Below are 144179 nucleotides of genomic sequence, written 5' to 3'. Positions count from 1 at the left end.
TGAAGAATTTATATTCAAGGAGTTTTCTCAGACCAGATTGAGATTTCAAGGGTCTAGAAGCAGAGAGGAAGAAATGGGGTCATACAGTGTTGAGCATGAAAAAAAGCCTTCAAAAAACCCCTCAGCTGCTGAAAGTCAACCAGCAAAAGGAGAAAGAGATGATAGGATTGAGCTATGGCAGAGAAGGGAGGTGGAAAGGATGGTCATCAGCACTACAGGCACTTCAGAACAGAAGACAATAATGCCACCAACTGTACTTGTCTCCTAAAGGATTAAGGAATGTCACAAGGAAAAGGTGTGTTCTTTTCCCAAAACCCACCTCCCAGTATCCAAAGTAAAGTCAACAAGTCAAGAAACATTTAAACAGAATGTGCAAAATAAGGGGAGAAGCAAACAAAGTCATTGCCCTCAAAAAATTCACATTCTAATGGATGGAATGCAAACAACTATGTACATATGAGACACATACAGAGAAAAATCATATAAAATCACACAAAAAGGCACTGCCAGGAAAGAAGTCAGGAAAACCAGGAGGTAAAGCTGGAGAGAGGTCCTTTCGGACATGGAAGAGTCACTGAAAAGGCACAGTCTCAAAATGGTGTCATGCCACATGGAACAAATGGCAAGGGTATCAAAGTAGAAGGATAAGAAGGGTAAGAAAACTGAAAAGGTAGAAAAGGGACAGGGTTTGAAGATCTTTAAAAACAAAGAGTTTTCTATTTGATCCTGGAATAGGGAGCAACAGGAGTTTACTAAGTAGGGGACTGTGCTTTGAGAAGATCACTTTGGCAGTAGAATAAGAATGGACTGGACACCTGAGATCAACTTGAAAGCTATTATTATGACAATAATAATTGTCAAGACATGAGGTGGAAAAGGAGTGAACCACGATGGTAGCTATGTCAGAGGGGGGAAAAAGGGAAGTAGACAAGTTGATTCAACAAGTCTTTGCAATAGATTGGTTATGAGGGGTGAGAGAGAATGAGGAGTTAAGAATGATGTCTAGATTTCAAGCCAATATAACTGGGAGGATCATGGTGCCCTTAACAATAATAGGAAATTTTGGAAGAGGTAAGTGTTTAGGGGTAGTGATAATGAGTTTTGTTTTGAACATGTTGAGTTTGGATGTCTTTGAGGCATCCATTTTGAGATATCCAATGGGAAGTTGTTGATAGGAAACTGGAAATCGGGGGGGGGGAATAAGGATGGATAAATAGATATGCTATTCCTAAGTATAGAGATGATGATGATTGAACCATGAGAGCTGATGAGATCATCAAGACAAGTGGATCATAGGATCATAGGTCTAAGGCTGGAAAGAACTTTGGAAGTTACTTGTTCCAAGACCCTCATTTTATAAATGAGAAAACTGAGATTCTGAAAGTTTGAATTAAATGATTTGCCAAGGTCACACAGGTAGTGAAGACTCAAACATAGACTTTTTGACTGAAGTCAAACCTCTTTCCAAATAATCCCAAGCTACTTTGAAGCATCAGGAGAAGACTTTTGCAGAAAGAGTCAACCATAGCTGACATTTATCCTGTGCCTTACTGTAAACAGCAAGTACTTTCCTTATAACAACCCTGAAAGATGAGCACCAGAAATATTATTAACCCCTAGTAGAAGAGACTGAAGTTCTGACTTAGTTTAATAAAACAAAAACTGATCTTGGACTCCAAATTCAGCACACTGCCTCTATAAGTTTTGTTGTTGTTGGGGGTTTTTTTTAAGCACAGGTTAGAAATTTCTCCTGCTATCTACCTTAATTCTAACCCACTGCAAGAGACATTCACTGTTTCCACTGCTAGGTGAAGAGGACACACTCTTGTCCAGCCTCAGGGAAAAGGAATTGACTCTTGGAATCTTATGCTCCGAATCTGCCTCTACCTGAATCTAATTTTCCTTCCATATTCTAGGCTGTCTCTAGTTGAACCCTGACTGATTTTTGTCTGCCTAGGATGGTCAGAGAGAACAAATCGTTTCTATAGTTTCTTTAAAAGGCATCTCTTGGCTTGTTCCCCTTCTGGCCCCTGTTCTTTGCAGGGATATTGAATCACCATACCACTTTGGGGGTTCTGTGGGTGGATTAGGGATGGAAGATGATGTAAAAACCAAAATAAAAGGAAAATAAGAATCCTATAGGTGATAAGTGGAAAGGACTGGGGTGGGGCAAAGATCTCTTCTCTATGATAGCTAAAAAAATCAGGGACCCTGTGCCCATTGTCTCACTATTGGGGTTTCACAGAACAGATGGCCTGTAGATTATTTATAACTCACAACAGGCAAAGAAATGAGATCCATGAAATACAAGAAATCTAATTCCAATAACTGACAATGACTGAGTCTAGATCAAATAACAGAACTTCAACATGGACTTTGGAGTGCCCGGGCTAGGAGCCACTTTGAAAGGTTATCAAGTGCAATTCCTTGGCCAGACAAAGTACTTTTCTAATCAAATATTCTGCTTAACCTTCTCTTCAACTGATAAATTCAGGTTTTCTTTAACCTCAAATTACAGATTCAGAGTTACAAGAGATCTTAGAGATTATCTTGTCTATCCCATACATGAATAGAATTTCCCTCTATAAAATCCTTATTTCTCTCAAAAAACATAGAGTTTGAGATTTCTTCCTCCTTAGGAAGCTCATTCCACAGCTGAACAGTTCAATAAGTATTTCCTTATTCAGCTCAGGCACCCAGACAACTATATCAGGTTCAAGGTATGCTTTGGGTCAACATTCTCACAAACCATTTGTTTCTTTTTACCAAACCAAGCAGAGGACCCATCAGTTGAAAGAAAGAGCCACTTAATGAATAATATAGCAATAGGGAATAGGGAAAACTCCCTCACAGTGGCATAGTCTTTCATAGATTCCCATACATCTGGTGGAAAAGGGAACACAAATAGAGAGTATTCATGACCATGAAAAGGATACATGTGTGGGCAAGATATATGGCCAAGATAATATATGTATTATGTATGTATATATGTGCATGTGTGTATATAACATATATTCAAGAACCTATGGCCAATGAATATATACTCTTAGAACTGTACCTCTACTGAAATCACTCTCATGTTCTGATGCTCAGTTTCCTTTCCAGAAGAATTACTAATATCAACTATTCTGATGATGCTATTAAGACTCCTAGGTACTCTTGTGGATTTTTTTGCGAACCCTTCTGCCCTGCTGTCCTGCATATATATTAGCATCTCTAAAGAGTCCTTCTCCACTAAGTCCCCACTGCCTCTATCTGCTGGTTCCCCATCGAACTCGGTTGTTATGTGAGCCTGTTTTCTCCAGAGGAGGGTATTTCAGCTCTTTCTGCTCATAGCTCCAAGGGCTATCTTGGCTTATTTCAGATACTACTACTTGCTAGAAGTCTTTTCTGTTAGAACTTACTCTCACTTTCATCAAATTATGACATCTCTACTAGTCTGTATAAATGTTCCATCCTTAGTAAAATGAAAATTCTTTGAGGACAAAGACTCTGGGATGATAGGATCTCAAGGAAGGACATAATATATAATGTGATGGGGTCTAATTCATATCCAGAGTGCCTCAAAAGGCATCTCCACATGAAGGAAACTAGGAAGAAGATGCATTTTCATTCAGAGGATGCTAAGTAGCTACTTCCAGGAAAATTATGAGGCCATGTAATTGAAGTGCCTTGGAGAGACTGTGGAGCATTTATAGACATTCTGTAACCAGTTCCATTTGACTAAGCACATGTTAAATAGAAGGCATTTTGATAATGACTGGGGAGAACATTGTACATAGTGCAATATTTTAAGATGATTAACTGTGAAAGACTTAGCCACTCTGATCAATGCAACAATCCAAGACATTTTCAAAGGACCTGTGATGAAAACTGTCATCCACCTCCAGAGAGAGAACTAATTAACTCTGAGCACAGATTGAAACATATTTTTTTTCATTTTCTTTATTTTCCTTACTTTTTTGCAGCATGGCTAATATGGAACTATGTTTTGCATGATTTCATATGTATAATTGTAATCATATTTCTTGCCTTCTCAATGCATGGGGGAGGAACTGAAGAGTGGGAGAGAATATGAAACTCAAAAATTTTTTAAATGAATGTTAAAATTATTTAATTTTAGCAGTAAAAAAAGATAATAATTGAAAGATATTCACAAAAGGCTGTTGTTTTACCCCAGGACTCTTGGCAGAGCTTGGTGACCAGGGAAGGAAATGGGACCTAAAATCTTGTTATTTAGAAAGATAAAGAGCATCCTATTTAGCATCCCATTGTTCCAGAGTTGGAGTTTGCATCCAGTGCTACCCTGATGCCCTTTCGCAGTTTTCCATAATCCCAGAGTCCATATTTGACAGCCATCCCCTCAGCAATGCCCCAAGGAGTGACCTTCAGGACTCCATTCCAGAGGTTCACTTGCATGTCATGGCATCATCTCCCTGATATCGTAGTCTTCTTCAAGAACAACAGTTAACAACGATAATATCAACAAGAGCTGAGACAGACTTATCCAGATTCCATGATGCATTTGGAAGGAAATTAATGCAAGGGACTATTAGCTATGTTGGAACTAAGCTGTTTCTAACCTACTCCCTAAGAAACTGAAGTGGCATAAAGGAGAATATCTTCAGAGATGTTGTTCTTGCTATACCTTTGAAGTAAATTGTTATTCAGATGTGTCTAACTCTTTGTGACCCTATGGAGCATAGTACCCCAAAACCATTCAAGGGGTTTTCTTGGTTAAGATACTGGAGTGATTTGCCATTTCATTCTCCCTCTGATTGAGGTAAACAAAGGTTAAGTGATTCAAGAGACCCGAGTTCCATCCTAGCTCTTTCCCTAATGCATATTGGCCTATGGCTTCCCTTCTTAGGGCATCAGCTTCCTCTTCCACACACTTGAGCAGCGGACCCAATGACCTCTAAGACCCTGGCAGGACTGCCAGCTCCTGGCTCTATCACCACCTGCTCTAAGGCTCTTAGAAAGTCTCAGGTCCTTCCCCCAATTCTCAACTTCTTCCTCCTCCCCCACTTCCCTTTATTTACCAGAGCCTGAGCTTCCGGTGAGAGTCCCTCTCCAGTGAGTTGGTGTGAGACATTAAACCAAATGTTTCATTCTGGTCCAGGCAGTGCATCTGCTGCATTCTTGGCATAGTGAGCCGGCTGGGGGGACGGCATGTTCCAGCTCCTGGATCTTATTGCCTGGAATTCTCTTCCGACTTTGCTCCCCTGAATTCCCCTTCTTGAATGTAGGATGCTAACATGCACAGGGCTCCAGAACAGCCTATGGCTTGTTCTGAAAAACAGAAAGCTTTAGGGTGAGGGGGGAAAGAGGGTTCCTCTCTAAAGCCCTGGGTTTTTCCAGGGTTCCTCAGGATGCTTCCTACACAGTGGAGCCTACCTGAGCCTATTCACCTGTCTGGAGTGGGGAGTCGACATCCCCTAGATTCTTTCCCTGAATCTTCCTAGCTTTTAGTCCAATATCGACCACTTGAATCCTTTCCCTTCCTCCCAGTTTTATTGCTTATTAATTGGATCACCTTTCACTGCCCCCCCATTTCGTTTCCTCTTCTAGAACACAAGGGGGTTAGACTGCGTGATTTCTAAATCCTATAATTCAGGAGATAGAGTTCTATGGTTAACTGGTGACCAGCTCTGAAGTTAGAAGAACAGAGTTCAAATCCTGTCTCTGATGTTTACTGTGTGGGTGACCTTGGGAAAGTAATAGCCTCTCTAGACCCTAGTTTCTTTACTAGTAAAATGAGATGGGTGGACTAGATGACTTGTGGAGCTATGATTATGTGACTTCAAGTGACTTCCATCTGCTCTAGAATGGCTAGCATTTATAAAGGACTTGAAGGTTGGCAAAAAGTTTATCTTCCCAACAACTCTAGGAAATAAGCACTGGACTACTTTACAGATGAGGAAACTGTGAGGTGACTTGCCCAGGGTCACATAAGCTAGACAGTGATTAAGGGTGGATTTGACCTCAGATATTCCTGACTCCAGGTCCAGTGTTTGATCTACTTTGCCTTGTCTGGAAAATGAAAGGCACTGGACTAGATCCATGGTACGTTAAAAAACCACATATGAACATTATTTGAGTCCTTTTGTTTATTTTGTAAATATTTCACAATTACTGTACATTTAATCTGGTTCTGGGGGCAGTTAAGAGGCAGAGTGGACAGAACTCCTATCTTAGAGTCAGGAAGATCAGAATTTAAATCTAGTCTCAGATTTTATTAGCTGTGTGACCCTGGGTAAGTGATTCAACCCTGTTTGCCTCAGTTCCTCGTCTGTAAAATGATCTGAAGAAGGAAATGGCAAACTCTTCTAGTATCTTTGCCAAGAAAACCTCAAATGGGTCACAAAGAGATGGACATGACTGAACAATGACTTCTCTATCATAAAGGAGCATTCACAGGAGCAGGGGAGTCAGACAAAAGTGACAAAGAAATTTTTTTAATAAAAAGAAAATCAATAAAGCAGTTTAATGCTAAGTAAGCTATGAGGAATTGATAGAATATGATGCAATTAAGATTGACAAACACACCTGAGTGACTAGTCCCTCAGCACCCCATACAGGTGAAGTAATTGAGAATATTTAGTCTGCAGAAGAGAAAGCTTAGGAGGCACATAATATCTATCTTCAAGTGTGCAAGAGTATTACAGTGCAGAAGAGGTATCATCCTTGTTTTTCTGGCTCCAGAGAGCAGTGCTAGGAGCCATAGGGAAAAGTTGCAAAGAAAAGATTTTTAACAGTCAAGAAGACTTAAGAACGACCAGCTTCCTAAAAGTAGAATGGACAATATTGAGAAGAGATGGGTTGTCAGCCACTCAGAGTCTTCATGCAAAGTTGGGTCCCTATTTCTCTCTGGTTCAGTTACTAGTGCAACTTGAGGGTCCCTAAAGTACCAACTTACACTGAAAGTCTGTGGTTCTATGATTCTTTCCAAAGAACTTATCTGTACAGTACTGTTGCAAGACACACCAAATTTCAGACCCCACGACAAACTCTCCAAGAGAATCCCTTATATTTGTGAACCATAAATCAGCCTGTTTGGAAAACCAAAAGAATATATTCCAGGAATTAGGATAACAGAGGCAGAAAACTAGATCTCTTGACCCTTGGATAATTCTTTCATAAAGAAGAATCTGTTATTAGCAGCAAAGTATGCTGGGCTCTGTTTTTCCTCAGTCTGGAGGGAGTATGGGGCAAGTTCCCACCAGGAACTCTGAGTTCCTGAATGTTCTATCATCCATATCTGCTGGCTGCTAAGGGCCAACTGGTGCCAGTGCCCACAGCCCTGGCAACATGGTGTTTTTAAAGTCGTGATTGGCCTTCCCCATTCCCTTGCCACATGGCTGTTCCCCAGCCCAAACTGAGGACCAGATGGCACTTCCCATTTGTTCCTCCTTGTGCCCTGCTCTTGTCTACTGTCATTGCCAGGTCCTGGGTCCATGAGGTTGGAGTTTAGAAGCTAAATGTCTAACCTCTGACATTCCTTTTAACCATGAGCCCTTTGGCCTTTGTCATAAGGGGGAAATCATAGAACAAAAGAAGCATAGAACAATAATTTGGAAAATAAGGCATTCTCCTTTGTAAGGTTTAGACATCTGTCTGCAATTGATTCAATTCTCTTTTTCCTAACTTTAAGTTGATGAAATAATTTGCCTCTCAAGATTCTGTCAATCCCAGAGATCCCAAAATTCAAATAACATTAGACAAGCCTAATTAGACCCTCCACCCCACCCCCATCATCTTGAATCCTTGGGAAGAAATTCCTCTGTACTCTCCAATTCAAAAAATATTTATAAAAATGTCTAGTTCACAAGACACTAAGAAAGGAATTGAGAATTTAAGGACAAGATAATATAGCTACTGCTCTTAAGGAGGTGACATTCTACTTGTGGAAAATGCAGCATATCCAGCAACAAATAGATTCCACAAAGTTATGCAGGTGGCAGATAGTACTTGGTAAGTGATAGCAAAGACATTCATCTTACTTTAACTGAGTTTGACCAGAGAGCAGGCAGAGGTTGGGTTAATGTTGGACTGGTGTATCCTGTGATATCTGAGTTATGTGTTTGGGAAGAAGGAAGACACGGGAACCTGATGAGGCTGCCATCTGCCAGAGAAGCCCAGCTCTGGGGAGTCTGGCTACCCTGTACACAGTTTTTCCTTATGATGTGTGTGTGTGTGTGTGTGTGTGTGTGTGTGTGTGTGTGTGTCCCAAAAGTGAGGAATAGTTCCTGACAAGACTGGATCTCAGTAGAAAGATGAGGCCTTAGTACATTAAGGTCAGCTAGATAGTATGGTGGATAGGTACTGGACCCAAAGTCACAAAGGGGTCAAGAAAGTAGTTTGTTCATGGGAGTGAGTGGTCAGAGAACATGAGGCTGTGGCTCACCTTGCCTTCCTTCCCTTGGGTTTATCATAGTGTGTCTGGTAATCTGCATGGATATTTGCCTCAAACACAGTATGATTTTGTTCATTCAAGACTCAGTACAAATGCTACTACTTAAAAGAGATCTTTATTGGATGGGGATTCAGAAAAACCTGAGTTCAAAGTCTGCCTTAGATATGGACTAATTATGTGACCCTGGGCAAGTCAATTGAACTATATATGTGAGACGGGGGTGAGTAGGAAGGGAAGAGGATTTGGAATTCAATTTAAAAAATGAATGTTGAACATAGTTTTTACATGTAATTATGTAAAATTAAAATACTAAAAGAACTCAAATTAAATAATATGTGACTCAGTCTCCTCAGCTGTGAAATAAAGAAGTTGCACTTGTTAGCCTCTAAAGCCCCCCTCTGGCTTTCAATCTATGATCTCTCCCAGATGATCAGTGTCCCTACCCCAAATAACTTCATACTTTTTCTTTAAAGACAGAATCATTTGGAAGTGACCATAGTATCAAAGCCCAGAAGAGATTTTATCACTTGCCAAAAGTCACACAAGTTATAAGTAATGGAGCCAAGAATTGAACCAGGGTCCACTGACCCCACATCCAATGCTCTTGCCAATGTACCACAATGTTCCTCATGTTGTGTTGCCTGAAAAATGGGAGCTTTTTTGAGGGAGCAGGGATGATTTTGGTTTTCTGTTTTATGTCCCCAGGGACCTAGGATAATATCTGACACATAAACACTTAATAAATATTTGTTGATTGAGTAATGGATTGTTTGGTACTCCCTTCCCCCCAACATATACCAGTGATGTGCATCAAGTAAAGATGAGAACTAAAAGATGAATTTCTATTTGGTAGGACTCATTTGATCAGCTCAGCTAGGAATGATTCCCATTCCCAAAGGTGACTGTCTGGAGATGGACTGTGGTAGGGGGTGGAGTGATCACTGGACAACCTAACAATCTTTTTAAGAAAGAGAGATAAGATCAAAAAAGCAATATATGCAATGGAGATAGTCTGTGGTATAGAGAATGCATGCACTTTTGCCTTTCCTTGTATCCCCATACTCATCACAATGGGTCCGAATAAGTGGGTCCTAAATAAATGATTATTAACATATCAAGGAAGGGGGTAAGAGGAAGCAGGCAGAGTGGAGAACATTTGGGTGAGGATCAAAACAAAGAACAAAGAAGGGGCATTGTGACAAGAACATATTTCAAATTGCTTGGCCAAAAGGGGGGAATGGATGATGTTTTAGAAACGGATCACAGACAGAACTGGCACAGAATCAAGCTACAACTGTGATGAAGGCCTGCAACTATCCACACACCTGCTGATGCTCCCACGCCCAAAAGGGGGGCAGCTGATAAAAACTTGCCTTGCCCTGCCCTGCCTTGCCTCATCTCATTGAGAAACTTCATCTTTTGGAAGACAGAAGAAAACACAGGCACAACTATTTTCCTGGAAATGAATCTGACCCATAAGGAGAAGTTTCAGAAGTTGAAATGAATGTCATCTTAGGAATTTGTCATGGAGAAGAAACAGAACATTCCCAGGCTTTGAGGTGAAGCCTAGCATTTGGAAGAGTTAAGACAAAGAATAGGGTAGGATCCCATTGCCTGAAATCTGAAATTTACTCAAGATTAAAAGAACATAATTCTAATTCATCAAAGCCTAATGATTCTTATAAGGTAGAAAAGGTAGCAGTGTCTAAAAAGAGGGATGTGGCTGCATAGGATGCTCCTCCACAAATTCAAATTTTGATATACACAGAGAAGAGAGTTAGTAGTAGTTAGGAATAAGGTTAGGAATAAGATCTTTGCCTAAAATGAACTGAAAGGTTTTGACTTGCCTAGGTCACTTAGTTAGTATGTATTAAGAGCAGGAAATATTAAACACAAGTCTTCTCAGCTCTGAGTTACTCTAGCCACAATATAACACACTCCATCTCTCATCTATGAGTAATTGGGGTCTAATACAAAAGAGTGACATGTCAGATAGGCTAAACCCCAGAATGATTTGACCTTTCAATGGATACCAAAGTCAACCAAAGGAACCTTTTTTAAAAGAAAGCTATACTAGGGGCAAGAATAGAGCCACTGCTTGAAGTGAATGGGACAATGATATTAGACTCAATTCAATAAATATTTGTTAATAAGCCCCTGCCCTCAAGGTGCTTACAGTCTATTTGGAAGGTGGCAAGGAGGGGATGGGTGAATGAGATATGAACATGAAGAACTACAAGAAAGAATGTGATGTGTGCAAAGGAGACTTCAAGACACTATGCCATAATAAATCTGATGGAGTGAAGTAAGGAAAATTTCATGAAGAAGTTTAATCTTGATGGAGGAACTTTAACAGGCTGAGAAAGTCCATACCAGGTTTGGGGAAACTTTGAACAAAGGCACAGAAACAGGAGAAAATAGGAGAGTGGTCCAGTTTGACTATAAGTTAGAGTCGAGGAAAGGTCTTAGTGAGTAATAAGACTAAAAGGATAGGTAGGGGACACTGGTGAGAGAGCTTGATTGCCATGCTGAGGACCTTATACTTTATTTGATAGACAATAGGGAAGCACTGAAAGTTTCCATTTGGAAGTTTATACACAGTGGTTTAAAGAATGTCATGGAAAAGGAGTCTGGAGACTAGAAGCAATGGTGGGATTCAGTGGTTTGCACCAATTCGGCAGAATTGATACCTAATTTTATGTTGAGTTTGGTTGTTAAAATGGCACTTGTAATCAGGTTTCTCTCTAAGGTGGGCACCCGATGTGTAAATCACACATTTACATTTCTTATTCTTTTTTACTGTTCATCTGCACAACAGCGTTTTCTAATCTCCAGTAGAAATGTTCATTCCATCCATAGGTAAAAAAAATGACAACTATGTTTGTAATTATTCATTTCTTAAAACTCATTATATCTTTGATGAAATATCATATTTTAATTCCCTCTCTTTTGTTACTTCAGTAAACAAATATATAATGTAAAGTAAAAAAGTGCCAAACAACCAGGGAATGACAAGCTGTCATTTGCTTCTGTTTTATGTTATGCCCCAAATTTCCCTGAGATACTGTTCCCTGAATGGTAAAATCACTAGGACACTGGAGCACAATGAATCAAGAGAAATAAAGATTTCAAGGGTTATCTTATCACCCATTTCAGAAACCCTGGAAGTAAAAGAAAAAAAAGAGAATAGGTAGAATGAGTTTTGGCTCTGCTTTCAGCACTGGCTGCTGTGGTGGTCATGTGGCTGCTTTCACTCCATAAGGATACCTTTGCTTACTGTGAATTATAACATAATCTAGTTTTACGTACCTCTTTTATTATTCTTATTTGAGTATTAAATACACAAAATATTAAACTACCTTTTGGTATATCTTTTTTTATACTTCAAAGGTCATTAGGTCAGAAAACCAGTTGTTAATTTATTTGAATCCCATCACCAGCTAGAAGAACAAGTATCAGCTTATTCCAATTGTTCAGGAAAGAGGTAATGAGTTATTTGAGTAGGAATGTTGAAATGGGAATGAATAGGAGAGGGCAGATTAAGAAATTTTGCAGATATAGAGTAGGAAAACTTTGCAATTTCATTTAGGAACTAAGAAATGGGGAAAAAAAGTTATAGATGATGCCCAGCTTTCTTGTTGGGATGAATGGGCCATCAACAAAAACAAAGAAGTTAAAGGAAGGGGTAACTTTAGAGACTGAGATAATCAGATCTGTTTTGAACATCTAGCCGACATAGAGCTGTAATCTCACAGAATCAGAGAACAATCAGAGTTAGAAGGGACCTCAGAGGATATTATTTAGACCAGTCAGTATTTCTCTACAATATACCCAACATATGAACATCCATTTTCTGTTGGATGAGTTAATCAGACAATTCAAAATACCCCCAGCTATAATGACAGGAACTGAGAGTTAAGAATTTCTTCATCATAAAGAAAGCAACTCACCCCAGAGACAGAGCCATTGGAATCTGAACACAGACTGAAGTACATTTTTTCTCTCTCTCTCTCACTATTGAGGCTTCTCATCTTCTTGGGGGGGAGGGGGCTTTATGTTTACTCATGTTTACTCTTATAAACCATTCAATTTACATCAATGTATAGCATGGAAACAATGTAAAGACTATCAGACAGCCTTCTGTGGGGGGGAGGGAAAGGAGGTGGGGGAGAAATTGTAAAATTCAAAACTTTACAAAAAATGATAGGTAGATACTACTATTGTATATAATTGGAAAACAAAATGTTAAAAAAAATTTTAAAAAGAATTTCTTCATCATCCCAAAGGTCCAGTCCATAGGGACTAATAATAATAATAGCAGATATCATTTATACAGTGCTTTAAGGTCTGAAAAAGTGCTTTACAAATATTATCTCATTTTATACTCATAACCCTGGGAGGTTAGAGTTATTATTATCCCTGCTTTACAAATAAGGAAACTGAAGCAGAAAGAAGTTCAATGACTTGCCCACAGTCACACAACTAATAAGGATATGAAGTCAGATTTGAACTTAGATCGTCTTTTATTTATTTATTTATTTCCCTAAATATGTAAAAATAATTTTCAACATTCATTTTTGTAAAGTTTTCCTCCTCCCATCTTTCCCTCCCCCACTCCCCTAAATCTGATATAGGTTATAAAGGTATAATTGCATTATACATATTTCTACATTACTCACTCTGTAAAAGAAGAATCAGAACAAAAAGGGCATAACCACAAGAAAGAGAAAGCAAAAAAAAATTTTTTTAAGTGAAAATAGTATGCTTTGATCTGTATTCATATTCTATAGTTCTTTCTCTGGGTGTGAATGGTAATTTCCATTGCAGGACTAGAAGTGTTTTGATCACTGCATTGTTGAGAAAAGCTAAGTCTATCATAGTTGATTATCATACAATGTTACTGTTAGTGTTCAATGTCCTCCTGTTCTGCTCACTTCACTCAGCATCAATTCAAGTAAATTTTTCCAGGTTTTTCTGAAATCTACCTGCTCATCATTTCTTAAAAAGCAATAATATTCCATTACATCATATACCATAACTTGTTCAGTCATTCCCCAATTGATAGATATCCCCTAAATTTCCAATTCTTTGCCACTACAAAAAAGATCTACTATCAACTTTTTGTGATTTATTTGGGATCCAGATCTGGCAGTGTATAGTTAGATCAAAGGGCATACCTGGTTTTATTGCCCTTTGGGCATGGTTCCAGATTGCTCTTCAGAATAGTTGGAGCAGATCACAACTCCACCAATAATGCATTAATGTCCCAGTTTTCCTATATCCTTTCCAACACTGATCATTTCCCTTTTCTGTCATATTAGCCAATCTGATAGGTGTGAGTAGGTATCTCAGTTGTTTTAATTTGCATTTCTTTAATAGTGATTCAGAGCATTTTTTTTCATATGACTGTAGATAGATTTAATTTCTTCATCTGAGAAGAACTTAGGTCTTCTTGACTCCAAGTTCAAGTTCAATAAAGAATTGCTATCATAACCCAAAGCTGAAATGTTTTGGGAATGACCATGAGATCAGGCTGTCTGATTAAACTCCATCAAACTTGAATCAAGTCTAAATCTTCCTCTTTACAATTTCCCCCCATTTTGTCACCCAACTACCCTTGGAGTCAAACAGAACAAGTATAGTCCCTCTTCTACATGAAAGGCCTTCAAAGACAGATGTTCCTTGCTTTACATAAGTAGACTGTTCCCCAGACTCCTATATAAAGCATTCCCATAGTTCAAAGACAAATGGGGAGGCCACAAACAGACATAGTATCCAAGCTCTTTGTATGGAAGACAGACACATCAGGGTAGATATGTGGGTAGAGCAGGACAAGGTTCTCAGCTTCTGCACTAAAGGTCTCAAGTCTAGTTCCCAATATGACTGTGGTAATGCCAATTTTTCTGTGCCTTGTTCTTCTCCTTTCAGTTAGAGGGTTTTTTTTTTAGATTGAGCTTCTGGTTTTTTAGTTTGATTTTGTTTTGTTTTGGTGGAAGGATGAAAGGCCATGAAGCTAGAGCTGAGAGGCAGAAACAGAAAGAACACATAGTACTGTACAGTAAAATTAATAGTTTATTTTTTAACATGAATTTCTTTCAGAATTCATCACATAAAGCAAAATTTGCATAATGCAAATTTATATAAAGCACAAACTATCTGTACTTGATCATTATTATCTGTCCCCTGAATCTATTCTTCTCCAAGTTAAGAATCCTAGTCCCATCCTGATTGCTTTCTAGTTCTCTTCAGATTATGGATATTTTTCATAAAATGTAGTGTCAGGACAATACACCAGATGTGATCTGGTCAAGACAGAATACATCAGAACTAATACCTCCATAGCCCTGGAGATTAACACCCCTAATGCAGCCTAAAATTGAATTCATATATTAGCTTATTGGGTCGAATCTCTCCATCATTCCAGTTTGTAATCTCTCCCAACATTGAGTTGTCTGCAAATTTGATAGCCATGCCAACTGTGACCTTATCCAAGTCATTAATAAAGTTGTTAAATAGCTAAGTACCAATCACAGATCCCTGGAGCCTGCTACTAAACATCATCCAACAACAAATTATTAATAACTATGAACTATTCATTAACTCAGTGTCAAATCCACCTAATTGTGTTGTTGTCTAGTGCACATCTCTCCCTTTCTGGAACAAAAATTACATGGGAGACTATATATATATATACATATATATATATGTATATATATATATATATATATATATACAGAGAGAGAGAGAGAGAGAGAGAGAGAGAGAGAGAGAGAGAGAGGGCTTTCCTTAAATCTGGGTTGGGGCAACTAGGTGTCACAATGGATAGAACTCCAGGCTGAAGTCAAAAAGACTCATTTTCCTGAGTTTAAATCCAGCCTCAGACACTACTTTTGTGACCCCAGGCAAGACACTTAACCCTGTTTGCCACAGCTTCCTCATCTCTAAATGATGTAAAGAAGAAAATAGGAAAACCACTCCAATACCTTTGCCAAGAAAACCCCAAATGGGGTTATAGAGAGTCAGACTTGATTGAAAAGACTAAACTACAACAAAAATCCCAGGTAAAGTAATCTATAAAATTTCCTGATACACCAATGAGTAATTTGATAGGACTCACTCTTCATGAAAACATGTTGGATCTAAGTGATCACCACTTCTTTTTCTAGATAATAAATTTGCATTTATATAAATTGCCATTTATATTTTTATAATTTATATTATTTATATAATGTAATTTATATAATTTGCACTCTTATAGTTTGCAAAGCATTCTCCATATACTATCTCATTTGACCCTCTCTACATCCTTGTGAGATAGGTCCTGCAGGTATTATTCTCTCCATTTTTCAGATAAGAAAACTGAGACTCAGAGGTGTGAAGTGACTTTGCCCATGATAACACAGCTAATACTGATAAAAGAATTCAAAGCTAGGTCTAGCACTCTATTCACTACATCTCATTGTCTCTCAGATGTAGCATTTTACTGGGAATCATCAAACTCACTCATCACATCTGCAGATTCTATTTTCTCTTCTTCCTTAAAATGGGAAAATATCTGCTATTCTTTAGTCCTGGGTTATCTCTCCCATTCTCTACACTTTTTTTCAAAGATGATTGACAGGGGCTCAATCATCACATCTATTAGTTCTTTTTTTCCTTTTTTTTCTTTTTTTAGATTTTTCAAGGCAGTAGAGTTAAGTGGTTTGCCCAAGGCCACATAGCTAGGTAATTATTAAGTGTCTGAGGTCAGATTTGAACTCAGTTACTCCTGACTCCGAGGCTGCTGCTCTATCCACTGTGCCACCTAGCCGCCCCTATTAGTTCTTTCTTAAATGAAAGTCTGATTCACTTGAATTCATCAAGGGGAGTTAGATTTTCTCCAATGATTTCCATTTATTTGAGGTATCAATTTCCTTTTGGCTATTTTTGCACCTTTTCCATTCTCTTTGTCAGGAAAACAAAAATAAAATAATTGAGCTGCTTTGTCTTCTCTTCTGTCCTCTGTCATCATTATCTTATCCACCTTGAAGAGTAGACCTATCCATTGCTGAATCTTTTTCTTTCTCCCATATGGCTTTTCTTTGCTATACTCAGTTTAATTTACCAACTTCAACTCATTCTAATCCTTTGCTCTTCCAATAGTATCTCCCAGGACCATATTATGGGCTGTTACCTGATCCTGTTTTCCTATCAAGGCTGTGACTTTTAAAAATTCAAGTTGGCTAATGATCCTTTATGAATTCACATTGATCTCTTTAGACACTTACCCCATTTCTTTCTCATCAGAAGAATTTCTTTAGAATTTCATTCATGAATCTTCCCATTCCTCCTTTGATTGACTTCCTCTCTAGCATTTTAGTCTATGGCATCCTACCTATACTTTATTTACATTTTTTTAGGTTTTTGCAAGACAATGGGGTTAAGTGGCTTGCCCAAGGTCACACAGCTAGGTAATTATTAAATGTCTGAGGTCGGATTTGAACTCAGGTCCACCTGACTCCAGGGCTGGTGCTTTATCCACTGCACCACCTAGCTACTCCCCTACCTATACTTTACAGGAGCTTTTGAAAGCTGCTTCCCTAGCAGTTTGTGACTGAGGAAGAGACGGAGAACATCATTAGGAAACAAACTAGATAATTTTGATTACATTAAATTAAAAGACTTTTGCACTGACAAAAACCACTGTAACCAAGATCAAAAGAAATGGAGTAAATTGGGAAACAATTTTTACAACTAGTATTTCTGACAAAAGACTGATTTCTAAAATATACAGAGAACTGAGTCAAATTTAAAAAAAAAAAAAACATTCCCCAATTGACAAATGGTCAAAGGATATGCAAAGGCAATTAACCAGATGAGGAAATCAAAGCGATCCATAGTCATATGAAAAATTGCTCTAAATCACTACTTATTAGAGAAATGCAAATTAAAGCTTCTAAGGTACCACTTTACACCTCTCAGTATGTCCAGAAAAGACAATAATAAGTGTTGGAAGGGATGTGGGAAATCTGAGACGCTAATACATTCTTGGTGGAGCTGTGAACTCATCCAACCTTTCTGGAGAGCAGTTTGGAATTACACCCAAAGGGCAACAAAAATGTGCATATCCTTTGATCCAGCAATGCCACTACTAGGTCTATATATACACTAAAGAGACTATGAAAAAGGGTAAAAACATCACTTGTACAAAAATATTCATAGCAGCCCTGCTTGTGGTGGCAAAGAATTGAATGTCCATCAATTGGGGAATAGCTGAACAAACTGTGGTATATGTATCTTATGGAACATTATCGTTCTATTAGAAACCAGGAGGAATGGGAATTCAGGGAAGCCTAGAGGGATTTGCATAAACTGATGCTGAGAGAGATGAGCAGAATCAGGAGAACATTGTACACCTTAACAGCAACATGGGGGTGGTGATCAATCTTAATGGACTTGCTTAATCGATCAATGCAACAATCAGGCACAATTTTGGGGTGTCTGTAATGGAGAATACCATCTGTATTCAGAGAAAGAATTGTGAACAAAGACCAAAGACTATTACCTTTAATTTGAAAAAAAAAGTTATCTTATGTAATTTTGCTATCTCTTATGCTTTATTTTTTCCTTAAGGATATGATTTCTCTCTCATCACATTCAACTTAGATCACTGTATATCATGGAAACAATGTAAAGACTAACAGACTGCCTTCTGGGGGAGGAAGGGAGATTGGGGGGAAATTGTAAAATTCAAAATAAATTAATTAAATCAAGAAAGAAAGAAAACTGCTTCCCTAAAATCTACAATATTGGATTCATTCTACCTTTACTCTTCTCTATCTTCAATTCCAAGATGGAGAATTCATGTTGAGACTGAGGGACTTGTGAGACAAGCAGGTGGACAGGTTCAGGATGGAGGACAGTCAGTACAAAGAAGCACATTTAGGTAGAATAAAGTTATCCAACAGAGGAATTAATTGCCTCAAGAGAAAGGGGTTACTGGAGGAGGTTCCTTACTGGAGGAAAAGCTGGATAAGTTTTAGAGGACGTTCTTATTTACATGTGGGTCAAGCTAGATGGCCTCAGAGTTCTCTTTCAACTCAGATTCCCTGAACAGGTCATCTCTGACAGGTGACACATGGTCTCTGCCCTTTTAGAGCCCTTCATTGATCATGCAATGAAGTCTAACCTCCTTATTCTGACATTGAAAAGACTTTACAATCAAACTCTAGTCTTTTCTCCCTACTTCCCACTTCCCCAACTTTATACTTCAGACAAACCTGACAAATAATTGCTGTTTTCTGAACACATCTCTTGCTGTCTTGCCTCCAGAACTTGGCTCATTCCATTCCTTCTGCTAGGAATGTCTTCCTTCCCCCCAGCATTTCCAGTTGAAATTCTACCCTCTTTTAAGGTCCAGCTCAAATGCCAACTGCCCTGTAAAACCTCTTCTGATTCTCACCACACCCCAATTCAGCAATGAATTTTCCCTCTTTTGAATACTAATACTATATAGGATGTTCTTGGTATTTCTCTCATAGAACCCTTCACACTCTGTCTTGTATTATAGTATCTATGAGCATAAGCTTCTTGAGAGCAAAGAACATGACTTATTCATTTTTATATTTCTCACTACTTCAAGTACAGTGTCTCAACCAACTGATGTTGGAATGAATTGAATCCATGAGGAAATGGGATTGCTTAAGAAGCTTCCAGGGTTCTTGCTCCTTCTAATAGAAGGACACTGGACATACAGACCAAGGTAACAAAAACTAGACCCATGGTCTTAAAGACAGTAGGGAGGGTGGAAGAGGAAGGAACCCTAGCCTGAAGGGTGTGGAATGAACAGAAGGAGATAGATTTCAGATAACTTCCCAGAGGAAGGAGATATTTTGCAGGTTTTTCAAGGATAAGAAGAAATAGGTTATGTAAAGGGCAGGGAGACCCGGAGACAGAAAGGAAAGAAGAAAGATTTGCTGGCACAGAAGTGAGTTTGCCAGAAAGTCATGAGACTCAAGTGCAGTTTGGGGAAGGGGACAGTTGTGGGGAGGAACTTTGAAGGCTTGGATTAGGGGATCAAATTGGATATGAAAGGCAATAGAGGGTCACAAGAAGACAGCTGGCAGTGGGGTGGTAGGGAACGAGGCCAAGAGAATGGAGCTAAATACACTTTGGAGGGACTTTGGGGGGAAAATATCCTCTAGTCTAATGCACTCATTTTATAAATGAAGATCCTGAGACTCAGAGGTGAAGTGATGTGTCCAAGGTCACTCAACTAATCAGTGTGGTATTACCAGAGACACCCAGCAGCTGACTGTGATGGGGTTGGGGAGAGCCCGTGGGCTGAGGAGAGCCGGCAGAGAAGGTCAAGAGAACTCTTTAGGAAGAAGAATTCAACCAACTCCTCTGGGGTACCTAGCTTGACTAAAGCTCTATCTGGCTTATGCTAACGTAGGGCCCTAGAGTGGGATCCTTCTTTATACCCTTAAGGAAAGGGGCTCATTCAGGAGGTACAGGTTTAGGGTCTGATGATCACTCCATGAGACCCCCACACCCCTGATGCCCTTGGCCCCTCTAATTAGAATAATGAACTGTTCCTCCTGTTTTATAGTTCACAAAACAAGCAACTTCCCCAGAATGGCACAGGATGCTCCCAATCTTGGGGAAAGAAGAGGAGATACAATCATACCCAATTTACAGATAAGGAAACTGAGTCTCAGAGCTGTGAAGTAATGCCTAAAGTCACACAGCTGGTGGAAAAAAAAGATAAGTAAGCAAGTCTCCTGATACCTGGGTCCAGTCCTCTATTTTTCTGTAAGCCCAGGCTGCCAGCCATGTGGTGGTGACCTAGGAGACACAACTGGTCTCAGTCCTGGGTGAGGAAAGACTGGGGAGGGGCCCAGGGCACATTCCAGGGAGGGGGGGTGGTTTGTGGAGAGTGAGGAGGGGGCAGTCCAGGAGGGCTTGGAGGGGGGAGGGAGACGAAGGCATCTTCATCCAGGCAGCAGCTGCTCCTAAATATGTTACAACTTGTCAAAGGGGCAGAAATAGAAGCTGAGTCCAGGGAGGGGGGTGGAAAGGGGCTGGGGGTTTTCCCCCAAGGGAGGGAGGTGGAGAGACAGCTAAGGGACCAGGAGGACAGCAGCAGAGAGAAATAGGAAAAGCCTAGGGGGTAATGTGGGCCCAGCAGGGAGACTTCATAGGTTTAAAGGGGGAAGTGAAAGAAAGAGTCTATTTCCATTTCCTCATTTTACCAAGTGATGATTCTGAGGCTCTGAAAGGAAAAGTGACTTGTCTAAGGTCACACATCCAAGAAGTCATAGGGACAAAATTCAGAACCAGGTCTCCTGACTGCTGATCTGGTGTTCTTTCCATGATGCTACACTGCTTTTCAATTTGTCAGAGCTTGAAGTGGAGGGAAGTCGTATGTGCAGCACGGCGAGCAGATGGGGTGGCCAGGAACCCCATGAGAGACAGCTTGGAAGGGATGGAGGTTTGGGAAACGGCGGTAAGGAGGGAGAGTCAAGGGTTCTAGACTCTCGTTGGGATCTCTAATCCCAACTAGATCTGGGAGGAGACAGTGGTACATGGGCCAGTGGGGAACACGAAATATCTCGCTTTCTCAATCTCTGTGATCGTAGCTCACAGGTTTAGAGTTGGAAGAGACCTCAGAGGTCATTTTATAGATAGGGAAATTGAGGCTGAGAGAGATTAAGCAGTTTGTACAATCATGCAGATAGTAACCGTCTGAGGAAGGATTCGAATGTGGGTTTTTTTCTGATTACTCATTAACACCATACCGCTCAGGCTACATCTGAGCCAGCCTGCTAACCCTTTCCACCCGGGAGGGTGGGGGAGACCTCTCCTGCAGACCTCTCCTTGAGCTCTTCCTCTCTTTGATGGTAGAGAATTTAGCTCTGTAAAAAGAACTGCAGGTCCTGTTATCAGTGAGACAAAAAGAATGTACTCTATTTGAGATCAGACGTTCAAATTTCTGTTTCAGTTGCTTACTCCCTGTTTGACCTTTAGGGAAATAGCCACTTTGTAGCTCAGTTTCCTCATCTGTTAAAAAAAAAAAATGGGGATTTGGAAAAGATGATCCCTGAGATCCTTTCCAGATCAAAATGTGTGATTCTCCACCCTCACTCCTACTTTCAAGCTCTACAGTTGTGAGCCACAAGAGACAGAAGCCTGTCCTCTGACCTAAGAAATGTGGTCCCTATTCTCCTCTCCATTCAGATTCAGTCTGCCCTGTGCTCCCCATCCCAGTCTATCTAACCCCCCAAGCCCAGCTCCTTCTTCTCTTGCCACTCCCCTTGAAGGTGAAAGAATCTTGGAGAACAAGCCTGGCTTTGGGTTTTGGATTCCAGGCACAGCCGGGATTTCCCAACAGTCATCTGATTCCTTATCCTCAGTGGAAACAATGTGTGGCCTCTCTGATAGTCTCTTTGGGGGGGGGGGGGGCTGTTGGTGGATAGAAGTTAGAAGTTCATCTCTACCCTCCCTCTCCAAGTGCTCTCTCTCTCTCTCTCTCTCTCTCTCTCTCTCTCTCTCTCTCTCTCTCTCTCTCTCTCTCTCTCTCTCTCTTTCTCCCTTCAACCTTTCTCTTCTCTCTTTCCCTTCCTCTCATCTCTCCTCTACTTTTCCAGAGCCTCCCCCACAGGTGTAACCCCCAGGTCTAGGTAAGTCTTGTCAATCTCCCACACCCAGAAATCACCTTCCTCCACTCCCCATCTACCAGCTCCAAGGTAGATCCGATGGCAGCCGATCCGACGATCCCCTCCCCACCACCCACACATCCACTCAATGCATCTTACTCACTTCTTTCTGCAGAGAGAAAAGTCAGAATACAACAGCATCTGTTTCACTCCCTCATCCACACTGAGGTCATCTGGGCTAGCTTTCATACTTTGTCAAAATCCTGAAGACAGACTGACAGTTCCCAAAAAGAAATTCTTTTAAATACATGAGGGTTCACTAAGCTGTTCATGCTTCCATCATACTGTTTTCTAAGTCATTTACTTACTCCTTAAATGCATAGAAACTACCGACCAAACACACACACATCCATTTCCTGACCTTTAGCCCCCCCCCAAACCCTCCAAAATGTTATTGGTTTAAGTTGGGTTAAACTAGCTAGTTGGGTTCCACCAGCAGCTGCCCATATTTGTAACCCCACTGAGCTCCCAGTAAGAAAAGCAACAACAATCATAATAAATGGGCAGCTAGGTGATGCAAAGGATAGAACACCAGATCTGGACTCAGGAAGATCTGAGTTCAAATCCTCAGAAAGTCACTTAACCCCATCTGCAACATGGGGATGCACTGGAGAAGAAAATGGCAAAGCACTCTAACTTATCTTTGCCAAGAAAACTCCAAATGGGATCACAAAGAGTCAGACACAAGTGCACAAAGCATGATAATTACTTGTACCACAGAATCTGAACATACATACAGAAGATGAGTTTCCATCTCAATGCTTTTACTCAATTACAAACAACAATCATTTTATTTAAAAGAATCTGCGGAATATTAGAAATAAGATAAGAAGAAGAATATAGTGGCATGATGGGACAATTTTCATAGAATGTAGAAGATAACACCAAAAATGAGCTTATACCTTAATATTTTTATTCTTCTGTTATATATATATAATTCTATTTGTACTTTATTATTTTAAAATGCTTAACACAGTGCCTGACATATAGTGAGTGCTATATAAATATTAATTTTTATTGCTAATAACCCCAAAAGGAGTTTTGATCATCTGTGTAGCAGTCTGTAGGAAAATAAATATAACTAGAGAATAATAGCAGGATAGTGACTTGTTCCAAGACTTTCTATTTGAATGCCATCACACAAGATGAAAAATGGAAAAACAGCAATATGTTAGTAGGGAATACTCTCTTTTCCGAGATTTACAACTCAAACTACTCATGAACTTTACAAAGCAAATTCCTTACAACCCTTTGAGGCTGATATCTCCTCCTTGGGGTCCTTTTTTTTTTAACCTCTCCAGTCCCAATTCAGAATCCAACCTTCACAGGATTCTGGAATGGGGAATATGCATGGGTCTAATTCAACCAGGTGGTCTCCCCCAGTGAGCACAGTCCACCTAGATTCAAGTGATTTGAAAGTTATTGACCTTCAGAAACCTGGACCTGGGAGTCCTTCATGGCGGGAGGGGGAGAAGAAGAGCGGGGAGAAGGAGGAAGAGAAGCAGGTGGAGGGGATTTCTGTGAATTGTGAAATCTAGTAGCTACCATGCAAATGAGACCTAACACAACATGCAAATAGCATCAAGTTAAAGCTAGCAAGGGGATTGAACAGAAATGCTCCTGGGGGCCCCCAGAGGAGGGGTAAGAGGCAAGGGGTCTGCAGTGGGTGTTGGGGGGGGTGACCATGGGCAACTGGGGCCCTTCCAGCCAAACCAGCAGGAGTGGGGATTATGGCTGGACTCCCTGCTGTCAGGTTAGAGCTGATGGATCCTGGCTGGTGCCGGAGGACAAAGACAGCACTGTACTGGCATCAATGTGTTCCCATCCATCAGAGGGCAACACGAGGGGTGGCGGGGGGCAGGATAGGGAAGAACCACAGGCCCTAGGGGAAAGGAAGCCCTAGTGTTAGCCACCTAATAACAGTTTTCCCCCCTATAGTCTACACTTTGGGGGGAACCCCAGGAAATAGGAGAAATCTAACTTTCTTTAACCATCATGTCCATCTAGACCCTTCAATGTTGAGCCCACAAGGGCAAGGATACATATAGAATCACAAAATACATGTGCTCACAAATGCACACTATATTCACTCTTCCATTAGAACATGTAGTCCTCAGGACTTTGTCCTCTTTCTTTGTCTCTGTATCTCAAGGGTCTGTCATTGTAGTAGTAAGTACTACTTAATAAAGGTTTGTGGATTGACAGGTTGACAAATACATACACTTGTTAACTAGGAGACCCCCATTTCCCTATGCTTCTAGCCAAGTGAGTTATCAATGGAGCAAATATGATTCCTGGTCCTCCTCCTAATAAGGTGCTGAGTTGATGACAGGGAATAAAGGACTTTGCCTCTTTTCCTGATACAATCCAGAACACACAGAACCAAAGAAAGAAGGCATGGCATTAGTGAACTCTATACCTTATGGAAGAGACACGATGCCAGGAACATTGGCAACCTAATAGGGAAAGGCAAAATTCCAATCAGCTAGCAGTACTAGACAATGAGAATATGAAGGCAAAAACGAAACTTCACCTTCTCTCTAAACGCTGGCATTGTAGGGGAAGGATGAGATATAAGACCTACTCTTGGGGTTGCGTCTCAAGCTCCCTATTCAGTTGTTCATAGTTCAAGCAACATTTATGCAGATCATTATGCCAGGTAGTAGGTGAAGAAGTTTAGATAAGAAATGATCCCTGCCCTCCCAGAGCATACAGTTGGGTAGGAAAATGACATATATAGAATATTTATATAGCAGAAGGGTGCCGAACAAAATACTCTGAGGTCTCCAGAGGGAAAACTTTACAAAGTTGTAACTAGGATGAGGCAATCAGTACTTTGTCCCACAGTGCCAGACATCTGTGGCTATGGAAAAGAGAGGGCAACTTTGCTTTATAGGTATCTATTCCCTTTCTCAGTTCCCCACAGTCTGACAGTTCCAGTAGCCAGGTATTACAGGTATGGTCTTATATCCTAGAATCAAGAGCATTCATCATAGTCATACCCCATCCCAATCTGTGCCCTCTTCCCCCACCCACATCTGCCAATGAACTAGGAAACCAAGGGGCACATTTCCTACTCTCTAGGAAAAGGAAACCTTGTGATAAAACTGCATCTAACTGGGAAGAAGAACTCTGTGGGATCCCATGGTTCTTATACTCACATGTGGGCTCCTCAGTGCTACCCAGAACCCTCTTCCTGAAGTCCTCCCCAAGAGGATCCTGTGTTCTCTATTTTCCCCTATTATCCTAAGAAACTCTCTACTCAAGTTCTCCCTCCTTCCCCCAGCTTGTCCCAGACACCAACATTGCTAGTTATGACTGTGAAAGGATATTATGCTAGTGTACTGATTGATAAGGGTTGGGTAGAAATCATGGAAGATTCCTCATAGGAATTAATAAATGAGCTTTTTCTTTTCAAAAGTTCATGGAAATTTTAAGCCAATCAGTTCTAAAATCCTCAGAAAATCCCTTCTCAATCATTTGTCTATGGTCCATTTATTCATTTTCTTTCCCCCTACTACTCCCTTCTACTGATCTTTGTCTTTACTTATTTCCTAGTCACATTCATTCTCTAATGAAGCCATATAACCTTTCATCTTGACCTTAGAATGGATATTCTGATGAATTTCTGTATCTCCTTGGAGGGATGAGGGAATCATTTTTGTGAGTATCCTTTGAGAGACAGTGTAGTGTATATATATATAATATATATATATATTATATATATATATATATATATATAATATATATATATATATAATGGAACAAGTACTGGGCTTGGAGTGATAAAGCATTCCTTGGGTCCAGTGGACAAGAAAGGTGTCCTGTTTCTATGACTGAACAAGTCATTGAGATGGTCAAGATTCAATCTCTCTTTCAGAAGAAGAAGCGATACAGGGATAGACTCAAGAACTCTGAAGAACTTTGGTATGGATTGTGAGATAATGGCAGAACAGCAGCATTCAACATGATGCATCCACATCCAAAAAGGCGCTGTGGTCTAGGAAGAAAAGCAAAATTGCTGTAGCTCAAAGGAAAAAGTGAGATGTAGAAATTTAGAGCAAACTCCACTTCATATGTTCATATGGACCAGATCCTTCTAAGCTAGTATTGATCTGATCAACTACAGTCAGACACACTGTACATTGACCCAATATAGCGATGCCATTTTGGTCCTTGTTGAGAATGAACCAACCAGCGGGTGAGTAGATGATGAACAGAACAGAGGCTAGTGAAGTTGAGGGCAACATGGGGCTCCTAAGGCCAATTGGACAAACATTTCTAAAATTGATCGCCACATAATTGATCTCCTTAAGTTATATATGCAGTTATTCCAGAAAGAATCCATAGAGTAGAAGCATCATTATGAGCATAGATTTAGACCCAGAAGGGACCTTAGAGGTTATCTAGTCACAGAATTTCTGAGTTAAAGGAACCTTACTGGTCATCCAAGTTTAAGAAACCCTCCAAAATCTAGACAAGCTGTCAAGCAGTCTTTGTTTGAGGAATCCACCACTTCCCCAGGCAGTCCAGCCCACTTTAGTTCAGTCCACTCTAATCCTGGTCATCCCGACAAGTCTTCCTGGCCTCCTCCCCTTGCTCCTCAGGGCCAATTGAAACAGATTTATCTTATACATGAGAGTTGAAAACAACTTTCATGTCTCCAGACCCTTCTCTAGGGCAAACATACCCAATGATTCAACATCTTCATGTTACAGATGAAGATACTGGGGCCCAGAGAGGTTGTGCCTTGTCTAAGGTCACAAGCAAATAAGTCATGGGGCTGTGATTTAAACTCCAGTGCTCACCAGGTATCAGTCCATCAATCCCTCAGCTTGCCTTAGCTGCTATTGCCCAAGAGTCAGGGGAAACATGCCCCCAACCCTTTTTTCATCATGAAAAAACCTTCAGTTTTTTCACAACAAAGACAAATGTCATTGTTTGATACCCCCATTTAACAAATGAGTAACAGAGGCTGAACAGAATTGGTTTCTCAGCCCCCTTCCCTCTAGACCCCGGACTATCTTCTATTCCATTCATTCCACAAACCTTTGAGTAGAGGACTTGAGAGAGGTCTCATTTTCTTTAGAGATTCTAGATACCCTTGAGGCTAACTCTTATCTTGTGTTATAAGAATGCACGGAACAGGAAGAGGGAACACACCACAAGTCTTTTATTCAAAGTGGCCCTGGCTCTTGGCCCCCAAAGTGAAAGGAGCTGCCTCACAGGATATTTATATGTCAGTGATGCTTCTCAGTTGATGTCAATTCCTTGATGCCTTCCCCTTTTCTTCACTGCAATACACATAGTCCCCCATCATTTTACCATCTTTGTCTTTGCCCTTAGCCTTTGAAGAAAAGGGAATATCTAACCTAGGGGAAATGAAAGGCTATCCCAGAACAAGAGGCAGTATGTTGTAACAGAAAGAGGGGAGAGAGAAAGAACATACTATGATATACTAGGTGCTATGTTAAGCACTTTATAAATACTATCTCATTTAATCCTAACAACCATGGGTTCTAGGGGCTGTTAATATAACTCCAATTTACAATTGAGGAAACTGAGGCAGATATACATTAAGTGATTTGCTCAGGGTCATACTGTGATGACATCAGTGATGTAAAGGAAAAAACTAAAGGATGTCAGAGCTCAGATCAATGCCCTGATCAATGTTGACCCACAGAACAGATAATAAAACACAGCTCACAGTAAGTGATTAATAAATGCTCATTGACAGACTGATTGATATGTCTCTCTTCCAAGTAGAAAAGAGGTGGACCACAGGTATATAATGAAGCATATGCCATTGGTTAAGACCACTGTTTTGGTTGACTGTGCTATATTTTTTCCTTACAAAAGTGGATTTTATTGGAAGAACATACTGGGAAATGATACTGATTATTATTAGATATCAAGAAAACATTTTTAAATACATTAAAAAATACAGAAACCTGGGTTTGAATTCTAGCTCAAACTTATACTATGGGAAAGCCACTTAACTTGCCAAACCTCAGTTTACTCATCTATAAAATAAGGATAACAATGCTTGTTTTCCCCATCTCCCAGAGGTTTTGTGAAGAAAGTCTTTTGTAAATCTTAAAATACAGTTTCAAAAGGAGTGGTTTTTTTTTCTTTTAATCAAGTTGAAATACATCAAAGTGGGTTGTGGAGCCCGTCTGAAATGTGAATGTTAGCTTTTGTCCAGCCAGTAGAGGATCAGGTTAAAGAGAACAGATTTCTCTTCTCTCTGGTTTCTGAACAGATCATTCAGTTATTCATTCATTCAACAACTCCTTATTAAGCACCTCCTACTCAATGAGGATAGGACTGGAAAAAAATAGGAAGATACTTAAGACATGGTCTCCGCCTTCATGAGACTTACCATCCATCAAGGATACTAGAATCAACCAATAAGTATTTATTAGGTGCCTTGTGTTTGTAAGTTTAAGACAAAATAAGGTGGTCCTGTGCTTAGGAAACTTACATTCTAGAATCTTAGAACCTTTCAACCCAGAACCATAGAATTGGGAAATTGATTTGAAGGCTGATCCAACTCTTTACTCCAGTACAGGAAGGTCCTTCATGACATCCCTAAGGAAATTCATCATTTCCTCCTGGTTGTTGGACAGTTTTCATTTTTGTGCTAGAAAGTTTTCCTTATTCAGACCAAGAATCTGCCTTGGTGAGACTTTCATTGATTGATCCTTGTTCAGCCCTCTGGAACTGTGTATAAAAAGTCCAATACTTCTTCCACATGTCAAATGACAAGATTACTAACAATGCTAAGCAGAACATGTTAAGTCCCTTTATGACAAAGACAAAAAAAATGAGGCTTAGATGATTTTTAAGTTCCTTCTAGTTCTCCATCCTATGAGCTGCTGTAGAAGTGCAGAAGTGGAAGAAGATTCCTGCTGCCCAGAAAAGTCAATAAGAGCTTCGAGGAAAAGGTGAAAAGTAAGGGACCTTGCTTTCTGTCATTCCCCAAGCACTACCAGCCTCCTGTTGCAGTGGGACTGTTTCTGGTGCCCACTTGAAGGAGATCTTCCTAATCAAGAATAGCAGAAAGGTGGTTTCAGACTGACTAGAGAGTTGGCCATGCTAAGTGTGGACACTCAGATTCAAATGGCTCCTGGCCCTCGTGAGGATGGATAAAGGTGAGTAGGCTGAGATTTTGGGTTCAAATACCAGCTCCAGATCAGACAAACTGTGGCCCCAAGCAAGGAGCCTTCCTTCTCCCAGTTCTGCTCCCATGACTTAAAGAATGCTTCCTCAGACAGGGAAGGATGTTGAAGCCATTCTGAAAAAAAACAAGTGGGAGCCAGGAACCATTTGTCCCTTTAGACTCCATGACTGTTCTGTTCCCACACAGACCAGAATCAGTTAGTTCCAGTCCGCTCTGAGAACCTAACAAGAAGCTATGGGTTCACATTCTAACAAAAGGGGTTTGGGTTAGACCTAAGGGAGAACTTTCTGGCAAATAGAAACCTTATGATTCATGTCATAAAATTGAAGAACTGAGGTAGATTTCAAGAATTATCTTATTCAGTTCAATGTTTCAAATGAGGAAACTGAGGCTCGGACAGGGCAGGTGACTTGCTCAAGGTCATGCAGCTTTTAAGAGTCCAGAGTTTTATAGAATCTCCCCTTCCCTAGGCTGGAGTCTCATGAGATTGAGATGTTTATGGGAGCTTCTGCTGGAAAAGAGAGGTGTGGGTGAGATGACCTTTCAAGGTCCCTCTCAAGCAGAACCCACCCCCTCACTTCTCTGTCTTGCCACTTCAGGGACCCAGGGGGGGCCAGGCTGCCTGGCTAGGCATAATTGAAAGGAGCAGATGAGGAAAGAATGCTGTGCAGCCTCCCCCCGCCTCCTCTGCCCCACTGGGGCTTCAGAGAAACGAAAACTAATCAAATTACACCCAACGGCCGCCCTCCCCGTGCACAGGAGCCACTGGACCTGCCTGGGGCAGGCTGGCCTGGGGTAGGGGACAGGGGGGGCCAAAAAGCAGGGGGTGGGGGGGAGAAGGGGGAATCACATCTAATCCACTGTAAATGTCTTGATGTGCAGCAACAGCTTAGAGAGAGGCTCAGGTTTCCAAGGGGTCGGCTATATTTATCTCTGATTCCATGCCAGCGGGAAGGGTTTAAATGGCACCCGGCAGTTGGTGTGAGGGGTTTGAGGGGTTGCAGGAGCCCGGGGGCTGGTGGCAAGAGCAAACATCTCCCAACCCCATGGAGCTGTACGAGACTTCTCCCTACTTCTACCCTGAGCCCCGCTTCTATGAGACTGAAAACTACCTGCCTGTACGGCTTCCAGGGTTTGAGCCCCCCAGCTATGAGAGGGCTGACCTTGGCCTGGGCCCTGACTGCCGCGTGCCACTGGAAGAGAAGGGCCCAGGGACCACCGAACACTGCCCAGGCCAGTGCTTGCCCTGGGCGTGCAAGGTGTGCAAGCGGAAGACAGTGTCAGTGGACCGAAGGCGGGCAGCCACCCTGAGGGAGAAGCGGAGGCTCAAGAAGGTCAATGAGGCCTTTGAGGCCCTGAAGAGGAGCACCCTGCTCAACCCCAACCAGCGGCTGCCCAAGGTGGAGATCCTGCGCAGTGCCATCCAATATATTGAGCGTCTGCAGACCCTGCTCAGCTCCCTCAACCAGGAGGAGAGGGACCTGGCCTGCTACCGCACTGTGGGGCCCCAGCCAGGGGTAAGTGGCAGCTTCTCTCTCTCAGCTCAGAACCTCTGGTGCGTGAGGGTAGACTTGATTTCGAAAAGCAGACATTTTACAATGGGAGGGAGGGAAGTCAGGCAGCAAGGAGAGGGAGGAAGATGCTTGAGAGTAGCTATTGAGGTCCCCCCCACTCCCATCCTTAATCCGATTGAGTGGGGAATGATGGTGAAATCGTTCAAGAGGACCCCAATGGACAGATCTGGGACTGGGGGAAGGGGGAATTCGATGGATAATCTCAGGTCTAAATGGGTCAGCCTCAGACCAGGCTAAAGATAGTAAGGCATTCTAGATTGGGGTGAGGAAAGACTTAACAAAAGAAAGCCTGAAAAGGTGGCTGGTCTAAATTTGACTGGTGGAGATTGAGTCAAGCATATTGATTTGAGGATTAACAAGAGAGTGTGGTGTCAGCAATCTAAACCCACGGGGCTCAACACTGCTCTTCCCCAGGCCAAAGCATGAGGAGGGCAGGAGATTACTGCTGAGCAAAGAGAAAATTCCCCCAGTTTCCTAGGGGGGTAGGGTTCTCTTTTTCAGGGCAGGAAAAGGAAGAACCATGGAACATTCTTGCCCTGTAGGAATCAGAAACACAGGGACATCAGGATCACCAAAGCCATAAGGATAGAGAGATGGGATCTATGGGATGGGGGCTGACTAGAGAAGACCACAAGTGTCCTGGACTCTCAGACAAACAGAGATAATCTTTGCAGGGAAAGTGTAGGCAGAGGATAGGGGAGCCCAAACGAGTCATTGGGACTTGTAGAGAGTTAACTGGTCTTGGAGATCCTTGGAATCCAACTTAGGTAGGTGCAGTGTCTCCTGGTCATTTCCCCCTCCAGATGGGATTCTGTAGCCTGATCCATGGACACTGGAATTTTAGTTCTGGTTCTTCTTGGTTTGTAAAAAGGGAAAAACCTTGGGGAATTGGAGTGCTTTCTATCTTTGGAGTCTCCTCACCATGCCTCCCCTCCCCCCATCTAACAGGTGCCCACTGAATGTAGCTCTCATAGTGCTTCCTGCAGTCCTGAATGGGGTGCTACCCTGGAGTTCAGCAGCAACCCTGCAGGTAAGTTCTGAGTTACCCAATCTTGCCCCAAGACCTCTCTTCTCCCCTTCTAGAGAGACCACCATTTCCACCCGCATTTTTTGTATCTCAACCCTATTTCCTCTGTCCCTCCCACTCTAGTCATCCTGACTCCCAAACTGGTCAGAGAGAAGACTTTTGTCCATTTGTCCCCTCCCCTCCTTTCCTACCTCTCTCACCCCATTAGTCTTTGGACCTTCCCCAAGGCGAAACACGGACTTGCCCCGGGGGTCCCTAAGAACTGCTAAATCAAACCTAACTGGATTGCTTAGTTACATAAACACATATACACACATATTCACTTCAACACAGAGATTGCATATGTAGGGCAAAGACTACTGGGGTCTCCTTACCCTTCTTATCTTAAAAATTCCAATTTATTTCCATTGTTCTGTTCTGACATGGTTATTCCCCCTTTTCTGGATTCCAAGTCCCACTTTGCTCCCAACCTTCAACTGATATTGTACCTTCTCCTTCCCACCTCAGACCATCTGCTCCCAGATGATGCCTCTGATGCCCACAACCTACACTCCCTCACATCCATTGTGGACAGCATCACAGTGGAAGATGTTTCCGCAGCTTTCCCAGATGAAGCCATACCGAACTGAAGCCAGCTATGAGGTGGTGGAGGCTCTCCAAGGATGCCAGGGCCATGAAAAACACCATCTCCAAAGCAGGGAGCTCACTGCCTTGATTGTTCCAATGCCAGGAGGCCACCCACCGGAGCTACCAAGTCTCACAAACTTTCCCATATCTCTAAGAGGCTGGATCATGGCCTTTAGATTTGAGAAGTGTCTTCCCCATTCAGTTGGGGGTTTTTTCAGTTCCCTTCTCTCCAGGAAGAGAAATTAGGGAATATTGGGTGCTCCCCTCCTGCATGTGAACCCAGGCTAGCAAGTCCCCTTTCCAAAATGTCCCTTTGTCTTACCCACTCCCCCCCACCAAAAAAATTGTGAGTGATAGGGATAGGAGTCTGGGCAGTATAGCTCATATGCTCTTATTGCTCCCTAATTCCAGTGGCTGGGCTGGGCCCTGCCCTAAAGAGGGGAAATGCTCTATCCAGGTATGCCTGGGGGCCAAGCTATTATTGGGATTCTCCCCATACCATTTTGTTTTGCTTTCTTTTGTTTTTATAAAGTGGACAATTGACCAATGTTTTCTTGCACCAAAGTCAGGGGCTCCCAAGAGTGGGTTAGGAGAGACTGGGGGAGGGGGGAAATAGCAGTGGGGATCTTGAGGGTTGTTGGTTTCTTTTTTTTTACTAAGCATTGTGTGGTTTTGCCATTGTTTTGTAATTTTTTGCTAACTTATTTAGATTTCCTTTTTTTAAAAAATAAAATTGAATAAAAATCTGTTTGAAGAACACAACCATAGGGGAAGGAGTGGAGAGAGTACCAATAGCCCCCATTTCCATTTCCCATCCTTTTTCTGATCAGAAAACTGGCTAAATTCCCATTGGTGGGTTTCCAGCCATAGGATAGGAAAAGGGGAAAGATTAGAGGCATCAATCTTCCTAGTGTCACTAGGTAATAAAAGTCAGGGAAAGGGTTCAATGCCACTGTTGCCATTACACCTTCCCTGGAAAGCCTGCCCAAGTTTTCAGACAAAAAAATGAAGGATACCAGGATGTGAACCTCACAAATATTCTACTCCACTGTATTTCATTTTATTCCATTCCATTCATGGTATGCAACTCCTGTTCACTCCCTAATTCATTCCAACTCCATAAATGCTTATTAAATGTCTACCATGTAGGGGCGGCTAGGTGGCGCAGTGGATAAAGCACTGGCCCTGGAGTCAGGAGTACCTGGGTTCAAATCAGGTCTCAGACACTTAATAATTACCTAGCTGTGTGGCCTTGAGCAAGCCACTTAACCCCATTTGCCTTGCAAAAAACCTAAAAAAAAAAGTCTACCATGTATAAGGAACTGTGTGAGACATTAGAGGACGAAGTGTTAAAATAAAACTCAAGGAGTTTTCATTCTAAAGTGGAGACTAAGGAACTGTGAGGTAAAGAATGGAGATCATACAGGCATCATGAAAGAGATGGCACCCAAGTTGAGCCTTGAAAAGTGTCTAATGAGAAAGAAATTCATTCCATATATATGGGGGAACAGCCTTATTCAAAGACATGAAGGCTGGAGAGGGAATGCTGAAATTGGTAAATAGCAAGTACATATTTGGTTGGAATGGTGAAAATATGAAGAGAAGTAATAAAATGTTTGGAAAGCACAGGGGAAACTATATTTTGTAGAACTTAAGATGTCAGATTGAAGAGTATACGTTATACTGGAGGCAATTTCAGGAGGATAGATTGGAGCAATGATGTGGTCACTCCATTCTGCACATGTTCTTAATACTTTGCCTCATAGCCAAAGGAGTGGGGTTGGACTCAAGGTGCCTTCTCCTCCCCCACACCCTGCCTTTGATTCTTCTCTTGGCTTCCAACAATCCCAGGACAGAGGGTCCAGGAGTTATCTAAGGATTTTAAATAAAGGTTGGAGATGATCACATATTCACTTGTCTTATAGTACAGAGACACAGTTCTTCCCTTACCTCTCTCCTACTCAAAAGCTATATATTGATGTATTGATCTTTTCCATTAACCAACACCTGAAGGTGACAAAGAGTAATTTTTAGAGAGGTAGCAAAGGTTTTCTTGCTTTTGAGGTTGATAGTTTTTCAAAGATTAGATGGAATAATTGAAAACTCCAACTCATCAGGCAATGTTAAAAATGGGTCAGACAGTTTTGGAATTAATGTAATTAGCTAGACTTTGTTTCCTTAGCCTCACACCCATCCCTAACACACACACACACACACACACACACACTGAAATGCAGACTCCATTGGGACTAACATGAATTATAGACCATTAAAAGGTGGTTTATTACTTTCCAGCAATATGTCACATTTGCAATTGGGCTAATGTCCCATAAATATCAGACCCTAAGAAATGCATTAATTTATAGCCACGGTCATATTGATGTTTTCAAGTATAAACATTCATCTTCTTATTTCATAGTATCATTTACTGTTTCTCTGTAAAATATGCTATCTCAATAACCTAGATCACAACCATATTTGAACTACACACTCTTGTCTTTCCTAACCCAAGGTCCAGCACGTTGGTAAATAATTGTATTCTAAGGTAAGTGATATTATATTAGACTGATTTAGCTTCAGATTGGTTATCCAATCCAACTAGATAAAAATTTATTTATGTCTACTCTGTGCAAAGTATTGTGCTCATAGGTGCTAGGGATAAGGAGTTTGCAAACTAGTAGGGGACACAACATAATCAACAGATAAATATATTCATGTTAATTAGAGGGTCAAGAAACATTTCCATCTAATCTTTGAAAAACTAACAACCTCAAAAGCAAGAAAACGTTTGCTACCTTTTCAATTATACCATGTATGTTAAACCTCAAAGTAAGCTAGGGACTCTAACCAATGAAAAAGTACATTCTAGAGTTGGGGGGGCGGGCAGCTGCCTTTGAAAAAAAGTTCAGGTTTAAAAAAGGAAGGTTGGAGTTAAAATGTTGAAATTGGTGAATATTAAGAAGAGTTGTTTGACTGGAATGATGAACATATGAAGGGGAGTATATAAAAAGTCTGGAAAGAACAGTGGGAACTATATTTGGGGACTCAGAATGCCAAATTCAGGAAATATATGCTAGCCTAGTTTGGCTGGAACATGGCCTGCATGAAGAGGAGTAATGTGCTACCAGTCTGAAAAGGTAGGCAGGAGCCAAATTGTTAAAGGTTTTATTTAAATGCCAGTCAGAAGAGTTTCCATTTTCTCCTAAAAGCAATTTCTATTGCCTCTGAAGGATCTTGAGGAAAAGAGTAAAATGGGTAGCCTTGTGCTCTAGGAAGATTATTTTGGCAGCTGTGTGGAAAGGGGCCAGACTCCATGGCAGCTGGTGGTACATCGGATGGAGTGATGGACTGGGATCAGAAAGATTAAAACACAGCAACAGATAATGGCTTGACTTGCCTTCATGACAATTCCCATACTTCAAAAGGTAAAGAAGAATCCTATTATTCTGGACCTGATTCTCACTCAAGAGACAGAAATGATGAGGAACTTGGGAAGGAAAGATCACTCCCTCCTCAAGTTTGTAACAGAAATGGAAAGGAGAACATGGCCAAAGTTTGAACAATTTTTAAAGCATTCCTAAAAGAACACCATGGATGAAAATTCTGCATGAGGCAATCCCCTAGGAAGAAAAGAAAAATCTCAACCATGAATAATGATGCCATAAAGGTGAAGAATTCCATCAAGGAGGAAAAATGTAAATTGTCTGAGGAGTCTGGTATGAAGGCATATAGCATTCATTACCCAACCTAGCTTTTTAAAAAGGTTTATTCAAAAGTATGGCATTACATATAAGGGGATATGATATATAAGAATGTCAAAACTCAGGGAAAGCCAGTGAGCAAAACTATGGGCAATAGAGAGGTTAGTGTGTTTTTATATAGTTAGTTAATTAGTTAGTGTATAGGAGATAGGATCAAAGAAAGACTTGAACACTGCTCAGATGAGAGGGACAAGGATAACTGGCGACTGATACAAGGCAGAGAAGCTTCTTTTTTGCTTCTATTTTCTCTGCCAAGGAGAATGACTTCAGGACAGGAAAATATGGAACAAAAGTGGTTAATGGGGAGTTGATATCCCATATGAGCAAAGAGATACTGTACTAGAGGAATACCAGCTGCCTTTAATTAAAGTTACCTAGGCCAGGTGAACTGCATCCCAGGTTAACTAGAAGATTGGGCAGATCTATACTCTCAATATTTGAAAGGTCAGTGAGATTAGGGTATAGGGCAAAATTTGCAAATTTCAGGTTGGGAAGAGTCTATGAACCACACAGTCCAGTGAGTTTGAATCAATTCCTCAGAAAATTCTAGAATGAATCATTAAAAAGATGATTTGTGAGTATCCAGAAGGGAAGCAATGATCAGAAAGACCCATTTAGCTTGGCCTCAGCAAGGACAAGTCATGATGGGTAGACAGATGTTATTTCTTTTATCTGATGGGGCAACAAAACTGGGTAAATTGGGGGAATGCTGTGTATTATTGTTTCATTTGATGTTCACAACAGCCCTGGGTGGAGGATGTCATTATTATCCCTATTTTAAGATGAGGAAACTGAGGCAGGCAAAGGTTAAGTGACCTGCTCAGGGTCATATAACTAGTTGGTACCAAATTTGAACTCAGGTCCTTCTGCCTCCAGGACTCTAAATAGTTGAACTATTCAGTTGCGGTCTCAGTTCCAGAAGTAGACTCTTTTCACTATAATGTGATGCACTGTAAGAAAAACTAAGTGTAGAGTGGTCCAACAGAGAGTTCTAGAAGTGAGTATATTCAATATAGTAGCTACATCTGACAGTACATATGTTTTACCTCATGTTTCTGCCATGAGAAGGGAAATATCTTTCATTATCATTTTTCTTTAGGACCATTATTAGTTTTTTAATTTATTAATATCTCATATTATTCTTATGCACTTTTAATAATGCTTTGATATTTGTAAAGTGATTTTCAAATATTACTTCATTTGCTCCTCACCTCTCTGGAAGATAGGTGCTATTATTATTCCCATTTTACATATGAGGAAACTGAGGCACAGAACAGTTAAATGAGTAACATAGCTAGTCAGTGTCAGAGGTGAGATTTGAAACCAGATCTATCTCATAATACATTTAGATAGATTCAGAACTGGTCAAATGAAGCAACTCAAAGAGTAAAAAGAGTAATGGTTCAACAATCAGATTGGAAGATATCCCATAGAATACAGAGAAGTAGCTAACACATATCAGTCAGGATCTAAAACAATCTTTGCAGTCTAGATCAATGGACTGAATCTAATGAGATGAAATTTAATTGAAATGAATGAAAAACCTTATATTTGGGTTGGGTTCAGAAAATCAACCTTATAACAAGCCTGGGGAGGTACAGCTAAGATGGCAGTTAATTCAGGGAGGATCTGGAGGTTTTAGTGAACTCCAAGTCAAAAAGAAAGGTGACCTGGGATCTTGTAGGGTTGTAGGAAACCTCCAGGACTGAGTAGCTGTAAGCTCCTCTGGACTTGTTAGACTGTCCTGGGAATAGTGGCTAATTCTGGATGTCATAGTTGTGCCCAAATAGTTCATTGACTCATGTGATTTAGAACTGAGATGGACTTTAAAGATCATATAGTCCAATTCTATCCTTTCAAAGAATAAAGAAACTGAGGTTCAGAGACATTTGCCTGTGGCTGATAAACAAGTGATGGAGATGGTATTTGAATCAGAATAGTTGTTCCAGACTCGAGTTTCTTCTTTTCACTAGACCAGCAGTTTTCATTCTATGATCTGGAGACCCCTGGAGGACCCTAAGACAATTATGGGGGGTCAACAAAGTTAAAATTTTCATAATTTTCATTGAATTGTTAAAACTGCATTTATCAAAAGCTATGTCCTTACATAAACAAAAAACCCTTTGGGGAGTCCAAAAATTATTTTTTAAAGTATAAAAGGATCCTAGTACCAATAAGTTTGAGAACAACTACATTTCACAATGGCAATTTTCCCTTTCTCTAGTCAAATCCTACCAATCCTTCAGGTCTCCTATTAATTCCCATCTCCTTCATTAAGCTTCCCCTGCAGCTCCAGCCCCCAGAAGGATCTCTGCACTGATTCAAATTGTGAAAAAAAATGACATTTTAAGTGGAAGAGTTGTATAACCATAGTTAATAGGCAGTTATGATTTTTATTCTCAGATATATGTGGAGCAGACCCCTGGCTGATTCATAAAAGGACACAAGATGAGAGTATGGAATGGATGTCATTGGTTCTTCCTCCAAAGAAGAATGGGAATGGGAATGATGGGAATATTAAAGAATCTGCCAAGAAATCTGGGGAAAGGAGTCCCTAGACAGGGTTGAGAACAGAAAACTTAGATTAGGGAGTGATCAGTTATCTATTGACTCTTATTTTGTAAATAGATCCTTTGCTAAACTCAACTGTACTTTGGGGAGGAAGTGCATGTGTGTGTGAGGGAGGAAAGACAAGACACCTATGGCATCTGAATGGATCCTAAGGTAGTAGTAATCATCATGGCTTACGCCAATGGAACACTTCCAGGTTTTCTGGTATCATCTCATCTAATGCTCACGGCAATGGTGGGGGGGAAGGGGAATTGGTAATATGATTATCACCTCTAGTTTACAAATGAGCTGCCTGCAGCTCCATCCCCAGCTTGGTTCATCTCCTCCTGCCCTGTCATAAGTATCTGGTGGATGGAAACCTGAGGGTGGATGAGTGGGTGGATGAGAAGGAATAAAGAAGAATTCAGGATGACAACCATCAGGGGAATGGAAATGACAATTTAACCAGTAGGTTATGTAAATTGTATGTAAATGACTGCAGATAAACTTGGAGTCCTTGGGCTTCATGTACTAGATGAGGTGAGTCCTCGGTGAAATCTTCATTGGGTTCTGGTCCTCCAGGAGCTAGCTGTCTGGAAGGTGAGACTCCCGAGTTCTTGTCCCTGCTTCAGTTGAATAGCATCAGAAGCCTATCTCCTTCCCTTCTGTTCCTCAGTTTCTCCTCTTTTTACAAGTGGGAGACTTCAGGAAAGGAAAGGCACAATCCTCAGGTTATCGATTGTGCCAAAAACCATCTGGTCAACCTCCCTGCTCCTATATAAGTCTAACCCTAAAGCATCCTTGACAAGGGGCAAGAGTCAGGTAGTTCTCCCATTCTTGGAGAAAAGGATATTCCACAGGCTCTCTGACCTGGGGACTCACAACCCTGTCCAGCAGGCAATTCTTCCTGAGATCCAGCTACTTCATCCTGTGATCTTCAGGCTGTCCTGCACATAGATAGTGGGTGGACTGGTTACCTTCTGCCTCAGGTTGCTTCCAGATTCTAAAGCCCTCCCTCCCCCTCCTTTTCTACATATCTGTGTCCCCAGACTTCTCTCCTGAGAATTGAAATTTCAGACAAGCTGGTTCTTGATTGAATAAACAAACTTTTTTTTTTTTTTTTTACTGAATTTCAGCCCAGGAGCAGCCTCCAGGGAACCCAAAATCCAGAATATCAACATTCAAGAAAACCAGAGGCAATGTATATGTTGTTTTAAAACCGGGTTGTTTATTGTTACATACACACCCCTGCCACATACACACGCACACACACACATACATACATACATACATACACACAAAGAGGGGCATTGCACACCCATTCCTGATGCAGTGATCTGATACAGTACTGAGGAAAGAGGACCTGACGAGACAGAGGAGGCTGGTGAGGGGCGCTGGGGTCACTAGTGTCTCTCCAAATTAAAAACAAAACAAAACACATTGAGTCTTAGGCAAGGGACACACTGAGACAACACCCCACTGCCATGGTGTGACACAGATCCCCGTTCCCCAACAGCCCTTGGAAGGATGGCTTCTATCTCTCTAGCTTCTGCCCTGGTCTCAGACCAGCCAGGGCAGGTCAACATTAAGGTCCTAGAGAGGTGGGGCTGGAGCTGCAGCTGTTGTTCGCCTGATCTCTCATTCAATATAGCCCATTTAGAGAGATTGTTTACAAAAGAAAAATAATTAAGTCCTTTAAAGGATTCAGATGCTGCTGCAATCCCCCAGGATCCTAGAGGCTCAACCCAGGATCTTAACTTTTAATATTCTAGTCCAAAAATCTGATCTTGTCACAGAATTTCTTCTCTCTGCCTAGAGTCCTTCCAACTCATTTCTTGATTAAAAACTCCATCTCCACTATCTCTATGAGTCTGGTGGGAGGGGAACAAACACCATATGGGCACAGAAATCCCAAAGGGTAGGTGAGGACTTTTCAGGAAAATGGATATAACAAGATTCTTTCCCACTTGCCTTAACCTCTGAAGTAACCAACGGTTCATCAGTTCCCCAAGCTAAAGAAATGCTCATGTAGGCAGCTAGAGATTTGGCATTCCTCTTCCTCCCATTACAAAGCAAACAAAGGACCAGGTCAAGCTAGCACCACTCTGGGGCATCACCCCTTCAGGCAGGCAAGTAGCTCTGCTGCCCCAGGCTGCCTGGTTCCCAAGCCCAGCTCAAAAGCTAAGCAGACAAACTAGCACACTAGTTCTTCAATCCCATAGGGAGGCCTACCTGAAGAATGATAAAACCTTAGCCCTCCAGAGAGAGACAGGGCAGTGGGGGATAGAGGTCCCAGGAAACTGGCCATTAATTTGTCTCCTTACTCTAAAACCCAGTCCTGGACCCCACCCCTGCCTCCCCAGCCCCTTGCCAATGACACAAACTCTAGACATCTGGCCTCTCCAGGACAGAGAGAGCAGGATCAGGGAAGAGGAAAAGAGAAATCTATGGCAAGAGTTAAAGGACTGTAAATTCGAGGTCCATAAGATCTGAGCCCAAAAGGATACAAGTGTAATCACTGTCTTCAGAGAAGTTCATCTCCTCTCCCCTCACTTCTACCTCCTGCTTCTTACTGCCATTCCTTGGGGAGAGTTGAGGGAAGGAGAGGAGAATCCTTGCCCACAACTCTTCCCAAACCCAGTGTTTTGAGCCAATGAGAATCTCAGATATTCTTCTAGAACCCACTGATCTATCAGTCCTGCCAGAGTCTGGGAGTCAGCAGAGAGGAGCTGCTGTGGCCACTGGAGCTTATTGCTAATGGAAGACGGTCTGCTCTCCCCCTCCCATCTGTCTGAATATCTGACTGAAGAAAGGCCTTCCCTGTTTGTGGACACTTGACCTGCAGTTCTGTATTCCACTTCTCTTTTCTCCCACACCAGTCCCAAGTTGATCTGCTGGTCAACCCCAATCTTTCTAAGTCTTTGACCAGGGTCTGGGCTTGCATCCCAGAGAGACTGAGCTGGAGTCTATTAGGGTGGTGGAAACATTCCTGCTTCTTCACTTATTCCCATGCCCCAAGCCCTTTGTTCTGCTCTCCTGCCTTCTCAGAAGGTTTCAAGATCTCTTTAAGCCCCCAGGAAGTTCCAAGAGCTGTTTCTGTGGCGATTGCTTAATGTAGAAGTTGTCATAGGGAGTCATCAGTTATTAGGTAGAAACACTCTCGAGGCTTGGAGACCCTCATTAGAAGGAAGGAAATAGACCAGGGTCATGGTTCGCACTACTCTGTCGTACCATGTGGCCTGGTCCTTGCTCCAAGGCGAAGGGAACAGCTCAGAGATTCAGAAGATGTTTCCACCCCCCGGGCTAGTGCCCCCTTCTCTCCCCTGCAGTCTGAGAATGACCAATCCATGGGGCTGCGCCTTGGCCCCAACCAAAGCCTCATGAAACACATGGACAAAGAGGATGGGGGTCAGAGCTCGAGGATGAATATATGCTGAGATCCAGGGGCAACTGGAAAGTCACAGACAAGACTGGGAGCTACTGGAAAGGGAACAAGCAGGAGGGGACAGAGCTGGCCAGGCCGGTGAGGCCAAGGAGGAAGTCAGGTGGGGCCGTGGCTAGTCCCGGAAGGCAGAGAGCATGTGTCCGTAGAGATAGTGGGAATGAACTAGGAAAGACAGACACAGAGAGAAAGAGAGAAGGGGATTAAGAGGAGCCCAGGCTGACACTAGGGTAGGGGGCTGCAAATCTTCCCCACCCATTCCAACTCTGAGGGTTAGCTCCCAACTCCCTTAATCCCCAGAGCAAAGCAGGCAGGTGCGAGGATGGCCAGGCAGGGCAGGTCGCGTGGACAGGGCTGGAGAGAAAGGGCCAGACCTGAAGGGGACAAAGCAGTCAGCAGAGAAGCCAAACCCAAGAAGGGGCATCTGGGCTCCTTGGAATAGTTGGAGGCTCCGAGGTGGACGTTGGGGGGATATGCTCAGGGGCCTTGGAGGGGGCAGATGGGGAGACCTGGGAAGAGTCTGGGCAGGGCTCGTGCAGGCACTCCTAGCCTGTCCTAGAGCCTCCCCCCACTTACCCCGAGCCACGGGCACACCCCCCGTCAGACCCGGGGTAGGGAAGGTAGGGGGGGAGCTCAGCAGGAGTAGGTCCGAACCGTAGAGGTCTCCAGTCTCTGTGACCCTGATGTCCCAGCTGGGAGGAGTCAGAAGCAGCAAGAACACACAGAGCGGGGTTAGTGCGCAAGGTTGGGTATGGGCACCAAGCTCCGGATAGAGGGGTGAGGGTGGGGGTGTGTGGGGAGCCAGGGGTTGGCACCATCCCAGGGCTCAGACACCACCACCACATCCATCACTCCCTACAGCCGGGCCTCTGAATACTTGGGGGCGGGGGGAGATCCTGCGCTGCCCCCCCACCCCACCCCCGGTAGCAGCCAGCTCACCTTCTGGCAGCGTCTTCTTTGGCGGAGCCGGCGGGGGCTGCAAGGGCCCCAGGGTGGAAACTCGGAAGCTGGTGGGGAGGGTCTCAGCTGAAGTGCTGAGCATCCCTCCGTGGGGGTCCCGGGGACGGAAGCGCTTCCTCCAGGATGGCGCACGACGAAATACCTTGTCCTCCCCCTGCAAGGAAGAAATACCCACGTCCATAAACATGGAACATGAAGTCCTGGGGGACTTTGAGCCTCGTCTGCTCTGGTTAGGATCTACCCTGGAGCCCTATGGGCCTTTCAAGGACCTTGGGATGAGCCTCAGTTTTCTCTTCTCTAGGATGAGGAGTTTCAATGATATGAATATTTCTAGCTCTAAGGAAGGTTGTCTCAGATCTGAGACTCTAAGGGAGGGTGCTAAGGCTGGATCTTTAGGGGGTCCTGCTGCCCAACACAACCCACCCCAATCCCAAGCTCAGGATCTCATTTTCCTTACTCTCTCCCACCCAGCCTCAAGAAAAGACTCCAAAGCTTAGGCCATCTCTGTGCCTTTGCTCATGGGAGAAAGAACCACCCTCACAACTTCAATGGTTGTCTCCCATCTTTGAAAGCCCAATGCAGGTACTCCTTCCCGGGAACCTTTCTTGAAATTACCCACAGAGACACACACACCACACACAGACACACAGACACACAGACACACACACACACACACACACACACACACACCACAAACAGTCCCCCCTCCCTCCATATACAGTATGTGTGAAGGAATCTCCCTCAAATTTCTCAGGATCTCTGCTTTTGTATCACACTCATTTGTGCATATCTTCCTTCCCATATTAGACTGCAAGTTCTTCAAGGTCTTTGTTGTATTTCTCTATGTTCAAGCCCTAGAACAATACTTGATGTCTGTAAGATACTTTTAAAAAATCTTTGTCAAATTGAATTCTTGTGTTCAATAATGACACCCCCCACACCACCCCAGTAGTCCAATAGGTACCAGCACCTAGCAGAGTGTGGGCCTCACAGTGTATGTTTGTTGAATGACTAATGGACTTCAAGCCACATTCCCTACCAGACAGTCTGATTCCCTCTGCAGGCTGGGAGCCTGGGAAAAAGCCTCAGAAACATTCTAGACATTCTAAGGACCTGCTCCTTGAGGAGACCCTGGGCAGGACATTAGACAACAGCCTCCCCCATTTTCAGGCCACCCCTGGGGCACAGTCTCAGTCCAGACTCTAGGCTCTCCTATGAAACCTGACAGACACCATCACCAGCATCTCCACCCTGGTGCATAGAACCTGGGAAGTCAGCTCTCCCCCTTGAGCTGACATTCCAGGAAGACCTATAAGCAAGAGAAATCTACATCCCAGAGAGCAGAAGGAGAACTAAAGCATATATCTGAAGTTGAAAACTGGGAGGCAGGTTATTTGATAGCCACTTGACTGGAAAGGTCAACTTTCCTAAATCAGAAATCCACTCCAGGCCACCAAGTACTGCAATGGAAAAAGAATAACAACCCTCTCCTCCCACAAATATATGACAACATAAAATATGCCTATGGACTTGCTGAGGCAAATACAAGTAAAGAGATAGAAGCACTGAATTTAGGGTTAAAAGAGTTGGGTTTATATTCAGAATTCCTGGTAACTGGACAAGTTAATCTCTCGGAGCCTCAGTTTCCTCTTCTGTAAAATGAAAGGGTCAGACCAGGTGCCCTTTTAAGTCGATCTCACCACTTAGATTCTGTGATCATAGAAATGCAGGGCTGGGTAGTGCTCATTTGTCCTTCAATTCCCCCTCATGGTGTGAAGCAAACCCTAAGCTTTCAAAGGAGCACGTGACAGACAAGGTCATTGTTACTGGAGCATCAGGGTCACCAATCAGGAAAAGGCACTTCCCCAGAAGTCTGATCAACAAGTTTCTTCAGCCATAACTTCTTTAGGCAGGAAGAAATTGAATGGTCACTGGTGGGGATGAAGTCACAGATGCTCTCTCACACAGGAATTGTCCTCAAGGGTCACACTTTACATGAACTACCTCAATATCTTCCTAAATGTAAACAGACTCCATGCCCTGAATTTATCACCATTCCCACCCATGGCTCTGTTACCACTAGGATTGTTAGGCACTGAAAGCCCTTAGGCCCATGTTGCTTTTCCAGATCTTTTGGCTTTGTCCCTGTTCCTCATGTGGGATGGGATGAGACCTGACTCAGGGCAAAGGTGGTCCTGAGACCTGAAATGATCTCCCTCCCTCAAGTCAGACCTGCCTGAGGCCTTTCTTTGTATCTCAGGAGCTTCCTCCTGACAAGGCTGCCAGAGAACTACTTCATTGAGATACATAGAGAGGTACATATTGATATTGAGATACATATTGAGGGGTGGATGGTGTGGATGGTGGAAAAGGATGGTTGTGGTCTCTCTCCCCTATTAGGGTGTTAGCTCCCTAAGGTCAGAGGATGTTTCACTCAGCCACTGTCTCCCAACAGCTAAAACAATTATGACTTAAGAAATGCTTGTTGATTGACTGATGGATCTTAGAAGTATGAAGTAAAAGTAGACAAGAAGCATTCAACTGGTGTCCGACAAATTCTATCTTGGAGAGGATAAAAAGGGCTCCAAAAAGGAGATAAAATGAAGTTGATATGAGAAAAGGGGAATCAGAGAGCAGAGGGCTATATCTGGAATGGAGAAGCTGTGGTGAGCAGAGAGCAAATAACATTGAATTAACTGAACAAAGGCAAGTCTATTAGTCAAGGGACAAATCAAAGCAACTAGAAGGAGATGGGATGCAATGCCAAGAGAGAGGGCAGGGCAGACACTATATCAATAGAAAAGTTCAAAGGGATTTTTGTCAGTTGGTAGACATTAGTGCTGAAGGGATGAGGGCAGACTGCCTGGCCTGAAGAATACAAATGGGAAAGACCTTGTTTGAATACTGAAACAGAAATTATTTGAACTAGGGGCAGGAGTAAGACTGGAAGCTAAAAAGTGAAGTTAAGCCATGTCAGATTGAACTAATAGGTTAGTACCTGGACTATTGTAATTGCCTCTTAACTGGTCTTCCTGCCTCAAATTTCTTCCCTAAAATTTAGCAATCTAATCCCTAATATCTAGCCACCCACTTAGAGTTTGTAATCTTAGATCCCCACATATTGTAGCAAAATAGTTTTTGGACCCAAAATAGCTAACTGGGCACAAGCCATGCTGAAGTTACCATAAAAGAGAAAGAGGATCTCAGAGAGGAAAACGAAGGGAAAACTATGATCTCAATGGCATGATCTTTGGAAAAGGAAACTCTGATCCTTTGGGAGGCAATGGTGAAATGTGACTCTAGGACTGCCCCATTACAACCTCTCCCAAAAGTTCACATACTATAGCCTAAGGAGTCCCAAACATTGCCCACAAGCAAAATAGGGAATAAGTAACTACATAGGTTTTGAGGTTTTATTATCGAGGACGTGATGCCTCTCCCACAGAACTCCAGAATCTCAAGAGTAGAAAGAGACCTCAGTGACCATTTGGTCCAAACTATAAATAAGAATCCCTTATGCAGGATAGCCATCACACAATCACAGAACCTTCACTGAGGAAGAAGCCACTTGTCCAAGAAAGCCACCCATTCCATTTTAGGGCAATTCAAATTGTGAATGCTTCTTTGCTGACATCAAACCTAAGTTTGTCTCTTTGTGATTTTTACCCAAAGTCCCTAGATTTTCCCTCTGGATCCAAAAAACAAAAAAGAAAACAAGCCTCTTCTTTTCTAAGTCTTTTCACTGCACATCCTTAGTATCAGAAGGGCGTGTCAAGTCAAATCCCAATGATGATCAGAACTCCTCAAATGAATTCCAATTAAGGTTAGGTACTCACGTCATCCAGTTTCCGATCTGTGCCCAAGGCCAAGAGGTTGTTAAATTCCCTTTCCATCACTTGGCGGGCCTGGGAATAACAAAAGAAAGAGAGGAGAACAGGAGCTAAAGTCATGAGCCTAGTTCAAGTTTTCCTCAGAGAGATGCTTGCATTAGATGAGAAGGTCCAAGCCTTAATTTCCTTATCTATAAAAGGAGAATAGCACAGTCTTACCACCAACTCACAGGGTTGTTGTGATGAAAGTACTTTGTAAAACTTTTAGGATTATAACTTTTGGATTCTATAAATGTGAAGAATTATTATTATTATTGTGTTAAGTGCATTCTTGGGAAGTATGAGCCATCATCAAGACTGACTTCACTGGAGATCATAGGAGCTACAGACTTTGGATTGCTCCCTCATGGTATAGCCTGGCAGAATGTATAATAAAATGTAAGATCATTGAAAACATTGGAAGGAAGGCAACCTGATTTCTTCAAGTAAAAAAAACACATGCAGTTTTAAACTACTGAAGCTCTTTGAGAATAATTATGTGCAAATTGGGTAGCCAGTGAACATAATTCAGATTATAAATTATAGAGAGACACTGAGACAATTGTTAGGAAAGAGGATTCTTGGGGGAAGAGCTATCAGTTACTCTAGTCTTTTTCCAAAAGACTGGCCCAGCATGCTTCTATGACCAAAATGGCCATGACATTTCTGGGTACCATCATTATCCTTGTACAAAGTCAAAGTAAGTTCACTGATGGAATGCTGTGAATAGTTCTGGTTGCTATATCCCAAGAAAGATACAAACAACACATATGGAAAAAGTCCAAAGCAGGATGACTAAAACCATCAGGGGGTGGAGATTCTTTGTCCCAAAATGACAGACAAGAGCTGGGGAGAAATATGATCAGAGTTTATAAAATGGTGAAGGGCAGGGTCTAGGCTAAAAATGGGCTTGCTCACCAGACCCCGACTATTCATACTACAGGCTTCTCGCCTCCACCCACCTTAACCCTTAAAATAGATTAAATTTGTGACAAATAAAGGCAAGTGCTACTTCCCACATAGGATTCACTGCCATGTTTTCTTGGGAAAGTCTCTTAACCTCTCAAGGCCTTAGTCTCCTCATTTGTAAAATGAGATTGCTATACTTGATAATCTTCACAATCCCTTCCAGTTCTAAAAACAAAAGTGCAAAAGGGAAAATGATCCCGCAAAGTTATGCAGACCCCAAACATAAATAGATTCAAGGAAGATTCAGATAATTCTTGAGTGATGAGTGGCTGATGAGTTATAAAAGAAAAATCAGGAAGATATCCCTAATTTTTGTAGATCAATCATGCCCTCCCAAAATTTATCCCTTGGCACCTCTGCCAGGGATAAGATATCAGGCTAGAGAAATCATAAGGATCAAGGCTGAAATTCTGAGGGGCCTATGTCATGGTCCTCCCCCACTGCCACCATGGCTCAACCTAGTGTTCTGAGATTATCTCCAAGAGCAGTCAAGGCTATGTAACAAGCATGTAGCAGCCTCCTTAAGGCCACTGGCACTTAATTCTGGAGCTAAGGCAGAGGCTGGGACCAGAGATTCCAGGTGATGTCAAGAAAGGCTCTGTCAGGTGTGAGTTGGCCTGAGGACTCAGCTCACAATGTGCTTCAGTTTATCAAATTCCAAGAACATCCTGAATATGAGTGTAAGTATATGTGTATGTGTAATTTTATTTTCCTTAAGGAAACAAAATCTCGAAAGTTGACTTGACCTGGCAGAAAGTAGAAGATGAGGGCAGGCATCCCACCTGGGTATTCTGTGTGGGAATCTGTAAGACTAGGGCCAAGGTGTTGTGGTCAAAGTTCTCATCCAGAGCAAGGAGGGCCCCGTGCACGCCGCTCTCATGAAGATTGCTGGCATAGTCCCGCAGCCCGATGGACTGGATCCAGTGGATCACCTGGTCATTGGTCCAAACCAGCACATCTGGAGGGGGAAGGATCAAGGGAGAGAGCAGTGGCCCTGCAATCAGCCTGGGCCCCTCAAGGAAACAAAGGTGATGGAGGAGAGAATGAGGCTGGAGGTGGAGTCCGAGGCCCTGCAGTGAACGCTGGCTCTGATACTGACCACCTGCATGAGCTCAATTAAGTCAGGTCCCTCCACTGGGCTTGCTTTCCTCATCAGTAGAATTTGCCAGAGTCCCTTCCAGGTCTTAATCTAGGCCCCTAGGAAAGGGGTCCGGGGAGGGTTGTCAGAATCGGGCCAGGCATCCTATGCCAGGCCCTTCCACCTACCCTCCCCCTCACTCCCCCGCTGTAGGAGGTCTCAGGTCAGGGCCAGCTCACCCTTGATCTCGTGCTGGCTCTCCTCCCGTCTCTTCTCCAGCTCCTTTCGGTCATAATTGAGCCTCTTCAAGCACATGATGCCATACTGCAGGCTGCTTCTGTGGGCATAAAACACAATGCTGAGCCCATGGTGGTGGGAGAGAAGCAAGAACTCTATAGCTGGGACAGGGAGATGAAGCTGGAGCTATGCCCTAGGGAGGAGATTTGGAGCCTGTCAACTGCAGCCTCCCTGGTTAGCTCCATCAAAGGTTTCCTCCTCTTCCTCTCTAGCCTCTATACTCATCCATGGCATTCTCAGAACTTCTTCCCCTGAGCAGCCATACTTTCAACATGGCAGAAATCTGTGCCAAGGTGCCCCTCCTCTCCATAACCCCAGTGAGAGTCACACACAGGACACATACACACACCTCATTGCCTCAGGTGAAAAGATTGCTACAATTCATCCATTGCCCGCAGTGATGAAGAACCCAACCTACCTGCCTACTCATACTCCCCTGTCCTTACCTTAGGCATTCTTTTTTTTTTAAGGTTTTAGCAAGGCAATGGGGTTAAGTGGCTTGCCCAAGGCCACACAGCTAGGTCATTATTAAGTGTCTGAGGCAGGATTTGAATTCAAGTACTCCTTACTCCAGGGCTGGTGCTCTATCCACTGCACCACCTAGCTGCCCCAACCTTAGGCATTCTTACTCAATTCTCAGCTCCACAATGGGACCCTAACCTGAAGCTACTTCCTTCCCTAGCCCTTCCAGTCTATAAAGGTGATATTAAGACCAAGAAAACTGCAGAATCATAGCACTGGCAGGGCTCTTGGAGATCACTTCATTCAACAGAAGGAGAAATTGAGGACCAGAGAGAAATTATTTAATCACAGTGGCAGAAGAGCTGGGTTTTGAACCCAGGTCCAACAGTCTTTCCACTATACTGTAATTCAGAGAATATCAAAGAAGGAAGGGATCCATTCTAACCCCTTTACAAGTAAGGAAATTGAGATCTAGGGAGATGAAGTGACCCGTCTGAGGCCACAAGAGTAAGAAACATTATGACCATAAATGGAATGAACACTACCTCCTTAATAACCATTACCAAATGGAAGAGAAAAGGGAGGGCAGGGAGAACAGAATTCCCAATTTCGTAGCATCGCAGATTTAGAGCTGGCATGGAAGGCCTTGGAAATCCACAAATCTAAAAACCTTCATTTAACAGAAGAGGAAATGGAGGGAAAGCATGTGATTTACCCAAGGTCATACAGCAAAACTAAGAGCTCCTTCTCAGCCTTAGGCCATCTTAGCTTCAACCTCCTGACAAGAGAAGATGACTCTGGGTTTATACTTAGTACACTGTGAATGCTCTCACACTAAACAAGGGTTAGGTTAGAATCACAAGAAGAACCAGTGAAAGAGGTCACAGAGCTTAAAGTAAAACAAAGAATGACCAAAGAAATACCCTGGCCCAAGCCACTCATTTATAGATGAGGGAACTGATGTCCAAATAGAAGAAAGGACTTGTTCACATCCACACCCTAGCAAAATCAGAACGATACCTCAAGTCCTCCCTACTTGCTACCTCAGTTTCTCTTTATAAACACCCCCCCCCCGGAGCAGCCAAGGCATCACGAGCAGACCCCATGAGTAGAGTGCATTGGTCATGGCCCCTGTGGCAATGGAGGGCCTGGTTTATGTTCCAGGACACATGGCCCAGGTCACATCTGCCCTCTCTGACTCCTAGGAAGGAGCCATAAGAAACCATGTTTATTGGGTCACAGAGCCATTGGGGTCCAGTGGAAGAGCCTGCCTCACAAGGTTGTGATGAGACAAGTGCTTTATAAACCTTGAAACCTGGAAGCCAGAGTTGTGATCCTAAGGAGCTACAAACATTAAGATGGGTATGAGATGGAGTAACTTCCAAGTAACGAGGCCTATTAAGAAAGGGGAAGTCACCTGGATAAACATTCCTATTATTGTTGTTGTTATTGTTAAGCAATTGTTGGCTAATTATTAGTTATTATTATTAAGAAAAGGAAAGTCAGCTGGGTAATGATCCTAAACTCTTAATAAGTTAATTATTGTTATGTGAGAGGAAAGCCAGCTGGGTGAGAATCAGGTTCTTGATTTCTTTAGACTTCCCTTATTAGTGACAGATATTTGCTAGCAGACTACTTCTGAAAGAGAAGAAAATAAACAACACTCACCTTGAGGGGACATTTTGCTAGTGGGGTAGGAAACTGGTGATTATGGTGGGTGGGATGGAAGGAAAGAGGGAGAGAAGAAAGGAGAGAAGCAAAGGAATGAAGCAAGAATGGAAGGAAGGTGGGGGAAAGGAGGAGGGAGGGAGGGAAGTGAAATGGAAGGCAAAAAAAGGACAGAAAGTAGGATAAATTTCAAAGGTACAGGTGGTTCTTATTATGTATTTTAAAGTCAAAAAGCTGTTTGTTATAAAGATCTGCATTTTATGAAAACATCCTCTTCTTTTCTGTTTTAATATGCATATGCAAATATCCACTCTGATGCTTGAGTTCATGATAAAAATTAAAATTAATTAAAAAAAAGAGTTGGGAAAGGCCTTCATATTCAGATGTTATACTGTACAAGATGGTATAGTGGTATACTATAAGACGAGGGAGTTGTATTCATCTTATTCCTGAAAAAAAAAATCTTGAGACCCAGACAAAGTACCTGTTTGCATTGTCTTATCTCTATGAATACTTGAGACAAGTCCTTTTTTTTGCTTTGAACCATGAGCTAGATTTTCCTCTAATTTAGTTACCTCATTTCTTCTTTCCTTTTTTTTTCTTCCCAGCCTTCCTATCATTCTAGATGTCATTTCCTTTCACAGAAACTCCCAACTTTTAACCTTCTTTCAAGGGGCTCAAGCCCATTTTACAACCTATCATAAAATCACTACCATCATCTCTCAAAAACTCTTCCTCTTTTGAAGATCACACTGTTCAATTATACCATCCTCTTCCCCAAAACCGAATTTTGTCTAGGATCATTGATATTTGATTGCAATCCTTGTTACACAGCCACTGACATGCCCCCAGAACACTCCTCTGCCTTCTCCAATAGATTTAGCACTTGGCTCAGTCTTCTTCTCTGCCCCATCACTAGCAGCAGACTCAGGGACTTCAATACTCACACTGCTGACTCTTCTCACACCTTGGTCTCTCTGTTTCTCAATCTCCTCCGTATTGCAGATCCCAAAAGCTTCCCCACCTCCAAAATTCTGAACTCTAAAGACCCCCTTGTCCTTTTGCCTCATTCCTCCTGAACCAATGTTTTGCTTTCATCATGGCCTCTGACCCTCTTCTCCTAGTTCTTTCACCTCTGCTTTGGCTTCTTTCTTCCTTTTACAGCTAGCTGCCAGGTTGGATAATATGACCACTGAGGACCCTCTGAACTGGGATTCAACACCTCTTGACCCAGCAGTCAGTATTTCCATTATGCACTCACCATCGCCTCTAAGTCTCTGACCTTCCTTGGTTTTCTTTTTGTTTCCATGCTGAATTCCCAAACTGTATACCTCCCACTACCTGCCATCTCTGCTTCTACTCGAAAAGTGGAATATGGTGATGATCAGACTATTGGGAGACAGATTTGGATATATCATTGTCATCAACATCTTGAGACAGGTTAGTTTTACCTTACTGGGGAAAAGCTATCATCCCCCCCAAAAAATTAAACTATTAGACTATCGAGAGACCATTGGATACATGGTGTTGTCGCCAATTTGTCACTAGAAAAGTCATATCCTAGCACTTTGCCCAGTGTTGCTGGAGAACCAAAGGGCCTTGCTGATATGGGAAGGTCCATGTTCATAAAGCCAAGGGTTCCCACAACTTCCAGGCATCACCAAAAGTCCTATTTCCAATCAAAATAGGCCATGGGGTGACAACGGTTCTGAAAACAGCTATGAAGACATCTTTGCACAGCATTCCCCTCATTTATAATAAACATAAGTCAGGTCATCATGGTCCTCTTCAATGAGGAAGGACAACTTACTTACTTATGGCAGGATCAAATAAAAAAAAATGTTTAGCCTGAGCCCCACATGAGCTTATGCCATCTAACTTCAACTTAGTCATCACTGCTATTCTGAAATCCCCATTACTGTCTTCATATTTATACCCCAAAAAACTATCTAAATACAAACTTGTCTTCTCTCCCAAACCCCAAGTGCTAACCTCTCTCAATAGACCACACCTCTTACTTTGCTGAGACTATTAGGACCATCTTTTCTAGGATCCTTAATGTTCTCTGCTCCAAAAGAAGAAACAGGATACTGTGGAAAGAGCCCTGTCTCTGGAGTCATAAGAGTGAAATTCGAATCCTACCCTGGAAAATTATTTCCCATGTGATCCTGAGGATTTGCTTAACTCCCCACCTTGGTATATATAACAGAGTTCAACTAGATAACCTATAAGTTTCCTTCTAGTTCTAGAGTTATGATTTTTCTCTCATCCTTTTCTCTGTTACCTTCAGTCTCAGAAAATGAGGAGCCCCTCCTTTTAAAAGCCTGTGCCCTTGATCTCCCTGGCCTCCTCCAAGTCTTTGCTTCATTCTTCATCTCCCTGCCCGTCACCCCAATCCCTGATCATCTCTCCTTTTCTGGCAGCTTTCTTCCTCCCCTACCAAATGTCTCCTATGCTTTAAAAACAAACAAAAACTTACTTCCTTGACACTGTGATCCTCTCACACTACCTTTTTCACTTTCTCTCTGACTGCTGATGAACTTCTAAAATAACTGGGCTACACCCCCCCATCTCTATCTCCTCACCACCCACATTGGGACTTTGATCTGCCAAAAGTTCACTACTAAAATTTCTCTCTTTAAAGTAACCAGTAACTGATTTAAAGTAGCTGACTGCAAATTCTAATAATGGTCTTGTCCCAGTCTTCTTCTTCCTTGATCTTTCTGTAGCATTTTACACTGGAAATTACTTCATCTTCCTCCTTGGTTTCTGTTGGTACTGCGCTTTTCCTGGTTCTCCTGGTTTCCTTGCTATTCCCCAGTCACCTTTGAAAAATGCTTTTCCTCTTTCTTATATTATGTATATGCATATATGCTATTGTTGTTCAGTTATTTTTCAGTCATGTCTGACTTTTTGGGACCCCGTTTGGAATTTTTTTGGTAAGATACTAGAGTGATTTGCCATTTCCTTCTCCATTTTATAGATGAGAATTGCGGCAAATAGGGTGAAATGACTTGCCCAGAGTCACACAACTAGTAAGTATCTGAGGCTGGATTTGAACTCATCTCCTCCTGACTCCAGGTCTAATGCTCTATCTACTGCACGACCTAGTTACCCACATGTATATATTTGTGTGTATTATGAATCATATCTACATGTATATATGTGTGTGTGTATCTACACATTAACATAAACATATGTATGTCCTCTTTTCTCCACTCACAGAGACCTCACCCTGGCCCAGGCACTCACCTCCTGCCAGTCTGATCAAGTCTGCACTTTAAGAGAATCATGTATGGTCAGGTCTGCGCTTCAAGAGAATCATGTATGGCCTGGAACAGGAGAGACTTGAGGTAGAGAGAGCAAACTGAAGACTTTGCAGGAGTGAGATAGTGAGCACCTGGACCAGGATAGGGTCTGTTTGGTGAGCTCCCCATTCAGCCCCCCCACTCCCTCTATCACCTCCAGAATCAAACATCTACTCCCCTGCTTAGACTCAAAAGCTCTTCTTCCCTATCAAGTTTCTCAGAGCTCACCTCACACTGTGCTTCAGTGATCCCGGACCCTTGGCTGCTCCTCCAAACAAGTTTCCCTCTCTGGGCTGGGCTTTTCTCACTGGCCTGAATTGCTCTCCCTCCTACCTCCAAATCCTCCCTTCCTTCCAGACTGAATTGGAATCTCACCTTGGTAGTGCCTCCAACCCTCAGCCTTCCCTTCCCTTCTGTCTAGGAAATAAAAACACAAATTCCTTCCCTTGACATTCAATAACCTCCATAATATTAGTATCTCCATCTATTAGTATTTGTATCTTTCATGCATATATATATACTGTACCCTGAAGCCAGAAGATTCCTTGATCTCCTGCCCTCCCCTTGCTCCAACTGATTCCCTTCATCACTACATGCACACACCCCCCCACACACTCATACACACTCATACACACCACTCATACACATATACACAGATACACACACACACACATACACACATATAGACACACACGTTCTATGGGGTCTCTGTGTTTTCAGGCTGTGTCTGCCTCTTCTTCCCCCATTACCTCACAAACTCCCTATGGAAAAGGGCTATGGGTGGGCTGCCTAGGAGAGTAATGAGGAGCCAGGGCTAGTGGGGGAGGAGGGAGGACTATGGAGTACTCAGCATACCCAGCTTCTGGTCCTAATTCTATAACTTACTCATTTACATCACTGAAATGCTGGGGGCATCTTTTTCTGATTTGCTCAATGGGAATAAGAATCCCTGCCTGACCCATCTCCAAAGGATCTTGTGACAAATGAGCAACAGAGGTGAAAGACTCAGGGACTGGCCTGAGAGACTCCGACCCCAACTCACAGAGGAGTGGGCAGAAGGTGGATGTGTGCAGTCCACAGAACAGAAAAGGAGAATTCCCAGTTCTCCCCACACTATCAATTACTGAGCTGGGAGTGAAGGGAACAGGTGGCCAGGGCCTGGCTGGCTCCCTCCAGGAGACAAAGGATGCGCTCCGAGGTCCTAACTGGAGGTGGAAGGAAGCCTTTGCTCTGGAGACAGCCTTCATGCCAGCCCCCCTGGAGAGAAGGCAGCAGGGCCCCAGGAAGAGAAGGGAAGAGGCCTTGGTTCAGGGCCAGGGCTGACACCGCCACCTTGCTGGTGACCCTGGATGGCTCGTTTCCCTCGGGCCTCAGTGTCCTCACTTACAAAATAAGGGGCCAAAATAGAGAATCTCTAGGGTCTAGCTCTAACCTTTTGTCATCAATGAACTAGGATCTAGAAAATAAGAAAAATTTTCCAGAAAAATCCACAAGGCAAAAAGAAAGATGAGCTTTGGAGAAACCTCCCATCCCCTCCATCCACTCTGGACAGGACAGAACCCAGTCCTAGGTTCAGACAGGAGCTTGGGACTGCTCTGATGTGCCATGGGAATACAGGTGTCCTTCTCTGAGAGGACTCCAAGCTTTGAGAAAGCCTAGGGAGCCTCTCCCAAGGTCATGACAATAGACAAATGAAGGCAGCTTTACTTTACTGGAGCTTGATTGAGCCAGTGATTTCAATTTGCAAATCCTCAATTCAAACAAAGATAGAGGCAGGAGAAAAGACTCAACCCTGAAAGAATCATCCCAAAAAGACTGAAGAAGGAATCACTAAGGGGGAGGGATTCTTATATTTCTTAAACATTTAAGGATCCAAGGAAGCCGGACTTAAACATGAGATCTGAGAGTTGGGAGCACATTGTCCTTTTCAAACCTTCAGGATCAAAAACCAAATCCTCTGTTCAGCTTTTGATCCCTTCACAACCTGGTCTTCCTACAATCCAATCTCCTCTCCAAGTACTCTGTAATCCAAAGACAAGGGCCTCCTGGCCAATCCTCTCATCTTCTCCTGCCTTTGCACCAGCTGTGTGATGGCCTAGAGTATTCTCCTTCCTCACCTCTGACTCTCAGTGACTCTGGTTTCCTTTAAGACTCACCTTGAATCCCACCCTCTGCAGAAAACCCTTTCCCAGCCCCACTACAGCCCCATTATTTGTACCTTCTCATTAAAATGACTTTCCTTTACAAGGTCTGGATCTTGCATGTACACATTTATTCACATGTCATCTCCCTTCATTAGAATGGGAACTCTTTGAAGGCAGGGACTGCATCCCCAACACCTAGCCCATTGGAACATTTAATAAATGCTAATGACCTTCTCAGAAAAAAAATGTTTCCCTCTATGGCATCCTTGTCTATGGTTAGCCAGGCTCTTCCCTCAAAGAACCCTGGTGATGAGGGATAATCAAGACCCTCACCTTAAAACTACAAAGAGAAACTAAGAATCAACATAAAGAAGGAATTCCTAAGAGTGAAGGCTTGGAGACACTGCATTGAAATGGAATGCTGAGGGAGGTTGTGACATCTTGTTTACTGTAGCAAGGCATCCTATAATCAAATCTTAGGGATACACCATCCTATTCAGAGATTGGGGTTGGGCAAAATGACCCTGGGCTCCTGGCCCCAGCTCACCGATGGAAGCTATCCACCATTTTCAGATGGACTCGAAGATCCTTCTTAGTGAGGTGATCCAGCATGCGGGCATCTACCAAGCACTCCATGAAGTAGCTGCGGTACTGAGGGAGCCCCAGGCTAGGGAGCCATTCATTCCCAATCCACTCATGGTTCATATCCCCATAGGCCAGGGTCTGTCAGAGCATAAGGGTGAGGAATGGATCAATTTGCAGTATTTATGTTTGGTTTGAAGAATTGTTCATCCAATTTCTAACCAGGAAGGAGTAAAGAGATCTAATCATTGAATTCATTCTATAGTTTTTATGATCAGAGTGAGGGTGCCAAGGGAAGAATGATGACTGAAAATTGGATCTATTTCCAATGACCTAAGCTGCTGGTTATTTGTCATTCAGCTCCTTCTCTTTTCTTTGACTCAGGATGATGATGGTCAACTAAATGTTCTACTGGAAAAAGCAACAAGGTCTTCATAGAATTCAAGTATGTAAATCACCTATTTTGACAATATATATATATATAATCACAAAATCAACTCTCCATTGCTTAGGGACTGGACACTTAGTGTGTGGCTTTCCACTCAAGGCTTTGCACTCTAACTATGGGCCATTTCTTGGTTGATCAATATGCTTTCCAAGGAAGTGGAGGGATAGGAAAGACTAACAGCTTCCCCTCTTCAGAGAAGAAGATTCAGTTCTAGGGCTGATGTGACTGGTGCTCAGCAGAAGAGCCAGGAGTCAGCTAGCTCCACCATCACCTTGCCAGGTGTCCTGGCACTCCTGAAGGAGTCAATCCCCTAGGACTCTGGATTCATTTTCTAGGAGGCAAGACTAAGAGTAATATAAGAGGCAAACATCAAGAATGCAACACATAACAAGGAACTCTAAGGGAGATTTTAATGTCACTTTTTAAAAATGCACATTTTTCAATGGCAGAAAATTCTTCTCCCTGTGAGCTTTAGGGCTTAATTTTATGATAAGTTAATTATGTATATGGTGAAGACTCAATGCTTCTAGTGAACAATAAAAGGTAGTGAACAATTTTTAAATCTAGCCTAGTTTTGGCTCTTCTGGGGAATGAAACCATAAATGAGAACTTGAGTAGGAGGGGAACAGCCTCTGGGACCTTCACATCCTGCTTGTCAATCCTCAGAGAAAGTCATGCCAGGGAGCTTACCTGAGCCCAACTGCCCTCCTCACTGTCCTAGCAGGAGCAAGTGCAGCATGTCAGGAGAAACAGATTTGAGTCAATTGAGGCACAACTTTTTTCCTGCATAGACCACCCCCCCTGCAAGGGGTAGAGGGAGAGGTCACCTACAGTTGAATTGGGGGCAAAGGGAGACGGATGAGACTTAAGGTTCTCAGATGAGAGCAGGATGCAGGAAAGTGGATAGAGGTATATTAGGTATTTATCTGGGAGAGAGAGAGAGAGAGAGATTTGTGTGTGTGTGTGTGTGTGTGTGTGTGTGTAGAGGAGACACACACACATCCTTGGGTTTGTCCAGAAAATTAAGAGTAAGATTGCAGAGACACTTCCAGACCTTGCTTATGGTCCATGATTGAGTAGAAGTTGCTGTGCCTAGGGTAAAGGGGTTCCTTATAGGAACATAAGTCCAGGAGAGCTCTTTTTCCATTCATCTAGTTTGACCTGGTTTCACATGGGTCTCTTTGGGGGAACCTGTAACCTGTAGCTACATAAATTCTCCCTATATAATCACTGGTGGAGAAAAGAATCCTTTCCCTCATCCCATTCCTTTCTACTTCAAAAATGGAAGAGTTCTCCCAGGTCTAAACTTCACCAGGTTTCAGTACCTTCTGAGGCCCTAGATCCCTAGAAGCCACCCCCCCCCAATTCTGACTCCAAAGTTGCAGGGTAGAGGGGTAAACTCACTGTTTTCGTGGATGTTGCCAGTGTCTCCATCTCTTCATGGGTGACCCAGACATTTCCAGAGGACTGCAAATAGTGGAAGAAAAACAGTTGAGAAGGCAAAGGAAACTGTGTCCGAAAATTAGGCCCCCAGGAAGCACAGCCTAGAACAGATAAGCCAATAATGCCACCTCTCTGTACCCTGTGCTTCCCTGCCAAGGGGCCTTCTAGAACCAATCAGTACAAATCACTAATTTTCTGGTCTCCTGGACATTGGATTCTGAAGAAGAGAAAAAAACTTGAATTTTTCAAAATACTCAAAATAATCTCTTATTCACTACAAAACATCAGACGTGGGGAAAAAGAGCTCACTTCTTGACCAATTACATTTTCTCCAAACTAGCCTTGAGATTTCCTCGAGGGGTGCCCAGAGAAAAATGGGCAAGAATTCTTACAGGTTTGTCTCCTCAAAAACAAAAGCAGAACAGAAATCAGAGTCCTGTACAAAGATCAAGAAAGGTAGGAAAAATTACAACAGTAAAGAGAGTTATCTTAAAGGTCAAAAAACCATGCTGTTGAGCACCATGAGATTTTTTTCTTCTTTTAAAAAAAAGAGAACAAGTCAGTCCCTAGTTACACAAAACATTTTCCTCTCTTTTTACAAAAGCATGAATCACCAAGGAAAGAACTCTGGAAGTATGGACTTTTCATAGACCACTGAGATGAAATAAATTTCTTCCTCTAAATTCCCTCCTTTCCCTTCAAACACCCCCACTCTAGCCCAATTTAATCTATGCTATTTGCTAGGAAGGATTGAAGATCTTAAATTTAGGGTTAGAAGAAACCTTAAAGATTCTCTAGCTGGGGTGGCTAGGTGGCACAGTGGATAAAGCACCGGCCCTGGAGTCAGGAGTACCTGGGTTCAAATCCGGTCTCAGACACTTAATAATTACCTAGTTGTGTGGCCTTGGGCAAGCCACTTAACCCCATTTGCCTTGCAAAAAAACAAAAAAAACTAAAAGATTCTCTAGCCCCAAAACTTTATTTTTACAGATAAGGAAACTGAGGCCCAGAGTGGTTGTGACTTGCTCAAGGCCATAAGCTGTGAGGGGCACCAAGATTAGCTCAACATACTACCCAAGAAAGCCAAGGTGAGGCAAACAAGGGCCACAGATATTGGAAATTCAGTCTGGCAGGATCTTCTAGAAGCTAAAGCCAGTGACAAAGACCAGAAGCATTCTTGGAAGGACCACCCTAGAAGTCCCTGAGGTGGAAGAGCCACCTGCTCACCGTCCTGGAGGTGGGTGGGGCTGAAGGACTGGTCAGCGACACCATCTCCTGGATAGCCAGCCGAAGCTTGAGCCGGTGCAGGGCGTTGCTGATGCCAATCTCCCGCTGGATCTCCGTGTCTGAGAGAGCTGACATGATGGCACCGCTCTTGACATTGGCTCGGCAGGCAGCCACATACCAGGCTGGCATGCCCACCCACAGCTGCCAACAGAAAAGAGCAGGTTGGCTCCCAAGCACTCTATTTTCCTTCCTTTCCCCAAAACCATGAATCACTGAGGGGTAATTAACCATCAGGCTCCCTGCCCTCCTCTTCAGAACACCCCCCCATGGCAACAGCGGCCACCCAGAAGTCAGGGAATCTGAGAGCAAGGAGAGTGCTCAGGGCCCATGTAGTCCAGATCTTCTCTCCAGGGAGACTGTGGTCCCACACCTTGGATGTCCTTGTAGGATAGGCCATACCAAGGATCACAGCTGCTGGTGAGATTGATACAGATCCAGAACAATGGGCTCAGGACCATGAGGGAAGCCCCAGAGCTGGCCAAAAGGGAATTGAAAGTCATTAGCAAAACCAATTAGGTGCTTCAAAATCACTGGAGGAAGAGAGTCTTACACTGCCAAACACTGAGAATAAGCACTGGAGGTTCCAGGGACATCACACCCCTCCTCAGGGAACCTGAGTCCCTCTGCTCCCCCTCCCAGTGAGGACGTCCTTTCCAGCCATACCCAGTGTGTCTCACCAGCTGCCCTGCCTCACCTCTAGCCATGAGACCACAGTGGGGCCGTCCCAATGGGCAAAAGGCATTCCCTTCCGGCGTGCATCCTCAAGAAGCTGGTGTCTGGTAGGAAGAAAGTAAAGCAGACTCAGAGAAGATCCAGCCTGGTTCTCTTTTGAGCCCACTGCCCACAGACCCTAAGGATATCCATTTTAACTTTTTCCCAGGCCCAAGCCCAGAAACTGCTCCTAAATGCTAACTCAGACTATTCAAAATGAACTAAGGAAAATAGAGAGCAGGGTCTTAGTCCCAAAAGGTCTTGGGCTCTCACCTAATTTATCTATTGCCAAGTATAGAATTGCTAACTATTTCATAATAAAACAAGAACATCTCTCCTAACCTTTCCTTGTAGAATGTACCTTATCCCTGCCTCTCTCTCCCCAGTTAGTCTCTAATGTGTAAATAAGAGTTGGCCTGGAGAGAAGAATCATTGGGATCAAGCCCAATAGCCCAAAGTGGGCTGGCACTTGAAAGTGGATGACAGGAGAGCAGGGGCAGCCCCACCCCTCAAACCTTACTTCTTTCTCAAGCGTCGGTCCTTCTCCGCCTGGGTTCCCAACTTGGCAGGCACCAAGGGCTCTTGCAGATTGAGCTCTGACTCTGACAGTAGGACTAGAAGGGAAGTAGTGGGGATATCAGGGTCCAGACTCCTGGAACCCACATAGATACATCCCTTTCTTCTCTTACCAATTCGGGGGGGGGGGTCAAAAGCAGACTACTAAAACAGAAGTGAGTGGGAACCAAAGGGAAATATCCAAGGGGACATTAGTTCATTTGTTCAGAGTCTTGAGAATTCTCTGCCACTTCTGGTTAGGACTTCCCACCTCAACCCACAGCTAGAAAAATATGCTGGCACTTCTGCCACCCACAGGTCCCACCCTGGAAGCCCCTTGCAAAGGAATGACTTTGGGCAAGGAGCTTGGTCTATGGCCATAGACCCAGACTTGTCTGTGGGTTACTTTGCCCCAGATCACTACTGTGCCTTTAATCTGGAACAAGCTCTGGAAATCCTGAAATCTGAGTTATTTTCTGAGTCTATTGGGCAGAGATTGTCCCACCTGGCAACAGACAGGATAGTCTACCCTCCAGTCAATCGATCCAATATTTATTAAGTGTCTACTCTTATACACAGCCCTGAAGGTGTTTAATTAGGGGAAGGAAAGAAGACCCAACCATTCTCACAGAGTAGAGATGTGAATGAATAAAATCCAAAACCAGGTCCTGGGAGTGAGATGTAACCTATTAAGGATGCTTACAAACATTTCCCTTTATTGATGGGAAGTCTCCTTGCCTCCTTCCAATAATGCTCAATTTGTATAAGATAAAGTCCTTCTGTGCTCTTCTCCATTCACTGAATAATATATTTTCTCCATTTCAGAATTGGTCCCAGAGCCCTGTGGCCAATCCATTGAAAGAGGCAACATTTTATAAAGAATCATCTCCATAATCCACATCAGCCAAATGGAAAATCCAAAATGGTAAGTAATGTAGTCATATTGTATTCCATTTGACTTGATGATATAGTGTTGTATGTAGATGTGAATAAAAATGGGGGTAGCACTATGAAAGCTCTTATCATTAAATATAAATTAGCAGCTCCACTGTTGAAATATGACTATGGGGTAAAGTTGCAAAGCTATTCAGCTTCCTGATTCCTGCTTCTTCCTTGCATGTAAAGCACTAGCCTCATCACAACTCCAGTCCAACCCCCACCCCTTTCTTTCCTCTGGCTTTCTTTCTGCCTCACACCTTCCTCAAGTGGGGAGAGCATTTAGGTGGTTTGGTTTTTGTTTGTTTTTAGTGAGGTGATTGGGGTTAAGTGATTCACCTAGGGTCACACAGCTAGTAGTGGAGGAATTTGAACTTAGGTCTTCCTGACTCTAGGACCTGTGCTCTATTCTCTAAGCCACCTAACTGTCCCTTAAGTGATTTGACTTAAAAGTTCTTTCTTTCCAGCTCCTACAGGGTTGCAGGCTGAGCTCTGAAGTAAAAATAAACAATTGACAATGTCACAGCTAATCACTGGACACCACAGACACTTAATAATCCTCACGTGATTGAAGAATAAAAAGGCATTGAGCAACACAATGAATAGTACCGACAACTTGAGACCAATATATAAGGGGGTAAGCCACAATCAAGAACTGACTCCCTGACACATCCTTCTCTCTCTTCCCTCTGTCTGTCTTCACTCTCTCACACCCCCTCCCTCTGTTTTTCCTTTCCTCCCTTCCTCCCCCCCTTCCCTCTCTCTCCCCTAATTCTCTCCTGTAATCCCAAACATTCCAACGTTTCCAAAGATATAGGCCTAGTCAATTCTTCTTGCTCCCAGTCTCCCAGGCATTATTCTACTCCCAGAACCCATCCAAAACTCTAAGGCAGGTCAGAGACCATGGCCTGTGGCGCCTTCCCGGCTCAATTGGATCAGCCTGCCCTTCTCTTTCTTCCCAAAGAGTCGACCGATGGATGACTTGATCCCCTTGCGCTTGGTGCCCTTGTGCAGGGAGTCCTGGCTGCTATTGCTGCTGCTGGGGTTACTGCCTTGGTCATCCAAGGAACTGGAGGACAGGAACCAAGAAGGGGAGAGAGGAGAGGAAACTGGCTAGGTCAGAGCAGGAAATTGGAAGGTTAGGCCTAAAAAAGAACTACCTTTTTAGGGAGAAAGCAATCCAGGGTGGAGAGGCTTAGAATTAGTTCCATATACCTGGGATAGGGGAGATGCCAGTCTGTCTGTGGCAGGAGCATGGGTGAGATCCCTTGCCTAGAATATAATCTCTATGAGGACAGGGACTATGCTTTAGTCTTCTTTGTATACACTCACAGGGTTTAGCACAAGGCCTTGTATGTAGAAGTTGTGCAAAAAAAAGATTTGTTGATTGATTGGGGGGAAGAGAAGGTGAAGAACATGGATGCACCCTCCCCACTTACCTTTTCCCTTCATCCTGGCTCAGGGCCGGATGGCCAAGCTTCTCTAACCGCAAAGTCCTGGGTGAGGAAGGAGGAGAAGTCTCACATTTTATGGTGGTTTTATCTTCCCGGTTCTCTTCCCGAGTCACTGGTGACTAAACAGATAGTGAAGCCATGAGGGGAACAGGGCAGAGATGGTGGTGCCTACCAACCAGTCAGTGCCCATCCACTGACCCACATGAGCAGCTCCTCCCAGAAAGCTGAGCCTGGAGAGTCCACTGTTGAGAGTGAGGGGAGAATTCCCTCCCCTGGGGGCTTGGGGGACCGGATCATCATGAGGCCAGGAGATGGGAGAGGTAAAGAAAGGGGAGTACCCATTTCTTGATAACCACCTGGGTATGGGTAGTTTTATGATGTCAGGAAAAGTCTCGGTAGACTTTCACTGGCTACCCAGACTCTGTTCCCTATTTCCATAGTGGGGAATGAGGTGAAACAGGTTATCCCAGGCTTCTGAGAGGGACCCCTTGGCACCCTGGGATTGTGAGCACTCACCAGAAGCTTCCTCCTGTGCTTCCTCAAGTCACTCGGCTGCAAGAGAAAGAAGAAAAGTGGAACATACGAATTCCTCTCCAGATGCCCCCAAAGCTGGCAGCCAGGCCCATGCATGAGAGGGGACAAGGGGGTGAGGCAGCGTGGTCTGGAGAGGAGACTGGACTGAGTGTCAGAGGAGCTGGGCCTGAAGCTTAGCTTGACCATCTCACAATATGCAGACCTCAGAGGACAAGGCCTTTAGCCTCTCACTAGCACCCTCCATAGCGCAGAGGTTGGAAGAGAGGATCCCTAAGGGTCTTTTTTTTTTTTTAGGTTTTTGCAAGGCAAATGGGGTTAAGTGGCTTGCCCAAGGCCACACAGCTAGGTAATTATTAAGTGTCTGAGACCGGATTTGAACCCAGGTACTGCTGACTCCAGGGCCAGTGCTTTATCCACTACACCACCTAGCTGCCCCCCACTATGCCACCTAGTTGCCCCAACCTAAGGGTCTTTCTGAAAGACCTCAATTAATCCCCATAGGTCAAGTTCCCTCATGATCTTGGGATGTCCGAGAAGAGCCTGGCAGAGAAAAGATACTGTCAGGAGATGCAGAGCTTTGGTCTGAGGGTGGGAAGACCAAGTGAGAGGGAATCTGATGATATCCACAGCCAAGAGGGATCTCTTGAGAATGGCAGGGTGGCACTAGGCCAGACACAGCAACCAGTTTGGAGGGTAAGGCAAAGAAGAGAAGAAAACAGCTAATTCTCTGTCCCCAGCAACAGATTGCACAACATCTGTCCAATCCCCAAGAAACCCAAGTCAGTAGCCTGACCTGAGAGGCCTGGTGTCCAGGGTGGGAGTACTCTACTCCAGGAAGTATAAGGATCAGATTCTCCTGGGCCAAAGGCAACTTCAGCCCAAAGTTCCCCTAGACTCCCTCAATCAAATCACAAGCAGAGACTCGTGACATCCTGGGCTCCTGGGAAGATTCAAGGAGACCCAGGAAGCGGGTCTCACCAAGGTCATGACACCCATTCGGTCCAGGTCCTGGGCAGCGCTGCGGGAGGTGAGTTTGGGTGTGGAGCGGCCACTGAGGGGTGGAGAAGCGCTGGCCAGAGACAGGGCGGTCAGCGAGGTGGGGATTGAGCTGCGTTTGCGCAGTTGAGTGAGGTTCAGTGCTTCCATGCTGCCACTGGTTACCCGTGTCTCGATCTCTTCTGCCCGGAGCTCAGTTGATTCCTTCTCCTCCTGGATCATCCTGGTGGGTAAGAACACCAGACTTGGTGGTTAGGATCTTGAACTCAAAGGGGCCAAGGGTCTACACAGAGGACATCTGCATAGGGGCTCTGAGGAAAGCTCTGTATCACATCAAAAAAAGCCACCCAACTCTCCCTATCTTCATTCAGCAACTGCTAGTGAGAAAGGAGTTTCCTCAGATTGCCAGTCAGAGGTACCCCAAGTCTGCCCTGACTATACCCCAAACTTCACAAAAATAGCCTCCAGAGAGGTTCCCAACCCTGAAGTCTCTTACCCTAACTCACTAGTGGTCTAGGACAAGCTGCTTCAAGGTTCTCAGCCTCAGTTTCTTCATCCAGACTAGATGAAATGATTCTGAGGTTCCTTCCCACTTTAGATCCATAATCTTACATTCCTATGCACTGCCAGTAACTTGCCTCCCAGGGGGGTCAAAACAAACCTCCTGTTTAATGGGAATGTCTCTCCAATGCTCCTTAGTGCCCCATGAAGAAGATTCTGGAAGCTAACCAAGACAGGCAAGAAAGACCTCCCTTTCCCCATCCCCACCCCAGAACTGCTCTTTCCTTGTCCTTAATTCCTCCTACTCTGACAACCAGCCTAGCCAGAGAGGCCCTGGGGGTCTACAAATGAAGGTGTCTGGAGCTCTCAGCTCTTCACCAGGGCAGCACCTCGCCTGCCTCTGGGTGTCAGAACAAAATTCCTGAGCTCATTCCAAGGTCTTTATCCCCCAGATTATATGTAATTATATACTGTATTTGTAAAGCAGCACATAATTCACATTATTTCCAATTCTCAAATTCACAAGAACTATACCCCCTCCCCAACCACATCACTGCCCCCTTGTCCCTAAGCAAGCCAGCTTTAACTCAAACCTGATCTCCTCATTGATGGCGTCCAGCTGTTCTTGAAGCATCATGGCCAAGGTCTGAGCATCTGAATGGCCGCTGGGAGAGATGACACCCACGGAGCCCACCAGCCCCTCGGGCTCATCTTCATCCACATCTGAGATCTCAGGGTCACTATCAAAGGCGGGGGCGGCCGTGGAAGCCAGCACCCCGGAGAGTGGTGGTGGTGCCCAGTCCTTAATATGGTTTGGGGTGTGGAGGGAGAAAGGAATGACAATTATATACTTCGCTGAGGCAGCAGAACCCCATCCAGGTCCTTCCTCCTACTCCTCACTCTCTACCCCCCCCACACACACACATCCCTTGCCGTAGGAGAGGAGTATAGGTAGTTCTCATTTGTCCAAAGCTATTACAAATCACAGAATTCATAACTGGACCTTGGAAGGGTCTGAGGGTGGGAAGACCAAGTGAGAGAGAATCTGATGACATCCACAGCCAAGAGGGATCTCTCGAGAATGGCAAGGCAGCACTAGGCCAGACACAGCAACCAGTTTGGGGGGGTAAGGCAAAGAAGAGAAGAGAGCAGCTAATTCTCTGTCCCCAGCAACAGATCGAAATTGGATCTGTTTTCCCTGCCTCCAGTGGGACTGTAAGTGGATTATTAAAGCAAAGGAAAACATTATTCAAGCAAAAAAAAAAAAACAGCAGTGCTGTTGGGTATTCCCAAATGAGTTGGGGGCTCCCCAATTCCTTTTATTAATTCTTTCCCAGATATATAAATTGAAGAAGAGGCAGACATGGAAAAAAAAGAGAATCAAAGGGAAGAGGATAGGAGCAAGAGTCCAAGAACCACTGTCATAGTCCAAGACCCTGGTGTGGGGAAAGAGTTGTTGGCCTGGTCATCTCCAAGAATCTCCCTGCCCAGTACTTGTAACCTTTATTTAGTCTGAGTACTGTGGAGGTGGAGGGCAGAGGAAGTAGAGGAGAGGAAAAGAGGCATCCTTTGGGGAAGGCTATAGGAATAGAGGGGAGATGATGCAGGGATTCTAGGTGAAGAGGGAGCCTGCTGGCTCAGTTACTTCTCAGAAAACTCTAGATGCTATGTTAGGGCCTAGAGAACTCAACTTTTCTCTTTCCCTCTATAAATGGTAACCTCTTTCCTGATATCCCTGTCCATAACCTACAGAGATGTACACACACATACATACTCACTCACTCTGCCTGGCCACCTGCCAATCCTCCCCTCCTCTTCCCCACCTCAGGGAGCAGGGAGGCTCAGGGGGTCTAGGGGGCCCCACAGCTGTTAACACTGACAGACGGCCTTGAAACCCGTGGCTGCAGCTGTCAATGGTTGAGGGGAGGGCTGAAGGGTGAGGATTTGTACCACACGCCAGCCGCCGGCGTAACTGGAGCCAGGCACGCGGCGGGTTGGACCCCAAAGGTCCCCAGGGAGCTTCCCTGCCCCCCCCACTCTCTCCACACTCCTTACCTTGGTGGGCTCCTCTCGAAGGGCAGAAAACCTGCGGTGATGGCTGGGGGTAGGACCAGGGGGAGCGTGGGCTCCGGCACTCATAGAGAACCGAAGGTCCGCAGCACTGCCCATGTGGGACCTGAGGAGAGAGGGGAGAATGTCCCTTGAGTGCAGGAACCCCCAGATGATATGCCTTCTGGACCAGACAGAACTGTCAGAGAAGGATCCACTTATACCTCTCCCCACCCCCCCTTCCCTGGACACTCTCCCAGAGCTAGATTATCTCCTGGGCCTGTGGCAAAACATGGAGAGGCTTCAAGCCTGGAGACCTTAACAGAGGGTGGGCTAAGGAAACTTCTTTGGCCTGGAACTATCCTCTAAAGTCCCTGCTAACTCCTCAACTCCCCACTGGCCCTCACTACTCTCAAGCTCCTTAGGACCCTAAGGGGGATGCAAGAACCTATATTAAACTACCTAGAGTGACTTATGGCCGGGGTGGGGGTGGGGGGGTGGAGAAAGGTAGAAATTCCAGCTTATCTTTCCCCATAGTATCAACCTCCCAGGCCCAGAGGTTTAGGGGATGGGTCAGAGGAAAGACAGAAAAAAAGTGGCAAAAGCCTGTACCTTGGGTCATATCATATTAGTGCTCTTCCCACCCACACCCCATCAAAGGAAAAGAAGACCCTAGGAAATAGTGATTTGGATAGTGGGAGGGTCTTGGGAGATAGTGACAGAGGAAGCATGGCAAGAGCTCTGGAGAGCCTGGGGGCAAGAGACTGACCAGCCATTTCCTTTTTTGTATCATCTCCTTTTCAACCACCCTCAAGAGAATCTTGAGGCAAAAGTCACTTTCCTGGGGGTCAGTTTCCTTATCTGTAAAATGAGGGGCTTGACCAAGCTCTCTTCCATTCTGGGTCTATAGGAGTGATGCTGCTCTCTCTAACCCCAAGAATCTAGTGTTTTCAAAGCAGAGCACGGAAGTGGTGAAGATAGAATGAACTGACTGACTGGGCAGAAGAGCCAGGACCTAGTCCCAAATCTGCCCTGAAATACTGGAGGAGTGAAAAGAACATCAGACTGGGAGTCAAAAGACCTGGAGTTCTAGCCTCATTTCAGACATATTTCTAGCTGGATGACTTTGGACAAGTCACATGCCTAAAGCTCAATCTCCTCAGCTGTGACAAAGGGATAATCCACTTCAGGGCCTATTTCACAGGGCTGGAGGGAGGAGACAGGATTCTCTGGACCATCGAGGGCTATTGAAATGCCTTTTCTCTCTCCACCTCTGAGAACCTTGGTTACCTCATCTTGGGTAAGATGAAGCTCTTGTTGCTTTTATAGGTCAGAGGTTGTTGAAAGGGGATTATCCCAGGAACCATAAGATGGTCAACATCCAAGGAAGCATTTCCTTCTCTCAGGATGCTCCAGGGACCCTTCCAAGCACACCCAGACTCCTCAACTCTAGTACCTGGAATGGACGCCATCTGCAAATGGCCCCCCTCGACCCTTCAGCTGGTCCACCTCCAGGCGCAGCTTCTCAATCTCTTCTGAAAGGCGGCCCTGTGCCAGGCCAACCCAGGAAGGGTGGGGGTCACAGAGGGGATGGTGGGGGTCGGGTTGGGGCAAAGAAAGGGCAGCAGAGAGGGGAAAGTGGAGGTCAGGGAAGGGTAAAGAAGAACTCAGCACAGGCCACATCCCAGAAGTCCCAATCTAGGCCCACTCCTGACACCATATGATTAAAGGGTCAACCAGAGCATCAGCCAAGGGTCCTGGCAAAGGGCTGACCCAAGAGTATTAAGGCTAAGAGAGGGATCTGGTTAAGGAGGGAGCTAACAGAACTGCCCAACACACTTGCTTCTGTCACACACAGAGGAAACAGGGCTGGCCCAAAGGTTGAGGAATGAATCTGTCAGGAATCCAACCAAGAGACTACCCCTCCAGTGAGGGCATAAGCCCCGTGGACCTGCTAACATGGACTCAATGAGCCCTCCACAACAGACACAAAGCACTGTCTAGGGGCTTAGGGAGATAGTTTTGATAAGAAACGGTCTCTGCCCTCAGAGAGCTTACAGTCTACAGATCATTAGCAGACACGATATTACATAAGTACTCAGAAAGAGACAAAGTCCCATATGAGATCTGAAAGGGAAGGTTATTGCAGAAAGCAGCATGTTTTCTAATAGGAACTGTGAGGAACTGGAGGCAGATCTCCAAAAGAATCCCTGAGAATGCCTTTCAGGGAAGCTGCCTAGTCCCATCCAGCCACCCCTCCTGCTAGGATCAGAACCTTCATTGTCACACACTTGTCATTCACAGATATTGGAAATATTATGGGCTAGGGAAGAGCAGAAATTCAAGTCCAAATCTCCCTGGTATAGAGTCTCCAATAGCCAGGTCTGGCACAAGTCCCTTTGCCCTGTAGGCATACCTGCACCCACTGGTGTGCACATAATGAGATCAAATAATTCCTGCCATGCCAGTAAAACCTGCTGGGGTCCAAGTCCAGATGAACTTCTCAAGTAGAAAGATTGCTGGCTTTGGTCTCAAAAGATCTGGGGTCAAGCACCAGCCCAGGGAGATATGTGTGACCCTGAGTAAACCTTTCTTTCCTGTTTGGGCTTCACCTTCCTCATCCATAATATGAGGGAGGTTGAGAGAACTGATTTAAATGTTAGGATGTTGTAACTCTAAATAAGAACCTCAGAGAACATGTCTCACCAAAATTTGGGGGAAGGCCACATCAGTGAAATGCCACTTGCCCATCCCTCCTGAGTGGTCTCTAGTCTCTCCGCTGTCCACTATCACCAAACTAGTCTCACGCCCAGACAGACTTGTCAGTCCCCTGAGCCCTGGGCTAGCTCCAGTGGCTCTAGCAGGTCATTTTAGAAGGTGGGGATGGCTAGCAGGGTACCTTGTGATGGTGCTGCTCCTCAATCTGCCTCTGGGAGCTCTCCAGCTCCTGGATGAGTGTGTTCTAGGGAATGAGAGCCCCAGGGTGCCAAGAATCAGTCAAGAACACCGAATACTACACCCCTCTACACACACAGACACACACACACACACACACACACACACACACACACACCCATGCACGTCTACCCTGATCCACAGTGACCTGTTCCTCCCCATCATTCCCTACATATACACAGATGACCCCCCTTTCGACAGAAGCCCCAGCCCTCAACCACACCTTCTCCTCGAGAGCAGCCATCCGCTCCTTAAGGTGCAACTGTAGCCGTTCATTGGACTCACTCAGCAGCCGATCTACAGTGTCCGAGAGACGCTTATTGTGGTCTTCATTCATCTTTTCCCTTTGGCGAACCTGCCATGAGACAAGCCACATGGCAACAAAAACCCCTTGGGACTTTGGAGAGCACCTCAAAGAGCCTTAACTTAGCTTTTGTCCTCCCTCTCTTCTTCAATTCCTTCCAACAGCATTTCTGGAAATCTTTACAGGGGCTCCCCTCTATGGTCTTCCCTCACCTCCATACAGCTTCCTCAAGTCCCCTCATCAGGCTCACCTCTCTGTCTCTATCCTACTCCTTGCTCCCCGGTTCCAACCACTGATCTTAGTACCAGGCTCCATTCCACTGCCCTCAGTTTCCTCAATCTCCCCCCTTCCCATCCCTCAGATCCCACCTTTTCCCTTTGATGGGCTGTCTTGCCCTATTATCAAATAATCTTTTTTGAGGGCAGGGAATATATTAGTATCCCAAGTGGTAGCACAATCATGAATGCTCTATCCACCCATCCATCCATATGTCCAACCATCTGTCCATCCGTCCATCCACCTGTCTGTCCATCCATCCATATGTACACCCATTCAGTCATGTCATCCATTCATTCATTCATTCATCCATCCATCTATATCATCTATCTCCATCTGTCCGTCCACCCATTCAACCATCCATCCATCCATTTATTCATCCATGTATCTTATTTCTCCAAGAACCACACCATCTGTTCCAACATTTCGTGCACTCCCTCCATAGATACCTCTCTGTGGCATCTGGACGTGTCCTCTGAACTCCTGCCCCAACATCTGGCTATACCCTTTACTCCCTACCACCACACCCATAACTACAACCCCAGACTTCCCACTCTATTCTACTCCCAAAGAATTACTTTGTGGTGTGTGTGTGTGTGTTTGTGTAGAGGGGTGCAGTATCCAGGGTTCTTGACTCTGATTCTTGTCCCTCCTGATACCACCCCTGCCCAATTCCACTGAAACAGGGGCCCTTCCAGGGTCTTTCACTGTACTCACCCTTGCCAACTCCTGGTTCTTCTCTTCTAGCTGGGCCTCCAGTTGCCGAAGGTGCTCCTCAATGTTGCCATGTCGTTCTTCAGCCTGGGGATGTCAATACTGCACTTGACCATCATGCTCCCTTCCTCACTTCTCCTCTTCTTCCCCATTCTCCCCACCCATCTCCCCTCCACAGCCCAACAGAGCTGGCACCAGATGTCAGCATGAGGATCAGACCAGGTTTTTCCATTACCTGGCAATTCTTCTGGTTGATGCTGTTAGAATTGGGATTCAAAGAGCTATATGCCCATTCCGCTATTTTCATTTAAACTAGCCCAGGAAAACAGGACTTGCCTTTGCCTTTCTTGAAAAAGAAAAATCCTCAAAGAGGCTCTATATCACTTTGGCCCAAATATTGTAATTTATAATTCTCACCATCAAGCAGCTTTCTAAAGCCTTGTCTAAGTCCCTTCCACCATCATCTTGGCCTGTGGCCAGCTGCCCTGGTCTACAGAATATCCTAGAGACTCTAGCAAGAGCCTCCCAAGATGCCAGTCTCTCTTTTTCCCAGGACAAGGAGCCTAGGATGCCATCAGATACATAACTTGCCAGTTGTTGTTCCTAGATTTCTTCATGTTGCAGGAGAAATGTGGAGTGGAAGACCTAGGCTCTGGTCCCAGTCCTATTACTTAAACCAATGTAGACTCTCTAGATTTCATTTTTATTATCTATAAAATAACAGAGATGGAGCAGATGACATCTAAGTTCCCTTCAAAATCTGAAACTTTCAGTTTCTGAGCCCATCCTCAAAGCACCAAATCAAAGTCTTTCCAGGGAAGAGAAAACCCTTCCAATTCCCAAACCATGTTCCAATCCCACCCTGGGCTACTGGATAAGAACCTGAGGTCTGCAGAAGCCAAGAACGCACACAGATACAGCTTTGGAAACTTCTCTGCAAGGGGATAACCAAGGAGAGAACAAAATTGAACCCAGGGTCAATATTGCCAGGTTCTCATCCAAAAATGGTAGAATGAACCAAGCTTCCACTTTAAGAGGCATTCAGTGATGGTACTGGAAGGAAGTTACAATTGATTTCCTTAAGGAATGATCAGGTAGCTATCCCTAAGCTCCCTTTAAGTCATGTATTTTTTTTAGGTTTTTTTTTTTCTTTTTCAAGGCAATGGGGTTAAGTGGCTTGCCCAAGGCCACACAGCTAGGTCATTATTAAGTGTCTGAGGCCACACTTGAACTCAGGTACTCCTGACTCCAGGGCCGGTGCTCTATCCACTGCGCCACCTAGCTGCCCCTAAGTCATGTATTTTTCATCCATGAATTTGCCTAAACCTTACTTGAAATTATTTTCCATATTGGTCAAAATATAAACTGTTCTTTTTTCTCCCAAATCTGACTTGTCTAAAACTTGCATGCAGAATTGTCACCATAATTTCTATGACATAGATGGATTATTTTTCTTCCTTTCAAAGTAATTTTATCTTAAAAGTTGTAATTCATAATTAGAACTCTATGCCATATTTCCATTCTGCACCATTACCCCTTGTGGGGAATATGCTCCATGAAGTTCATTGTCTATTTAGTTGTTTAGATCAAGGATCTTACTGGTGTGAGTTTTTCCCTCCAGGGCAGATCATAGCCCTTTTACACTTAATCATTCTGTACTGATCTCACCTACATCTTCTCATGGATGGTCCAGTCAATGCAAAAGTTCAATAATATTGTGGCAAGGGGGAAGAGGAGAAGGGGATGTCATTGTAGTAACTGGACCATTCATTTGTTGTTTCATGTTCTCACTACATGATCAGTCTACCTGCTTTTCTGGTCAAATATGCCCTGAACAATTTTTTCTGTGCCATTTTTTATGCAGGAATTGCTGATAGTAAAGGGATGCAGTCCGTAAATTCCTAGCATGCATCTAGCTTGGTACTGCCCTTTGGGTTAGTCATTATTTTTGTTTTTCTGAGATTCTAATTCCATAAGTTATAGCTGCACAGTAGAAGAGATGGATTTTTGTGGCAGTAAGAAGCTTAGAGTCATTCAAAGTTTCACATAATTTCCTAAATATGCCCCCATGTTCTCCTCCTACATGATTCTGGTTCCAGTTCTGCATTATCTATTTAAATGATGTGCATGGTGTCTTAAAAGTTTTGCTGCAATTTTGAACTCTAATAACTTTATATCACCTTTAGTTTAACGCTTACTGCATTGAGCCTTTGGGGACATTCTATATTTACACAGACAGAAAGATAAATGGACTAATTCAATGGCTACCCTTCCTAGCTGCACTTCTGAATTGTGAATTTATTTTGTTTTGGGATGGACAGTTAGACTAATTTTTTCTATAAAACTCTGTATTTACCTGAGCAGGCACATGTGCACAAGGAGCATTCAGAGGACTTCAACCCTTAGAGAAAGTCCTTCTTTAGTTTGGACTCTGCAATACCATAGCACATCACAAGATCCAGGCAAATATTTTAGGTGAGCATAGGTCTCCAGATGTTCTGTCCCATTTGATGTAAATAATTCAACAGAATTCAAGTTTTCTCCTTAACTATTGCAGAATATCATGTTATCTTAATATACATATGGAAGGCACTGCTTGACGAAAGATTTTTTAAAAAGTTTTGTTATGTTGAATCAAATGATTTTTAACAATCAGCAAATGGGATCTTGGATTTTCTACATCAATGAGATCACTATATGACTGTAAAGATTGAAGTCATAAAAATGACTGCAAAAGTCTGGCTATTCCCTTCTTGATACATGCATAGACCACACCTAAAAAGATATTATGGAAATAAGAAAGAAGGCATGTTCTTCTCAGTTGAACTTTTCCATTCTTTCATAATAATAATAGCTAATGTTTATATAGTACTTTAGGGCTTACAAAATATTTTATACACATTATCTCATTTGATCTTCAAAATATTATTTGCATTATTTTTATCATCCCCATCTTACAAATGAGGAAATTGAGGCTGAAAAAAGTTGTAACTTGAGGACCATACTATCAGTTGGTGTCTGAGAAAGGATAGGAACTCAGATCTTTCTGATTCCAGAATAGCATACTAGTTATGAATATCTTGACAACTGATCCCTGAACAATTCTTTTTCCAGAAAGATTTCTTTCATATTGGTCCAAAGGGCAACATAGTTTTGTTGAGAAGGTGTTGACCTGCTCTGGAAGAAGACAGCTCCCCACCTGGAAGTTCACTAGACAAATGGAATCACCATTCCTAAAATTGGGTAGTTTCAACTACTCCTCCAAATTTCTAAAGGACCATTGCTTCTCCCTCCCATAATGTAATAGGTTCTGGGGAGAATCAGAGTTCACTGCAGCAGCTAGCACTAATAAATAAAGAACCCCAAAGTCCCACAGAAACATTCCATTTCAAGTCTGCTTGTGTCTTTGTTCTGATTTAGGCAGGCTATGAATTGGGATGACCTGGTTTAGAGGATCTCACCCCAAGTTTTCTTGGGAGTTGTTTTCTCCTTTACCTCTTTTAACACTTTGGTGAGTACACTTGGGTTGGGATCTTCCTCCAGAATTTTGGATGCTGTTTGTATGCTAAACCAGTGCTTCCCATGTGTGACCACTGGGCGAGGATGTGTTTGGTGGCTGGAGCAGTTTCTGTAATTTCCTAGCATTTTGTGGTTGCACCTATTTTGAAACAATTTCACTCCTCTAAAATTGGTGAGAGAATCAATTTCTTTCCTTTGGTCCATTTACCCTTTTTTGGCATTGACAGTATCTAACCAGGTTGGACAACTCTCCTCTCATCTTGTTGCTTTCATCTAATGTGATGCTAACTTTGGCCTTTGCTCCATCCACCTGAATGCACCACTGATTACTGAAATGATTACCTGAAATGCTTACTACTGTCAACATTAACTGTTTCCTATCATTTTTATGATGTGTCATTCAGTACTCAGCACTTTCAATTCACTTGTTGAAAAAAAATCATGAATGATATCCTAACATGAGGCTGCATAAACTGTGGAAGGATGTGGCCTTTCCCAATTCTTGTGTTTTTTAATCCTCCCCATGGACACTTTTGCAGGGAGATCACTAACTATTATGGTATATATGGGTATATACATACATGTGGGCATATACACATGTCAGTGGAAGTCAAAGGATGCTGTAAGTTTCTTTAGAGAATTTCTCTATTCCTTGACCTTTTACAAGAGATGCTGACACATAAACCACAATTATCTTTGTGGCATCTTACTGACTGGCATTCACCTTGTCCAATGGTAAACAAGGTGATCAAGATGATTCTCCTCATTACCTCTGAGTATGTTATGAATCCAACTTTGCCATGTCCTTTATTTGTCTCTCCAGGGAGAATCACTGAGCTGATCTTCCACTTTGCTTGTGGTTTTCTCCAGTTTTATGTAGATCAGTGGTTCTCAAAGCCCCTGAAGGTATCTAGTACCCTTTCAAAAGATCTGTGGGGCCAATACTATTTTTCATCATGATGCTAAGATGTTTTAATGTCTAATACAGTATATGTATATAGATATATACATATATATATATATATATATATATATATATATATAAAGCTATCATAAACAAAAGCTTTTTAGGGCCCTTGATAATTACTAAGAGTATAAAGGGGTCCTGTCACCCCACAAATGGGAGAACCACTGGACTGTTGAATTGTGGGTGTGGTTCAGCTCCTAGACTGGTAATGAATTACTATGCTGGGTAGGACAAAAGATCACATGTCTAAGAACTATAAGCTTTGTAGCACACTCTACTCTTTTGCCATTCCAATAGTCACTGAAGAAACAAAAATCAGTCTCGCAGGACTAAGGGGTCTCTGTTTTTGCCAGTTTCACAAATCTCCACAAACCAAAAAATCCCCGCTATGACCTGATGCCTATCCTAGTGACAAACTTTTCCAAACTTGTCATTTTACTTGCCCTAAAACTCCCTCCTTTAAGCTTCTGGGGTGCTTCCCAACCCAGGACTCTTTATCCTGGAATTATTCTGGAATATCCTGGAACATAATATTCACTCTACACCTGTCTGTGTCTTGTAATACAATAAGTGTTCAAGAAATGTGGCAATAAAAATAAATCAATTGATCGTATCTTCCCTCCTCCCCATCCCTTCTTTGTCAGAATCTTTCTTGATCATAGGTCTTAACCTGGGGTCTAAGGATAGATTTCAGGGAATCTGAGAATTACTTTGCTAACTATATTTCAATATAATTGTTCTCTTTTGTAATCCTTTATAATGTATTTCATTTTATGCTCCTAAATACATTATCCACAGGCTTCACTACATTGCCAAAAGGATCCAATATATAAAAAAAAAATGTTAAGAACTCTCAAACTAGATGGGAAAGTCCTCTTCTTTTTGACTGGTCCTCATAGAGAAGGCACTGCCATCCAATAACCATAGTACCTTGTAGCTGATAGCAGGGCATACGCACCCATGTTAGCTCATTATTCTCCCAGTGTTAGAATAACCCCACCTGACAGATGGGCTAACAGGCCCAGTGATAAAGCTGCTTGCCAGACTCCCACCTCCTGGTCCAGGGCTCTTTCCACCACCCCACACTTTCTGCCATCTGCCTTGCTCCATGGGAGAGTGAGAAGTTGTAAAGAGTAGAGGGGGAAGGGGGAAGGGGAAAGGTCTAGAGCCTTGCCATTTGGACACTTGCCTTGGTGAGGGCAGCAATCCTCTGAGCCAGCTCAGCCTCAACCTCGGGTAGGGTCTCAGCCTTGCGCATTGTCTGCTGCAGTTTCTGCTCAGCTAGCTCCAAGAGCTCCTGGAGGTGCCGGGCCTTCTCCTCACACTACGAAGAGATTGAATGCAAGAAAAGGATGTGAAAATTAGACCAGGCTCTCTTCCTTGGCTCCTGAGAGCAGTGGGTCAGGGACAGAAGGGTCTTGTCACAGACTGCAACAGCCTCAAGTTTCCCACTCCAAGCTAGCAACTAACATCCCAAACTTTGGGGATAAAATAATACATTTCTTATGAAGCCTAGACATAGGAATTATGTAACTATAGATAATACATGGGTACAACTTTTATCCTCTGCCTATTGATCCCTTGCTAATTCGTGAATGGGGCAGGGCATAATGAGGCCATGTTGTTGTGATTCAGTTATTTTTCAGTAGCATCTGACTCTTCATGGCCCCATTTGGGTCTTTCTTGGCAAAAAAGACATTAAGGTGATTTGCCATTTCCTTCTCCAGATCATTTTACAGACGAAGAAACTGAGGAAAACAAGGTTAAGTGACTTGCCAAGGTCACTCAGCTAATAAACGTCAGAGGCTGGATTTGAACTCAGGAAGATGGATGGGTCTTTCTGATCCCAAGCCCCAGCTCTGTCCCCTGAGGCCACTAGCTGACAGGTAGCAACTGTCATTAGTTATTCCCCTGGATTCATTTTGGAAAGAGAGGCTCTTTGAAAGGCTCAGGAGACAGAGAAAGACGGGGCCTTTCTCTCAGCAGAGTTGGATGAGACTAGTTGATATGTGGTTTGAGTCTAGAATGGGAAAGAGGAGTAATATTGAGCCTGGGAGGCAGCCATGGCCCAGGGGAGAGAAAGTATGGGGGACACCAAGCCACATAAGTGAGGTGGAAGAAGCAGACATCCCTGGAGATACTACTGTCCTCACTACCTGTACCGCGAAACCCAAAAAGCCAAAACTACAGCCCATGCACCTCTCCTCCATCCACACTCCCTAGCCTGCCTGGGCCACACACCTGGCGATGCAAGGATTCTTTGTTGGCCAGTTCATTCTCCAGCTTGTCATTGAGATCATGGATGGATGTGGCTTCACGCTGGGCTGCCAAGTAGCGCTTCTCCAGCGTGGTGATCCTTTCTTCCATGTCATCCTTCTGGGCCAAAGCCTGGCCACAAAGAGAATCATCAGCACGGAGCCCCACTCTGACACCGAGAGTCATCCCAAGGCTAGCCCCTGACCCCCAGCACAGGGCCTGACTGATCTAAGCTATCCCTAGGACTCTGTCTTCTCTCTCCCCCTAAACCCAGGGGGTGAGTAGCATCCTCTTACCTCTCGGAGGTCCCGCTGGTGTCTGTTGCTCAGCTCCTCGGACTTGATGAGGTCCCTCCGGGCAGTACTCAAATCCTCCTCCAGCTCAGCCACCGTGCCAGCCAGGGCCACCAGGCGCTCACGAGCCTGATTCAGCTCAAAGGTCTGCTTCTCCAGGCGCTCCTGCAGCTCCCCCGCCCGGCCTGCTTCATCCTCCAGGGGCACCGAGACATCGGTCAGTCTCTGAGCATCCCAGGCCCAGCAAGCACCCTCCCTTGGGGTTCCCTCCCATGCTTGCCCTTCATCCTAAGAAAATGGGTGAAGGTCTCAGGTCTCCATGTCTCAGGAGCCCACTCTGGACAATGAGAACTCAGCCCTGGTCCTAAGTTAACCAGCCTCATAGAGGACAGCCATTTCTAAATACATGCCAGCCTTGGGGAGAAGTGGGCCATGGAAGTGGGAACTAAGACCCAAAAAGGGAAGGGCAAAAGAAGGGGCCTTCCTGAGCTGGTAGAGCAGAGAATCAGAGGGCATGACACTGTAATTAGGCTCAACTCAACCTATTTTTATTAAGTTAATAGTCTTTGCCCAACACTGTGGAAGGCAGTGTAATTGGGTCAAAGGAAATGGAAAGGGGAAAAAGGTAAGGAGAGGGGTCTACAGTGAAGGCAAGAGCTTCAAATGTCAATCAAACTGGTCCCACCCTCACCTCCATCATGGAAATTGGGCATCAATGAATTAAGTGTTGAGATAAAGGAGCACATAGCCTCTACTCCCTGAAGGTCTCCCAAAGACCCACCTTCCATAAGAGTCTTGGTCCCAACTCCAGGGCCCCATCTTCTCCTGAAGCTCCATCTCGGGGTCCTGCTCCCTGCTGTAGAATAGATACCTGCAGGGGAGGGTCAGGGGGACAGGACGTAAACAGTGCTGCTCTGGAGAAGAGGACTCTGCCCTTCTCAGGAGATGCTAATTAAGGCAATGGAGACATTGGCAGAACAAAGAGGCAGACCCTGCTTACCAGGCTCCTGGGAGGAGAAGTGAGATAGGGAGCTTACCTGCTGGTGGGCACCTGCCAGCTGCTCCTCCAAGGTGCTCACGCGTTCCAGAGCCGCCCGTAGCCTCTCCCGAACCTAGCCAGGGAAGAGGGAAGGAGGAAAAAGGAATCATATTGCCTTCCTCAGACTGAAGGAATGAGTCTACGAATGTGAGGCCAGAGAAGAGGAAGGAGAGGAGGTTCTGCCAATGGGTGAGACACTTAGCACAGGAGGGTCCTGGGGCAAGGAGGATGATAGGCAGGTTTCAGCTCTGAACCACAAGGCAGCACCTTTGGCAAGACTCACAAGGTAAAGGTGACAAGAGCACCTGGGCTGGGGGCAAATTGGGAAGACAAGGCTGCTGACCACTGAGCTGTACCATGGTAACCTGTCTGGTGAGGGATGTGGAGCCAGGCCAGACAAGGGACCCCTATTCACCTTCTCGTCCAAGGCCTTGTGATGCTCAAATAGAGACTTAAGGGCCTTGAGCACTTCCACCTCACTGGAGACGCCAGAGGGGGACTGAGCCTGGCGCTTCACCACTGTCATCCGAAGGGATCGCTCGTGACGGGACACTAGGCACTCCAGATGCTCCAGCAGCAGCTGGAGAGGAAAGGGGAGGAGTCATTCGTCTGCTGTCAGATGCCATCCAGAACAAGAGGGTCCTGGCATGGGCCTGCCCCAACAGCCCCTGCCACCATGGTCACAGGTACCCATCCTTCCCACTCACCCTTGTGTTATTCCGTTCAGCTTTCAGCTCAGAGATCTCCTCCTCCCGTTCTAGAAGCTGCTCCCGACAAACACTCAGCTCCCGGGTTAATGTGGCGAACTCCTGAAAGCCCCCCAAGACCCCCATGAGCCTGGGGACCCTGCCCCTGCAGAGGGGCTTCTGGGTCACCCTGACTGACTCCGGCACCCAAACCCCCCATGTTCCATCTTCAACTGCGAGGTGGCCTCACCAGGAGCTGCTCCCAGAGGTCTTGTGAGAGTATCAGAGGATGTGGAAGAGGCCTTATTCCCTCATGTCCCAGAGGAGGAAACTGAAGCACGGGAATTTCAGTGACTCGGCCCAAGTCACAAATTCAGGAGGCAGAGCCTCATGTGGGGGTGGGGGGAGGTCATATGGACAAAAGCCATCAAGCTCCACACTCACCTGGAGGGAGCCTTCTCCCTTCTCTGAACCTCAGTTTCCCCAACTAGCCAATGGAGATACTCATTTCAGTTATGAGCAGCAGAAGAGCACAGAACCAACTGGGACAGGCCCCGAGCTTCTCTGGAGTCAGAGGGTCTCAATAAGAAGCTCCTTGTCCAATCCCACCCCCAACCCGAACGTCTCTGGCTTCACAAACCCAGATAACAACCATTCAGACCTGAACCATTCCAGCCAAGTTCACCTTCCACCCCAAATCCTGCCCAAAACACTTGAGATTGCAGACTTAGACCTGGGAAGAACCTCAAAGGTCACTAAATCCAAGCCCCTCATTTAAGGAACAAAGCAAACTCAGACCTAGAGAATTTAAGTGACTTGCCCAAAGTTTCACAAGTAGGAACCACTGAAGTGGGGTTTGAAACCCAGGTCCTCTGATGCAGTTGAGGATTCTGTTGAGATCTCTACTATATCTCACATTGCCTCTGCTCTAGATCTTTGTTCCCCTTACCAAGAAAACAGTGCCTTTCTTTGGCTTCCTTGCATTTTTGCAGAAAGCGGGGGGGGGGGGAAGAGAACTAGGGATACAGAGCACTACATATATCATCAGGCTTTTTCTATTTATTGATTAGTTGTTTTTTTACTTTTTGCAAGGCAATAGGGTTAAGTGACTTGCCCAAGGCCACACAGCTAGGTAATTAGTGTCTGACGCCAGATTTGAACTCAGGTCCTCCTGAATCCAGGGCCAGTGCTCTATCCACTGTGCCACCTGGCTGCCCCCTGTTGATTAGTTTTTAACAGAGGGTTTTTCTTTTTTTTATTCTTTGTTATAAAGAATTGATCTTTGGCAAGATGAAGAAAGGGATATATTTAGAAATGCAAGTGAATATGAAAAGATAGTAACAATATTTTATTTAAATATGGAAAAAACAAAATAAAATGCTCCAGGTAGGTGAGTGGGGACGCAGAGTTGGTAGGAGAAGAGCTCTAGCCAAGAAACTCTGCCTGACCAAGGGTCTAGCTTCATGTTATTTTCTGCCTCCAATCAACCTCACTGCTCTGGAGAATGTATTTCAAAAGCCTTAAAGGTCTATATAAATTCAAATTGTTGGTATTATCTGTTGAACTCCACTACTACCTTTAAAAGTCAGCTCAAATATCACCTCTTCCATATTAGCCTCTCCTCCTGTCAGTGATGACCTTTTCTTCTGCAGACCTCATAACATACTATTTTGCATCTCTCAGATGCACTTATCATGTATTGTCCTGTAGGAGACCCAAGTCTGGGTTTGGTGACAGGAAAACCCAAGTTCAAATCCTGTGTTAAATACTTACTAGCTGGGCAAATCACTTAACCTCTCTAGGTCTCAGTCTACTTACTTATAAATTGGGTTTAATACTAGTTCTATAATAGTTATCCCAGAGTTGTTGCAAAGAGAAAAATGAGATCTTTGTAAAGTGCTTTACAAATCTAATTTACTCTATGAACACTAGCAATGAATATTAGTTTTGCTGTAATGACCAATGCTGGCACCTCTGCTTAACTAGACTGGCAGCTCCACGAGGACAGGGTCCAGGTCGTCTCTAATCCCTAGTTCAGAGGGCAGTGTTTTGTGCTCTGCACACACTAAGAAGGCCTCCTGAAGTGCTGGCAGCCTTCAGGCCTCAAGCCTGGCAACAATCACTTCTCCCCAGGCCTGACTTTCTGGGAACCTGCCTCCTCTCACCTCCGGCCCTCAAGGAGAGGGACCACATGCCATCTCACCCAAAGTGGGAATTCCCACATCTGACTCCCAAACCCCAGCCAAGCAGAGGTGGGGGTCTTCTGAGAAGCTGCATTCCATGTGGGGTTCCAGCCCAGGAGAGTCCCCACAGGAGGTTCTGGCCCCAAGTTCCCAGACCATGCATGCACCTTCTTCCCAAATTCATCAGCTCTCCTCCCAGCCCTAGGGGCTTAGTCTCAGTGACCAGTGGACTCTGATAACTAATTGTGAAGATTAATTCCACTCTAGATTGGGGAAGGGAAAGCTGGTGGGGAGGGGGGGCCAGCAAAGAGGACACCCTGGCACACCAGATGGACACATACAGGTCACAGAGTGACCATTCCTGTCACCCAGGGTTTGATGGCTCCCCACCCCATCCCTCTGACACTCCACAGGCAAGAGCCCGATGACCAAGGATTCCCACCCACACCATCTCCAGCTTAGGGGAGTCACAGATCATTGGGCTAACTGGCAAATCTCTTCACAGCCTGGGGTGCCACCTGCTGTCAGGATGGGCTCACTGCATCTATCAGGGTTGGGTCTAGGGTCTCCAAGGATTCTCTCCCCTAACCCTCATGGGGGAAGACTCCAATCTTTCATTTTTTGGGACTTATAAAGGACGGACTCACAAAGATTGGAAGAGATGAAGGAAAGGGACAAAAGGAGGGTAGAAGGAAGTTTAATCAATTTTAAGGCATATGAATTTGAGTTAGTGAGAATAAGATGATCACTGACCTAGAGCTGGAAGTTACCAGGTCCCACAGTTTCATTTTACAAATGAAGAAACTGAGGCTTAGAAAGGGGAGATACTTTGACTAGTCACCCAGGTGGTAAGTGCCACCCCTAGATCTGAACCCAGGCCTTAGAGCTGGGGTGGCAAGGAGGAACAAACCTGCTCCCCAAGGCCTTGGGCATAGGTAGAGGTAGGGGGCGGACCAGGAAGGGGTATGGACTACCCACCTCTGCCCAAGCTGCAAGAGGGTCAATGGGAAGCTTACCTGGGGAAGGGCAGAGTTGAGATGGCGCTGAAGTTGGTCCCGTTCATGCAAAGCATCTTGGAGTCGGCTCTGTGTGGCCACCAAGGTTTCCTGACTCTCACGCAAGGATTCCAACAGTTTCTCTCGCTCATCTAGCATGTTCACCATCAGCTGCTCAAAGTTGGCATCAGCATCAGCACCATGGGGGGGACCCAGGGGGTCCCCCTCATTGATGGTAGGCATTACTTCACACATGGTTGGGGTAGTCAGGGATCCCTAGGGGTGGGGAATGGGTTCACAGGGTTGGCACCTCCAGATCGACCCAGTTCACAGGCCTTCGAGTGGGCAGTGCCAGGCAGAGGGGTATGCAGGCAGGGGGTTCTCCCATGCTGAGGCCATCAATGGCTCTTGCTCTGTGTGGAGGCCTCTGAAGGGTAGTGCCAAAATGCCTGAAGGGACTTCACAGGGCTGAAGCCTGGCCCTCTGAGTCCCCAGGCGAATGGGCAGCTGCTGAGCAGGGCCATGATGAGCAAAGATGCCAGGGCTGGAGAGGATGCCTTCTTCTCACACCAGGCACTGGAGACTGGCAGAATCCCAGCTGAGCCTAGGGATGCCCATCATTTCCAGAGGAGAGTGCATTGAATGAACCAGACCTGTGGGAGAAGAAGGAGATGTAAGGAAGAAGGGGGACTGTCTAGAAGTCACAAAGCCTGGGAAGACAAAAGGAGACAAAGACTTGGGGCCCAGGAATGGGGTGGAGGCTGTGGGGAAAGAGAGGAGGAAGGGAGAGGTCAAGGTCTGCCCCTTCTCCAGGACCGCTCTCTGGAGAAATCCAGAGGCCAGCCCACTGCTGCAGCCCGCCCGCCTGCTCCCCCCATCCCAGCAGCTGTTAGAAGGGCAGCCGCAGCGGTTTCCCCACCCACGTGGCTTGCTGGCCAAATATAGAAATGACTCAGTCAGCGGCAGAGGAACGGCAGCCGACCGGCTGCCCGGAGCCTGCTGTCCAGAGCCCTTGTTAGGGTTGAGGAGTGAGAGGAAGGGAGAAGGTGGCATCTTCCCACAACCCCTTCACCCCCAGCCAAACACCCCCCCCAAAGTGCTAGCACTGAAAGACTAAAGGGCTCTGGTGACTCAACAGTCACACCCAGGTATGGGCAGTGCCAGCAGCTAGGGCCACAAAAAGCAGCACCCAAAGAGGAGTGCTGGAGGGGCAAAGGATGGGGACTGGGACAGGCACAGAGCCCTGACCTGCCAGGATGTCCTTAATCTCATTAGCTGGCTCTGGTCCAAGCTAATTTATGCTTGGAAATTGCCAAGACATGCAGCGTCTTGGCCCAGGGGGCAGTAGGCTACAGATGCCAGTGCCCCTCCTCCTTTCTCTAGGACTGGGAAGGGACTGAGCAAAGGCGAACAGGTGGGATTGATAGTGGGGATAGAGACCCCTCCCCTGATGAGGGAGGGTACTTCCTAAGGCAGAGTGGAGGGGGACCATCCTGTTCTCAGCTTGTGCTCAGGCTGGCGGGTGGCTAGTACCTGGGCAGTGCCAATGAGGGCCCCTTGGTCTTTAGCAGACTACCTGGGTGGACCTTGCAGGACCTGCTTAAGAGCTCCCTAGGCCCAGACCCTACAAAGCCAGGATCCCATGGGAGCATTTTGCATGATTCCTCTCACCCCACAGAGTTGGGAGCTGCCCCAGGGCAGGGTCGGGAGGACAGCAGACAGCCAAGGTCTGGGGCTAGAAGAGAGGGGCCAGGGTCTCCTTGGGCAGCATCAGTCATGCTATCTGTCCACTTGGGATCGATTTTAGAATTTAGAGATGGAAGGAAGTGTAGAGCCACAAAGAAGGGAAATGACTTGTGCCCCAGGCTCCCAAAGGCAGTAAAGAGCAGAGGCAGAATCCAGGGTTCTTTCCTCTCTCCCAAGATGTCTCCTCTGCCTATCCCATCATACATGTGGATATGTTTGTATGATATTTTTAAAGCACACACATATTTGCAGGAAAATAAAGGAGAGATAATCCTAGGCAGCCAGCCCTCTTTAGATCCTGAGAAGATACATTGTGATAGATGGAAAGGGACAACAGAGTCTTGAACAAGAGAAAAAAGACAAAAGAGGGACACACACACACACACACACGGACACAGACACATACGCACAGACACACAGACATACAAACATATACAGACACAGAGAGACAGACACAGACACATGCACACAGACACATATGCACAGAGACACACAGACATATACAGACACAGAGAGAGACAGACACAGACACATAATACACATACACACACACACACACGACAGGGAAAGAGACACATAAATAAAATGATAGGACTCAGAGTCCTTTGAGTAAGGGATCTTTGGGACAGCCTAGCCCATACCTCTTCCTTGATAGATGAAGGCCAGAAAAGGGCAGTGACTTGCCCAAAGCAAAAGAGAGCTTTGTGTCACACAAGGATGCCCACTCTATGAGAGATGGATCTGGCAAAGGCTTGAGAGAGATCATTCTGGCTGCCCTGGAAAGACAGCTCCAGCACAGGTGAGCCCTAGGTTGCTCCCCACCAAGGATGTCCTGCCCCTGTCTGGACGTCTAGGCTAACAAGGCAGTCAGATGGGTATCTCCACAAGCCCTCCTCCTCCCTCTCCATAGCTCAACAGCAGCAAAGAGGAAGGATGACCTGGAGGAGGGCTGTGTCCTCACTCCAGCCCTGCCACTTTGAACAAAGAGCCTGGGGGAGGCTAGAGCTGCCGTCTCGCAAACCCAGACAATAGCAGCTCCCACAACCCTTCATCTTACACTCCTAAAACTGTCAGGGTGGGAGCTGTAACACCGACAAGCCCACCATACTCCCTGATGAAATGATGACTTTTAGTTAGAGCTGGACACATATACTCCCAATGAAAAGGTGTGATTAAAACAGATGAGTTTGGCTCTAAAGAAGAGTTATGATACAGAAGGAAATGAAAGTAATAACACCAAAAATCACAGCTATTGGGGGCAAGAACTCACTATTTGACAAAAACAGCTGGAAAAAATGGAAAGTAGTCTGGCAGAAACTATGAACAGACCAACATCTCATACTGCTTGCTAAGATAAACTCAAAATCAGTACATGATTTAGACATGAAGGGCAGCATCATAAACAAAGTGGGAAAGCATGGGGAAAAAAACCTGTTATATCTACGGATAGGGGAAGAATTCACAAACAATGTATCAAGAAGAAATATAAATGAAACGTTCACAGGTGGTAATTAATTACATGAAAATAAAAAGGGTTTGTACAAACAAAACTAAAATTAGAAAAGAAGCAAGGAATGGGGAGGGAAATCAATCTAGCAAGTTTCCCTGATAAAGGTCTCATTTCTAAGATCTATAAAGAACTCAAATTTGTAAGAATAAGAGTCATACTTCAATTGATATAAATGGTCAAGGAATATGAAGAAGCAGTTTTCAGAGTAAACAGAGTTTTGAGTGTACTTCCTCTTTTTTTTGCCAAAGTGGAAGACTATGGGAGTGAAACACTTCATATGATAATTGCTATGTTGGTAAGTTTTTCTAAACAGCTTTCCCTTTCTTATTAAAGGGATGATTCTCTAGGTAGAATAAGGGATATATGGAAAATCAAAAATGAAGTTAAAAATACATCAATAATTTTTAAAAGAAATAAGGCACTATGGAAATGTAGGTAAGCACTAATTCTTCTAAGGGATTCTCTGCCTGCCCCAGTTCTGCTCCCCCATCAAGGTGGGGAAAAGATGAGGATTTTGAGATCTGGACAGCTGTGCCAACAAAGTCCATTGGAAAAGGTAGGGAGATTGGCTTGGAGGACTCCCTGTCAGTGGTACAAAAACCAGCCTAAGTGTAGAAGTCATTATCAGGAAAGGATAATTTTTTTTTTGGCCCCAGCAAGTCATATCACTATCCACAGAGGAAGAAAGTATTTGTAATCTATGTTTGGAGAAAGGAAAGCCCACAAAGATGAACTCCCAGATTCATGTTCTCAAAGGCAAAGACTAATCATGGAACAAATATCTGATGTTCCTCTGAAGAAAGAAGAAATAACTCACTGGGTAGAGGAAAAGGCAACCACTCAGAAACCAAGCTTCTCACACTGAGGCATTAACCTCCCAGGACACCACTCCACCCTCTAAAACATTTCTGGCCATGGGAAACTGGCTGTTGGTCCTGGGGACCTTTACTCCAGTGCCCTCACTATCCTAATATTTATTCAACTTCCAGGGCCCACAAAGCATTGTCCAGACAATAGGGAAAGTAGGACTACTCAGAATCACATAGCTAGGAGGAATTTCAGAAATCAACCAGTACCTCAATCAAGAATTCCCTCCATCTGACATGCCTAACAAATGGTCATCTAACAGATATATAGAGAGAGTTTTAAAGCTAGAAAGGACCCAAGAGGTCAGTGAATCTAGCTCTTTTGTTTTGATGATAATAATGGTTATCTTTATATAGTATTTTAAGATTTGCAAAGCACTTTACAATCATTATCTTACTTAATCCTCACAAGAATGCAGGAAGTAGATATAGTTATCGCTATCTTACATGTGAGGAAACTGAGGCAGGCAGCCGTTAAGTGTATGAGGTTGGATTTGAACTCAGGACTTCTGGATGTTAGGATTAGCCTCTCTCCACTGAACCACAGCTGCTGCCACACTGCCTCTCACTTTACTTGAAGATGGGGAACCTGCTAATTCCTTAGACAGAGTTTCACTTTGAGACTACAGATCCAATTGTTCTTATCTTATATCTTATCTTATATCATGCTTAAATCTTCCTCTCCAATTTCTCTCCCACTCCCCTAGGTCTGTCTCTGGGACCAAATGGACCCTACTTCTGATTCTACTTCCACATGCTGGTTCAGACAGCCCCCTTTTCCCCTGCTTCCTTTTTCTAGACTCTTCTTTTATAGTTCTTTCAGCTGCTTCTTGTCCAGTTTGGTCTCCAGATCCCTCCCTGGCTTGGTAACCCTGCTCTTTCCTGGCCAGGTCAGTTCTGGAGGAGGACAAGGGAACAATCACATACAAAACAGACAAGAATCTATCTCCCCTTCCTTCAGCCCTCTCCCATCCAAGGGGAGCAGAGGCAGTTCCCCCGAGGCCACATCAGGGTGCTGGCTCTGGCATTGGCTTTAAATAGCACAATTATCAGCTCAGCCTCACAGAAACCTCCCCAACTCCAGTGTGGTTTCTAAGTAACACTTACAGGTCCCTAATTCAGGGGTGAAAGCTGCCAGATCCTTAAAGCAGGCAATTTGCAATGGGCTTTGCCTGTGAGGAGTGTGGGTAGACTGTGAAACCAAGGACGGGAAACAGTGAGACAGAAACACAGGGTGGGGAAGGTTGGCAGGAGGGGAGGGAAGAAATCAAGCTCTTTACTCAGGACAAGAGGCCAAAGCTGAGGCATCTCTCCTGCCTTCCAAAAGTAATTGCTCTCTTCTCCTGTCAAATGAGTGGGAAGATGACCATGGCCACAGTCATTATTAGCCACAAAGGGTCAGGCTTCCAGATGGTTAGGTAGACCCCCCCCATCACAATAACGTGGAGTATCCATATTTTTCTGCCAAGCCCCTGAATAGCCACAGGCAGAGGACAATGCCTGTTTAATTAAAAAATTCTGCCCTCTACCACCACCTCCAAGAAATCATCCTTCTACAAGTTGGTATGAGGAGCCCAAGAAAATTTTGGCCCCATCCTCTGGCAACTTATCCTTCAAGCGCAGGAAGAAGCCAACGTGGAGCAGTCCTGACAAGCCTCTCTTCTTCCCATCTAGAATCTGTTCAAGATGAAGATTAGAAGAATGCTCATCTCCTACTCCTACCAAAGCCCTGAAGAAGGTCAGAGATCATCCAGACACACAACAAGAGATCCGTTCCCTAGACTGATCCATCTCTGACATGTTGAGGGAGACTTGACACAGATGGAGTTTGGGTGACTTAGAGTCTGAGGCTGGATTTGAACTTGGAACTTCTGGCCTCCTTTGAGGAGACAGCAATGTGCCTGTTTCCCAAGGTCATTGTGAGCATCAAAGGAACCACAGATATGAAGGTGCTCTGAAAAATGTGAAACCTTGTACCGATGAATAGTCAATCATTAAACAGACATTGTACTATTGTATCCCAGGTACCATCCTAAGTACTGGGGAAATCCCCCCCCAAAAGAAAAGCAAGCAAAAGACAGTTCCTACTCTCAATGAACCCATAGCCTAATAGGGAGACAAAATGCAAAGAATTACATAAAAAGACATATATGGGAAAAATCAGAAATAATCAATAGAGGGAAGGTACTGACATTAAAGGGATTAGGAAAGGTTTCCTATAGAAGATGAAATTTTAGTTGGAACTTGAAAGAATCCAGGAAAGCCAGACAATGATGATAAGAAGAGAAGAACATTTCAGGGAATAAGATTACTATACCCCTGGCAAAACCATCATCAACTGTCCAACTCTCTGGCTCCCCACCTTCCTTACACACACCAAGGGCCACTACCTCAATAATCCCTCTCAACCCACTCCACCTATTCAGGTAATACTTCACAGAGGATCCTGGCTCCTCTGTCCATTAATTTCCTCAATCTAACTCTACCTTTTCCTTTGTCTTTCTGACCCATCAAGCCCTTCCTTCACTGAGATGTCCCTAGTCCCCCTTCCCCTACAATGATGGTATTTGTCCCTCATTCCTGAAGAAGATCATGACCTCAGGGAGGTGATGCCATGCCAAGAACAAGAACTGAATTTGAGGTGGGAGGGGTGACTGCTCAGTCATCAGCCTCACTTTCTCCTCCAGAGCCAGTGGCCAGATATGAATCAGGACAACTAGAGATGACTCTGGATGTGAGGCAATCAGGGTTAAGAGACTTTCTGAAGGTCACACAACGAGTTAAGTGACAAGTGTCTGAGACTGGATTCAAACTCCCATCCTCCTGACTCCAAAGCCAGTGCTCTATCCACTGAGCAATGATCCATCAGCCACACTTATCCACACTCCTTAAAGTTTCTCTTTTGGGTTCAATTCTTCAGATTCACAGTAACTAAGCATTTTAAGGTTACAGAGGGCTTCTCCCATAGTAGTCTGGTCAAACAAATTACTGAAAAGGAAAAATGGGCAATGGATAGTGAAAGGAGATACTAACAGAAAATAAAACAATCTGATAGTTTAACTAATGTAAAATAATTTAGACAACAAATCCAAAGAGCCTAAAACACAAACTAACTAGCAAATACTCAATAATCAGAATGAGGGAGCAGCCAAAGGAAATACCAGTCTAGAACATAAAGCTATTTGTAAAACTGTGACAAGTAACATGACTATAATGAGAATCTGGCAGATTTGGGGTCAAGTTCTGCTTCTGACATATATTAGCCACAAAATCTTAGAAAAATCATTTAACTTAACCATACTCTTGGCAATTTGCTAAGATAAGAAGATGCTGATCCAAATTTATAGTAGAATCTTTTCATCCAGGGAGTTTCCAAAATCAATTATATTATTATCAAAGGATCCTACTGTAAAAATCTTATGAAGAAGCACAGTCTATCAATCAAGCATCACTTAAGTGCCTACTGTGTGACAGACAAGAGAGATCCTGCCCTTGAGGAGCTTATATTCTACCAAGGGATACAAATATATATGGCAATTTGGAAAGAACCAAACACTAGTAGTTGAGGAAATTAGAAAAGGTCTCATGGTGAAGGAATATTCTAAATAGTATCACCTCATAAAGCAGAAAAAAAGCCATGAAAGGTAAAAATGGGCTTAAAAGATGCTTAGTGAGAGACCCAACTAAGCCCCTCTATCCCAAGGACATTTAATGTAATGCCAGAATGGGTGATGAGGGCCCAGTCATGGAGTAAGTCTCCTCGTGGGTTACTCAGAACACTGGCTCCTCTCCAGCCCTGGGAGATTGAGTGAGCCTATACTACGACCGGCTGGGAGTGACTAGCAGAGTCTGCATCCTACCAGCTGAGGAGCCAGAATTGAGGGAGCCCACAGAAGGTGCAGGCGGAGGATCTCTCACTTTCTTCCCTGGCAAAATCCCAGGGAGAAGAATTTCTGTGAGCTGCTGCCGCAGGGGGAAGGGCAGAGTACCCTATCTCTCACCAGACATCATGTGCTCCGGAGTACATGGCATCTCTGCTTCTGTTGTGTTTCCTCCTTCTTGATCTCAAATGAATGAGCATACAGAAAAGGAAAGGACCAGGCCATGTGAGTTCTGAAATGAGAAGAGGGCCTTTGGAGGTCCCATCAGCAATCAGCATTGATAGCAGAGCGACTGGAATCAATAGCCACAGAGGATAGAAATTAAGGACAGCCCAGCAAGGGAACATTCTCTATCCTGGAGCAATGTTGGTAGGAATTTACAGAAGGGGAAAAAAAGATTCCCAGGGCCAGAAGGTGTGAGGTACCACTCAGCCCTGGAGGTTCCCTGAGTTTCTCAGTACCTTTTGTACTCTAAGTTTGAAGCCACTCTCCAAAAGACCGTGTCTCTGTGTGTGTGTGTGTGTGTGTGTGTGTGTGTGTGTGTGTGTGAGAGAGAGAGAGAGAGAGAGAGAGAGAGAGAGAGAGAGAGAGAGAGAGAAGTAGAGAGGGAATGTTTATGTTTTACATCAATCATTTTAAGATTAAGCCCACTATCCTAAGAATAGTATACCCCTAAGTTTGCAAGGGATGTTTATTTACTTCTATCCTTGCTATACCTTCTCAGTAAATACCCCATTATAAAAGTTAATGGATATCAACTAGTTGATCAATATTGGGGGAGCAGCTGATAGGAGCTCATGAATAATAGAAACTTCAAAGAACCCCAGGAGGAGAAAAAGTCAGTCATTCTCTGAGGACCTCACTTGCTAGCTGAGTTTGGGAGAGTGAGCTGAGAAGTGCTACATAAGGATAAGAATGGAAAGTAATCAACAAACTGAAGAAAAATGGAAAAGATAAGCAAACTGTCCTTTTATAATAAACTATCTTCTGCAACAAGAATAATAGAGCTACCACACTTGGACACCAACATAATAATCCCAGATGTGCCTATAGAGGAAATATAAATAGCACTAAAGAGAACAAAGTGAAGAAAGGCAGCAGTATTAAACCAAATATACATGCAGAGGGGACTCAATTATGAGACACTGAGGAATTGATTCACAATATATTTAAAGGAGAAGATGCTAAATGCAAGGGAAAAAACTTCAGACCTCATTAATACTGAAAAAAGAGAAAACATCAACAACTACCAACCTATATGCCTGTTTCCGACCCACATTAAATTTTTATGAGAATCATTGACAAGGGCATCTTTGATGAGAATATTAGAAGAGAACAGGCAGGCTTCTGCAAGTGATATTCCACAGTGGACTATATCTTTACCATCACATAATTCAAAGGATACAAGATTCCATTATTCTTCTTGTTTGTTGATGTTCTAAAAAGCATTTTATTTGGCAGAAGAAAATGCTCTCTTAAAAGCTTTCTTTCAAAAAAGGTACCTCCCATCTATATATAAAAATCATTCAAGATTCCTTAGAAGATTTATCACAGAGATAACCTTCTGATCACATGCATTAGGTGAGATACATTCCAAAAGTGTTTGCCCCTGTGATAGAAGACATCCAGAGAAGTGTCTAAGTTGAAGAAAGATTCTTTAAGGAAGGGGAGGTCTTCCAGTTATTCTGTTGGCAAACATCATCACATTGGTTGTATCAAGCCTTATCATACTGCAGACCCTCCTGGAAGGGCTCCACGACTACTCAAAAGAGTTTGGCATGACTATTCACACTAAGTGGATAAAGAATATTTATTATCCACAATATGATGTGCAGATGGACAATCAAAGGCAACTGACCATATGTATATCAGTGAGATGTGTGTGTTGAATGAACATGCACATACACCCACATGTCTTCACATAAACAGGTGAATTGGGGTTAGAATTAAACAGAAGTCAAGTGGTTGGACTGTCTTCATAAAACTGTGAAAACTCTTTTAAAGACTCCAGATATCTCCTGAAATAAAGACCCAACTTTTTTTATCTCAATATGTTTTGGCTATATAATTGAAAACCACAAGCTACAAACACAAGCTTCAAAGAATTAAAAATGAGAACTACAGAGGGGAATAAAGAGGTATATGGTGGGAGCAAGCAGTCAGCAAACTATATATAAGAAATTGAATAAAGGATGTCATCAAAGAAATCCATATTCAGAAGAGAAGATGAACTATTTCATGAACAAATATGGACAAGAAGTGATAGCTTAGCACTCAGCTGGCCTGTGCTTAATTTTTTGGGTTTTTTTTTTTAGGTTTTTGCCAGGCGAATGGGGTTATGTGGCTTGCCCAAGGCCACACAGCTAGGTAATTATTAAGTGTCTGAGACGGGATCTGAACCCAGATACTCCTGACTCCAGGGCCGGTGCTTTATCCACTGAGCCACCTAGCCGCACCTGCTTAGTTCTTCTTTACCCTTCCCTATTTGATAGGGTTGCACAGGAGGTTCAGCTGAAGAAATTGGTTGTGTTTAGCCTATAGATATAAAAAGATTTGGGGCAGGGCACAATAAAAACTATCTTCAAATAACAGAAGGGCTGCTATATATGGAAGAAGTCACCCAAACACAAAACTCTCATGTCATTTTTGACTATTCTTCTTTCACTCCCACATCTAATCAGTTGCCCAGCTCTGCTGATTACAATCCAATCCATTAAGCATTTATTAAATGCCTACTTTGATAATTTTTAAAGACCTTCTATCTCTAGGGTCAGTTAAGTGGCCAAGTGGGTAGCTAGGCGGTGCAGTGGATAGAGCACTGGCCTTGAAGCCAAGAGGACAGGAGTTCAAATCCAGTGTGACCTTGGTCAAGTCACTTAACCCTAAATGCCTCACATCCAGGACCATCTCAGTCATCCTGATTTATATCTAGCCATTGGACTCAGATGACCCTGGAGGAAAAAGTGAGGCTGGTGACTTAGCACAGCATCCCCCTCACTCAAATCCAATTCATGTGCTTGTCATGGCATCACCTCCCTGATGTTGTGGTCCTCTTCAAGAATGAAGGACAAGGGGTAGCTAGGTGGCGCAGTGGATAAAGCACAGGCCCTGGAGTCAGGAGTACCTGGGTTCAGATCCCGTCTCAAGACACTTAATAATTACCTAGCTGTGTGGCCTTGGGCAAGCCACTTAACCCCATTTGCCTTGCAAAAAACTAAAAAAATTAAAAATAAATAAAAATAATAAAAATTAAAAAAAAAAAAAGAATGAAGGACAAGCATCATCAACATGTGGCCAAGTAGATAATGGATAGATTGTCAGACCTGGAATCAGGAAGACTCATCTTCCTAAGTTCCAATATGGCCCCAGATATTTACTACCTAACCTTGTTTGCCTCAGTTCCTCATTGTAAAATGAGCTGAAGAAAGAAATAGCAAACTACTACAGTATCTCTGCCAATAAAACTCTAAATGATGTCATGAAGACTTAGACACAACTGAAAAAAGATTGAACAATATCTCTTGCCTAGAATATCATGACTTAATGACATTCCTGCCTCTATTTCTCCCCCTCTCCAATCATTCTGCAAATAATATTCCTCCAAGATTGATCCCTGCTGCAATGACTATGGGATAAAATAAACAGTTCACATTTGAACAGGCTTTCAACTTACATACATTATTTCATCTGATTCAAACAACTACCCTGTGAGGTAAACGGGGTAACTATTATGCCTAATTTACAGGTGAGGAAGCTGAGACTCAGAGAGGTGAAGTAATTTGCACAGGGCTCCATAACAGCAAGTTATGTATTGAAGCAGAATTCAAACACTGGTCTTCCTGACTCTACTACACTACAAATACCTTAGCACTGAAGGCCATCCAACCCTCCGGTCTATTTTACATAAATTCTTATCATATACTCCATGTTCCAGTCAAATTATGCAACTTAATATTCATGGACTTCAACCTATTCTTCTCATCTGAGTACTCTGAGAGGTCAATGATCACATTTGCCCTTGCCCCACATCACCAGTCAAAATTCATTTTTTCGTTCCAGGTCTAATTCCTAGGGGATTTTTCCGGAGGACACTTCCCTGATATTGACCCCCACTCCTACACTCGAAGGGATCCTTCCCTCCTCAAATTTATTGAAATGCTTTGCCTGGAAATAAAGAACAGTTCAAAAAAGAAGAATTTCAAGCTACTAACCACCATGTGCAAGAATATTCTAGATCACTAATAATAAGAGAAATGCAACACTAAAAAGAAAAACAACACTAAGATTTAACCTCACACCAGGAAAATGGGAAAGATGACAAAAGATAGGAAGTCAATGCTGGATAGAAGATAGATAGCCTTGAGACAGGTAGGTGGTACAGTGGATAGAGCACCAGCCCTGGAGTCAGGAGGACCTGAGTTCAAATCCAACCTCAGATGCTTAATAATTGCCTAACAATGTGACCTTGGGTAAGTTACTTAACCCTTTCAATAAATAATTTTTTTTAAAAAAGATAGCCTTTCCCTTCCAACCCCTTCCTCATTTTTCTTTTTGTTGCATTCCCATTGCATCCCAGCATATCTTCATCACTTTTTCTATAAGAACTCATATCCCTCCTGACCCAACCCTTCCCCTAAAGTTCTCCCTTTCTATTGAATGTACCACTATTCTTCCAATTACTAAGATCCATAAGCTCTGAGTCAACCTGGACTTTTCCCTTCACCCTTACTCTTTAAATACAATCAGTTGTCAACTGCTTTTTAAAATACCTCCAAAAATCCAGTCTTACCAAACTCCTTTTATGACACCAATATGATGCTGATACCTAAAACAGGAAGAGCTAAAACAGAGAAAGAAAATTATAGACTAATTTCCCTAATGAATATTGATGCAAAAAAAAGTGATCAAAAATCTATCTCCTCCTTTTTACTCCTGTGACCAACAACCTGTTCAAATCCTAATCATCTCTTGCCTGGACTATTGTAACCACCTCCTGAATGGTTCCCAATTTCTAATACATACAGCTGCCAAAATAACCTAAAGCACAGATTTGACCCTGTTTTAGGTCCCTGATCTAAAATTTTCTGTGGCTGGCTCTATTGGCTCGAGATCTTGGCTACAATGAAATAAAACTCTTCAGTACAGCATTTTAAGCCCTCCACAATTTAGTTCCCTCTTTATGACAATTCTTCCCAGCCAAGCTGATATTACATTTTATATACTCAAAGTGTACCCCAAAACTTACAATTTTCTTCATCCACATATTATAATCTTCCTTTGCATGGCAGCATGCTAGGATTTTAATCTTTCCTGAAGACAACTCAGCTCCTATCTCCTCTGTTAAGCTTCTCAAAATTACCTTGTATTGACTTATCCTACCAGAATGTAAGTTCCTTAAAGACTAGCATTATTGTCTTCTTGTCCAGCTAGCCTGACAAGAATGAAGCCTTAAACATTGTTGTTCAATAAATGCTTGTCTAAGTGACTCACTATTGAAAGTGGTCTGAGTTCCAATTCTGACTTTGCTACAAATTGTCGCTTTTGTGATCTTGAACCAGTTACTTCCTCTTTTTCAGAGCTTCAATTTCTTCATTCTTAAAATCCTTGAGGGACTTGAACCAAATTGTCTTTAGGGTCCCTTCTAGCTCTAAATCCTATGATAGTTTCCCCCGGCTTCATGTGATTCTAGGAGTCAAGCCAGGGCTCCCCTTAGAAGTAGGAGCTTTCTGTATCCTGCTACCCACAGACCCACAGTCTGTCCAAAACCAACACCACACATGTCCTCTGTAGCTAATTATAGGTCAGTGAGCTCTCAGGACAGAGAAGGGGACAGATGGTGACTTCCTGTGGCCCTGATACATGCAAACACTCCTTTATGGCCATTCCTCTCATTTTCCTATGAGACAAGAACTTTATAAACAATTTCTCCACCCCATAATTTCGCCCCCCCATTCCAGACTTTAAATGCTAATTCTATCAGCACCATTCAGATCCTACCACACCTCATTTTCATGGCTCAAGATATTTGCCAATTCAACTTGGCTGTAGATCTCCATTAGTTTTGTCAAACTCCAAACATACAGAGTCAAAACAGGGTCCAAGCCCTCCTGGGCACCTGGACCAGATTCTGCATAAAGGTCCTCGTTTATCACTAAGGCTTATCTTGTTGTCATCCTCATAGGCAGCTTGTTCTCTTCCCTACCTCCATCGTCCTCAGAAGTTCGAGGAAGAACACTGCAAATGTCCCTCAGCTATGATTTCCTACAGCTGGAGCACGGCGATCCGATCTGCTATGATCTTTGGGAGCCTGGCATTCCACCCACCCTCAAGCCCCAGATTTGATGCCACCCCCACCGTTATGACATCATGATACTCTGTTTCACAGCAGTATCCTTTGATGCCAACAAGTTCGGTTCCATTGCTGCCCCCCTCCTTCCTCTCCCTCCATTTCCTCCCCACACTCTTCCCCCCTTCCAGAGATGTCATCGGGTCCAGGGCCTAGTGCTTTCTTGGCCCATTCATCATTTAGCTACTTCCAGATGCCATTAAATTCAGGCATCGGGCGCTGCGGGACCAAGCCCTAGAAAATGGGGTGGGGGTCGTTCAGGGCTGTGGTTCCAGCCAGGACAGCTCCCCGGCAGGCCCGGCCGGCTATGCCGGGAGGACGCGGTCCCCTCCCTCTGCTTTCGGCGGTTACATGCAACTAGAGGGAAGGGGCGGCTGTCGGGGCACGCTAGGGCTGCACACGCAGCGGGCACACATAGGGGGCTTCCCTGGGGGCTTCCAGACGGCCCGAGCCCAGGGCTCCGGGTGGGGGGCGGCCCCGAGCGCGCCTCCTGGCTGCACGCTCTTCCACAGCAGGATCGCGGAGGGCGGCCGGGGCCGGGGCCGGGGCCAGCCGGGCCGGGGCCAGCCGGGCCGGGCCGGGGCCAGCCGGGGCCGGGGCCAGCCGGGCCGGGGCCGGGGCCAGCCGGGCCGGGCCGGGGCCAGCCGGGCCGGGCCGGGGCCAGCCGGGCCGGGGCGTGCGCCCCCGTCTTCCCCGAGGGGTGACATCACCTCCAGCGGCACCTCCTCACCCTCGCCCGCCCCGAGAAAGCCTGGTCCGGTTGGCATGTCCCCCGCGCTCGGTGGAGGAAGCTGCACCCGGGCCCGGGCCGGGGCCGCGCCCCCAGACTCGGCACTGCGGAGGGGGCGTCACCGCCACGGCCGGCTCAGACAGGGTGGGGAGACCCCACCCCAAACCTCCCCCACCCCCGGGCCCGGCCCGCGGGGGGCTGAGGGGCGGGGCAGGGGCGCGGGCTCCCAGCCCCCCGCAGCCGCTGCGGCGTCCCCTCCCCCCGCACACGGCCGGCCAGGTGCAGGCGCTGGCGCTCACCCGCTCACACTCACACGCGCTGTGTCAAGGGCAAGGGCGGCGGGGCCGAGGAGCCGCCCGGGGGATGCCGCGGCGCGGCCGGGCCGGGGTGGGGGCAGCAGGGGAGAGGAGCCGCCCTGCCCCCCGGGCCGCCTCACCTGCCGCCGCCGGCGCCGCTCCCAGCCGGCAGGGAGCCGCCCCCGACCGCCCGCCCCGGCGTCCCAGGGAGCGGCGCCCGAGCCGTGCGGCTGCAGCTGGCGGTGCGGCCAGGCCCCGCCCCGCGCCGGGCCCCGCCCCCCGATTAGCATGGCCACGCCCCGGGGCGGGCCGGAGCCGCCCCACGTGACGAGGCGGCGCTCCCGGCGCCATCTTGCGGGGCCGCCAGCCGGGGCGCGCTTCCCGCCCCGCCCCCACCCTGATGCCGCTCTGGCGGGAGGGGGGCGGGGGGCGTCAGACCCGCTTTTCCGGAATAAAAACCCCTTGGGCGGCTGGGTGGCGCAGTGGATGGAGCCCGGCCCCGGAGTCTGGAGTACCCGAGTTCAAACCCGGCCTCAGGCGCTTAAAAATGACCGAGCTGTGTGGCCTCGGGCGAGTCACTTAATACCATCTGCCTTGCAAAAACCTAATAAATAGATACATAAATGAATAGAGTAAAAATCGCACCGGCACAGACACATCGGGCGGCTGATCTGGGGGCTCCCCCTCCGCTGGGGGGCGAGTGCCCGCCCTGGGCTGTCCCACTCCCTCAGGGCCGTCTTCGGGCCGGTTTAGGGGATTTGTGCCGGAGGGAACCGGCTGTCTCCGGAGAAACAACTGCGGAGTGGAACCGAAGCCCAAGATGCCATCTTCCATTTTTCAAGTTGTCTTATGCAATCTATGATTTTGCCGTCTCTGATGTTTTCTATCGTCCTTTTGAATCTGATTCTTCTCTCACAAGTTCAATTTCGATCTATGCTTATCACGAAGAAAAATGTAAAACCTCTATCTGATTGCCTTCTGTGGGGGAAGGGAAGAAAACCATAAAACTCAAAACTTTGCAAAAAAAAAATGATCGATAGAAACTTCCATCGAATGTAATTGGAAAACAGATATTTATATAATAAAATAAATACCCACACCTCCACTGGGAAAACTTGAAATCTGCAAGTCCATGTGGGCACTGCCAAGACTAATATGGATGCGAATGGGGGCCAACCATCCCAAGTCATCCTGGGTGATGTGCTGGCCAGGGCACACTCCATCCTCTCAGGTGCTGTGCATCCCCAGCTTTCCTTCCCACCACCTCTGGCTCCCCCCAGTACCACCACTACTTTGCCCCACTCTGACCTGTAAGTTGCAGGATACCTGAAGAATCTATTAAGAATACCCAATGAGCACTACTGCTGTTAAGTATGAAGAAATTTTATATACATGCAGCACTATGTACATATGTATTTATATAAATATATACATAACATGTTCTACTTCAGTAGCAAATACTAGTTTTTATGCAGCATTAGGATGGCACATAGAGCCTTGCTCTCCTTTTTCCCCTTCTCCAAAAATATTTTCTGTCATTTCATCTTCCTGTTTTAGAGTGTGGAGAAGTTGAATGGGATTCAAAATCCAGTGAGTCAGGGGCAGCTAGGTGGCACAGTGGAGCCAGCCCTGGAGTCAGGAGGACCAGAGTTCAAATATGACTTTTGACATTTAATAATTACCTAGCTGTGTGACCTTGGGCAAGTCACTTAACCCCACTGCCTTATTAAAAACACAAAACTAAAAAGAAAAATGATGCAGAAGACATACCCATGTCTGGTGGGAAAATTATAAGCCTTTTACCTAGGATGACTCTCTCCAAGGGCAATTCATAGAAAAAATTGAAAAGGACAAAATGTTCAACTTGCAAGCCAAATCATTCCATCACCTAGAAACACCAAAAACACTTGGGAGTGGGGAAGAAGGGAGAAGTTCCTTCGAAGTTAAAGGCTTTGGGGCATGTGAATCATTTCACTGAGATAGAAAGAAGTCTAGAAATAGCTGGGCAAATGGCACATCTAAGGCCACAGGAGTCAATGACACAACTCACAAATGGTGCTTTAAAAGTTTAAAGCACTTAACTCACAACCAAACTGTGAGATAGCTATTATTTCTCTCATTGAGGATAACAGAGCTTTAAAGAAGGGACTTGCTCAATATTACCTAGCTATTAAATAGCAAAGATAGTATATTCAAACCAAGATCTTTTCATTAATCATCAGTAAATTTAAGAAGTGAGTAGTCTGATGCCAAATGGACAACTGTTTTTATGCAATTAAAATTCAAGTTTTGTTTTGCTAAGAGAAAGGAGATGAATGATGAACAAGAGAGCAGTTAAATCAAAACACTTGCAGAACAAATAATTTCATTCAAATCTTCTTTCAAACCTATTTCTTGGAGTTTCATTTCAGGGACTTAACTGTCTTCCAAGGTTTAAAAAAAAAAGGAAGTTTTTAAATAGAGGAGTTTAAAAGGAACTGCCCCCATTTCTTGGTGACAACCCCAAATGTTGCTGTTGCCATCTCAGTAACACAAGGGATGGCATGATCCTGGAAGAACCTGATGACAGACCACACTGCTTTATCAGGGATCTTTCAGGAACTTTCCAGAACCCATGCAATAAAAAAAAGCAGTGGGGCAAATATTCATTTAGGGGCTTGACCTATGTATGGTATCAGCTACCTGGTTCACAGGGTTTCCACACAGAAGGTTCCACTTTGGTGCCAGGCCCAAGGTGACAGCCAGCTGTCCAACCAATCACTACCACCACCACTGAGATCATAAAAACCTCAAAAATCAGTAAGACAGCTTTATATAAAACAGTTGTTCTCTTTTCTCAGATCATCAGCTATAGAAACACTCCACCCTGTCTACTACAGGGAATCAACATGTCTGCAAAGCTGCTGCAGTCAGGTTTCAAGAGGCCCCAGGCTGGCACCAAAAGCAGTTGGGTGAATAGTAAAAGAAACCAGGACCTCCTATTTAGCCCAGGAAGCCAATTTTACAAAGAACTAATGAATCAATTTTATTCTTTTAATGGTATTATTCCTTATTTCTAGAAGAATAACAATGTCCTCCCTGTAGTAACTTCCCTGTTTTTCATTTTAAAATTTCACTACAATCTAAAAGAAGACAAATTTCAAATGCTCTTTTCATCTATATGCATTTTGCTACTTTTTAATATATCGCAAGAAATCTCAAGTTCCAGTTTTATACAGAAGCATCTGAGATTTTTAAATGGCCAAAGGAGATATAAAACAACAAATATCTCCATTTAAAAAAACACACACAAAAATCATTATGATTAGATTCTGAGAACCCTACTACCTGTTTCATTTTCTGGAGTAAAGAAAATTCACCTATATGCAGATGGATCAATATGGGACTCTAATCCACAAAGGAATGCAAAAGCTTTCCAGTTTGGGGATTCAAAAAAGCTGAGCTCTTCTCAAATCAAGATCATCCTTTTTCACTGGGGTTAAAAGACACAGAACTCAATAGCACCAAAAAGGGCTTTTAAAGCAAAGAACAGGGTCAATTTTCTCCTTTCAAATACAGAATTTACATTAAAATAGGTTTACAAATCATTGTTTCCCCCCCTTTAATTCTTCTGTTGCCCCATATGAGAGCCCCCAGAAATTGAGCAGCATCTGAGTTACTGACAGGAAAGGCAATCCAGCTGCCCCTTTCCTAGTTGTATTCGGATGACTAAACGGATTTTCCAACTGGCTCAAGACTGCCCCCAAAGATAGAGGACAATGATTAAGCTCTCAAGGAAAAGGGATACTGAGGATGCCACCAGTCAAAAAGACGAACACTGTGCACGGGGTCCAAAATGACTTGAACACCCTGTTCACTGCGAAGTTTCCGACCATTCTGGACAGGAGTATCCTGGAACACCAGCCTCACCCGATGATGCCTCATGTCAGTACTCACATTGATGGTAAACTGAAAGGAAAAATCAAAATGAGTAAGCCCATGAAGCAATTCCTCAATTGAAGCAAGTTTGATTTGCTACAGAATATATACTCTACCAAAATTATAGTTTAAAGGGAATTCAGAGACTGCTCAACTTCAAAAGAGCATTAATCTATAAAATTAAATTAGGTTAATTTTATAAATTCATCCCAGTTTCAGTTCTTTAGGCTAAAAATAAAAACAAAAATTCCTGAATATAAACCTAGAAGGCACAAAAGACTAAATGTCATAATTTTTCTTCCTCTAGCTGCCAACCATATTATAAAAAATAGGACAATGTGCCAGAAAGCACAGAAATAGCAGTACTTCAGGGGAAGCTGATTCAAACAGTCTGAGATTTTGAACAAGGGATGTCAACTTGCATCCTAGAGATACTGACCATATGCCCATCTTGGATCTAAGACATTATCATCTTTCAAACAACTAGAGCCTTCAGCATTTGGGAACCATTAAAATTCAACAATCAGGAGAGAGGGATCTCAACTAACTACTCTCTCCAAAAGTTCATTTGTCCACAAACCAGGGTTATCTGATTTAAAGGTTTTTGAAGCATCACAACACACAGGACAGTCTTTTCCCCCTTGATACTCTCAATACTTTCTCTTGTCTCAAACCCTAGCCACAAGTCAGTCCTTCAGAGATGAGAACTCCAGAATCCTAATCTATAAACTTAGTCAAAGCCCATATCATTTCAGGTCATGTTTCTTATCCTACATAATCTGGTTTCTTTTAGATGGGTTGCTAGTACAATCCAATACATTTATTCAGTTAATGCTTCATCCTGTCTCTACTTACCAGGGTAAATATCATGCCCATTACAATGGGGATAAAGATGAAATTGAGAGTGGTGACTTGTAGGAGGCAGCAGTCCTGGTCTGGGTTGGTGTGAACATCTTCATACTGAACAGGAGGCTGCAGTCCTCCCACACACTTACTCTTTAACCTGGGGGACTAAACAAGACTGAAAATAAACTCAGTGGATTGGAAAAATATAAGTGGTTTTAGGCTACCACCAATAAGAATGCCTAATCTAATTACACCTGTTACCTTTTGCTTCACCTGGCTCCTTATTTTGTGTGGTAAGAGATCAGATTGTAAGGTAAGCAAAGAAATGAACAATAGCAACTTATATTCATATAGCACCTTATAATTTATCAACTATAAAGAAGGGCAAAGGATATCTTAAGATTCACTAAAAAAGGACAAACAATAAAAAGTATAATTACATTCAATTTAGAATAATTGTTAGAGGTGGGAGGGAACTTAAAGGCCAACATTTTACAGATGAGGAAACAGAGTCAGCTATACAAATGATTTCTCAAGATCATACAGCCAATCAGCATCAATAAAGACACTAGAAAACTCAAGTCTTCTTACTCCTTACTGTATGATGGGGGATAGAGCAGAATGCTTGTTTGGTAAATGGAGAAAGATAGAAAAATTAAAGAGATAGATGGATAGAGAGACACCACATGTAAATGCATAAATATGTATACAATATACACATGTGTATGTATACACATACACATACATATATGTATATCTCAAAATCTTTTCTGAGTTGAATTAAATCACCCCATTTCTCAATAAACTTCTAACCAGAGCTGATACAGGAAAAATCCTGTTGTAATGAATATTTTAAATATGAAGTTTTATTAATGGTGCAAATTATTTCTATATTCTGACAAATAATAATCAAGTTATTAAAAATCATAAAATTTAAATTAATTCATCTTATTACAAGACTTACCCATCTACCAAGACAAAGAATCAGTATGGAATAGTAATTAATAAAGACTTCAGTTCTAGCTCAGGCATTCTAAACCTTTTTTATGTCATAAATTCCTTTGGCTTTTGATGAAACTTAAGAGAAATCTCAGAATGTTTTTAAAATGCATAAAATAAAATCTATAGGAATATTAAAAAACAATTATTTTCAAATACAATTATCAATTTTAAAAAGGTCATAGATCCTAGATTAACAACCTGTTTCAATCCCAGTCAGGTATTAATTATTCTCGTGGCTGAGGGGAAATCACTTAATTTCTCTAAACTTCAATTTATTCATCTCTAAAATGAGGATTGATAGCCAGCTTTCATTGATAAAGTAATTTTGAAAAGTAGATTCTTAGAAATTTCACTGAAATATCTTGCCTCTGTGTCTTTGATCAGTTCACATAACATTTCTGGACCTCAATTTCCTCACATGTAGTTGCACTAGAGAGCCTTCAAACTCTCTTAAATTTATAATCCTATGACTATAACAGGGCTTTGAAAACTTTAAATTACTAAAAGGATTATTTGTACTAGTAATAATAACAGAACTCCCAAATCTGTGGTCGTAATTTGTACTTTGTTTAGTAAATCAGTATTCCTGGATGTCTAAAAAACTATACCAAGCCTGAAGCCTCTAGTAAGATGTCAACCAGAATATGACTAGTGTAAGCTTCCTGGTGCTCTGTTAGCTAACAGGAGAGCTCTGCTGTAAACAAAGAAGTCAGGAGGATCTGAGTTCAAATCCACCCTCAGATACTTAATAATTACCTAGCTATGTGACCTTGAGCAAAAGTCACTTAACCCCATTTCCTTGCAAAAACAAAAACAATAAAACAAGTACTTTCCCCCAGAATGTCTTCTATTAAATGGAGTAAATCTTACTTGTAAAACAACCCAGTAGAATCCAAACAAAGTGCTAAAAGATAGACAAGTCAATAAAAGGGACTGGGCTTTAAGGAGAATCACAATATAAAGCATTTGCCCTCTTGGATGCCACAGTATTAAGGTAAAAAATGTACCAGCTTTTCTGCACTCCAAATCCTAATGAACCGACAAAATATAGGCACAAAAGGCCCTAAATAATCTGTTTAACCTGCAAATGAACACCAAAACATTTGCTTTACTTGAATAACAAAAAAATGCAACCAATTCTTTATGTTATAAGCAGGTAGGTGGCACAGTGAATAGAGTGCTCTGCCTGGAGTCAGGAAGATCTGAGTTCAAAACCAGCCTGAGACACTTGCAAGTTATGTGACTCTGAACAAGTCACTCTGTGCCTGCCTCAGTTTCCTCCTCTGAATAATGGGGGTAAATAATCGCACCTACCACCCAGGATTCTTGTGAGGTTAAAATGAGATGACTATAAAGCAAATTTTTTGTCAACTTTAAGTGCTAAATAAATGTTAGTAAATTATAAATGTAATTTCACTTAGGTCATTTTTCTATTCCTTGTACCCACAATACAAAAATGGAAGGAGAGCTACCTGCACAGTAGTGATTTAACTTTAAATTCCAGGTTCCCAGACAAATTTTCAAAGGTGGCTTGACCTAAAAACCTTAGAATCATCATTGTTGTACATCCTGGGAGGAATCTTATCTTTCTAAAACTTCCCATTTGGTAGGAGGGGTCTCTGGCAAAAGCTATACCATACATTGTAGGATCTTAAAACTATATGGTTTTTACTTGGTTACTTTCGAAGCTCAATGCAGACACGTTGTGATGAGGGAAATAAAGTTAATTCAAGTTTTGTGTTAATAAAAAAAAAACAACTATATGTCATTCCTCTCCAGGAGGGAACCCATTTATAGTTGTTTGGATATATATTTTTAAAAGAAGGACCTAGAAACATTCTTAAAACAAAGCAACAGGGGAAAAGCCTAATGTGGTCAGTAAAAAAATCCTAAGTAAGAACCAGTATAAGGGTTCTAATTTCATCCAAAAGGATTGGCTGTTTCAAATAAATTCTTAAAAGATTTAAAGGAAAGGAAGCTTTCAACTAACAGGAAATTCCCCAGTATGACAAAACACTCAAGAAAGACCTGTTTTCTGGGTCTCACTTAAAGAGCTACATCCCACCACTCCCAATCACACATCCCTCCAGAAATGTTGGACAAGGCTGCTGCTTGATCAAACCCAAATGAGATGGCAAAAGAACTCATACCTGTTTTTTGAACTTGAAGTTAAATTCCCACATTGCTTCTTGTCTGTTCCCAACAATCTTTCTGTACCAGAAAAGCAGACACTGTTATAAGGAAATAAAAAACATCACAAGAGACTGTAAAGTGAAACAAAATCAGTAACAGCAGCCTCCCTGATTGACAGATCTGTTACCACCTAGGAGTATCATCTACAGTGGCATTACAAGGCGCTGAGTGAGAACCATCCAGCTCACCTCTAATTTCCACATAAAACTAAACAATCCCAGGGCTGCCCAGCACCAAGAAGAGGGGCCAATAGTATTAATTTTAGAATCTGCCAAGATCACCCCCTGCTGCTCTCATCTTTAAAATACAGAGATATGGGCTACAGAGACTAGTGTGTTCACTATGATTCAGTAGGCCACATCTCCATATTGAAACCGAAGGATAGCCAGCAGCCACCAGGCAAGGTGCCAGCAAGGCTGTAAAGCTGGGCAGAAAAAACCCGCCCCTGTGACAAAGGGAAGAAGCAGCTCAAGAGCTCCTCAGAGCAGAGGGCCCATCTGAAAATTACAGTCAGGCTGCACTAGCTGTTAATAAGCAACCCCTTGATGGCAGCCAAGCTACAGCTAGGGTTAAGCACAAGAAGTGAAGTACCTCCCAGGGGGTAGGGGGTGGGTCGTCCGCCGTGCTGGCTGTCCTGCCCTTCAGACATGCCCTGTACGTCCTGCTGTTCCATCAAAAATAATGGGCTTGGCTTTAGGGGGCAAATACTTCTGCTGCCATCACAACGGCTCCAGTGTCCCACACAAGCTATGCTATTGAAAAGAGAGAGAGGGGAGAATCAAATACGAAAAGCTGGAGTCGAGGACCAGGGGATAGTTTTCCTACGGGCATGCCAGCAGCTCCCTGAATGCCATGCGACTGGCAAGGCCATGCATGGGTCACCTGCCACTCCAAGTTCCCAAACCCTCATCCAACTCGGAAAAATCTAACACAAAGGCATAGAAGAAGCCATGTCGGCCTGAGCTTACTGCCCACTGCCTGGGTTTGGGTAAAACCCTCAGTGTCATTCCACTCCGGCTTTTTATATTTCATTTACTCCAATTTAACAAGCAGTAGGACAAACAGGAGGTGATGGGCATTTAAGATCAACTTAGGCATAGCATTTGCATTCTGCACTGGAGCCGCTAGGATGTGTCTCTAGGAGCTCGCCCCTCTACTCCCTTTAACCAATAAAACTCAGGTTGTCAATATATGGAATGGGCCCATGTCCACCATCAGCAGGCTAACTTCATGATAAACATCTGGGAAGCTTGCTAGACAAATGCTAGCATAAAAGTGACACACCCTCCATCCACATCAGAAGCAAAAGCAGCCAGTGAGTGAGTGCTCTTGGCCATGCGTTCTGCTCCTGCCCTGAACCCATCAGGTCACACGATATTAGGCTGAAGAACTTGGCTTATGATAGCCCTTCTACAGAATCCTGACTCTCAGGTTTCAGTAGATAAAGGGAACTTCAACCACTACAGGATATAATGTATACAGTATGCAAAAGGAAAACTATGCAGTCTCCCAAGATCTGAAATGAAGGGCCAAGAGTTTATCACTTTGGTGTTAATGAAAGCATCAGTGTGAGACTTGAGAAGGTTTGGAAGAATGTTCAGTTGTAGGATCAGGATCACAGTAAACTAAGTGATCTGCAATTCAATTCAAGTTGCCATCTACAGACTGACTACTATGTACAGAGCTCTGTGTTAAACACTAAAGATATGAAGATAATTAAGACATGGATCCTGTCTTCAAGGATCTGAAAACTCAAGAAATATACATTTAGAGAAGAGATAGGCATTCACTAACTAGGGAACAACACAAGTACCAAACTGATTAGAGAGAAGTACTGTCACCATTTAGGGAAATTCGAAGGTGACAAGAGGAAAAGAGAGAAAGAATTTTTTCTGAGACACCTATACACAATCAGGTACAGTTAGAATACTTGACTGGACAAATTGGGCATAAAAATAATTGGCAGAATTCTTGAAGAGATTTCAGCAATTAAAAATCCAAAGTGTTTGACATAGGTATAATGAGAAAAGAAAACTCTAGATCTTCCAGTCACAAAAAACTTGCCCTTTTCATGTGTGCTAAAGTTTTATTCTGTTTATTATAAAAAGCACTTTTATACTATTCCTGTCTAAAAATATGTATTTATCCACATAAAGAAAGCAATTCCTTCTATTTTCTCTTGGAAAATAAATTGTGTTGTCTTCTTCCTAGCCCAACCCCAACAAAAATCACCACTAGTGTCCCAATATTCAAAACAATACAAATATATATATATATATATATATATATATATATGTATATGTATATGTATATGTATATATACACACACATACCCACACACCCACACACACAGCAATATATCAATATTGGTATATATACCAATATAAATAACAAAATACCAAGAAAGCAGGGAATTCCACTAAAAGCACAAAAAGGCTTTAAAAGTGAAGTCTACAAAAAGTCATCCCAACAAGAAAAGAAGTATTTCAGAGAACTGATATTTCTAAGCTAAAACAGCCAGTGTTGGTCCCTTAGAAGGCCACAACCTTGCTCCCTCCCCCTCCAGAACTCTGGCTGGGGATGGGAATCTTAATAGAAACTTGATATAAAATGTGCCCCCAAAGGCACATGAGACCATCAGTCCCAAACCCCATAAACAAACTCCCCATTTCCCTCTTACTTACTTTGGAATTCTTTAAAGTGCTGGGAGTGGTCTCTGGAATGGCTGGATTCTTGGAGATTCGAGCAGCAAACGGCTCATACATGTGGTACAGAGACCGGATCACACATGCCCGGAGACAGCGCAGCTTCTCCATAGACTCCGGCCGCAGGCGGAGGGGCAGATAGGCGTCCAGCGTGTAGTGCCTGAAACAGGACACGTTACCCATACCAACATGTGAACAATCCCACAACAGCATGCCAGACCAGGACCACTACACGGCTGAAAACAGAAAAGCTAGAACTTGGCTATACTATCCCATTAAGGTGTTCTCGGCCAACCCACAAAAATCCATACCCAAGAGCAACCATCTCCTACACCTCTCAACTATTCTGCTATTCCCATACAAAATACAAAATACAGGTGGATATATAATCTTCAGATAGCCATCTATTATGCACTTCTGAATCCTCCTTACCACTCTGGCTCCCTCTTCACTACTAGAATTGCAAACACTTAGAAGATTTCCTTTAAATTTGTAGTTATCAGCAAGAGAAGATGATTCCAAGTAAAGTCACAAGAGTCAGAAGGACCATGGTATAACAAAAATCTGAATCACTACAGGTACCTTTGCTAGAAACAAAAGTGAAGAAACAAGAAGAATAAACCAGAGAAAGGAGAATCATCATCTTACCTAAGCCGTCTATCTCCTTGGAAATGGCCTTCTAGAGTGCTACCTGTAGACCTTTCCTATCCCCACTGCATCCTCACCTTCACTTTCACCCATATTCCCAATAATCAGAACTGGGATTCTGATTATATTCACAAGCTGTTCTCTCCTTTGCAGTTCACAACTACTACTGATACAGATAGAGCAACACAAGAAAAAAGATGGCATCATGAAACCTCAAAATTGACTGTAAAAGTTAAAACTTTTCAGAAGGAAAAGAGGCACCACTAATTCAACAAATGAATTTGAGAATATAAGAAAACCAGTGTCTCCAGAACTTAACAGGTTTGACTAGGAAAGGTCCCACTTGAAAGGTCATAGAAAGATCTTTTGAGGAAACATAAGGTATCACTCTGCTGGAGGAAGTTGCAGAGGTGAACCCTCACAGAAAAGATAAAAGCTGAGAGTTAGAAATTGCAAATATAAATTAGAAAGGCATCCAAGAGGCAGGAAAATACACATAGCATTGGCTAAAGCACCAGGAAAAAGAGTCATCATCCAGAGAGCAGCTCCAAGCCAGGGGCAGCACTGAAGTCAGCTATACAAATAGTATATGAAGCTCACTTCAGTCGCACCTTCGATACAATCTGGTCCAAAAGGCGGCAGTGCAAGTGACGGTCCAGGCGTCCTTACAAATCAGGGAAAATTTCACTATGTCCTCAGGACGAATGTAGGAGGCCAATAATAGCCAAATATCCATGGGATACTCTTCTCCAACGTCCCCCTCAGGGTCTTCTGAAATAGAATGAAACAATCAAAATCTTAGTCTTTTTACTTCTGTAATTTAAAACTATATTGAAAGCTTTGTTTTCTGCCTTGTAGAGAGAAATATTTTCCTGTGATGGATGGAATTGTCTATTAACAACTATAAATCTGTGTGGTTTTCAAAGTTCTTCTACAGACTGGAGTTCTAACCCACCTTCCAGTTTTAGTCCACAGTATCCCCGCTTCAGCACAACCTCACCTTACCTTCTCACTGCTTTTCACACACATCACTCTTTTTCCTCCAGGTCTATACAAACAATTCCTCATGCCTAGAACATCTATTCTCTGCATGTCTAACTCTTGGAAGTCTAAGATTCCTTCTAAGGTTGACAGAAGCAACACATTTAAAAAGTCTTTCCTATTTCTCCTAGCTACCAGTCTTGAAGGGCTTCTCCCTACTCCTTCACCAAAATGACCTTATATGGATTCCATGGATATACATACAAGGTGTCCCCCAACCAGAATGAAGGTCCCCCAAGTCAGAGAAGTTCACTTTTGTCACCAGCTCCCCAGAATACAACAGTTACTTCATAAATGCTGATAGATGACCATCTAGAGTAGCTCCCAACCCAAAGGTTCCTGACACCTTTTGACACCTACCACCCAAAGAAAGGAGTCTGAAAGGCAACAGAGTACCAACAGCTTATAAATATGACTGTATGTGTAACTGTATATGATTGATCAATATTAAAGAGTCAAAAAGTATCAGCCTGCCCAACGATATCTAGTATTCTTTTCTTTTTTAACAAGTATTTATTATATTACAGATGCTTCCAGAGGACTTACTTAGAATTCTAATGATCTTAGTCTGTTAGTTTTGCCACCACTCATCAACTGTGAAACCTCAGAAAAATCCTAATCTCTTTCAATTCAACAAGCATTTATCATCATCATCATCATCATCATTATTATTATTAATCATTTAAAAAAGCTAAGAAAGTTGTCTTCAGGTAAGGAGAACTAGATTCAAGTCTTCCCTCTGACACATTACTAGCATCTGTGTAACCCTGGGGAAGTCACGTATTTAGTACCTCAAGCAACACTCTCTGAGATTATAAATTACAGAACAGCTGCTAATGTTTCCTTAGAGGCAGGTTTGGTCCAAAGCAACAGCAACAAAACTATTCACAATATAGAGCTTTATGCTTTGCAAAGCACTTACTATAAATTAAGTGCTATAATTATTCCTCATTTTACAAATGAAGAAATTAAACCTTGGAGAGGTTTAGTGATTTTGCCCTGGGTCAGCAAGCTAATGTCCAAAGTAGACCTGAACCCAAGTCCAGTACTCTCTCCTGTGTAATATGATACTTCTATCAAAGGTTTACAATATACCAGGCAAAGAATTAGGGACACAAAGTTTAAAGTAACAGTATCCACCCTCAAGGAACTAAGATTCTAGGAGACAGAATCTAGACTGACTGGAGTTAAGAGGGTCTAGTTTCAAATTGCACTTCCGATAATACCTTTGTGAGCATGAATGACTCACATAACCTCTTTGGGACTCAGTTCCGCCATCTGTAAAATGAGATTAATCAAGGTGTCCTCTGGGGTTCCTATATTCTTATTCAAGGTCTCCTCATCTATAAAATAGACCCATTCCCACCCCCCCCCAGCCCCCATTCAATCAACTCTAGTGACTCCCAATTTATCTCCAGGATCAAATATAAAATTTTGGTTTGGCACTCAAATCCCTTCATAACCTGCCTCTTAGCCTACCTTTCCATACCTTTCTTACACCTTATAATACCAGCAACCCCTCCACAAACTTTTATGATTCAGAGACAAATGGTCTCAAACAAGACAACTATCTCCCAATACAAGGAAAGGTCAAGGATTCCAGATGCCTGGGATGCTTTTCTTCCTCATCTCTGCCTCCTGGCTTCCACTAACTCCCTGCTAAAATTTTTTGGTTCTACAACCTATCCCACCCTTCTTTAACTCTAGTGATTGTGATTTCCAATTTATCTCATATATATTGAGATTAGAAGTGATCCTGTATCATTTCCATACTGATAAATTACTTGCAAATTCATTTGCCCTGGAACTGCTTAAGTCATGATTTTTTTGTCTTTGAACTTAGTTCACAATTCAGCTGGCTTGCAATGAGTTAAATTGAAAAATCCAGATATTCTGCCACAAGGATTTTAACTAACCTTGGAGAATGTGTATGAAAGCAAGGGAGTTTGGCCTAAGAGTTTTATCCTACCCAAGCTATCCCTCCTGGATGCCTGGTTTCCTGTCCAAAAGTCTAGGCCACAATTTTCACATCTGAATTCAGACAATGAGGACTTCTAGTCTCTAAAGAGGAGGGTCAAAAATAATTAAAAAAAAAAAAAAAACTAAAGAGGAGGGTCACTGCCAACCCTCGTTACTAAACTTCCAACTAATCATGTTCCCTGTCCAGCAACTCTGTAACTAGTCATGCTGCCCTTAACTCTATGATGTCATTTACCCTCTGTTCTCTGTTCTGTACTCACTAAAAACCCTATATAAGGGGAATTGTCCTCTTACTTGGGGTCTTTGGCATTAATGGAGGCAAGGCATGGACCCATTTATTGAGATGCAGCATGCCCCTACAAATAAATGTCATCTCAAAGCTTTGCTTCATAGCTTTCATGTTTTCTCTTCCATTAGACAAAGCTACTCAAGGGCAGCAATTGTTTTTTGTTTCTTTGTTTCCTGTGTGCTTAGCACAGTGCCTGGAAAATAGTAGATGCTTAATAAGCTTATTGATTTACTGTGGTTTGGAAAAATTCCTTTCCTTAAAATTACCTTAATGGATCTGGCAAATTCTCCAGTTCCATTCCAAGAATATCACTCAAACCTCCTTTCCAAGTAAGCAACCACAGGTCAGTTCAAGTGAGCTGCTCCTACTTTGCAGCCAGTTTCATGTGGCTCTCTCTTAACCTCTTCTCATTTGTTCCTTCTGTAAAACTTTTCTAACTGGCTTCATGAAGTTCTCTATCATCATCATCTTGTTTCCCCTACAGTTTCTTTATACTTTAATAATTCGTGTCTCTAAGAGTGTCTTCTTTTTTCTTTCCATCTCTAATCAATCCCTCACCCTCTTACTTTAACCTTCAAGTGCAATAAAAGGTTCTGCTTCCCTCCAGGGTCATCATTTTCTTCGACTCCCAATCCCAAAATCCCAGGTATAAATTTCTTAGCATCATTAATGTTCAGAACCAATGATCACATATTACATTCTCTTGTGTTCTTGAAAGAAAGGGGAATTAGATCAGATTCATTCCCCCATATAAGTATATTGACTTTCATATGCAAGGGGCTAACAAAAACTTTCTCATTTAAGAGACAAAGAACAATTACCACAGGCCAAGATGGCGACAAGAACAGATCGTGTCTTAGGTGCTTTCTCATAAATCTACGAAACTAAGGACTCTAACTGAATTTTTGAGAGACAGAACCCACAGAGGGACCCAGTGAGGCAGTTCTCCTACTCAAGGTAACCTGGAAAAGAGCAGAAAGGCTCTGCTCCCTGGAGTTGAAGGGTCAGCCCACCAGGGCGAAAGAACTTCAGCCTCCCAGATGCAGTCCCAGGGCACTGGGAGCCATGGCTCACAGCAGTAGGGAGTTTGCTGACCTATTCCCCAGGGAGCACCAGGCACAAATTGGGGGAACAGCAGGGGATCTCTGCCAGAGCGACCATGTGAAGCCCAGCCCTCAGGGCACACAGAAGCAGGCCAGTAAGCAGGAGCCCCCAGGGCATGAGCCCATTGAACCTAGGGAGGGGAATGAAGAAAGAGAGAGACTGCAGAGCTCTACCCCTGGAACAGGACTCTGGGGCTCTGACCACATTCAGATCCTGATTGCAGTCTAGGCCCCCCCCCCCAATAGAACAGCAGGGCGCCCCACCTCAGCCCCATGGCAGGGGGGAGGGCGCGCTTAAGGTCATTCACAGAGCAGGAGGGAGGACAGAGCCTCACACACTGAGATCCATGTGGGAGTGTCCCAAAACCTCAGGAAGCGACCCCAAAACAGGCTTAGGCTGGGAAAATGAGCAAGCAGAGAAAAAAGAGGAACACCATTGAGAAATATTTTGCATATGAGCCCAAGTAGGATAAAAACACTCAGTCTGAAGATGAGGAAGCATAAGCTCCTGCATCTAAAGACTCCAAGAAAAACAGAAATTGGGCTCAGGCTATGACAGAGCTCAAAAAAGACTGAAAATCAAATGAGGGAGCCAGAAGGAAAAACGGGGAAAAGAAATGAGAGAGATGCAGGAAAAGCATGAAAATGAAGTCAGCAGCTTAGTCGAGGAAATCCAAAAAAATGCTGAAGAAAATAGCATGCTAAAAACCAGCTTAGGTCAAATGGATAAAACAGTTCAAAAAAGTTATTGAGGAGAAGAATGCTTTAAAAAAGCAAAATTGGCCAGATGGAAAAAGAGATAAGAAAACTCTGAGGAAAACAAATCCTTCAGACAAAGAATAGAACTCAGGGAGATTGATGTATTTACGAGAAATCAGGACTTAATACTTGAAAAGCAAAAAAAATGAAAAATTAGAAGAAAATGTGAAACATTTCATTGAAAAAACAACTGGGGCGGAGCCAAGATGGCAACAAGAAGGGATCAAGTCTTAGGAGCTCTCTGATAAAACTCATAAGCTAAGGACTCTAACTAAACTTTCGAGAGACAGAACCCAGAAATGGACCCATTGAGGCAGTTCTCCTACTCAAGGTAACCTGGAAAAGAGCAGAAAGGCTCTGCTCCCCGGGGTCGGAGGGGCGGCCCACCAGAGGGGTGGCCCGCCAGAGCAAAAGAACTTCAGCCTCCCAGAGGCAGCCGCAGAGAGCTGGGAGCCGGGGCTCACAGCAGCGGGGGGAGTCTCCTGAGCTGCACCCGGGGGAGCACCAGGCACAAAGTGGGGGAACAGCAGGGAAACTCTTCCAGAGTCAGCGCGTGGAGCCCAGCCCTCAGGGCACACAGCCAGTAGCTTGGTCTTTCAGCAGCCCAGACCAGGAAACAGAAGCAGGCGGAGCCAATAAGCAGCCCCAGGGCATGAGCCCATTGAGCTGAGGGAGGGGAGTGCAGAGAGACTGCTGAGCTAGCTCTGTCCTCTGCCCCTGGAACAGGACTCTGGGGCTCTGACCACATTCAGATCCTGATCCCAGTCTAGGTCCCCCCATAGAACAGGCCCCCCCCACCTTGGCCCCATGGCAGAGGGGGACACTTATGGTCATTCACAGACCAGGAGGGAGGACAGAGCCTCACACACTGAGACCCTTGTGGGAGTGTCCCAAAAGCTCAGGAAGCACCCCAAAACCAGGACCAGGCTGGGAAAATGAGTAAGCAGAGAAATAAGAGGAAGACTATTGAGAAATATTTTGCAAATGAGCCCAAGAAGGATCAAAATACTCAGTCTGAAGATGAGGAAGCACAAGCTCCTGCATCTAAAGACTCCAAGAAAAATAGAAATCGGGCTCAGGCTATGACAGAGCTCAAAAAAGACTTTAAAAATCAAATGAGGGAGCTGGAAGAAAAACTGGGAAATGAAAGGAGAGAGATGCAGGAAAAACATGAAAATGAACTCAGCAGCTTAGTCAAGGAAATCCAAAAAAATGCTGAAGAAAATAGCATGCTAAAAACCAGCTTAGGTCAAATGGATAAAAACAGTTAAAAAAGTTATTGAAGAGAAGAATGCTTTAAAAAGCAAAATTGGCCAGATGGAAAAAAAAGATAAGAAAACTCTCTGAGGAGAACAAATCCTTCAGACAAACAATAGAATTCAGGGAGATCGATGAATTTACCAGAAATCAGGAATCAATACTTCAAAACCAAAAAAAAAGAAAAATTAGAAGAAAATGTGAAATGTCTCATTGAAAAAACAACTGATATGGAAAACAGACTTAGGAAAGATAATTTAAAAACTATTGGAATACCTGAAAGTCATGATCAGGAAAAGAGCCTTGACATCATTTTCAAAGAATTACTACAGGAAAATTGCCCTGATATCCCAGAAGCAGAGGGCAAAATAGAAATGGAGAGAATCCACTGATACCCCAGAGAAAGAGATCCCAAAAAAACAACCCCTAGGAATATTATAGCCAAGTTCCAAAACTCCCAAGTCAAAGAGAAAATATTACAAGCAGCCAGAAGGACACAGTTCAAATATCATGGAGCTGCAGTCAGGATCACACAGGACTTAGCAGCAACTACATTGGAAGCTCATAGGGCTTGGAATACAATATACCGAAAGGCAAAAAGAGCTTAGAATGCAGCCAAGAATGAACTACCCAGCAAGGCTGAATGTCCTCTTCCAGGGAAAAAGATGGACTTTCAATGAACCAGGGGAATTTCAAAGGTTCCTTTTGGACTGGCCAGAGCTGAACAGAAGGTTTGATCTTCAGATACAGGACTCAGGTGAAGCATGGAGATTGGAGGAGAGGGGGGAAATATGAGGGACTTAATGAGAATGAACTGCATGTACTGCTGCATAGAAAAATGACACTGATAATACTCATATGAACCTTCTCAGTTAATAGAGCAGGTAGGGAGCTTTTATAGTTGAAGCACAGGAGAAAGCTGAATTTGAAGATAAAATATGGTGTAAAAATGGAGTCAATAGAAAAAAAGGGAAATGGAATGGGAAAAAGAAAAAGGAGAGGGGGAATAGTCCAAGATATTTCACATAATAAGATTTTTTTTTATTACAATGAGCTATTGCAATGATAAGAAAGGGGGGAGGCAAGGGGGAATGAGGGAACCTTTGCTCTCATCAGAGATGGCTAGGAGAGGAAACAGTAAATATACTCAATGGGGTATAGACACCTGGAGTAAAAAGGAGGGGGAGCAGGGGGAAGGGGTGGGGATGTGAATAAAGGAGGAGAGGATGGACCATGGGGGGAGAGTGGTCAGATATAACACATTTTCTTTTTTACTTCTTGCAAGGGGCTGGGATTGGAAGGCCTGCCCAGGACCATAGGGCCAGGTGGATTCTGGGCCTTAGGGGTGGTAGGGGGGCTCAGAGCTTCTTGGCCCCAGGACCAGGGATCTGTCTGCTGCGCCACTCAGCCACCCTACAGTAGAGTCAGAGTGAAAGGAAAGAGAAAATATAGTACATGGTAGTGGAGAAATAAGAAAGGAGGGAGTTGCGATCAGCAATGGCAATGTTGGAAAAATATGGAAGTAACTTTTGTGATGGACTTATCATAAAGAATGTGATCCACCCATGACAGAGTTGTTGGTGTTGGAACAAAGACTGAAGCACATTTTTTGTTATTATTATTTGGGGGGAGGATGCAAGGCAAGTGGGGCTGGGTGGCCTGCCTGGGGCCACATAGCAGGGGGATCTTTGGGTGTCTGGGGCTGGATTTGGACCCAGGTGCTCCTGGCTCAAGGGCCAATGCTCTGCCTGCCACCCAGCCACCCCTACTATTATTACTATTTTATTTTATTTTGGGTCTTTCTTTTTCTTCTTTTTGGTTTTTGCAGGGCAGTGGGGACCGAGTGGCTTGCATGTCACACAGCTGGGTGATTGTTGGGTTTATGAGGCTGGATATGGGCTCAGGTGCTCGTGGCTCCAAGGCTGGTATTTCATCCATTGTGCCACCTGGCCATACCTATAATTATTACTATTATTTTTTTAATTTTAATTTTTTTCTTTCCCCTTCACTTTTTTCACCCAAGCAAGTTTATCTATATTCATGGGGGGAGGGGTATTTTGTTTACTTGTAAACAAGAATATTTTATTAATGTAAAAAAACATTTGTACAAAATAAGAATAAAAAATAAATTTAAATTAAAAAAAAGAAAAGAAAAAACTGATATGGGAAACAGATTTAGGAAAGATAATTTTAAAATTATTGGGATACCTGAAAGTCATGATCAGGAAAAGAGCCTTGACATCATTTTCAAAGAATTACTACAGGAAAATTGCCCTGATATCCCAGAAGCAGAGGGCAAAATAGAAATGGAAAGAATCCACCGATCCCCCCTGAGAAAAAGATCCAAAAAAAACCAACCCCTAGGAATATTATAGCCAAGTTCCAGAACTCCTAAGTCAAAGAGAAAATATTACAAGCAGTCAGAAGGACACAATTCAAATATCGTGGAGCTGCCATCAGGATCACACAGGACTTAGCAGCAACTACATTAAAAGCTCATAGGGCTTGGAATATAATATACCGGAAGGCAAAAGAGTTTAGAATGCAACCAAGAATCAACTACCCAGCAAAACTGAATGTCCTCTTCCAGGGAAAAAGATGGACTTTCAATGAACCAGAGGAATTTTAAATGTTCCTGTTGGAATGGCCAGAGCTGAACAGAAGGTTTGATCTTCAAATACAGGACTCAGGTGAAGTACAGATTGGAAGAGAAGGGGAAAATGAGGGACTTAATGATGATGAACTGCATGTATTCCTGCATAGAAAAATGACACTGACAATACTCATATGAACCTTCTCAGTTAATAGAGCAGGTAGAAGGAGCTTTTATAGTTGAAACACAGGAGAAAGCTGAATTTGAAGATAAAATACGGTGTAAAAATGGAGTCAATAGGAAAAAGGGAAACGTAATGGGAGAAAGAAAAAGGATAGGGGGAATAGGCCAAGATATTTCATATAAGATTTTTCTCTATTGCAATGATATGGAAGGGGGGGAGGCAAGGGGGAATGAGGGAATCTTCACTCTCATCAGAGGTGGCTAGGAGAGGAAACAGCATATATACTCAATGGGGTATAGGCATCTGGAGTAAGAAGTGGGGGGGACAGGGGGAAGGGGTGGGGATGCGAGTGATGGAGGAGAGGATGGCCCATGGGGGGAGAGTGGTCAGATATAACACATTTTATCTTTCACTTCTTGCAAGGGGCTGGGATTGGAAGGCCTGTCAGGGACCATGGGGCCAGGTGGATGCTAGGCCTAAGGGGTGGTATGGGGGCTCGGGGCCTCTTGGCCCCAGGGCCAGGGATCTGTCTACTGCACCACTCAAATACCCTACAGTAGAGTCAGAGTGAAAAGAGAGAGAAAATATAGTACATGGTAGTGGAGAAATATGAAAGGAGGGAGTTGCAATCAGCAATGGCAATGGTGGAAAAATATGGAAGTAACTTTTGCAATGGACTTAGCATAAAGAATGTGATCCACCTGCGACAGAGTTGTTGGTGTTGGAACAAAGACTGAAGCACATTTATTATTATTATTATTATTATTATTGTTATTATTATTATTATTATTATTATTATTTTGGGGGGTACAGGGCAAATGGGGCTTGGGTGGCCTGCCTGGGGCCACATAGTAGGGTGATCATTGGGTGTCTGAGGCTGGATTTGGACCCGGGTGCTCCTGGCTCAAGGGCCAATGCTCTGTCTACCACCTAGCCACCCCTACTATTATTACTATTTTATTTTATTTGGTTTCTTTTTCTTTTTTTGGTTTTTGCAGGGCAGTGGGATTGGGGTGGCTTGCATGTCACACGGCTGGGTGATTGTTGGGTGTATGGCACTGGATGTGGGCTCAGGTGCTCATGGCTCCAGGGCTGGTGCTCCGTCCATTGCGCCACCTGGCCATACCTACAATTACTATTTTTTTATTTTAATTTTTTCTCTCCTCTTTATTGCTCAAGCGAGTCTATATTTTTTGGGGGGAGGGGGTATTTTGTTTACTCTTAAAGAAGAACATTTTATTAATGTATAGAAAACATTATTTGTACAAAATGAGAATAAACCTTAAATACAAAAAATAAAATAAAGTAACTGCAAAAAAAAAAGACAAAGTACAGCAATATCTGAATGGCAGTGATGAGCATCAATAACACCATTTTTTTAAAAGAAAAATAATTTGTTAAACCGGTAGATCTATTTAGAATTCTAGCATCTTAATAGTGTTTACAGAAAAATGTAAGAACTGAATGAAAAAGGACTTACCTGAAGAGAAACTGAATGTATATACAAACTATATAAAACATATACAAACTAACTGAATGTATATACAAACTGCAAGTGTAGCATACTTCTGATGAAACTTAAGTCCAAGTGATTGACAGCAATCACAAAACATCTGGATATCCCTTAGGACAGATTTTAACACTATTTCAGATTCCCTGATGCCCAACACTGGCTAGGATTACTGGGGGTGTGTGTGGCAGAATTAGGGCAGCTAGACGTGGATTTTGTCTAGAAGATGGATGAAAAAAATTAAAGATCTTATAACAATGACTTCTCATTTGTTTTCAGCAAAATGGAATCAAATTAATTTTTGAACCATATAAAACTTCAATGTGCCCAACCTGCCAGTAAACCTATGTCTAGCATTTGTACTACATATAATCTGTGCATTGCCTTTCCCTGCACTAAAGCTAAAAGTCAGCTAGTTAAATTTAAGGAGTGCTGACCTCAGGTTTCAAGTGGTTCTTATTACAAATGAACCAAATACCCAAGTGCCATGTACCAAGTATGCACAAGGCTCTCACAAATAACAATTTTACATTCAATAAATTAACATATGTTTTTAATTTCTACCACAAAAACTTTTCTTTTTTCTCTTGCCAATTTGCAACTGAGGAAAGCAGAGCTGGTTATAATCATGGTGAAAAGAAACAGGAAGATGGTGGAAATAGGTGAGGGGCAGGTGGTTAAGTTGGGAATAGGAAACACATGTAATGAAGCAAAAATTGTTGAAAAGCCCCAAGCTAGAAGCTAGCTCAAGACATTTAACATTGTCTTTACAATGGCATCAGAGTATTAATCAGGAAAAATATTTCATGGAGGAAATTTGAATCCGAGCTTGAAAAATAAAGGATGTGGACAAGTCAAAGGTCAATGGGAAGTCATTCCAAATAGTATGATAACAGTCTGAATAAAACTATAGTGGAAGGAACATGTCAGGCATATTTGAGGGGTTGAAAGGAAATACACTTAACTGGAATGGAAAGGTCATGTTGGAAATCAGGAAGAAGAAAGTTTTGATAGATAAAAGTGGAGACACTAAATGAAGAGCACAAATACCAAATCTAGGCATTTGGATTTGACCCAGTAGCAACAATTTCAAGAACTTAATAACAGCCTATGTAATATTTTATGGTTAACAAGGCTTTCCCAATAACCACATTAGGAGGTAGATTATGCAAATATCAATGGCCAGGTAGGGAAACTGAAACTCAGAGAAGTTAAGTGACTTCTCTTTGGTCTTACAGTTAGTGTCTAAGCCAGAACAAAATTCAGGTCTCTTGAAGAAAAAATCCTCTACAGACAAAAATATTTATAGCAGCACTTCTGGTGACAGCAAAAAACTGGTAACAAGAATAGCTGAGTAAAATGCAGCACACAAATGCAATTATGTACTGAGTTGTAATGAAATAACAATCATGAAGAATTTAGAAGACCAGTAGAATACAGCAAAAGCAAAGCCATGAGAACAATTTTCAGTGTACAAAGATGCAAAGGAAAATATGACTGAAAGACATCAAAACTCTAATGATTATCCTTCAGAAAATTTACAACCAAAGCCTGGCCTGGCTTCCTCCTCCCAGCAGAGGTAGTGGACCACAGAGGTACAATTGGGTCTACCAAACTCATATATGGTAAATGTCTTGAAGTGTTCTGCTTAACAGTATTTCTGCTACAAGGGAGGATTAAGTTAATGAAAATAAAGAGTGCTGTTTTACCAATAAAACATTTTCCTAAAAAATCGGGGCTTCAGGTTCCAATCCAGGACCTTTCCCACTACCCCACAATCATAAGTGAGTTATGAAAATATGTACTGGGAAAACTAATCCAGCAGCTATAGATCAGGTAAAGTAGCTATGACAAAAACCCAAGCTAAGTCTAGATTATACTGGGTCTGGAAACTGATAGGAAAGATCAAATCTAAGGGATACTGTAGAGGAAGAACATGTAGGCTTTGATAACTGGATTTGGAAGAAGGGAAAATAAATGGATTCAGTACTTGACAAACTTAAGTTTCAAATAATGATGAAATGTTCAATTGACAAGATAAGCAAAAAGATTAAACATGAAATGTACCCACATTATTTCTGTGCGTAACAAAACAAATTTTTGGCACTGACTCAAGGAACAAGTATTTATCTTATTTTATGCCAGGCACTATGCTAGGTGCAGGAGCCACAAATACAAAAGGGAAATAAATGTCCCTTACCTCAAAGAACTCATATTCTACTTACCTTTAATTTAGTATTAATCACCACCTAGTATGGTTCTTTAATTTTTTCATGTCTTTAAGTATAGCCTCAACTAAATCATAAGCACCTTGAGGTAAGGAACTGTAATATGCTTATATCCAACTACAGGACCTATTAATAATCACACAGCAGGCATGTAATGTTGAATTAAACTAAACACTTTTAATAAAATTTTATCTGATACCAAAATCAGTCATGAGACATACTTTTGAGAATGGCAAATAAAATAAAAAGAGCACTGGGGATCAGGAAGACCTGGCCACCTCTAAGACTTATTAGGTATATGACCACGAGCAAGTCACCTACCTGCTCTGACTCCCTAGAACTTAATTTAGAGTTTGCATCAGTGGCAAGCGTTTGCAAACCAACTACATCACAGGTATTTGATATACTGATATACCCATATTTGAGAGGTCAAGTTTTTGCTACATCTCTCCTGTCTTACACCTTGGATAGCCAGCAGGGTTATGGTTCTAGAATAATTATGTAAGTTTTTGTCTATTAGTAATGACATTTAGAAAAACTTAAAGCATAAGAAGAATAGTTGATTTACATCCCTAAGCACCTACATAACTTCCCCAATGCTTTGAGCCAGAAGCTTCCTCTGGTACTTTCCCTTAAAACTGCTGGTAATGTAGATAGCATGTGTCATTATAGAAAGAAATATTCAAGACCAGTGCAAAGCATACCCCATACCTTTGTGCCTCTTGCTTTTCTTTTTTCTGGAGACAGTCTGCTCATGAATGCTCTCTGCTTGGGCATCCATCTCATCACTGCTGTCACAGGGCTCTCCAGTCCCAGAGAAAACTTCTTCTGTGGGAACCTGAGAGGCTTCCAAGCCACACAAAGATTTCACTAGGAGACAAAAGAGCGAAATGAAACAAAATCTCATCCAGGAAAACAAAACAAGTCAGTCAGGTTGCCATAACCTAAGAGAAGACATCCAGAGCATGGCAATGAAAATTAAAGAGAATCATTTTTAGAAAGCACTCTAACAACATACTCAATAATCCTGTAACTAAGTATATACCTTCAGAACACTGCCAAGTAAATCAAAAATCTGTATTTAAGGTTCATTTGTAACACTAAAAAACCGGAAGCAAAATTAATAGTCAAAGAGGACAAAAAAGGCTGAATTGTATATGGAATGTTATAATTTGATTAATGACAAATATGAATAATAAATAGAAAATATACAACATACCTTTAAGAAAACAGCACTGAAAAGACAATATTTACATTGACTATGACTATGCAAAAGGCAACAAGGAGCAACAAACATAGGACAAATGGATAAAAATCATACACTAACAATTGATTTTTTAAAAGTAAAAGAAAAAAAGACTCAGTAGCACAAGCAAATGGCTATACCTGAGTTATCTCTTAGACCTGACAATTTAACTCCAGAAAACCAGGTTATAGTTTTCCAAAAATATTTTCATTCCATAGAACAATGAGTAGTTTCTTGATACGTCCCAATCAGACTTGAAATAGTGACCTTTCTTGACAAGACTAAGACTTATGCCTTTGAAATTATCAACCCCCTCCCCTGAAATTTCTTGTCTTCAATCTATCTACTAACATTCCCTGCTTTCTGGAAACATGCTCAGGTCCTTAAAGTATCTATGAAATCTTTACTTATGCCCTCAAGTTATTTGCCTATACTGCTCCAAATATTAACAAATTCATAGGAAGAATCATCTATAAATTAACCTCTTTACTTCTTAAACCATTCCTTTCTCCACTTCTTGTAATCTGACCTCTGATCCCACCATCCAAAAGAAATTGCTCTCTTAAATGCTAAATCTCATGTCTTTTTCTCAAATCTTATGCTCATGCTCCTTTTTTCCTGTTTCCTCTCGGCAACTCAGATACTAATCTCATCCTAGTGCTTCTATGACACTGTTTTCTCTTCTTTCCCTTCTGATTTCTCCTCAATTTCTCCTCCTTTCATTTGCTGGATCATTCTTCATTCCTTATCCCCAGGTCTGCCCAATAAAATTCAGTTCCAGGGTCTCTTTCTCCTTTTCTTTCGATTATCTCCCATTATAATAAGTTCAAAGATTCTTCCCACAACTATAAATCCAACATAACTTCTCTACACTCCTGTCATCCCTAACTGTAGGATAACTATCTACTTGGATGCCCTGAATGACATTTCAAGCACAAGTCCAAAATTAAACGCAGTTTCACACCACCCCAAACTCTCCAATCTTTCTTGTTCCTATTGAAGTCAACAATGCTCTCCAAATCACCCAAATTTGTAACTTAAAACTCCTAATCGTTCTTTGACTTTTATATTCTTCAACATGCCTATATCAATTATTTGCCAAATCCTGTTGATTCTGCTTCCAGAATTTCATCTTTTTTTTATCTTTACTAACATGGTCATCACCTTCAGGTCCTGTTCCACAGGCTCCAAACTGATCATACTTCTAGTCACTCCTCTCTCCAAATGCTCCACAGAACTGCCAAAATAATTTTCTTAAAACAATGGATAGAGTGCTAGACCCCAGTGAGAAAGACCTGAGATACATTTACTAGATGTGACCCATCTGCCTCAGTTTCCTCATCTGTAAAATGGAGATAGTAACAGTACCCACTTGCCATGGTTGTGAAATAAAATCAGATAATATTTGTAAAGTCCTTTGCAAACTTTAAAATGATTTATAAATGCTAGCTATTATTATTACTAAGGCAAAAACTCACCATTTCCCTGCTCCAAAATTCCCTCATTGCTTAAAATACAAGCACCTCCTTAGCCTGGCACTTAAGTCCCTCCAATCTACCTTTTCTAGCATAACATGCATTCTACTCAATGACCCAACTAGACCAACAGCTGCTTCTGGAATTCAAAATTCCATCTCTCAACTCTGAGGCATTTGAACAATGAAGTCTCATTTTCCATCTTATTCACTGGTCAAAATCTCTACAAGACAGCTTCCTTCATGAAATTTGCCCTGATTAAATATTGAGCTATACTTCCTAAAGAGTTACTAGTTCTCTCTTTTTTTAAAAAACTTTCCTATAGATGGGAATTCAGGGAAGACTGGAGGGATTTGTATGAACTGATGCTGAGCAAGATGAACAGAACCAGAAAAACACTGTGCACCCTAACAGCAGAATGGGGGATGATAATAACCTTGATGGACTTGCTCATTCCATCAGTGCAACAATCAGGGACAATTTAATGGAGAATACCATCTGCACCCAGAGAAAGAACCATGGAGTTTGAATAAAGATCAAGGGCTCTTACCTTTAATTTAGGGGAAAAAAACTGATATCTTATTATCCGATCTTGCTATCTCTTATACTTTATGTTTCTTCCTTAAGTATATGATTTCTCTCATCACATTCAATTTGGATGGATGTATACCGTGGAAACAATATAAAGACTGGCAAATTGCCTTCTGTGGGGGGGTGGGGGGAGGGAAGTAAGATTAAGGGGGAAATTGTAAAACTTAAAATAAATAAAATCTTTAAAAAAAATAAAAATAAAAAAATAAAACTGCCCTATATTTAAAATGCATTCTCATTAAGGGATGGGGCCAATTTATTTCTGTTCCTGCACCTGCCACACTTACCACAACACCTGAAACTCATAATATAAAGCTGCTTAATTGTTTGTTAAATTTGAATCTATAGGAAGGAGAATATACTGCTTTTATGCGAGTCTGTAGTTTAATTCCATTGGTAAAATAGATGAATTCTAGAGCAGCTCGCTGGCCCAATGATTAAAATGCTGAGTCTGGAGTCAGGAAGACTTTCTGACCTCACACTAGCTTGGTGACCCTGGCCAAGTCTGTTTGCCTCAGTTTCCTCATCTATAAAATGAGCTGGAGAAGGAAATGGCAAACCACTCCAATAACTGCTAAGAAAACCACAACTGAAAAACAATTGAATACAAGGGTGTCATTCACCATATCTATTCTAATGAGAGAACCCGCCACAAAGTCCCACCTCTGACGCAAAGAACGGAATTTACTCAAGTTCTCAGTCCTCTAGATAACTCCCTTAAAGTGAAGAATTGCAAAGAAAGTTCCAACCTATATCGGTCTAAGAGTTTCCTCCTCCTGGAGTTCCCTATTCCAGTGAAATCCAATGTCTTGGTGCACTTTGAAGCTGTTAGAATTTAATGACTTTTGGAATAATAGGTTTTGCAGCACCCAGGAGGCAACTTATCTTCAACCTGAAAGAGACTGCGGATTATGGACAAAGGCGAGAAAGAAAATGTGAAGTGAAGGAAAATAACGTAAGAGCAAAAGGCACGGATCAGACAGCACGTAAAGGAAGCCGGAGGGAGAAGCCCGGGAAGCGGAGAGAAGCCGGTCCAGGGCTCGGGCCGAGGGCGTGGGGGAGGGGCTGGGCCGCCGCGCCGGCCCCCAGGACCCTACCTTCCTGCTGGACAGCATTGGCAACAGCCTTCTTGACTCGTCCGGACTTCACGACCGCCGGGTCCGAGTTGGCGTAGTCCGCCACGGTCACTGAAAGACAGACGAGCCCCTCAGCAGGGCGGCCCGCGGCAGGTGCCGCCGCCTCCCCGCCCTTCCGGCGCGCCGCGCCGCGCCCCGTCCCCGCCCCCCGCCCTCGCTCTCACCTCGGCCGGAGCAGGCGTCGTGGGCCCGGAACTTGAGCCGTTTCCCTCTCTTGGGCATGGCGGCGGGCTCGGGGCGGGGACAGCCTCGGCCTAGCGGGCCGGGGCCCCGCGCCATGTCTCGGGCCGGCAGGGAGGCCCGCGGAGCGGCGGCCCAGTCCCTCCCGGCTCCGCGTCCATCCCACACGCAGGGCCCGCGGTTCTCGCGAGACCTCCGGCTCCCTGTCCTGCGTCGCTCCACGTCCCGTCGCGCTCGCCGCCGGCGGCCCCTCGCGCCGGACCAATCCCAGGCGGGTCCGCGGGCGCTGACGTCATCCCCCGGCGAACGGGCTAGACCAAGAGAAAGAGGAGGGGGACGGAGCTGCGCCCCCCCGCCTCGGGGCGTGGTTGTGCCCGCTGCGGGGCCCCGGGAACCCGCCAGTGCACTTGGCGCCCCGGGGCCGGCCTCGGGCGGGGCAGTGCCTCCGGCGCCGCGCCGCCTGGGTACCAAACGTGCTTCCTCCTTGGCAAAACGCTTCTGCCAAAGACGGGGGGCCGCCCGGCCCCGACCAGGGTGCCCACAGCGCTTTAAGCCCTGGAAGCAGAAGAGGAGCCCCCACCCCGTCTGGCGGGAGGCGCAGGCCAGGGCACGTGCCAGCCAGGGTTAAGCGCGCCACCCAGGCTACCTGTCCGCGCGAAGCCTGCCCCCGGGCTCCAGCCTGGCAGGGGCAGACAGAGAATTCAGTCTCCTTTTCACAGAGGAGAAAACAGCTTGGGAAAGGCCTGAGGGCACAATGGCATCGAACAGACCCAGCCTGCCTTCCACTGAAGCTTCTGTTGGCTTCCTTATGAGCGGGAAACAGCTCCATCCTCAGGCTGGCAACACGGGACTCTCTCCCCCACGAATGCCAGCCACCTCCCAAATGCCCCTCTTCTCTCTAGGGCAGACCCCCTTCACTTCACACCAGGACCACTATAACTTGCTTGTGGCTGCCCTCAAGTCCTCTCCATCCCCAATTCAGACGCTAAAGCTATTTTCCTAAAATACAGATCTCATCTGCTCAAACTCCGGAGGCTCTCTACAAAATCCTCTATTTGGCATTCAAAACCCTCCATAAGCTAGCCCCCTTCGGATTTGTTTTTTTCAGTCTTGTCCGATTCTGTAACCTCATTTAGAGTTTTCTTTTTTTTAGGTTTTTGCAAGGCAAATGGGGTTAAGTGGCTTGCCCAAGGCCACACAGCTGGGTAATTATTAAAGTGTCTGAGACTGGATCTGAACCCAGGTACTCCTGACTCCAGGGCCGGTGCTTTATCCACTATGCCACCTAGCCGCCCCTATTTAGAGTTTTCTTGACAGAGTTACTGGGTGGTTTGTCATTCCCTTCTCCAACTCAGTTTACAAAATGGGGAAAGTGAGGCAAAACAGAATTAAATCAGTTGGTTTGAACTCATGAAACTGATTCTAGGACTGCACACTCTAGCCACTGAGGCACCTACTGCCCTTCTCACACCTTACTGCCTCTAACACGCTTTTCACTGTTCCTTGAAGAAGACGGGATTTTCTCAACTGTTCCCCATGCCAAGAATGCTTTCCCTCCTCATTTCCATCTCCTGGTTTTCCTAGTTTTCTTTCAGGTCCAACTTAAATCCAGCACCTACAGGAAGTCTTTCCCAAACCTTCTTAATTCTAACACCTTTCCTCTTTTAATTATTTCCTTTTTATCCTGTGTAAAACTCATTTACACACATTTGTATCTCCCCATTAGATTATGAGCTCCTTGAGGACAGAGACTGTATTTTTGCCTGACACACAGTAGGCACTTAATAAATGTCTAACTATTGACTAGTGGACAACTTTAATATTGCCTTCAGGAAGCCTTTCCCAAACCCCTCCAACCTGATGTGATCTCTCTTCTAAGCACAGAAACACTTTCTTTGTGCATCTCTTCCAAAACTTGTCATACATTACTGTGATTTATCATGTCCTTATGTTGCTGTTCCAGACTACAATAAATTCTATTTTATTCACCTTTGTATTTCTCTCAGTACCTAAATAAGTACCTCTCTTCCACAAAGAAGGCTGACGACAATAAACTTTTTTGAAATGTATTGACCAATGAGATACTCATTTGATTCTCATATTGGCATAATTAAAAAGTGCCTCAGAATAAGATTTTACTGAGATTAATCTTATGTACTCAAATATTGGTTCATTGTTTCATTCTCTGTATGCACTCTATATGTGTGCCCCAAGATTGGACAGTGGATCTGTGTATCTATGTACAGTGACCCAGAATAACTTTGAAGCAAGGGATCCTGAGCACAGAGAAAGAAAGTAATTTCCTTTTTTGTACTATAATAAATCTTGTAATTTTTGTCCTGTTAAAGTATTCTCAATTCTATATCAACTTTTAGAAACCCATTGCCAGTGGGTCAGGCAGCAGAATCCCTCTGGGTATGCCTATATCTGGACTTGGTGGGTGGTCACTTGTTTGACCTTGGTCATGGCCTTGGGGTAATGGCAAGTGCAGTGCTGGTGGATGCTGCTCATGCACAGTGCTTACCACCTTACATCAGTTATTAGTCATTCCTTAAGGACGGACCCTATGGCATGCACAGTGGAAACCACTCCTATACCAGGTATAAACCTTAAACTCCTTAAAGCCACTGGTTCCTCCCACTAAAGAATTGTATTTAAAAGAGGGCCAGGGGGCAGCTAGGTGGTACAGTGGATAGAGCACAGCCCTGGAGTCAGGAGGACCTGAGTTCAAATTTGACCTCAGACACCTAATAATTGCCTAGTTGCTTGACCTTGGCCAAGTCACTTAACCCCATTGCCATAAACAAATTTAAAAAAATAAAAGAGGGTCAGCCCTGTGGCCCTCCCTTTTTCTTCCTATGAGACTTGTGAACATTGTTCCCTTTCCCATTCCTTTCTGAAAACTGAATCCATGTGTTCCCAGCTCCAAATGGCTGGATCCTTGTTGATTTAAGCCCATTCACTGTCTATTTGATGATTTCCTTTCCCCTTTCTTTTTCCCTGTCTTTGTGCTATTCTCCCCTAGCCCAACTTGTAACTGTCTCTTTTTGCTTAACTTTACTACTCCCTTTCTTTCACAGCTTGTAACTTTCTTTTTGCTTGACCTATCTACTTAGAAACACCTTCTTTCCCAACTTGTAACTCTCTTTGTTTAACTATACTATCTTCTTAGAAATTTGACCTCTTTACCTTGTTAAAAAAAAAAACCTAACCCAGCTTGTAACTGTCTCTTTTTGATTAACCTTACTATTTCCTTGGAAATTTGCTTTCTTTACCTTATTAAAGAACCAAAACATGATTGCTCACGTGGCTCTTTGTCTCTTGTTTCTGTCTCTCTGTCTCTATCTCCCTGTCTGTCTCTGTCTCTCTGTCTCATGGGAGCAATGTTTTCTAGTCCTTTACTCTCTCTTTCTCTTTAGCTCACAACAATACTGACATTCACTATCTTGTTGCTTCTCCAAACAACCTAATTGGTGAACTTTTTCTAATATCTTGTAAATTTTTGTGCAACCTGTGAATTAAAGTCTAAGCCTTTCTTACCTACCTGAGTCAGAGAGTTTGAAGATTTCATTACCCAAAGGAACCATAGGTGTCCCTCTCAGATTTCCTCACCCCAGCGGCTCTGGCAGCAATTCTATGTGCTGGAGGGGGAAAAAAAATGCTTGATGAACCATGTTCACACAATTATTTTAATTTATCAAACAAGGTTTAAGTTAAAAGAATAATTGACTTTTCCCAGCATTCTACATTGAGAATTGGAAGGGACCTGAAAGTAATCTAAAGTGTGACATTTTATATAGGAGGAAAAAAGCTTGGGGAAGTTAAGTGACTTTTTCAAGGGCTAGGATCAGAACTTAGATCCTCTGATTCTAAATGCATTCAGTGACTTTCTATAGCATTACCACTATATCTAACAAAATCAGGAAAAGTATATTTGACTGCATATTTGCAAATCTAAATTGAAAAGGGAATGAGTGGAGCTCAGGAAGGAAATCTATAACACCAAAGTAGAGCCTAGAGAGTAGAAGTACAACCATGGGAGAATAGGGTGGAGAATCCCATAATTCACATGAAAAAATTTCCAATAAAGAGCAGTAATAATAATAACAATAGAGATAGTTAATGATAACAGCAATGGTTATATCAAGGGAAATGACTTTATAACTTCTATGCACAACTGATATTACAACTCCAAAATAACTCCATAATTTCTGCCTCAAATGCTTCATAGTAGCATATAAATTAATAGTAAAGTACTTTACAGCCTTCCTCTCTGGTACAAGCTTAAATTCATCATTCTTAACAGGAGACAACACATATTCATAACCAAAAAAATGAGAGCATCAATGACCCAAATATAGTCCATTTTTTGTTTTTGTACTTTGTATAAATCAATCAGCTGTGTCACTCAGGAAAAAAAATCAGTAAACACTCACATGAAAATGATATACAGACTTCATATCAAAAAGGCCATGCAAAAAAAAAATCACAATGAGGTAAAAAGAAACTCATTATAAATTTGGTGATTACTGAACAAGTAACCTAAAAGCATCATAACATTCAGCTTGTTTATTGCAAAGTCTTTGACTCAGTTCTGCAGTCATGACTTAGTACTGTACAGCAAATATATATATATATATATATATATATATATATATATATATACTAGGATATTTAATGTCCACATGAAAAAGTATTCTCTCGTTAAGATATACCATATTACAGTAATATCAAAATTGATTTAAATAAAATATGTCATCTTCCAAGAAGATAATTTTAATCATTCTAAGGTTCTGCCTAGTCTTAGAAACATTATCATCTCTTCTGAATATAGAATTGGGTATGATTTTCAAATAAAAGATGGTGAACCATATCAAATGACATTAAATTATATGACTCCATTGAAAAGCACATTAGACACTTATTCCATATCATGGGAATTTTCTCCAATGATAACAAATTCTCATTTTGTCTAATAAATGTAAAATTCTTAATGTGCACCAAAGAAGAGAGGAGACCTAAAGTTTTGCTCTTGAGTCCAGAAGTCAAATTAAGCCAATACTTGACCTTCAGATTGGGACATGAGTGCACTGTTGGTAGAGTTGTAAACTAATCCAACCATTTTGGAGAGTAATATGGAACTATGCCCAGAGAGCAATAAAATTGATCATACCTTTTGACCCAGCAATACCACATTAGGCCTAAATCCAGAAGAAATCATAAAAAATGGGAAAAGTCCTACGTGTTCCAAATATTCACAGCAGCCCTTTTTTCAAAGTTAATATTTTATTTATTTGTTTTTCCAACTACATGCAACAATAGTTTTTACCAATCATTTCTTTGCAAGGTTTTGAGTTTCATAATTTTTTCTTCCTCCCTTCCTTCCCTTCCTTCTCCCTCTATCAGAAAGTAATCTGATAGAGGCTCTATATTTATCACCATGCTAAACACAAATCATATTAAACATGTTCTGAGAGAAGAATCAGACCTAAATAGAAGAAAGAAAACATTAGAGAAAAAAGGCATAATACATAAGACAACTTTTAAAAATTGAAGATAATAAGATTTGGTCTCCATTTAAACTCCACAGTTCCTTCCTTCTCTGGATATGGATGGTATTTTCCATCACAAATCTTTTTACATTGTTTTTTATTATTGTGCTGCTGAAATGAACAAATCTATCATGGTTAATCATGACCCTATGTTGTTGTTAATGTGTATAATGTTCTTCTGGTTTCTGCTCATTTCACTAAGCATAAGTTCATGCAAGTCTTTCCAAGGTTTCCTGAAATCCCAATCCTCATGATTTCTTATAGAACAAGTGTTCCATCATATATATATGTATGTGTGTGTATGTATATATATACCACAATTTGTTTAGCCATCCCCCAATTGATGGGCAAAAAGAGTTACCATAAACATTTTTGTACATGTGGGATTTTTACACTTTTTCATGATCTCTTCAGGATACAGAACCAGTAGTGGCATTGCTGAATCAAAAGGTATGCACATTTTTATTACCCTTTGGGTATAATTCCAAATTATTCCCCCAAAAGATTGGATCAGCCCACAACTCCACCAACAATGCATTAGTGTCTCAGTTTTCCCACATCCCCTCCAATACTGATCATTTTCCTTGCTAGTCATATTAGCCAATCTGAAAGGTGTGAGGTGGTACCTCAGAGATGCTTTAATTTGCATATCTTTAATCAATAATGATTTAGAGCAATTTTTCATATGACTATACATTGCTTTGATTTCTTTGTCCAAGAATTGCCTTTCCATATCCTTTGATGATTTATCAATTGGGGAATGACTTGTTTCCTTATAAATTTGACTCAGTTCTCTATATATTTTAGAAATAAGTCCTTTGTCAGAAACAATAGTTATAAAAAATGTTTTCCAACTTCCTATAGCAATCTTTTTTATAATGGCAAAGAATTAGAAATTGAGTAGATGCCCATCAACTGGGGAATGACTGAACAAATTATGGTATATGAATGTTATGGAGTACTACTGTTCTATATGAAACTATGAATGGTCAAACTTTAAGGAAGAATTACAGGAACTGATGATGAGCAAAGGGAGCAGAACCAAGAGAACTTTGTACACATTAGCAATTACACTGTGAGCTGATCAACCTTGATGGTTGAACTGCTCCTCTCAACAGTTCAGAGTGCTAGAACAATCCTGGGAGAACTGTTATGGATAATGCTATCTATATCCAGATGAAGAAAAATAAAAACCAAAAAAAACCTTTATAGAATCTGAATTAAACACTTTTATGTTCACTTTTTAAAAAAGTTCTCTTGTGTTTTTCCTTACTATCTCATGGCTTTCTTTCTTTTCTCTTAGTCTTAATTCCTTATACAGAAAATGACTAGTTCTTGGGGGGGCAGAGCCAAGAAGGTGCTCTCTCTTTCTAATATTTCAAAACTTATAAAATAAGGACTCTAAATTTTCAAGAAACAGAACCCACAGAGGGATTCAATGAGGCAATTCTCTAGCCCAAGGTAACCTGGAAAATAGCAGAAAGGCTCCACTCCACAGGGTTAGAGGGGTGGCCTGCCAGAGTGAAGGAACTTCAGCCTCCCAGAGGCAGCCTCAGGGCGCCTGGGAGCCCCAGCTCACAGCAGGGGGCGGGGCAGTTTCCTGACCTATACACAGGTGAGCACCAGGCACATCTTGGAAGATGGGGGGAGGGGCTCTGCCAGATGGAGTACATGAAGCCCAGCCCTCAGGGCAGTGTGGCTGCAGCAGCCCAGATCCAGGAACCAGAAGCAGTCAGAGCCAGTAAGCAGGAGACCCCAGGAACTTAAGCCCTGAATGCTAAGCATACCAAGGGTAGGGGAATGGATAGAGACTTCCCAGGTCTGTCCTCTGTACCTGGAACAGGACTCTGGGGCTCTGATCACAATCAGATCCTGATCACAGCCTAGGCCCCCCATAGAACAGCAGGGCCACCCCCCTCCTCTTCCCCATGGCAGAGGGGTATGCTTGTGGTCATTCACAGACCAGGAGGGAAGACAAAGCTTCACATAGGGAGATCCATGGTGGGGAGTGTCCCTTAAAATACTCAAAAGCTCAGGAAGCACCCCAAAACCAGGCACAGGCTGGGGAAATAAGTAAACAGAGAAAAAAAGAGGAACACTATTGAGAAATAACACTGTCTATGATCCTAACAAGGATCAAATACTCAATCTGAAGATGAGGAAGCACAAGCTCCTGCATCTAAAGACTACAAGAAAAATGGAAACTGGGTTCAGGCTATGACAGAACTCAAAAAAGATTTTGAAAATCAAGTGAGGGAGATAGAAGAAAAATTGGGAAAAGAAATGAGAGAGATGCAGGGGAAAAACATGGAAAAGAAGTCAGCAGCTTAGTCAAGGAGATCCAAAAAAAATGAAGAAAATAACATGTTAAAAACCAGCATAGTATGGTAGAATGGATAAAACAGTTCAAAAAGTTATTGAGGAGAAGAATGCTTTAAAAATCAGAATTGGTCAGATGGAAAAAGAAATAAGAAAGCTCTCTGAGGAAAACAAATCCTTCAGATATAGAATGGAACACAGGGAAGCTATTGACTTTATAAGAAATCAAGATATAATACTTCAAATCCAAAAGAATGAAAAATTAGAAGAAAATGTAAAACATCTCATTGAAAAAAACATCTGACCTGGAAAACAGATTCAGGAAAAATAATTTAAAAATTATTGGGATACCTGAAAGTCATGATCAGCAAAAGAGCCTTGGCATCATTTTTAAAGAATTCCTACAGGAAAATTGCCCAGATATCCTAGACGCAAAATAGAAATTGAGAGAATCCACCAATCTCCCCCAGAAAGAAATCCAAAAAAAAAAAAACCCAGGAATATTATAGTCAAATTCCAGAACTCCTAAGTCAAAGAGAAAATATTACAAGCATCCAGAAGGACACAATTCAAATACTGTGAAGCTGCAGTCAGGATCACACAGGACTTACTGCTAACTACATTAAAAGCTCACAGGGCTTGGAATATAATATAATATTTCAGAAGGCAAAAGATCTCGGAATGCAACAAAGAATCAACTACCCAGCAAAACTGAACATCCAATTCCAGAGGAAAAAGATGGACTTTCAATGAACCAGAGGAATTTCAAATCTTCCTGTTGAAATGGCCAGAGCTGATCAGAAAGTATGACCTTCAAATACAGGACTCAGGTGAAGCATAGAGAGTGGAGGAGAAGGGGAAAATATGAGGGACTTAATGATGATGAACTACATGTATTCCTGAATAGAAAAATGATACTGATAATACTCATATGAACCTACTCATTTAATAGAGCAGGTAGAAGGAGCTTTTATAGATGAAGCACAGGAGAGAGCTGAATTTGAAGTTACAATAAAGTGTAAAAATGGAGTCAATTGCTAAAAGGGAAATGTAATGGGAGTAAAAGAAAGGAGAGGTGGAATAGGCTAAGATATTTCACATAATAAGATTTTTTTCATTACAATGAGCTATTGCAATGATATGAAGGGGGAAAGGCGAGGGGGGTTTGAGGGAACCTTCACTATCATCAGAGGTGACTAGGAGAAGAAACAGCATATATACTCAATGGGGTATAGACATCTAGAGTAAGAAGGAGAGAAGGGGGGGAACAGGGAGAAGGGGGGGTTGTGAGTGCTGGAGGAGAGGGTGGACTGTGGGGGGGGGGAGTGGTCATATATAACACATCTTCTTTTTTACTTCTTGCAAGGGGCTGGGATTGGATGGCCTGTCTGGGACCACAAGGCCAGGTGGATACTGGGCCTAAGGGGTGGTATGTGGGCTCGGGGCCTCTTGGCCCCAGGGCCGGGGATCTGTCTGCTTTGCCACTCAGCTACCCTACAGAACATTTAAGAAGAAGGACAGAGTGAAAGGAGAAAGCCACACAGCTAGGTAATTATTAAGTGTCTGAGACCGGATTTGAACTCAGGTACTCCTGACTCCAGGGATGGTGCTTTATCCACTGCACCACCTATCCGCCCCATAAGTTTACTCTTAAACAAGAATATTTTAGTAATGTATAAAAAAAGACATCATTTGTACAAAAATAAGAATAAATAAATTAAAATTTTTAAAAAATTACTAATCTGTAAACATGTTAAACACAAATGTATATGTATAATGTTCACTAGACTGCTCACTGCTGAGGAAGGGAATAGGAAGAGAATGTGGAAGGAAATTATATAATTTTAAAATATGCATATGCATGCAGATGAATGTTGAAAAACTTTCATAATATGTAATTGGAAAATAAAATAAAATATCAATTGGGAAAATAATAACTTGTCCTTCAGGCAAAACACATCAAGCATGATATTATCAAGGAGAAAAGAAGCTGGGTATATTAAAGCACTGCTTGCATTTCAAAGTTGAAGATTATTAAAATGTTTTTAGATCAATTAATACCTACATAACATATAGCTCAAGAAGATGTCCAAAGACTTGTATTATGCTCATGAAATACAAGGGTCGTAACTCCAAGGTAGCTATAAAAGATTAATAATAAATATTAACAGAATAATGAAAACATTAACATCATTAAAAAAGAAGTTATGTATTTGAAAAACTTTAAAATTATAAAAGTTCTTTTAGAACAAAGGACTTTTACTTCAAAAAGCAATATGCCTACAGTGAGGATTACATAGGATTTAACAGTGTCTATATTAAGGGCTCATAGGGCTTGGAATATGATATTCTGGAAGGCAAAAGAGGCTGGATTACAACTGTGAATCAACTATCTAGCAAAACTGAACATCCTCTACCAGGGGAAAAGATGGACATTCAGTGAAAAAATGGAACATAAGACTTTCTGATTGAAAGGACCAGAGCTATACAGAAAGTTTGATCTTCAAGTACAGGACTTGGGTGAAGCATAGAGAGGTTGAACGGAAAGGGCAAATTGTATTCCTGCATGGGAAGATGATACTGATAACTCATATGAACATTTTCATTTATTAAAGCAGCTAGGAGGAGCATATAAGTATGTATATATAGATGTATATATATATAAACTATATACACACACACATAAGGCACAAGAAGGAGCTGAATATGAAGGCATAATATATGGTAAAGATGGAGTTAATGGACGAGAAATGAATGTACTATGAGAAAGGGAAAGGAGAGGTAGAATGGGATAAGTTATTTCACATAAAAGAGGCAAGAAAAAGCTTGTGGAAGGGGAGAAGGTGAAGGGGGGTGCGTGAGTCTTCATTCTCATCAGAAGTGGTTCAGAGAGGAAATAACATACACACCCAATATAGTATGGAAATCTATCTTACCCTAGAGGGGAAAAGGAGAGGAAAGGGATAGGAAAGGGCGACAGGGGAGGGGAGAGGGGGTGTAGGTGATAGATGAGAGGGAAGATTTGGGGAGAAGGTAGTCAGATACAACACACTTTTGAGGAGGGACAGGGTTAAAGGAGAGAGAAAGAATAGATTAAATGGGGGTGGGGAGTAATAGGATGGAAGGAAATACCATTAACAATAATAACTGTGGGGGAAAATATTGAAGTAATTTCTTTGATGGACTTATATAAAGAATGCAATTCATCCCAGAGTCAGAGCTGATGGTGTCAACACAGGCTGAAGTATACTTTTTTCTCTCAATTTTTTTTTGAGGTTTCTCTATCTTTGTAGGGGGGAGGAGGGATTATGTTTACTTTTACAATATGACTATTGTAGTAAAGTGAAAATAAATATATTATTTTTTAAAAGTAATATGACATTGATTTTGATGATTATAAATAAAATATTCTGGGTGAAGACTATGAAATGGAGAAGTTTCAAGCATGAAATCAAAACACAGCATCATGAGTGAATTCACATGAATTCAGCCAACAATATGTTAGCAAAAGACAATTGAACAGCTTTATTTAATTCATCAATCAAGAAAAAAGTCAGCAATTTGAAGATCAAATATTATTGTAGATCCTACTATAAATGATGCAGACTATGCTGCATTGTTACCATAGAATTCTCTATGTGTGCAGTATGTACTATTCCACTAAAAGGTACTAAGAATACTTCATCATCATCTGTCTTTTGTAGTTATGACAGGTTTGTCTTTTGAAATTATTTTCCTTTACAATGTTGCTGTCATTGTGCAAATAGTTCTCTTGGTTCAACTTGCTTCAATCAACAACAGTACATACAAGATTTTTCTAGGCATTCCATTATATTATTTTGCCAGGATTTGTTCAGGACACCCACTTTTATTACTGTTCTTCATTACTACAAAAAAGGCTTGCTATGATGTATGAAAACCGGGACACTAATGAACTCTTGTGAACTGATCCAACCATTCTGGAGAGCAATTTGGAACTATGCCCAAAGGGTGATAAAATTATGCATACTTTGATCCAGCAATACCACTACTAGGTTTATATCCTAAAAAGATCATAAAAGGGGGAAAGGAACCACATGTACAAAATTATTTATAGCAGCTCATTTTGTAGCGGCAAAGAATTGGAAATTGAGGGGATGCCCATCAATTAGTGAATGGCTGAACAAGTTATGGTATTTGGATATGGTAGGGAACTATTTTTCTGTAAGAAATCATGAGTGATCTGACTTCAGAAAAGCATGGAAAGACTTGAATGAACTGATGCTGATTGAAGTGAGCAAAACCAGAACATTATATGCTCTAACAGCAACATAATGAGATGATCAACAATGATGAACACTGCTCCTCTCAGTTCAGTGGATCAAGGACAATTCCAAAAGGTCTGTTAAGGAAAATTCCATCCACATCCAGAGAAAAAAACTATAGATTCTAAATGTAAAGTAAAACATATTATATTCACTTTTTAAAACTTCTTTTATACTTTTTCTTTCTTTCTTATAGTTTCCCCCCTTAGTTCTATTTGTAATATATTAGCTTGACTAATATAGAAAGATGCTAAACTCGATTTTATATGTATAACCTATATCAGATTGTGTGCTGCCTTGGAGAAGGGATGGGAAGGATGGATGATAGGGAAATGTGGAATTCAAAAGTTTGCAAAAGGATGAATATTGAAACTACTTTGCATATAATTGGAAAATAAATAAGAAAAAATTAAAAATAAATTACTGCTATTAATATTTTTGTATATATGGGTACTTTCCCTCCATCTTTAGAAAAAAGTGCAGCAGAAGAGTTGCTGGGTTAATGGCATGAAAAATTTAGTGACTCTTTGAGTTTAGCTTCAGAATATTTGAACCAATGCTGAATTAACAGCATTGTCTTTTTTGTCACCTTTACCAATGATGGGGGTGAGGTAGAACCTCAAAAATTGTTTTAATTTGTATTTTTATTGTAAGTTATTTGAAGACTTTTTCATATGTTGCTGATAGCCTGACATTCCTACCTTGAATATCAGTTGCCTTTGTTTACCCATTGTGAAATCAATTCCCTATGTAAACTTGAATATCGTTTATCAGAGAAATGTGCTCCATTCTCTGATAGTCAAAGATATTACCAGAAGTTTTTAAAAGAAGTCTAAGCTATTCAAAATCATCTGAAAATGTTCCAAATCACCAATAAATAAAAAAAAGATATTCACCAAAGCAACTCTGATATTATACCTCACATTATTCAGACCGAAAAAATTTACAAACAGAAAAAAAAATGCTATATGTCAAGTTATTTGGAAAACAGGCACATTAATGAACTATTAATGGAACTGTAAATTGGTAGTCATTCTAGAAAATAATTTGGAACTATGCCCCAGAAGTTGCTAAACCAAACATTTCCTTTGATCCCTTGGTAGATACTAAGTTTATATCCCTAAAGACATCAAAGGGTGGGGCGGAGCCAAGATGAAGGGATCCAGTCTTAGGAGCTCTCTGATAAAACTCATAAGCTAACTAAACTTTTCAGAGACAGAACCCACAAAGGGACCCAGTGAGCCAGTTCTCCTACTCAAGGTAACCTGGAAAAGAGCAGAAAGGCTCTGCTCCCCGGGGTCGGAGGGGCGGCCCGCCCGAGGGGTGGCCCGCCAGAACCAAAGAACTTCAGCCTCCGGGAGGCAGCCCCAGGGCTCTGGGAGCCCCAGCTCACAGCAGCAGGGGAGTCTCCTGAGCTGCACCCCGGGGGAGCACCGGGCACAAAGTGGGGGAACAACAGGGACCTCTGCCAGGCAGCACGTGGAGCCCAGCCCTCAGGACACACAGCTAGCAGCTAGGTCTTTCCACAGCCCAGACCAGGAAACAGAAGCAGGTGGAGCCAGTAAGCAGGAGCCCCCAGGGCATGAGCCCATTGAGCTGAGGGAGGGGAGTGAAGAGAGAGAGACTGCCCAGCTCTGTCCTCTGCCTCTGGAACAGGACTCTGGGGCTCTGACCACATTCAGATCCTGATCGCAGGCCCCCCCATAGAACAGCAGGGCCCCCTCCCACCTCGGCCCCGTGGCAGAGAGGGGTGCTTATGGTCATTCACAGACCAGGAGGGAGGACAGAGCCTCACACACTGAGACCCTTGTGGGAGTGTCCCAAAAGCTCAGGAAGCACCCCCAAAACCAGTCCCAGGCTGGGAAAATGAGCAAGCAGAGAAATAAGAGGAAGACTATTGAGAAATATTTTGCAAATGAACCCAAGAAGGATCAAAATACTCAGTCTGAAGATGAGGAAGCACAAGCTCCTGCATCTAAAGACTTCAAGAAAAATAGAAATCGGGCTCAGGCTATGACAGAGTTCAAAAAAGACTTTAAAAATCAAATGAGGGAGCTGGAAGAAAAACTGGGAAATGAAAGGAGAGATATGCAGGAAAAACATGAAAATGAAGTCAGCAGCTTAGTCAAGGAAATCAAAAAAAATGCTGAAGAAAATAGCATGCTAAAAACCAGCTTAGGTCAAATGGATAAAAACAGTTAAAAAAGTTATTGAAGAGAAGAATGCTTTAAAAAGCAAAATTGGCCAGATGGAAAAAAAGATAAGAAAACTCTCTGAGGAGAACAAATCCTTCAGACAAAGAATAGAATTCAGGGAGATCAATGAATTTACCAGAAATCAGGAATCAATACTTCAAAACCAAAATAAAAGAAAAATTAGAAGAAAATGTGAAATGTCTCATTGAAAAAACAACTGATATGGAAAACAGACTTAGGAAAGATAATTTAAAAATTATTGGAATACCTGAAAGTCATGATCAGGAAAAGAGCCTTGACATCATTTTCAAAGAATTACTACAGGAAAATTGCCCTGATATTCTAGAAGCAGAGGGCAAAATAGAAATGGAGAGAATCCACTGATCCCCCAGAGAAAGAGATCCCAAAAAAACAACCCCTAGGAATATTATAGCCAAGTTCCAGAACTCCCAAGTCAAAGAGAAAATATTACAAGCAGCCAGAAGGACACAGTTCAAATATCATGGAGCTGCAGTCAGGATCACACAGGACTTAGCAGCAACTACATTGGAAGCTCATAGGGCTTGGAATACAATATACCGAAAGGCAAAAGAGCTTAGAATGCAGCCAAGAATGAACTACCCAGCAAGGCTGAATGTCCTCTTCCAAGGAAAAAGATGGACTTTCAATGAACCAGGGGAATTTCAAAGGTTCCTTTTGGAATGGCCAGAGCTGAACAGAAGGTTTGATCTTCAGATACAGGACTCAGGTGAAGCATGGAGATTGGAGGAGAGGGGGGAAATATGAGGGACTTAATGAGAATGAACTGCATGTATTGCTGCATAGAAAAATGACA

General features: G+C 43.0%; 3 protein-coding genes and 1 long non-coding RNA gene across 10 annotated transcripts; 2 read left to right on the top strand and 2 right to left on the bottom strand.

Moving 5' to 3' along the window:
• The first annotated feature begins 30273 nt into the window (after positions 1-30273).
• On the top strand, positions 30274-35822 carry MYOG (myogenin). The gene is made up of 3 exons (XM_074222403.1): positions 30274-30813; positions 31819-31900; positions 32405-35822. The coding sequence occupies exons 1-3, from the start codon at positions 30343-30345 to the stop codon at positions 32524-32526; spliced, it is 675 nt and encodes a 224-aa protein (XP_074078504.1). The 5' UTR covers positions 30274-30342; the 3' UTR covers positions 32527-35822.
• Positions 35823-40051: 4229 nt separating this feature from the next.
• Positions 40052-100332, bottom strand: PPFIA4 (PTPRF interacting protein alpha 4). Of its 6 annotated transcripts, XR_012475655.1 has the most exons (31): positions 100094-100210; positions 84737-85368; positions 81559-81660; positions 81267-81431; positions 80850-80924; positions 80594-80683; positions 79816-80007; positions 79505-79651; positions 78453-78587; positions 72781-72864; positions 71707-71838; positions 71428-71490; positions 69985-70076; positions 68535-68655; positions 67073-67281; positions 65961-66201; positions 64965-65000; positions 64434-64567; positions 63897-64063; positions 62024-62117; positions 61487-61568; positions 60733-60933; positions 59467-59529; positions 58753-58779; positions 57580-57755; positions 49393-49490; positions 48858-49033; positions 47074-47142; positions 43217-43391; positions 42854-42969; positions 40052-42442 (listed from the first exon to the last, which is right to left on the bottom strand). XR_012475655.1 is itself a non-coding variant. In XM_074222399.1 (30 exons), the coding sequence occupies exons 2-30, from the start codon at positions 84968-84970 to the stop codon at positions 42911-42913; spliced, it is 3639 nt and encodes a 1212-aa protein (XP_074078500.1). In that variant the 5' UTR covers positions 84971-85368; positions 100231-100332; the 3' UTR covers positions 40052-42910. The 6 variants fall into 6 exon arrangements, 5 of the variants coding, with proteins under 5 accessions (XP_074078500.1, XP_074078499.1, XP_074078501.1 ...); XM_074222399.1 differs by lacking the exon at positions 100094-100210 and adding an exon at positions 100231-100332 and having other exon boundaries at positions 40052-42969; XM_074222398.1 differs by having other exon boundaries at positions 40052-42969.
• Positions 51532-62962, top strand: LOC141512989 (uncharacterized). Its single transcript, XR_012475657.1, has 4 exons — positions 51532-51605; positions 54564-54615; positions 57999-58059; positions 62884-62962. It is a non-coding gene; the product is annotated as an uncharacterized LOC141512989 (long non-coding RNA).
• Positions 100333-100555: 223 nt separating the features above from the next.
• On the bottom strand, positions 100556-132594 carry TMEM183A (transmembrane protein 183A). Of its 2 annotated transcripts, XM_074222396.1 has the most exons (9): positions 132519-132587; positions 128959-129285; positions 128756-128845; positions 125058-125216; positions 112014-112173; positions 110734-110914; positions 108007-108087; positions 104864-105019; positions 100559-104038 (listed from the first exon to the last, which is right to left on the bottom strand). In XM_074222396.1, exons 1-9 carry the CDS (start codon positions 132559-132561, stop codon positions 103853-103855), a joined length of 1383 nt encoding a protein of 460 aa, XP_074078497.1. In that variant the 5' UTR covers positions 132562-132587; the 3' UTR covers positions 100559-103852. The 2 variants fall into 2 exon arrangements, with proteins under 2 accessions (XP_074078498.1, XP_074078497.1); XM_074222397.1 differs by lacking the exon at positions 110734-110914 and having other exon boundaries at positions 100556-104038; positions 108007-108067; positions 132519-132594.
• Positions 132595-144179: the final 11585 nt, after the last annotated feature.

The sequence above is a fragment of the Macrotis lagotis genome, chromosome 2 (assembly GCF_037893015.1).
Source record: "Macrotis lagotis isolate mMagLag1 chromosome 2, bilby.v1.9.chrom.fasta, whole genome shotgun sequence".
In the NCBI taxonomy this organism is placed as follows: Eukaryota; Metazoa; Chordata; class Mammalia; order Peramelemorphia; family Peramelidae; genus Macrotis; species Macrotis lagotis.
The sequence above is the reverse complement of the archived record's forward strand: the minus strand, read 5'-3'. Positions and strand labels throughout refer to the sequence as shown.

Bases quoted from the DNA above. Each gene is read 5' to 3' on its own strand.
- TMEM183A (XM_074222396.1), bottom strand. From the start codon at position 132,561: ATGGTTCCTTTGGGTAATGAAATCTTCAAACTCTCTGACTCAG. The intron at 112,174-125,057 runs GTATGGGGTATG...ATTCTATTTCAG, and splicing joins GAAAAGCAAGAGGCACAAAG to AAGACCCTGAGGGGGACGTT. The intron at 110,915-112,013 runs GTGCGACTGAAG...GTCCTGTTTCAG, and splicing joins TGGACCAGATTGTATCGAAG to GCACTACACGCTGGACGCCT.
- MYOG (XM_074222403.1), top strand. From the start codon at position 30,343: ATGGAGCTGTACGAGACTTCTCCCTACTTCTACCCTGAGCCCCGCTTC. The intron at 30,814-31,818 runs GTAAGTGGCAGC...CCCATCTAACAG, and splicing joins CTGTGGGGCCCCAGCCAGGG to GTGCCCACTGAATGTAGCTC. The intron at 31,901-32,404 runs GTAAGTTCTGAG...TTCCCACCTCAG, and splicing joins GTTCAGCAGCAACCCTGCAG to ACCATCTGCTCCCAGATGAT.
- PPFIA4 (XM_074222399.1), bottom strand. From the start codon at position 84,970: ATGTGTGAAGTAATGCCTACCATCAATGAGGGGGACCCCCTGGGTCCC. The intron at 61,569-62,023 runs GTAAGGTTTGAG...TCTTCCTACCAG, and splicing joins GACCGACGCTTGAGAAAGAA to ACACCAGCTTCTTGAGGATG. The intron at 49,034-49,392 runs GTGAGCTGGCCC...TTCCCCCTCCAG, and splicing joins GAGCCAGCACGAGATCAAGG to ATGTGCTGGTTTGGACCAAT.